The sequence below is a fragment of the Haliotis cracherodii genome, unplaced genomic scaffold, assembly GCF_022045235.1.
Source record: "Haliotis cracherodii isolate W230 unplaced genomic scaffold, xgHalCrac1.p SCAF_18, whole genome shotgun sequence".
NCBI lineage: Eukaryota > Metazoa > Mollusca > Gastropoda > Lepetellida > Haliotidae > Haliotis > Haliotis cracherodii.
Window position 1 is genome coordinate 24,165,288 of NW_027266273.1, and position 144,179 is coordinate 24,309,466.

Here is a 144,179-nt window from a genome sequence, read left to right on the forward strand (position 1 = left end):
TCCCTTGCTTATTGTTGGCCTGAATTCCATGCTCTCTGTCCAATTTTGAGATTTTTTTTCTGATTCCTTTCCATGTGTACTTATGTCATCAGCCTATATCATAGAGGATTATACTTTTGATTTTTGGAGTATATGAAAGCACAAACATTTGTGATAGCCCCTCCATAGATGATTTACCAAATGCTGACAGCCATTTGAGTGTTTAATTATATAAACAATGGATGGTGTAAGTTCGAGCAATCTCAAACAATATCAATCGCATCATGTCATGAGTGTCAAAACCATATTCCATGAATGTAGCAGACTCTGCTATGTTCTGATGATGTCAGCAAAGGAAGGCAAACAACAGACCACTACTCAATTTTAAATATGTATTGTAACTGGTTTTGAGGTTTAAAGATTTGTTCAATTTTTTTAGTCGAAAAAATATTTTAGGGTGATATGATCTATGCAGCCTCAATCATTTATAGAATTGACCCCTGACCACCATCTTTTATGAAATATAAATGAACTTCCATGGTCAGTGCATGAAGGTAAAATCTTCTTTATTAATACAGAAATGCCTTTTGTAAAACATTGATGAAGTGTACATCATTAAACTCTCACAACTCTTTCTGTGCATCAAAACTATGTATTCTGGTGCCATATAGACATGCTGGATAGGAACAAGTAGTGAAGCTTAATCCAATTTCCATTTTTTTTCTGAGAAGCTACATATATATACAACATATAAATCACAGATTTGACAAGTGCAAATATATTCTGATTTGTCTACAGGTTCTACTACACCAAATCAGTACCAGTTTGGAGAGTGCGGTTTTCGTAGGGAGCCTTCAGTGCAGATCGAGAGATATCTGCAGGCTGTGATTGGAGGATATTCTGTAAGATTTTTATGTCTTTCAAATGTACATCCATCCAGTTATTAAAACTGACCATGTTTTTCTATATTTAGTACTGTCTTTTTCAACATGATGACTTATGCTGAATGTGACCACAGCTATTTTCAAGTAGGTGACATTTGGTGCGAAACTGGGGGTGGTGTGTTTAGCTTCCGGTACTCGGAAAAGGAGCTGGCTAAGCTAGTCATTTTTATTTTTTTTATTGCTGCTCTAAGGCCAAACTGTGCACACACGTACAGGTAATAGCTGTTGAATGCTTAGTTATTTAAAAAAAAATCATAACGTTACTATAGAAGTCCATGGGAAAACATTTGGTTGTGTGTAACCTAGAATGCTAAACATATACTCCTTCAAAAAGTCGGGAATGTTGAGATATAAATTTCATGATCGGTCGTCAGAAGAAAGATCGGCTTTGAAAAACGACTACCAAAGGACGGTTTGGAACTAAATCATAAAATTACACATGGACCATGCACCTCCGTGCACCCGGTTAGGTTGTCATTCTTGATTTTGACACTTAAGAGAAAATCGTCCAATTGCTCTGAGCAATTGGTATTGTGAATTTTTATTATCCAAGGCAACACGTTAGTTCTTTTCTTGGAATTTGGAACAGGTTTCTGCAGTTACAAAATGTTAACAATCGGCTCTGTACAAGGCGCAAATAACTGAGTACCTCCAGCAGCGGAACATTAACAGCATCACCTTCTGCAAGAGGAGTTGACAGGACTCTCTTAATTTGTCATTGGAAGATTAGTTTGGACCATGCCATTCCGTATGAACAAATGCTTGACCAATCGTGGCGGTATGTAGTGTTTCAGCATGAGTAATTTTTATTCGGTTTCTGCTGGCTAAAAAAGGCTTTGTTGTATTTTCCTTATTTCATGTATTGTCCGAAATGGCCGGACGTATCCTGCAAGCACGCTGGATGTATACATTCATGAAAGGAACTATTTTAAAATCGTTTTCCTGTAGGACCAGATGGTGAGTGAGTTGGGTTTAACACCGCTTTTAACAGTATTCCACTTATATCACAGCGTGTCAGCTTTATGTGGGAGGAAAGCCCGAAGTGATGTATGTCTCAAAAGTTTAAATCTCACACAAGGATGTATCCTTCTCGAGGACATATTTCTCGGATGGGAATACAGGGTCACTCTTGTACCTCAGTAATATGAGTGCGATCTTAATTGCTACAATTCCCATTGTTATCCCGAGAATTAGAATAAACATGATAGTGTTTACCTTTGTAATACCGAAATTGTTGTCGGTGATGGCACTGTATATAATTATTCTTGTGATAGCTGACCCAAAGGTATAACGGGTGTACAGCTCATTACAAGCAACGTCAATCATACTGAGGACGACAACTGTCAGTATCATAATACTAAATGCAATTGTCGAGGCGGTGCTAGGACCAAGAGGTGAAACGGACCTGAAAGCAATAACTTTACTCAGCGAGTTAACTGCATGACTGAGACTCCATGTAAACATCGCAGACACTCCATTGCTTACAAACAATCGGAACAGGACATCATCATATCGCCTGCCTTGTTTCGCCAGATCAAACCTGGATCTGTAGAGTTGCAGGTGGGCCCTTCCAATGCAAATAGCAAAACAAACAGTGGACCCCAAAATAACAATAAAGGCCAACTCTAAAGCTTCTCTATCCAGGAGGAAGAGCCAGCTGATGTAGAGGAGAAGCCCCAGTATGTAGACTAGGAGGAAAAGAGTGGAGAAGAGGTAAGGGTGGTCGATGTGTGAACCGTTAGGACCCTTCCTGCAGTGGAGGGTTAGAGAATAGAGGATCCACAAAGCTTGCCAGGCAAAGACAGCGATGAAGATGTACGCTGACCACGTTCCCTGCGTCAACTCAGTCCGGAACATTTCAGGTTGGAAGGGTGCCAGGAATAAGCCTATAACCGAGAAAGGTTGTCAACAGTCTTATATTAAACATAATTTATCGTCCATAAAGACAAGGGGATTGGGCACAAGTACACCAAGTATTGCCGCTTTCTCCCTGACAGTGTGATATTGTGGAAGATAGTATTTTCTGGATTTATTGATTAGTTGTTTTACTTCAGTATGTTGTAAATACTGTTATTATGTATATTTTAGATAATGCAGAAACTTATTTATTGCATTTATTTCAGATTTATGAAGCAATCATCCATTGATGAACCTACACCAACTTTATTTCTCATTCAGGCTGCGTAAATGTTCGAGTGGTTGTTACCTAAGCATCATTAGTAAAGTCTTTTCTTAAGTTCTGCTCGTGGTAATCTTGAAGTTTGGTGATCAATCAAAGTTGCAATTGAAGCCCATGTGTTTTCTTGATTGGCTAGCTTTAAAACCTGTATCCAACGTCTTAAGTCCTCTGTAGACTTCACTGTACCTCCCACTCACACCATACGCGCTTCTTGGAAGAGACAAGATCAGTATTTTTAAGTTATTATTGTGTTCTATTTATGCAGAATGATATATTATTCACTGTTAGTAATTAATAAATGTATATATTTCATTTCATAGTATGTGTATCTGTGTTTTGTCCGAGTTGTGATTGGAACAGTTTGTGTATTCAGTAACTATTATGCAAACTACAGACAAAGAATAAGGGAAAAATTATTTGAACGTGACTTTCGTTCAGGGGTACATTTACAATATAAAAACGTGGCATTGCAACTCATCATTTAGTAACAATGAAATTACACATCATGCATGAACAGCACACGTAGGTGATGCCCGTCCGCACAGACGGCAAAGTTTGCACACCTATAAGGGAACTCACAACTATGCAATTGTTTTTTTGTTTATTGTTTGTTTGTTGTTTAACGACGGTTTGTAAATAATCGAGTCTGGACAAGACAATCCATTAACTGACATCATGAGTATCGATACATGCAATTGGGATACGATGACATGCATCAACCAAGTCACCGATCCTATCCACCTATTTGCCTTTTACGGCAAGCATGGGTTACTGAAGACCTATTCTGACCCGGATCTTCATGTGTTAAATGTTCACAGCGAATACTCTGACATAACGTAAAGAAAAGTTCATCGAGTGATCATGTCTGATTTTTAACCTTAGGTCTGTTACAGTTATGTTACAGGTTATTTTCACTTTGTTTATTCATTCCAGCAATATGTTACATATACAGAACAAGCATGGCATGTGATACTGTACATTGTAGACACCATCTTATACGATCTAGTGCAATAGATGTTAAATTACAGCATGATAGAATGTTGTTTTATACCAGATATATACTCAGACATTATAATCTGTTCATCAGTGCTTGCCACCTATTGTTGAAATTGGGAATGCTATTATTATCCATTGCTATGTATTTCTCAGCCCTGAATATGTCCTTCAGGATGTTTGTAAATGGTCCAAGACATACACAGGAGCTCGTTTAGTATTCTATATTTCCTAATTACTGAGAGAATAAACTGTTTAGAGACAGTGTCGAATACCTTTTCGAAATCTACAAGTAGAAATAACAATATTTTTCTTGTTTCAAACATCGAATCATATAAAAGTCGCCTATTTTCACTAATAATTGTCCTAGGAATAAAACCAGTTTGATTTTCATGAACAAGAATATCAGAAGTAATTTTAAGCCTGTTCGTTATGCAAGTACTGATAACTTTATATAAAGAATTCAAAATAGTTATTGGGAGCCAGTTTAAAGTCTTTTTTGTCTTTATTAGGTTTGGGGATGGGTATAATGACGCCTCTCTTCAGGGACAAAGTAAGCTGGTCTTTTTTGTAAGTTTCCTTAATATATCTAAAAACCCATAGTCCCAGACCACACCTCACCCCAACAGAGAACTTTAAGATTCAATAGTAAAAGCCGTCAATTCCAGGATTCTTATTATTTTTCATGTAATATACTGCTTTGGCAATTACTTTCAAATCTAAGTCCTATTCAAGACTGTTTACGTTTCCCAGGTATATCACAGCGTTAGGGAAAATGGAGGCTTGTTGTTAGTAATACTGCCTTTGCTAGATACAAACAGGATTCTGCATAATTCTGCGATCATAACTGTAAACTGGTCATGTGGAACTGGAAGTGTTGTGTTGTGGCTACTGTTGCTACCTGGTACACCTTGCTGAAACGCTGCACCGAACACCGCTGCAGAGACGAAGACCACGACAACGATGGCGTGGAGAGCCGATCGGGTGGCGTGATCATCCTTCATTGTGTGGCCAGACCTTGGGGAGTAAACGTGAGTGAGTGAATTTGATTTTACGCCGCTTTTAGCAATATTCCAGCAATATCACGGCGGGGGACACCAGAAATGGGCTTTACACATTGTACCCATGTCGGGAATCGAACCCGGGTCTTCGGCGTAACGAGCGAACGCTTTAACCACTAGGCTACCCGACCGCCCCGGGGAGTAAACGAGGAGTTGCAGGTAACCCTGGTGGTTGCACATTACCTAGCTCAGCTATGATGAATTACTTCCCTTGCCAGAGGTGGGCGTTGCAATTGTCTAGTAGCAAAACATCAAGTTGAGGATTTGCTGGAGTGATGATCACTAATTTCTATAAGTTGATTTGTACATTTTGGGTTGAGGACAATATACGGAGCATTGTACAACATAATTGATATAGCAAGACTCGATTTTTAAACATGATGTTTACAATCTGAATTGCTAATTATTCGAGTTCCAGGCTAATTTTCTGTTCAATACAACTCACCCTGAAAGAGGGGGCGCCACCTAGCGAGTGCCGGGTTCAGACGTGCAACACATGACCTCCGTTGAAACTGGTAAAATACAAAGTTTAAATCGCAAATATCAAAATATATGTTCTAACCCTTATCATACTTTAAGCCAGTAAACATGATGTGATGTGATAATGAACTTTATAGATCCAGAGTCGGCTGTTTCCAGTCAACCTTGTTCAAACACGTGCTGCACGTTCCGGCCGGCTCGGGGACCGGGCTATGGGGTGTGTTCTTCTTTTCGTTGCTTTTCATTCTGATAAGTAACGGTGTCGAGAAAAAAACCAGGACCTCCTAAAAGACAAGTGACTCCTGGTGGCGTGTTGAGTCCTAACGAACTTTTGAAAGAAATGCGTGAAATTTAAAGTGAAATGAATGAGAATTTCAGTATGCTGTCTACGAGAATAGGGAAAATGGAACGTGAATTATCTTCACTAGCAGACGACAGTGAACAGATACAGAAAAATGTTACATAACTGACAGAAAGGATTGATTTTCTCGAAGCAAGCAGTCGGAGGAACATCCTGCTGTTTTTCAATGTAAGTGAGACTTCTGAAGAAAAACCGTCGGATATTGAAAATACGATTACTAACATCATTGAAAGGACGATGAAAAAAGACGATGACGTCGGGATTGACAGTGTGAAGAGACTACCGAGTAAATCACTAGGCGCAAGACCCATTCTTGTGAAGTCCAAAGACTGTAAGTCTGCAGTGCTGAAATCATTAGGAAAACTTAAGGGAACTAAGATTGGGGTTGCAGAAGGAAGTGAGAGAATATAGGGCCAAATTGAAAGACCTCATGGATGAAGCTCATGAAAATAGAAGTTTCTCTGTGTTGAGATCTGATAGACTGATTATTGACAACGAAATGTATACATGGGACGATGTATCCAACACAACTAAGCTCGTAAAAACATTCTCAAAAAAGTTAAAGAATAAAGGTGTGGCCAAGGTCCTAACAACGTAAATATTATCCCCTTCGTCAAATGTATTTCATGGAACATTGAAGGTTTCAGTAAGCATTTACAGAAATCCGACTTTATTAATTTTATCAACAAATATGATCTAATTTCATTTGTGGAAACATAGTGTGATAATGACTGTGTGGACATTCAGGATTATACAGGTTTTAGTTCAATACGTGCTACAACACACGGTGCTATTAGAAACTTTGGTGGAAGCCAAGTTTACAAAAAGAAATCTATTGTAAACTTTTGTAATCTCCTTAAAGGTGACTCTTGTAATATATTTTGTTTAGAAATGGACATTTCAGATCATAGAAATGTTTACCATGCAACTGTTTACTATTCACCCGAAGGATCGAGTAAGCATGCAGACGAATCGTTTTTTGAAATACTAATAGCTGACGTTGCCAAGTTTAAAAAGGCAGATCAGGATTGTGACATCATTGTTCAGGGCGATTTAAATGCGCGGACAGGTGATGGCTCCTTTTGTGATTACATTGTTGATGACGATACCACATATTTGTCAATTGATGAAGATGTGGGATATATTGAGGATATCAAACTTCCACGAGTTTTTCAAAACAAGAGGATAAATTAGCGTGGACGTTCCCTAATTGATATGTGTAAACTAACAGGTCTAAGATTATGCAACGGCGTTAGTGGACTACGTTTTGTGCCTTGAAAAAACCTTTAACCTCATCACAAATTTTGAAGTACTTTACAGTCGAGTTGCAAGTTCGCACCTACTCTTTGAAATGGACACGGGGTCACGTTGACACTCCACAGGCAGAAATACCACCTCAACTTAGATACGTTTGGGATGAATCACAAGCTAACCGTTACCGTCAAAACTGGGATTGTTTACCAGAAAACCTTGTTAGGACTTTCAATTCGTGAATATCCAATGATGACAATCAAAATGCCTTTTCAACATTTCAAAATTTTATTGAATGTTGTGCAGACTTTTGTACAAAAAAACACCAAGAGAAATTCGAAAACGCACAAGGATGGGGCATAACTGGTTTGGTCAAGAATGTTGGGACGCACGTGCAACCGCTCGCCGTCTTCTCCGAGCATATCATGATTCTAGTAGTGACAACAACCGACAACGGTACATTGACTCGTGGAGGTCCGTACAGAAGCCTATGCAAACAGAAATCGACATCTGTGTTTCAGTGTTATATAACAGATATTAACAATGCTTTATCAACGCATAATAGTTGACAGTTCTGGTCTTCTTTTTTTTAAAAAAAGGTCATTTAAAAGTAATTAAATTTCACCTGATTTTTGGTTATTGTATTTCAATCATTTGTTCCAAGGCACTACTTTTGCTGAATGTGAGAAACAGTTTATACAGATGTTCAACATTTTGTAGAATCTATTAGTGAAGAGTTGATTAACTCTTCTGTAGATGACAATGGGTTAGATAGTTGAATAACTTTAGATGAAATATTTAAAGCTGTTAATGATATGCCAAATAGAAAAGCCCCAGGGTTTAGTGGTGTACCCATTGAATATTTTAAATATGCCCCTCCCATGTGTTTTGAAATGCTGTTATCCTTGTTTAATAAAATCTTATTGACTGGTACTTATCCAGAGGAGTGGACATTAGGTTCATTCTTCCTTTGCATAAAAAAGGGTAATGTAAATGACCCTAGTAATTTACAGATCTTTTACTCTTTTAGAAATATCTGGTAAAATCTTTTGTAAAATTATATGTACTAGACTCACCAATTGGGCAACTGATGGAAGTGTTATTATCCCTGAACAAGCAGGTTTTAGAAAGGGGTTTCAAACTGTGGATAATATATTTATACTTCAAAATATTATTGATAAATATTTAAGATTGTATAAAGGTAGACTATACTGTGCCTTTATTGATTTAAAAGCAGCTTTTGACTCTGTGTCACATAATGCTCTGATGTACAAACTTTGGACTGATAACATTAAAGGTTCTGTTTTAGATTACTTAGAAATATGAATGAAAATGTGAAAACATGCGTATCTCTGAATTCTGGATTTACTAAATTCTTTGACTGTTCATTTGGAGTTAGACAGGGTTGCCAGATGTCACCATTTTTATTTCATTCTTTATAAATGACACTGTAGGTTTTTTGCAACAAGATAAGCAATGGTGTATTAGTATAGGTACTCTACAGTTATTTATGCTGCTTTTTGCAGATGACATTGTAGTAATAGATAGTACAGTTATTGGTCTTCAAAGGAGATTAAATAATCTTTCCCAATATTGTTATAAATGACAGCTGCAAATAAATAATGTCAAGAGCAAGGTAATTGTCTTTCGCAAAGACGGTCGATTAAAGATATATGAATTTCTTTCTCTAAATACATGTCCGTTTGAAATTGTTTCAGTGTATAACTATTTAAGTGTACATCTTTCAAGCTCTGGTTCATGGTTTAATACACAGAACACTTTAACACTCCAGGCCAATAAAGTTTTGCAGTCACTAAAAACAAACAGTATTGATTTTCATAAGTTACCTTTACATGGTTTGACTCATTTATTTGATGTCAAGCTACTACCAATCTTGTTGTATGGCAGTTAAGTCTGGGGGGTTCATCCTTCACCTGATATTAATACAGTCCATGACAATTTCTGTAAACAGCTTTTATATTTAAGACGGAGTACACCTAATATTGTTGCAAGGAGGGAGATAGGTCGTTATTCACTTAAAGTAAACCAATATATGAAAATTATTTGTTATTAGATTGTTATTTCAAACTGATAATCCTATTTTGAAACATGTTTATGATTATCAAGTGTCCTTGGCGGATAAAGGTATTGAATGTTGGGCTTTTCATTTAAATAATTATTATCATCATATGATTTTGGTTCTGTCTGGTGTAATCAAGATGTTCCAAATGAAAATAAGTTTATTGTTTGTTTTAAGCAAATATGTATAGATATAAATCAGCAAACTTGGTTAAGTAAAATAAAAACATTTTTCAAACTTACAATGAGTTCACAAATTAAACCATGCATTGTATTAGAAAGATATTTAACATCAATACCTCTTAGAGTATATCAATTTGCTCTTAGTTCTTTCCGTTGTTCTAGCCATAACCTAATGCTAAAGAAGGTAGAAAAATTGGTCTTTCTAGAGATGAACGCTTATGTCCATTTTGTGTAGTCCGTGTAATTGAAACTGAGTATCATTTCTGCATTGAATGTCAATTTTACTCAGATCTGAGAAATAGTCTTATACCTAAGTATTACCATTCGAAACCTTCATATGATAAATTCTGCACTCTTATGTCTTGCTAAAATGACACTCACCCTGAAATTTCCAAATGAAATATACAGTATATACCGTTACACCGACTTCACAACCAGTCGACAGTGAGCAACATGTGGTGATTGCGTAGGTAGACTTACATTTCAACCACGTCACTTGCGTAAGGAGACTGTTTTCAGTACTTGAAGGACCGAATCGCATTCATTGACATCTCGGGGACCACATGGCCATTCTGGTAGTGACGCTCCTGAAATGTCTCTGTATTGACAGGAAATGAGGTTTTGAAATGCGACATACACGTGAACTGCACATTTAACACTCATTATCTGTATTTTCCACACGTATTCAACAGTGAACGTTTCTGTCATATATTGGTCAGTCGTATATTTATTGATGTAGTAGCTGGTCCTTTTGTACATACAGTGAAGGATAAAAACAAAAGAATACAAAAAATGGCTTTCTGGAAACTGGAAAAATATTTTCATGGGACAAAAGATCTTTCCTCAATTGCAAATTTAAATAAGAGAAACTTTACATATGCTTAATTGATGAACCAAATAATATTTCATATTTATGCATGCTGGGAATGATGTGGAATTTTAACGCCCTGTTTTGAATGTATTAACATAATAAATCCTAAATAACCCTGAAATTTAACCAGCTATGTGTATGGGCATAGGATATGGATGTGGTCATCTCGATGAAGATTGGCCTCAATGTAGAAAGACTTGTTACCCCGGCCCATTGGCCACCGAATTCTAATTCACCAATAACATTTCTGAGTGATGGTACCCTCCATATAGATGTTGTAAAGACAACATGCTATGATTCGTTTTGATAATGCATGATTTTGTGATATTTGAAGCAGATACATTTTTTCAGCGTGCTACTGCAACAATATGAATCGAAACCGCATATTGCTCTCATGAGGCAGTGTTTGATACAGTATTTGCTCACAAGCAAGTGTTCGATTGGATTAGAGTAATTAAACCCCAAGCTTTCCAAAAGAAGTAAATTATTAAATATTTCAATAACTTTAACTAATACCTAGCAGTATTATTGTTATATTCTTGACCTATGAGATGTTGTACTGACCTATGTACCTATGAGGTGTTGCGCCTTCGCAAAAGAAGGAGTGGTTGTGCGTTGTGTTTAACGCTGCTTTGGACAATATTTGCGTGTAAGGGTAATGGGGAAAAGAAATGACACAGACCTTAGACGTGTTTAGTAGATGTTTCTTGGGCTAGTGAGGAGTTTTGTCGCATGTATTGATGCTACGGCCAATGTAGAGTAAGAACTAGTCATTGCACCAACGTAACTCACTAGTTACACGTACTTACTGCCATCACAGGGGCGATATGATGCTGAGGCGGGGTCTAGTCAATAAGCAACACCAAATACTACTTTCCCTACATATTCACTTAGTTATGTATGGAAACGTATTAGTCCAAAACTACCATCTACGTAGATGGAGGTATTATCTACGTAGAGATTACAAAATGTAGACTGTTGCACAAATACGGTCCAAGGTACATTTGAGACCGATGAATTGCTCACTAACTCACAATCTAATAATTGCAACAAAACCAAAATGTGCACAGCGACATGAATTGGACAGACCAACTCTGATGGTTTGTCTCATAATTTTGGACACCCGAATAAGAAAATTGTTTAACAAACGATCATCATATTGTTGACATTTTTCGCCATCCCATACCAGGGAGGACCAGTCGCTCATAGCCAGGTGGGCGAGTTTCATGTGCGAAAGTGACGTAAGGCTTGCTGAGCAAACCATAGATGCGTGATTGCTATACCTGAAACAATGAGAACATCACTCGAAGCGAAGTCAATTATTTGCAACGTCTTCAGTTTTTTTAAAAAAAGAATGTGAAAGAGGTATACCACAATATGCTTTGAAAAAGTATCGTTTACGAACTACACGTGCAGATGGGATAACAGAAGGGAATTTAAAAACTATGTTAAAAAAGTGTACTGATTCAACCTGCAGTGACACACCTGAGGGGACCATCTCAAAACACAAGCGATGTTTTAAAGTCGATTCATTTCAACAAGAGATGGTTAAGAACGCCATTAAGACTCTGTATAAACAAAATATCTGTTTATCTCTCCGTACTCTAAAAACATATATGGAGACAAATCATTCTTTGACCATCACAAAATATCCGTTATGGAAATTGCTACACCAATTTGGTTTCCGTTACAAAAAAGTAGGCTCCGAAAATAGACATGCATTATGCAAGAGGTCTGATATTGTTCGACTAAGGAACCATTTCTTACGCACAATACGAGAAAAACGTTACGAAGGTTATGAGCCCGTATACTTGGACGAAACGTGGGTAAACGCTTCCCATACCACAGGAACACAATGGTTACCTAGCTCCTCTTCTGATTTCTGTGCAGGAAATTGCCACTTGGCAAGGGTGAGCGGCTTATTGTGCTCCATGCTGGCTACAAGAGTCGGGGATTCCTACCAGGCTGTTTGCTAGTCTTCAAGGCCAAATCCAAGGACAACCGAGACTATCATACCGAAATGAACGGAGCGGTATTCCCAGAATGTGTTAAAACTCAACTGGTACCGGTATTGCCCCCCAAGAGTCTGGTTGTCATGGACAGTGCTCCATATCATGGCGTTCAGGTACCTAACACAAAAGCCCCAACGTCTAAGGAAGGGCGATATGATAGAATGGTTGACACACAAAGCAATACCGTATCCACAAAAAGCAACGAAAGCTGTTCTGTATGATATTATAAAGTCTAATAAAACCACACCTGTCTATAAAGTTGACGAGTATCTTAAAGAACATGGCCATTCAGTTTTGCGATTGCCGCCCTATCATTGCGATTTAAACCCAATAGAACTAATTTGGGGTATCATTAAATCGGATGTTGCCAGGCAAAATACAACATTCAAACTGCGGGATGTACAGAAACTGGTTCAACAATCAATAGACACCATCACGCAGGAAACGTGGCAAAAGTGTGTTGAGAAAGTTGAGAATGAAATAGAGAGACAATATTGGGATCATAGTGGATTGGACCATGCCACAATCAAGCCAGTGACCATCAGGGTAGACTCGGACAGCGGCGAAAGCGATTCGGACAACAGCGACACCGATTCCGAATGCACTGTCACGGCTTCAGAAACCTGTCTCATAATTTCTGTCTGTCGCTGTCCAATTCATGTCGCTGTGCACATTTTGGTTTTGTTGCAATTATTAGATTTTGAGTTAGTGAGCAATTCATTGGTCTCAGATGGAATCAAACGGACTGTACAATTGTCTGAAGTACATTTGACTCAAAGGCTAATTTCCCTGTAGCCATGGCATGTATATGTCTCCATAACTTAATTGTCATTATTTATAAGACACTTATCCCCGTTGTTAATCCTCACCAACATTTCATTGCATTTTGACTGTCAGTCACTCTGACTACCATATCACTTGCCTTTAGCTACTGCTTTTTATAGTATGGCATTTATTGCCTTAATTGATCATCCCCTGAACTGTGTTGGTTAATCACGCCCATATGTCCAATGTCCAAAGCAACGTCATTGTCTCTTTGTCTGTCCATTGTTGTTCATTACTATATATGTGTTACTATTATATGGTGTTAGTCAAGCTTGGAATCCGAACATGGGTGTGAGGACGACCTCGAGCAGGATGTGCCGCTCGTAGGAAACGTCCTGAGGTTGAGCTGGAGCTCCGCTCACATCATGTATGCCTGAGCTGGAAGGTCTGCAAATCGCTGTGTTTGTGTTGTCAGAGCAGGTATTCTGCTCAGTGTGCAATTGTTGTTTATTGTTCGCATGTTGTGCATAAATCGTTCCGGGACGTGATGTCGATTTTTTGCCTTTTTTCCCCCAAGAGCTAATTCCCCGTCAACATGCACGTTGACAGCTGTTTCAAACCAATCCACGTACCGCTGACGTTGCTAAGGTTATAATACAGCTATGTGTGTGAGATGAATATCATGCTATGAGCAAAATATGAGGTTGCGATGACCAGACACCACTGAAAATACATTTAAACAACCGATCATTCGACTGTGGGAACGTGCGTTAAGTGAGCTTAGATGAAATGGGATTTGACGTCGCGTCCACGATTATTGCACTTATATAGCGACGTGCATGTACGTGTGTGTGGCTGCTTGTACTAGTCCGGAGTAATGTCGATTTTATAGTGTTAGCTCACTGAGATACCATGCCGCAGTTTAACATGAATACCCCACACAGACACAGTATGACTGACACAGCGCCGACCAGTCCTTGTTTTAGCCCCATAATGCTGAATGACAGGGCAACAACAAGTGCCATATTTTAACGTATTTTGGTATGACGCGGCCGAGGATCGAACTCCGGACTTTCCGCTCTCCGGGCGGACGCTCTACGACTAGACCACTGAAGCATTAACGAATGTTAAGAATAAATCCTTTTACATATAAATGAATATATCTTAGATAAACCTTTTTATGTAGTTGATAAGGGCTCGTCCTTCTCTCTCGACATCCCTTGATGATAGACATATGTTGTCTACGTGGTAGAACTATGAAGCAGGTTTTGGCAGTGTAATATACATTGTATTTAAAACTACAATCACAACTCACCACAACCACCCCTACTTCCCAACCCATGCCTCACAAGCAACATATCCAAGCCCAGGCCCACTACCTTCAACCCCTCCCCTGCCAACCACCCTGTACCCACACCACATCATCACACAGTGCAGCTTTTCTTGCAAACGAAATACTAACACTTAAAACTGCCCCATCAGCCGCAACCACACCCATAACTCACAAACAACAAACAATATCATCGAGCTCACAGAGCTGCCATACTCTGTAAAAACCCATTGCACAAAACACCAAGCATAGCTAAAAAGTTCAGGGTCCACTTGCACAGAACAATCTTAGCGCTACAATTATTGTAAGTTCTTAAGATCGCAATCTTAGGCTACAATCGCCATGTTGGTTAAGATCATTGTAAGCTACAATCGAAACTTGGTACGGACCCTAGATAGCTTAGATCGTTGAAAAAATGGCATTGCCCGGCAGGGTCTCTTTCACACAAATAATCTGCTTTAGGTTCACACATTGCCTCTTTATTTTGTTAACTTTAAGTGGTTAAAGCGTTCGCTCGTCACGCCGAAGCCCCGGGTTCGATTCCCGATATGGGTACATTATGTGAAGCCCATTTCTGGTGTCCCCCGCCGTGATATTGTTGGAATATTGCTAAAAGCGGCGTAAAATCTAACTCACTCACTTACACTAACTTTATGACTCGAATCGACACCTCAACAACATGAAGAATGCACCACAGATTTAACGTCAGACATATAGATAATATCGATTGTGAACCACATAACTATCGAGTCGATAACCAAAATTACTATTCCGACCCGACACAATTCTGAAAGAAGTGTGGAACAACATACCTTTTCGCTATATAGAGCCAAATTTATGAATGTATTTATTCGTATTTCAACACTTTTAATAAAAAATGAGTAGGTCTCTAGTTAAAATCAAATAATTCCTGAATCATAACAAAAGAACCGTGGAGATCCGGGGTAGAATAGGTCTTCGGCAACCCATGCTTGCCGTGAAAGACGACTATGCTTGTCGTAAATGGTGACTAACGGAATCGGGTGGTCAGGCTAGCTGAGTTGATTGATGCATGTCATCGATCCCAATTTCGTGGATCGATGCTCATTATGTCAATCACTGGTGTGTCTGTTCCAGTATTTACAGACCGCCGTAAAGCTGGAATATTGCTGAGTGCGGCGTTAAACAACGAACAAACAAAACAGTTATGATTCTTTTTTCAAGGATCCTCAATTGTATACATTTTATTTACCAATGAAGACTTAAAATACTACTACAATTAAACAATTAAACAATTAAACATAGTCCGCCCAGATCGCCGGCCGCGTCATACCAAAAGACGTTAATTGTACTTGTTGTTGCCCTGCCTGGTGCTCGACATTAATGGGCTAAAACAATGACTGGTCGGCTCGGAGTCAGTATTCTGTGTCTGAGTCGGGAATTCATGTTAAACAGCGGCATGGTATCTCAGTTAGCTTGCACACTATAAACATTCCAGACTAGCACAAGCAGCCACACACGCACGTGCATGCACGTCTCTATATAATTTGCCATTATCTTGGACGCGACGTTAAACCCCATTTCACCTCACCTAAACTACTTTGTATGCATGTAATATAGGCCTATGGCCTTCTCTGTATTTAGAAACAAAGATTGATTGATTGTAATAGGATTAATAAGTTGTCATCTATAAAGTTGTTCAAATTAGTCTGTTGCAATTTCCTTGACATTCGAGGTAGATGGGTTATTCTTCAGACATTGATGAATGACTGTCACGTTTGTATTTCAACACTGTCACTGATATATTCTATGTGTGATTGTTTTTATTGTGTTTCTATGTATTCAGGGTGAACATGTGTATCTGACCTCCGTATCTACGATTGTTTCAGTGAATAAAGATTCAGTATTCAGCTGTGTGTCCTTTACTTATTCAGACCAAAGTCCGACAAGAACACATCCGAACAGCCTGTAAACAGTTTTGTTTGTGTGTTTGTGTAACGCCGCACTCTGCTATATGACGGCGGTCTGTTAATAATCGAGTCTGGACCAGACAATTCAAAATGACTGACATCATGAGCATTGATCTACGTAAGTGGGATACGATGACATGCATCAACCAATTCAGGGAGCCGTTTTTTGTTTATGATATACACACACAGGCACGCACAAGTACGCACGCGCACACGCACCTGCCCCCGCATACGTATGCACATACAGACGAGCATGTTTTTTAAATATATTTTACATATGTCTTGTCAGTCCCCATACATCAAAGCTTATGCAGTGTTTATAATACATGTATCGGATTCAATACCAGATGCACTGACGGATATGCATTGCCCAATGAAGGAACGTTTAGCTATATCATGAACTGTTTTTTGACGAGGTAGTTAATTTTTCATAGGTTTCTTACCGGTGAGAAGACCCGTGAAGGTCCGGGGTAGAATAGATCTTCAGCAACCCATGCTTGTCGTTAAAGGTGACTATGCTTGTCGTAAGTGGTCAGATGTAACTGATGTTATATTGGGATAACACTTCCTTTGTAAAGTACAATCCTCAAAAGTATTAGATTTTGTACTTTACTAAGGAAGTGTTATCCCAATATAACATTTGTTACAGTTTTCTATGTTCGACAGAAACATTCAGAACAGAACTGTTTTACTCGGGTCGAGAATCTCGGTATATGTGGCAGACATTCTTGTCCGGGATTGATAAATGTCATCGTATCCAAATTTCGTGGATCGATGCTCATGATATCAATCACTGGCTTGTCTGGTCCAGACTCGATTATTTACAGACAGCCGGAATATCGCTGCAATACAGCTACAAATAAACAACGAACAAAGAAACAAAGAAATAAACAAAGTATTGAGAATGTAAACGTGAATGCCTCAGCTTTTCAGTCATGTGTGGTCATTCGGTCTTACATATGTTTCCAAAGTATATATTATTGTTAAATTCAATACGTGATGTTGGTATTCTCTTGTAGTATAGGGATGATATTGCTTTTAGTTGAGAAAGGGACATTGGGATACACGCTAATTTTGCTATTAGATGTAGCAGGTAAACGTTATACTTGCACTACTCTCATATATCTTCGGGCTTGGTTTGGGATGGAGCATTTGCTATTTGGAGGGAGTGGGATGGGCTGCCAAGGATTCAAAAAACTAATTTATCCCCAGGTTTTAGCCCTAAAAGTAACTTGTGGTTGGATGTCCTGAAATAATGTCTGGTAAAGTAAACTCAAATAGTGGGACTCTTGGGACACAAACTGCGTGTGTTGTAGCAGGGGCCGATACGCTGTCCTGTGTCAAACAAGAATCCCGGTCAAACATATTGGATAGTGGGTACGGTAGAAGTTACTGATAAGTCATAACAGTGTCACAAACTGGAGCATTAATCTGTTTGATTAATTATCATATAATTCATTTATATACCGTACTTATCCAAACATATATGTCCAAAGGCGTTTATGTTATATGTGTTCCTCGATCAGTGGATCCGTATTCATTCCGGTCGTCATTCTCAACTCCCTCGGGTGTATACAGTCCTTGCCACCTATAAACGATAGGTTTTCACACCCATCTCATATATAGGGGTACCCGTGAAGATCCTAGGTAGAATAGGTCTTCAGCAACCCATGCTTGCCGTAAAAGGTGACTAAGCTTCTCGTAAGAGGCGACTAACGGGATCGGGTGGTCAGGCTCGCTGACTTTATTGATGCATGTCATCGTATCCCAATTGCGTGGCTCGATGCTCATATTGCTCATGATTCTCATGATTGTCTGGTCCAGACTCGATTATGCACAAGTCGCTGTCAGAAAGCTGGAATATTGCTGGGTGCGGCGTTAAACGACAAATAAACAAACAAACATATATCGGGTACCCGTCCCTGTTAGGTAAACAGGGGTACATTTAACTAAGTAACCAGCCCATAGTAAAATGACACGTTTTGACACTTGTGTTACGGGTGTATGTACCTTTTCGTGTTTTTTTTGCTTGTTTTTGTTTTGTCTTTTGTTGAACGCCGCACTCAGCAATATTCCAGCTTTATGACGGCGGTCTGTAAATAATCGAGTCTGGACCAGACAATCCAGTGATTGATATCATGAGCATCGATTCACGCAATTGGGATCTATGACATGCATCTAGCAAGTCAGCGAGCCTGACCACCCGATCCTGTTAGTCGCCTTTAACGGCAAGCATAGTCACCATTTACGGCAAGCATGGGTTGCTGAAGACCTATTCTACCCCGGAATCTTCACGGGTCTATTTGTGTTTTAACCAACAGATGAGTGTTTGGAGTGCACATAGTGAATGTAATGTACACTCGGGGTATTGACGGCACCGTGAAGACCTGCTTGTCTCGCGCTTTAGACCGCTCGGCCCCTCCACCCCACTAATGTGAGGAGAGTTGAAATGTTCTTTAACGTCGTGTCAAAGATTATTGCACTTATATAGCGACGTGCATGCACGTGTGACAGGGACACGACGCCGGGTACAACAAGTACATTCTTTTAACGTCGTTTGGTTTGATGCGACCGGGGATCGAACCCCGGACCTTCCGCTCTCCGGGCGGACGCTCTACCAATAGACCACGGAAGCGGTCAGCCGCAGTGCGAGTCAATCACAGATATATATTCTGTACTTCGTTTGGAGTCAGGGTTGGAGGCTGAACTCTCTGTTCTTCATATTCTTAATAAATCAACAGTAGAATCAGAAACGGGTGGAAGATATATCTGTTTTTCGAGATTTGAATTGCAGAGAAAACGTATTATTTTGTTAAATTGAAGTAGCCCAGTAGTTAAAGTGTTCGCTCGTCACGCCGAAGACCCGGGTTCGATTCCCTACATAGGTACAATGTGTGATGTCCTTTTCTGGTGTCCCCCACCGTGATGTTGTTGAAGTAATACTCACTCACTCTAGTTAAACTGTGTCGGTTGATTCAGTATTATTACCAATCGGTTAGTTGGGATAGACACATCTATTTGTCACAAAATCTAAATTATTTACTGTTTTGACAGCAATTGATTCCGTTACACATAAACAACTGAACCATGTTATATTCCGTGTATGGGATACAGTGTTTACAGCGTTTCAAGTAAAGAATAATTTGTCAAAAAGTATTAAAAAAAACGTGTGTTCTGCTTGTTTATTCTCAATCTAATCTTATATGGCTGAATTTCAGCTGATGACAACTACCTGTCATTTGAATCTTTTGTGTGGGTGGAATAAAACGATAATGATAGATCTGGCAATACTGCCAGGATTCATTAGTTGTAAACAATGCATGAACGGTGTAGAATGTGAAAATATAACGAACTGTGGACTGTAAATCAGTGTTATGTTTTATATTCAAGCAAATCTGTAAAAAAGGAAAATGTACCAATGTTTTGGCCAAAGAAATCCAACACTTGGACATGCGTCATGGATTGAGTGAAACATCAGTCAGTCGTCCAATCTGTGCAGTTCCACAAATTACTCAAGAAGCTTTTTGAAACCCAAAGCTTGCATTATACTATTGATTACACACAAAATATCTCACCATCAAACCTACAGGTAATATGACTCTACATTAACATTTCAGTCTCGTTGTTTGGCGCAACAGAGCCTTTCATTTTGTCCATAGCTACAATGATAATCTTAACAAGAAAAAAGCTGATCTCCATCCCAAGGGGAATTAACGTTAAGATTGTGTTTAGGTTTGTCCGTCCAATGTTTGCATCCACTACTGAAACAATAATAATTAATTTTGCAATGTAAGTACTAAAGGTGTACTCACTAAACTTCCTGACCACAAAAATGTCAATAATGTCAAGCGTTGTCAATAGGACAATAAGAAACCCCAATGATACGCATCCGCCTGCAACTGGCCCCAGTGGCGTGCTGGACAGGGTGGTCATCACCATAGCTAGGGTGAACAGTGCATTACCAAGAATCCAGGTCGCAAAGGCACCAATGGCATTCTCAACAAATAGTATGAACAGCACGTTGTCAACATGCCGTCCCTGCTTCTGTAGCTCGAGCTTGTGTTCGAACCTTGTTCTGTAGCTGAGGACGAGGCACGCGTAGTAACCGAGCTCCGAACCTAGAAGGAAGACGAAGGCTAGTTCCAGAGCCTGTCTATCGATGAGAAACAGCCAGCCGATGTAGAGTAGATCACCCAGGATGTGCACCCAGAAGAAGGCGGGGGTGAAGAGGACGGGGTGGAGGTAGAGAGGCCCATCGGGGCCCTTCCTACAGATCAGGGTCAGCGAAAAGATGAGCCAGAGAATTTGAAGAGCATATAAGAAGGCAAAGACGTAGATAGACCATCGGGCTTTCCTGAACACGTTGTTATAAAGGTTGAACACATTGTTTGTTGTATCCAGGAAAATGTCTGAAATTTGATATCAAAGAATTCAATTTTTTACACAAAAATGTACAGCATGTATGGAATCCTTGAGTATACGTTATAATATTTCTTACATGTACCAAGAGATGGTACTATGGGTGGACTGAGTGTAATTACCTGATCCTCCAAGCTCGGCAAAGAAGGTGAGTATGACTGACACCACAAACACAAGCAGGGTCGAGACGTTGAGAAGAATCAGGGAGGTGCCCGACCACTTCATTGTAAATGAGGCTCACTAAGTAACAAAAGATAACACGTAGAGGAACAACCATTTGAGTGAGCGAATGATTAAAATGTAAGGTTGTATCAGCATTAATTCAGTCATATAGCGACGACAACACGTTTCAATATCCAACGCATGCCAAAAAGATACATCACTGATTTAATAACAATATTTCAGTACAACAATGCTCAACAGTGCGTTGGATTAAAACAATAGCTGACGATAGTTACCTCGATTATGATAGGTATTTCATGTCACACAGAGGCACAATCACGTTAACTTCCAAAAAGTAGAGACTTCAATTAGATGCCTTGGTAAAGTGAAGTGGTAACATGTTGGTAACATGTTGGCAAAGTGAGTGGACTGGGGAACGTACAAGGAACATGTTGGCAAAGTGAGTTGGCTGGGGAACGTACAAGGAACACGTTGGCAAAGTGGGTGGACTGGGGAACGTACAAGGAACATGTTGATAAAGTGAGTGGACTGGGGAACGTACAAGGAACACGTTGGCAAAGTGAGTGGACTGGGGAACGTACAATGAACATATTGGCAAAGTGAGTGGGCTGGGGAATGTACAAGGAACATGTTGGCAAAGTGAGTGGACCTGGGAATGTACAAGGAACATGTTGGCAAAGTAAGTGGACTGGGGAACGTACAAGGAACATGTTGGCAAAGTGAGTGGGCTGGGGAAAGTGAGTGGACTGAGTAGCTTACAAGAAATATGTTGGCAAAGTGAGTGGACTGAGTAGCTTACAAGAAATATGTTGGCAAAGTGAGTGGACTGAGTAGCTTACAAGGAACATGTTGGTAAAGTGGGCGGACTGGGGAACGTACAAGGAACATGTTGGCAAAGTGAGTGGACTGGGGAACGTACAAGGAACATGTTGATAAAGTGAGTGGACTGGGGAACGTACAAGGAACACGTTGGCAAAGTGAGTGGACTGAGTAGCTTACAAGGAACTTGTTGGCAAAGTGAGTGGACTGGGTAGCTTACAAGAAATATGTTGGCAAAGTGAGTGGACTGAGTAGCTTACAAGAAATATGTTGGTAAAGTGAGTGGACTGAGTAGCTTACAAGAAATATGTTGGTAAAGTGGGCGGACTGGGGAACTTACAAGAAACATGTTGGTTTGAAACCACGTAGGCGAGTCTACAGTGGCGACGCCGTCAGCACTGTGTGATGCTGAAAATAACAACTCTGTACGTAAATATAAGTGACAAAGCCCCTTGTCCATATTCATAGAAATCTCAGTCAAAAGCAAAGTCGATGGTACGATTCCGACTATATCATGAACATGTGTTTATGAATCACTATCAAACAGTGATGACAACATGTTTTCGAATATATTTGAGCGTATCCTTTTGAAAGCTACATTGGGGCATTGTACGCTATAACCCCGACCAAACAATATTTTGAGCAAGAATATGTCTGCCCTTGTCATTTTCGAAATAGGAAATCAATATAACCACGTAATGATATGTGACAGATTATTCTGAACGTCAATAGACATCGCAGGCAGAGAGTTAAAAATAGGATGTCCGAGTTGGATTGTATCTGACGTTGACGGTTTGAATTCTGTAACTCTAATTTAATTCAACAGGGTGATGATACATCACCCAAAATAAACAATGTTGGTTGTTGGTTGGTTTGTTTTTTAACGCCGCGCTCAGCAATAATTTAGCTGTATGACGGCGGTCTGTAAATAATCGAGTCTGGACCAGACAATCCAGTGATTAATATTATGAGTATCGATCCATGCCATTAGGATCAATGACATGCATCAATCAAGTCAGCAAGCCTGACTACCCGACCCCTTTAGTCGCCTCTTACGGCAAGTCGCCTCTTACGGTTGTTCTTGATCATGAAAGATTTCGCGAACAACTGGTATCATCACTTATTGGAGGTGATTCATAAACACATTCTTATCAAATAGTCGGAAAAGTTCCTAGTTATTGTGTGGATTGTATGGTTTGGTCGCTCTTATTTACTGTCATAGGACTGCCTATCATCATCTATGACGTTAATGTTTCTCGAAAGCTTGGACATTGCTGACAACGCCTTGAAAAAAGGGCAAGGTCACCGTGGAACAGATTATGAGAAACGGCAATAAACATACGTGAGAAATGATCAACTCGGCTAAAGATGACCGCACACAAACCACATTTAAAACATCATTTCAAACAATAAACATGTCCAATAAATCGGCATATGTTAACGCAATACATAGTGTTGTTCTAACTATGTAACACCTGCATATACAGGTAATTTATAGAGATGTTGTAACACATACAGGTAGTTTATAGAGATGTTGTTACATATACAGGTAATTTATAGAGATGTTGTTACACATACAGGTAGTTTACAGAGATGTTGTTACATATACAGGTAGTTTACAGAGATGTTGTTACATATACAGGTAATTTATTGAGATGTTGTTACACATACATGTAGTTTATAGAGATGTTGTTACATATACAGGTAATTTATTGAGATGTTGTTACACATACAGGTAGTTTCTAGAGATGTTGTAACATATACAGGGAGGTTATAGAGATGTTGTAACATATACAGGGAGGTTATAGAGATGTTGTAACATATACAGGGAGGTTATAGAGATGTTTAACACTTAAGGGTGGTTTATAATGATGTGGGGTCACGGATGGCCCAGTCGCTAAAGCGCCGCGATTCGCCTTCAGAGTTGCGTGCCTTGGGCACGCTAGAAACCTATGATTGCGGGTTCGAATCCTGGTTCGCCCCAATTATGGTTCTAGGTTTGTCAGCACCATACCCGTGCTCGTGGGTTTCACCGAAGAGGTAAACGTCTGAGACCTGCATCACTTCGGGCTTTCCTCCAGCATTAAGCTGCCTCGCCGTGATATAACTGGAATACTGTTAAAAGCGGCGTTAAACCCAACTTGCAGTGATGTTGAAACATATTCAGGTAATTTATAGAGATGTTGTAACATATACAGATAGTTTATAGAGATGTTGTACCATATACAGATGGTTTATAGAGATGTTGTAACATATACAGATGGTTTGTAGAGAAGTTACATCTACTAGTAGTTAATAGAGATGTTGTAACATATACAGGTAATTTATAGAGATGTTGTAACATATACAGGTAATTTATTGAGATGTTGTTACATATACAGGTAGTTTATAGAGATGTTGTTACACATACAGGTAATTTATAGAGATGTTGTTACACATACAGGTAGTTTATAGAGATGTTGTTACACATACAGGTAGTTTATAGAGATGTTGTAACATATACAGGTAATGTATTGAGATGTTGTTACATATACAGGTAATTTATAGATATGTTGTTACACATACAGGTAGTTTATAGAGATGTTGTTGCATATACAGGAAATTTATAGAGATGTTGTTACACATGCAGGTAGTTTATAGATATGTTGTAACATATACAGGTAATTTATTGAGATGTTGTTACATATACATGTAGTTTATAGAGATGTTGTTACATATACAGGTAATGTATTGAGATGTTGTTACATATACAGGTAATTTATAGAGATGTTGTTACATATACAGGTAGTTTATAGAGATGTTGTTACATATACAGGTAGTTTCTAGAGATGTTACATACACTTGTAGTTTATAGAGATGTTGTAACATATACAGGTAATTTATTGAGATGTTGTTACATATACATGTAGTTTATAGAGATGTTGTTACATATACAGGTAAGTTATTGAGATGTTGTTACATATACAGGTAGTTTATAGAGATGTTGTTACACATACAGGTAGTTTATAGAGATGTTGTAACATATACAGGTAATGTATTGAGATGTTGTTACATATACAGGTAATTTATAGATATGTTGTTACACATACAGGTAGTTTATAGAGATGTTGTTACATATACAGGTAATTTATAGAGATGTTGTTACACATACAGGTAGTTTATAGAGATGTTGTAACATATACAGGTAGTTTATTGAGATGTTGTTACACATACAGGTAGTTTATAGAGATGTTGTTACATATACAGGAAATTTATAGAGATGTTGTAACACATACAGGTAGTTTATAGATATGTTGTAACATATACAGGTAATTTATTGAGATGTTGTTACATATACAGGGAGGTTATAGAGATGTTGTAACATATACAGGGAGGTTATAGAGATGTTGTAACATATACAGGGAGGTTATAGAGATGTTGTAACATATACAGGGAGGTTATAGAGATGTTGTAACATATACAGGTAATTTATTGAGATGCTGTTACACATACAGGTAGTTTATAGAGATGTTGTTACATATACAGGTAGTTTATAGAGATGTTGTTACACATACAGGTAGTTTATAGAAATGTTGTAACATATACAGGTAATGTATTGAGATGTTGTTACATATACAGGTAATTTATAGATATGTTGTTACACATACAGGTAGTTTATAGAGATGTTGTTGCATATACAGGAAATTTATAGAGATGTTGTTACACATGCAGGTAGTTTATAGATATGTTGTAACATATACAGGTAATTTATTGAGATGTTGTTACATATACATGTAGTTTATAGAGATGTTGTTACATATACAGGTAATGTATTGAGATGTTGTTACATATACAGGTAATTTATAGAGATGTTGTTACATATACAGGTAGTTTATAGAGATGTTGTTACATATACAGGTAGTTTCTAGAGATGTTACATACACTTGTAGTTTATAGAGATGTTGTAACATATACAGGTAATTTATTGAGATGTTGTTACATATACATGTAGTTTATAGAGATGTTGTTACATATACAGGTAAGTTATTGAGATGTTGTTACATATACAGGTAGTTTATAGAGATGTTGTTACACATACAGGTAGTTTATAGAGATGTTGTAACATATACAGGTAATGTATTGAGATGTTGTTACATATACAGGTAATTTATAGATATGTTGTTACACATACAGGTAGTTTATAGAGATGCTGTTACATATACAGGTAATTTATAGAGATGTTGTTACACATACAGGTAGTTTATAGAGATGTTGTAACATATACAGGTAGTTTATTGAGATGTTGTTACACATACAGGTAGTTTATAGAGATGTTGTTACATATACAGGAAATTTATAGAGATGTTGTAACACATACAGGTAGTTTATAGATATGTTGTAACATATACAGGTAATTTATTGAGATGTTGTTACATATACAGGGAGGTTATAGAGATGTTGTAACATATACAGGGAGGTTATAGAGATGTTGTAACATATACAGGGAGGTTATAGAGATGTTGTAACATATACAGGGAGGTTATAGAGATGTTGTAACATATACAGGTAATTTATTGAGATGCTGTTACACATACAGGTAGTTTATAGAGATGTTGTTACATATACAGGTAGTTTATAGAGATGTTGTTACACATACAGGTAGTTTATAGAGATGTTGTAACATATACAGGTAATGTATTGAGATGTTGTTACATATACAGGTAATTTATAGATATGTTGTTACACATACAGGTAGTTTATAGAGATGTTGTTGCATATACAGGAAATTTATAGAGATGTTGTTACACATGCAGGTAGTTTATAGATATGTTGTAACATATACAGGTAATTTATTGAGATGTTGTTACATATACATGTAGTTTATAGAGATGTTGTTACATATACAGGTAATGTATTGAGATGTTGTTACATATACAGGTAATTTATAGAGATGTTGTTACATATACAGGTAGTTTATAGAGATGTTGTTACATATACAGGTAGTTTCTAGAGATGTTACATACACTTGTAGTTTATAGAGATGTTGTAACATATACAGGTAATTTATTGAGATGTTGTTACATATACATGTAGTTTATAGAGATGTTGTTACATATACAGGTAAGTTATTGAGATGTTGTTACATATACAGGTAATTTATAGAGATGTTGTTACATATACAGGTAGTTTATAGAGATGTTGTTACATATACAGGTAGTTTCTAGAGATGTTACATACACTTGTAGTTTATAGAGATGTTGTAACATATACAGATGGTTTATTGAGATGTTGTAACATATACAGGTAGTTAATAGAGATGTTGTTACATCTACAGGTAGCTTATAGAGATATATACATACAGTGTACACAGATGTTGCAAATTGTATTAATGAACTAAGCCTTACCTCACACACTGAATTGTCATGAAGATTGAAGGTAGATAGAACCTCTTGTCTGGCAAGTGCTATGGTATAAACAGTTGACACCGCCTATCCCGGGGAATAATTTCATCGACCAATCATCAACGTTAGATCTGTGACGGTAGTACTGCGTCTGTCAGGGGATGCCCAACGCTGGATAAACTGTCATGCCATGGATCTCGCCTGAATTGAACATAATGTCGACCTCTCGTTATTGTTGATGCAGCTGATTCTGAGCCAGGAACTCATTGGCCATTCCAAAAGTGTATTCTAACACATAAAACTAACGCAACTATAGGTCTGTATGCAGAAACATACAGAAATTATGAATCAACCATGGGGGGAATGACTCGAATATGAAAAAGGCTAGATGATTCAACTTCAGGATCAACAGATTCCCGTGTTTTTTTTGTCTATAACAGGAATCTTTCCGCTTCAGTAGTACTGCCCCTCCGATACAGTTTCTTGTTATGTTAGTAAGTTGGCTGGGCGTTGATTTTCTCAGATGTGGAAGTTGAGGTGAATCAGGGCAAGATATAGATATACACACCAACATCAATAACATACTTGATGCCGCGCACGTATGGCAGACATTCAAGTCATGCGAAAGTCCAGGGCCAGCGATGTGCCTTGCGTCCGACACATGCTTGACCTGTTTTTGAAATCGTATTGTGATATTTTCTGTACAAGAAAACATTGACAGTCCATACTATCTGTACAAGAACACACTGACGGTCCATAGTATCTGTCCTGGAAAACATGGCGGTCTGTATTATATGTACTAGAAACCATAGACTGTCCATATTATCTGTACGAGAGAACATTGACGGTCCAAAGTATCTCTGTAAGATAACACTGACGGTCTGTATTATCTCTAAAAGAAAAGACTGACGGTCTATATTATCTGTACTAGATAACATTAACGGTCTATATTATCTGTACTAGATATCATTGACGGCCTATATTATCTGTACTAGATATCATTGACGGCCTATATTATCTGTACAAGAAAACATTAATGGTCCATAGTATCTGTACTAGATATCATTGACGGTCTATAGTATCTGTACTAGATATCATTGACGGCCTATATTATCTGTACAAGAAAACATTAATGGTCCATAGTATATGTACTAGATATCATTGACGGTCTATACTATCTGTACAAGAACACATTAACGGTCTATATTATCTGTACTAGATAACATTAATGGTCCATATTATCTGTACTAGATATTGACAGTCAATAGTATCTGTACTGGAAACCGTTGACGTCAATATCATCTGTACTACAAAACACAGTTATTATTTCCATTTAACAAAATCACACAGATTTAGACAATGTAATTTTCACTATCACACACATGAGTTTTTATGGTTTATAAACAACTACTATGATAGAGATCTCGTCATAAAATACTGTACGTTGTGATTTACTGCGGATTACGAGTTGATTGTGACATGAATGTTTGTAATGTACCGAGGTGATGCTTTACGAGGGATACGAATTACACATATACAATAACCCTGTATAGCACGTTAAGAGGCAAGTCACGTTTACCAACTGACTGAGTCCGGCTTTCTCCTGTACCTTCAATGCTTGATTATAACACAAAAGGTAAGCACCTGTTTCCTTTTATTGCATATTACAGATGTGTAAATGGTACTGTAAATGAACAGAATTCGTTCTAGCACACACAAGCGCCTGGGGATCAGCGACAACTATTCGGAAGATACGAGTTGGGTGATCCTCGTCTCTGCCTCGTTTAGTCATTGGCGCCATCGGGACTTGAACGTCATCGAAACGCATTATCATCAAATCGAAGCTAACCGAACCACAGAATTAGACCTCGACTCATTAACAGCAGTTAACACTGATGTAAGCTCATACTTTAAGACACGGTACAGGTGTAGTAGGGCGTGGTGTCACACCAAACAGTTGACATCTTCACCGCCTGCTCGCGTGGTCTTCAATTTATTGGTATTTTTAACTTTTTCAGTCAGATAGATAGATAATTTATTCGTACAAAGCTGTGAGGCCACAGGCCCATAGTATACAGCGTTTAGAATGCAGTTTTATACACCATAAACTAATTTCTAACCGACATAGCATGATATAGTATATATATATTGACAAATTGTGTATGACATCAAGTTTAACTGAAGCTTTTAGAATGACAAATCTGTGTTACTTTGATTCACAAAAATCTCTCATTTTTAAGTACAGACTTCTTGTTGTACCTTCAATTAGTTTGTGGGAACTACATCGAAATTGTGTAATTATATATTTTCTAAGATTGACATTAATAAATAAGCTTGTGTGTATATGAGATTTTAAAAACTTATTGCAATTACATTTACTAGAAGAGTCTACAATAGAAAGCGTTTTTGTGAAGGTATATATCTGTTTGCCTGATGGACAACAATACTTTATCTGGGTTTTCTGGTACACATTGTTCATTCCATACATAACTGTATCCACATTCGTTTAACAAACGTTTTACATATTAAAAAAAACAAATTTTGAACTCCATAGCTTTAATATAACAACATCATATTTTCACATTTTCTTGGCAATATGTAAAACGGCATATTTATAATTTTAAACCAATATTTTATTTATTCTAATGTACTGAAACACAAAAAGGTACCCGCCCACTTTCGCCATAGATCATAACACTACACTGTACACAGTACACTGTTTGACACCAAGAAATCTTTTACATGCATACAAGTGTACTAGTCCAATCGCCCTGTACCCATAGAAGCCCAGTATCTCTGAGCCATATTATTAGTTATGGTGTCTTTAGTGGCCGTATACGGTGTTATATTAGGTTAGAAGAAAAATATTTGGCCATATGTTTCCGAAAAGCGTACACTATTTGGTATATTTATCGCACATGTCAAGTCCAACGTACAACCGGTACAAATAAAAGGACCAGTTCATATGTTTCCGATTTAATGTAAACATAAATGTTAACAATGGAAGATATTATGTGAATGTTTAAACAAGTTTTATAGCTAAAATGTATCGAATTTTCATAAAAATGCTAACAATGGAAGATATTATGTGAATGATTAAACAAGTTTTATAGCTAAAATGTATCGAATTTTCATAAAAATGCTCGCATGTTAACAGAACTCTGCGGGCAACTGTAACTTACAGCAGTTCGCTTACCTCTAACGACGGGCTGCTATCAATTCTATTGCTATTTGACGTCATTGACGTCACGTTTCTTGTTTGTGACGCCCTCCAATATTATGTTTATGCTATTTGTAACTCAGTGACCTACGTTGTAAGTTTTTTCTCTCTATACTGTTTATTGATATAGTCACGAACGTGGTTTCTTTAAACATTAATGTCCTTGTGCATCACAATTAATGAAAGTAAAACACAAAACAGTGTCGAATAACGAATTTCTGTACCAGAATTTTCATGTGAAATATATGAGGCAGGTTTTGTAAAGTCCAAAATGGCTGTTACTGACGATATACGGGCTCATATGGGGGTTAGTCGTTCTGCTCTCTGATTGGTCAATCTCACTTTGAGGCATAATAAAAAAGTATAGCAAATAGTTTTCCATAATTTATCTTTAATAATGTGTTATTAGAAAGATCACTCCGGTTTTTAAATTTTGTAATATTCCTAATAATATTTTCTAAGCTTACGTTGCTGCATGACAAGTACACTAGTATTCCTGGATAACTTGCTTGAAAATGAAAGCCCAAGGTATTTATATAATGTGACAGTTACAATTGTTTCCTTCGAAAGACCAGTTTTATTCATATTAACATTAAGTTTCCATTTCTCACAGTATGATTTTAACTGACTGATCAAATGTAAACCTTCATAGTACTTGAAAACATAACAATATTTGTTGTCGTTTGTACTAGTACGGACTTATGCCAGTGTTATGGTGCGAACTCACTGTGATACCACACCGCAGTTTAACATGGATCCTTGTTGTATGTCTTTAATGTCGTGCGCAAGGCAGGGTAAAACAAGTACATCTGTTAAAGCCCTGTCGCATTACGCCATCAGGGAACTGGGCAAATGGGGTGGGGGCATGCTGGGTAATGTAGGCGAACGGCCGTGTTTACTGAGATCCCGAGATGGGTAGAAAGTCTGTTTCTTTGACTCTGAGACTTGTTTTGATGTTGTTTACACTACTGACTGTATGTTGTGACGTGGAAGCTAATCCCGGTCCGGACACCCGACAATCAGCGCTCTCGCAGAAAGATACAGGTGCTGTCTGTATTTCAAAGACAAAATACACAAACGATGATATCATGCAAGCTCTGTTAGACTGATATTTAAACAGTGAACGAGCGTGTAACGACAATGGACATGAAAGTCGACAAAATGGCGGCTGAGGTATGCGAACAACGAGACGAAATCGCTCAGCTTTGTGATGATAATAAAGTACAACAGATCAACAGATCAGTGCGATGAATGTATGCACGACCAATGGAAACAGGATATCAACAAACATCATAGGCACGCAGTCTAACCAACAGCACATACACGCCCCTTGTTTACGTCGGAATCTGGACCCGGAAATGGAAGGGAGAGCACTCCGGACAGAGGTCCGCGATCGACAACATGGAGATGAGGAGAAGGCCAAGGCACAAGTTGTAGTATTCTCAGTTGGAATATTGATTGAGTGTACAAACACGCGAGCTCTTCATTTAGTGATTTTAAACAGTTCTGCAGTAGATACGACATTATTAGTTTCTGTGAGTCGTTTGTTAAGCAGGAAGATGACTTTGGCGATCTATTGTCCGATTTTCAATCATTTAACTTTTGTCGACCTAAACATAAACAACGTGGCCGTTACAGTGGTGGTGTAACCGTATTGGTGAAAGATAATTTCATCAAGAACAATCTTATTCGTCGAATATGTCATTCATTTATCGACTGTGCTGTGTTGCACTTTCAAACAAATTTTTTGGATTACAAAAAGATTCAGTTTTAATATTTGTTTATATCTCGCCTGAAAACTCCCCTGTTTATAATGAGGCCAACATTGATCCCATAAGTTTTCTTGAGGGATATATTGAGACAATCATAAATAGTTATAACAATCATTACCTACTACTTGCTGGAGATTTCAATGCAAGGATGCGTACATTTCTGGATTATATCCCAGCTGATGACCTCAACTTCATCCATGAGAACAGTGATGACTATCCAACTGATGGGTTCGATATTCCCCGTAAAACAAAGGATAACACTCGATACAACAGTTACGGTGTCCAACTAGCAGAATTATGTTGCACACATGATGTCCATGTACTAAACAGGCGGTTATTTGATGATATGGATTGAAACTTGACTTGTATCACTCACAATGGTGCCAGTGTGGTGGACTATTTTCTGGCAATTACAGATTTATTTCCACATTTTAGCTCCTTTGGTGTTCATGAGAGAGATGAATCTAACCACTTCCCTCTTTTCTGTACTATTGTCTTTCCACTTAATTACTCTGAGGAATCCAACAGCAACCCCAATGTTTTTAATAATAGTCATATTAGTAATGAAAAACATCAAGATTCAGCTCAGCAAGAAAGATGGACCAAGTATACACAGTAAATCATTTATGGTGAATTTCCAAGATATAGACAGACAGATTGAAGAAAATGTAGAAGACAGTGTAGATACTTTAACAGACCTTTACCATAGAGACAGATTGGTGGGATGATCCCTTGGTGGGATGATCAGCTGGAAGTATTAAAACAAAAGAAATATGCAGCTCTAAGGCTCCATAGGAAAGATGGCCAGGGTATTGCTATATATATAGAATGTAAAAGGAAATTTAAAGAAACATTTCATTTGAAAAAGGAAGATTATTGCCATAAACAGAGGGAAATTCTCAGTGCATCCAGACATGATTAAAAAATCCTTTTGGAAACTGTTAAAATCCTGCAGAGTAAATCATAAGAATCCTTCCAACATAACAGTAGATCAGTGGTTTGAACATTTTATTAACCTGTTGAACTGTAATTCTGTCTGCAGCTATGATTACAGTGACCCAATATGGGAATACACAGAGGCAGATGACAGTGACTATTTATGTGAATTAAATTACCCTTTTACACAAGAGGAAATTAATGCGAGTTTGAAACAAAACAAGCAAATTTCCTGGCCCAGATGGCATAGTTAACCAATTCTTTAAAGCAACTAAGAACTATATCTCACCATTATTAACAAAACTATTCAATAAACTTTATGACAGTGGTATATTTCCTAGTAGTTGGGGCAAGAGTATTATTTGTCCCTTACACAAATCAGGCAGCTTGTCAGACCCAAATAATTACAGAGGCATTTCCATGATAAATTCATTGTTTAAAGTTCTTACAACAGGAGTTAACAACAGACTTCAACATTGGTGTGATAACAACAATATTATTTCTGAATTTCAAGCTGACTTCAGAAAAAAATATTCCACTATTGACCAGATATTTACCCTACAAGCTATGGTCAAAAAGAGAGATGGAAGGTTTTATTGTCTTTTTATAGACTTTTCAAAAGCTTTTGACAGTGTGAACCACAAAACGTTATTTAACAGACTCCTTCAACTGGGAGTTAAAGGTAAATTTCTCACGTTTATAATTCAGATGTATTCAACACTATGTGCATGTGTGAGACCTGATTGTGGATACTTCAAGTGTACCACGGGTACTCGTCAGGGGTGTATCTTCAGATATTCATCATATTTATTAATCTGTTAGTTTCAATGTTGGAGGAAAAAGGTGGTAGAGATGTGTTTATATCTACTCACATCCCTGATGTATTTGCTCTGTTATTTGCTGATGATGTGTCAACCGTCTCTGATACTGCTCTACAGCTTCAACAGAAAATAAATACCCCGAGGAATTCTGTGATGACACTGGCATGAAAGTCAATCTGAATAAGACTAAAATAATAGTATTTCGGAATGGAGGTCCTCTTCGAAGTTGTGAAAAGTGGTTTTTGAATGGTCAACAGATAGATGTTGTCAACATGTACAGATATTTAGGAATTATTTTCTCACCAAAGTTATCTTGGACCAAGGCCCAAGCATGTCTAGCAGCCCAGGCAAGGAAAGCACTTCTATCAATAAACGAGTATAATTATCAAAAACAATTTGGATACATTAATCACCATGATCTTTTTAATATTGCTATGCTATGATTTCACCAATCCGATGTTATGGATCAGAGATCTTGGGAACCAGCTACTGTAACATTATTGAGAGTGTCCATAACGGATTCTGCAAATCCTTTTTGAAAGTAAATAAGTTCACCAATAACAACATGGTTCTAGGAGACTGTGGTAGGATCCCCCTACAGTATAACTACATGTCAAGAGCAGTCAAGTACTGGTGCAGACTAATTCAGATGGAACAACACAGGCTACCCATCCAAGCTTATCATATACTAAAGTCTCTTGATGATAATGGTAAAATTACATGGGCATCACACATTAGAATGATTTTATTCCAGTTTGGATTTGGTTTTGTTTGGCTAAGCCAAGACATTGGTAATATTCAACATTTCATGACATATTTTAAACGAAGATTTTACGACTGCCTCACTCAATATTGGCACTTTTCCCTGACATCATCAATGAAAAATGCAATTACTACTCACAGTTCAAGTCATTACTAAATGTGGAATCATACATAACTTGTGATATGTCTTCTACCAACGTAGACTTATAGCCATGTTCCGGTGTAATAATTTCAGACTTGCTGTCGAACTGGGGTGTCACAACAACATCCCATATAATAAACGTGTCTGCACTTTCTGTTTTTCAAAGAGACATAACCATGTTGAAGATGAATTCCATGTTCTTATGATTTGTGACCAGTATTCTAGAGCAAGAAGAAACTCTTTTCCCAAGCGTCTCGTTACCCCTCCCTCTATTGAGATTTTTATAAGACTCAGCTGAAAACAAACAAATTATAAAAAGGCTTCGGTACATTTCCCTCCCAAGTCATGAACATCGAAAGGAAACACAGTGTGGGACGGTAAATCATTATTAAATCTACTCAGCATGCAAATATATATATATATATATATATATACAGTATATTGCCATTGTATTATGGGCCGGTGGCCTGAAGTACCGAATTTTTTTTGTCTGTCTGCAATGCTCTATCAACTGGAGCACGGAGGTGTCCTGTGTTCGGCTTCAGGGGAGGGGGTGACTGGAAGAATATATTAATGAGTCCAAAAAGAGTATTATATCTGGTTAAGTCTACAACTACAGAGTACGTTGCATGCTGTTCAAGGTAAGTACAAACTGGTTTAGATTTTGATAGTTATTTCGCTGTTTAATATTTGGATGAAAATGAGAAACGTAGACACAGCCTCAACGTTTTTATGAAAACGAATTAGGACAACTGTGATTAGTCCATACATGGAAATTTTTGGGTAATGCATTTAATGGTATTGCAAATTAGTTGTGAGTATTTGATGTGTGTTTGATACTCTCTGTGTAGACTGAAGATGGTGAACAAGACCACTCTCCTCCAAGCCTTCGCCATTCTGGTGCTTCCGGTGTTTTTGGTGACAGTGATCTTCAACATCCTCGCCGGTCTCCCAGACACAGGTAAACATGGGGCACCACAACAGGGCATGTGAGCAGCGTCCCTGGCGGGATCCGATGTTCATTGGTTCCAATTCCAAATTCGACCTCGTTGTGATCTGTGGTCTGTTAGAACTGCAACAGGGTGACAAAAAGTACGAGGTCTACTAAACTGCTGGCAAAAGAAAGTATACACCAATATTTGATATAGCTGACACAAACAACAAATGGTTATTCGATGATGATGTATATGATAGGGTATTACAGTTTTGTTTTGGACATGTTGGCAGTGTTGCGGCGACTCGATGCCCAGCAGCGTTTGGATAACGTTTATAATTTTTTATCAAATCTAATTTTCAGGTGCTTACTTTATGTTCCGTTTACTTTTTGGCTTTTGTCAGTTTTGGATTTTCTTCCACATTAAGATGTCAGTGCCATGCAGTTGTGAAGCACGATCCAGTAGACCTACTTCTGCCTCTTGCTACCTTGTGTTCATATATTCAATATTAGTCTTTTACAAATGGGCCAAACTTTTACATAATGTATGTTATATGATTAACTAGTGATAAAGAAACACGTAAATACGTTCCTTATATCGCTGTGATTGTAACCAATATACCTCGATTTCAGGTGCTTTCGTGTTTCTGACCACAACTGCCGCAATCTCTGACCGGTTCATCTCACAAATAACCCCCGCCGGCTTCACATTCATCATCTGGGGCCTGATATACGTCTGGCAGCTCGTGTGGATTATCTACGAGCTGACCCTTCTCTGCCGGAAGTCGGCCTCGGGGGAACCCCTCTTTCTGAAACCGATCCTCCTGACGACAGCATTCTTCGGCATCTACATCCTCAGCCTCGTCCTCAATGTGTTCTGGTTGTTCTTGTTCGACCGAGAGTTAATAGGACTGGCATTCGTGACTCTGGCTGGCATCTCAGTCACTCTCTACATCTGCCTCGGCCTGTCCTACCTAGCTATGTACAAGAACAGGTTCATCCTGTCCAATCAAAGTCGGAGGGTAGATATTGTCCTCATCTCTATATTTGTCCACAATGGTCTGGCCCTGTACGCCGCATGGACAACTGTGGCCACCTTCATCAACATGGCCATCGTCATCACCTACCAGTCTCTGCCCCCAATTGACCCGGGTACTGCCTCAACCATTGCTCTCGGCTTCCTGGCAGCTGTCATCATCATCTACGTGGTCGTCGACCTCTCCGTATTTGACAAGTATACCCGCTACACCTTCACGCCCTATCCTGTCGTCATTTGGGCGTTTGTGGGCATCATTGCAAGAGGCTATAATTTGCTTGACGTTAATACTATCTTTGTCTTTGTCCTGCTGGCGCTGACTGTGGTGGCTTTCCTTGTGAAGATCGCATTAGCCATCTACAGAGCAATGACACAGCCGCTGTTTCCTCCTCCTGGGTCCGGGCCCGATGAGACCAAGGGAGAAGAGGTGACTCCGGAGGAAGACATGGAGAAGGCGACCACCACTGTAAAGCCCTCGGTCACAGCGAATGAGGTTGAACATGGGTAGAGTGAACATGGAACTGATGACTTGAAACCAGTTTTAAGGATTATCCATGACAATTTCTGCTTACTTGACTTCGGCAACATCCAAGTCTCACGATTCAGATGACTAAATTAGTCCCAAGGCAGTCGTGTCGGGTGGTGGTATATATTCGTTTCTCAGTGCAGGTGCCCTTTGATTTCACGATAAGATAAGACACTTATCTTTTTGACAGGGTTGCCATCATGAGTGGTTATAGCTCACTTGAATGAACCTCACATTTAGATCTACGCTTTTTCTTTAATATGGCTCTGCATATAGATATTTTAATGTTGATTATATAGTTATATTTGCCACCATCTTGAAAGACATTTTCACTCACTTGCATTTATTAAATATATTATCGTAATATATGATAAATATGAATGCCATTAGTAAACATATCGCTATGATAATGGATCGGTATTTTCGAGCAATTTTACACCTTTATTTTGCAGATGAATAATAATGGCCGACGGTGCTGTAGCTCACCTGGTAATTCAGCCTGATATTTTCATTGACAGTTCATTACCGTTCTGTTGCTTTAGTGTTGCACAGATTTGCAATGTAATCAAAGTGTCACCAGTGATTCATCAGGAGACTGAAGCTTTTTTTTAACTCGTTGCCTGTGGTCGCCGAAGCACAGGTGGACAGCAGGACATCTTTGTAGACAGTGAGTTGGACAGCAGGACATATTTGTAGACAGTGACTTGGACAGCAGGACATCTTTGTAGACAGCCAGGTGGTCAGTAGGACATCATTGTCGACAGTCAGGTGGTCAGTAGGATATCTTTCTGGACAGCCAGGTGGTCAGTAGGACATCTTTGTAGGCAGTCAGGTGAACAGACGGACATCTGTGTAGACAGTCAGGTGGTCAGTAGGACATCTTTGTAGACAGCCAGGTAGTCGGTAGGACATCTTTGTAGACAGTCAGGTGGTCAGTAGGATATCTTTGTAGACAGCCAGGTGGTCGGTAGGACATCTTTGTAGACAGTCAGGTGGTCAGTAGGATAACTTTGTAGACAGCCAGGTGGTCAGTAGGATATCTTTGTAGACAGCCAGGTGGTCAGTAGGACATCTTTGTAGACAGCCAGGTGGTCAATAGGACATCTCTGTAGACAGTCATGTGACGAGTACACAAAGTAACCACCCTGAAGTAACCCCAAACCAGTACATTTATAGTTCAGTGTCTGCCTTTTCCCGAACCGTTTTCTGTCTCTACCAAATATCTAGTTCCCCATAAATGCCGGACCCTCACCTCGTTCATAGTCTCCGAAATACTACGTAGTCTTGTTCTTGTTTTGAGCGGGAATACATGGCAATACCAGATACATATCGATGTTCTAGGATGTGTCTGAATACTGCTATCAACTTACTAATAACTTCAGCCAGGTGTTTTAATATTTAATTTAGGACCTCCATTTTCTTATTATATTTCCGCAATTATATGTATGTATATTATGCCTCCGACTGAAAGTGGCAAAAATTCATGTTGACAGCAATGTCAAGTACGGCCTGTGTGAGCAGGTAACGATCTTGAAATAATCTACTCTACAATGCATTAAATTGTTTGCATCCATATTGTACGAACCAGCGCTAAAATCTGCAGCCATAACTTACGATGAGGCAAGTCCGTTTGATTCCATCTGAGACCGATAAATTCCTCACTAACTCAAAATCTAATAATTGCAACAAAATGAGCACAGCGACATGAATTGGACAGACCAACTCTGATGGTTTGTCTCATAATTTTGGACACCCTAATAAAAAAATGTTTTAACAAACGATCATCATATTGTTGACATTTTTCGCCATCCCATACCAGGGAGGACCAGTCGCTCATAGAACAGCCAGGTGGGCGAGTTTCATGTGCGAAAGTGACGTAAGGCTTGCTGATGACCATAGATGCGTGATTGCTATACCTGAAACAATGAGAACATCACTCGACGTGAAGTCAATTATTTGCAACTTCTTCATTTTTTTAAAAAAAGAATGTGAAAGAGGTAGACCACAATATGCTTTGAAAAAAGCATCGTTTACGAACTGCATGTGCAGTTGGGATAACAGAAGGGAAGTTAAAAGCTATGTTAAAAAAGTGTACTGATTCAACCTGCAGTGACACACCTGAGGGGACCATCTCAAAACCCGTGCGATGTTTTAAAGTCGATTCATTTCAACAAGTGAGTGAGTGAATATTGCTTAACGCCGCATCAGCAATTAGGAACACAATGTTCCTAGCTCCTCTTCTGATTTCTGTGCAGGAAATTGACACTTGGCAAGGGTGAGCGGCTTATTGTGCTCCATGCTGGCTACAAGAGTCGGGGATTCCTACCAGGCTGTTCGCTAGTCTTCAAGGCAAAATCCAAGGACAACCGAGACTATCATACCGAAATGAACGGAGCGGTATTCCTAGAATGTGTTAAAACTCAACTGGTACCGGTATTGCCCCCCAAGAGTCTGGTTGCCATGGACAATGCTCCATATCATGGCGTTCAGGTACCTAACACAAAAGCCCCAACGTCTAACAGTAGGAAGGGCGATATGACAGACAGACAGCCAGACAAATTTATTCGATACTTTAGGCCACCGGCCCATAATACAATGGATATATACTGTATATATATTTGCATGCTGAGTAGATTTAATAATGATTTACCGTTTCCTTTTGATATTCATGACTTGGGAGAGAAATTTACCTAAGCCTTTTATAATTTGTTTATTTTCAGCTGACATAAGTCTTATAAAATTCTCAATAGAGGGAGGGGTAACGAGACGCTTGGGAAAAGAGTTTCTTCTTGCTCTAGAATACTGGTCACAAATCATAAGAACATGGAATTCATCTTCAACATGGTTATGTCCCTTTGAAACACAGAAAGTGCAGACACGTTCATTATATGGGATATTGTTGTGACACCCCAGTTCGACAGCAAGTCTGAAATTATTACACCGGAACATGGCTATAAGTCTACGTTGGTAAGAAGACATATCACAAGTTATATATGATTCCACATTTAGTAATGACTCGAACTGTGAGTAGTAATTGCATTTCGTTGATGATGTCAGGGAAAAGTGCCAATATTGAGTGAGGCAGTCGTAAAATCTTCGTTTAAAATATGTCATGAAATGTTGAATATTACCAATGTCTTGGCTTAGCCGAACAAAACCAAATCCAAACTGAAATAAAATCATTCTAATGTGTGATGCCCATGTAATTTTACCATTATCATCAAGAGATTTTTAGTATATAAGAAGCTTGGATGGGTAGCCTGTGTTGTTCCATCTGAATTAGTCTGCACCAGTACTTGACTGCTCTTGACATGTAGTTATACTGTAGGGGGATCCTACCGCAGTCTCCTAGAACCATGTTGTTGTTGGTGAACTTATTTACTTTCAAAAAGGATTTGCAGAATCCGTTATGGACACTCTGAAAAATGTTACAGTAGCTGGTTCCCAAGATCTCTGATCCATAACATAGGATTGGTGAAATCATAGTCTAGCGTAGCAATATTAAAAAGATCATGGTGATTAATGTATCCAAATTGTTTCTGATAACTATATATTGATAGAAGTGCTTTCCTTGCCTGGGCTGCTAGACATGCTTGGGCCTTGGTCCAAGATAACTTTGGTGAGAAAATAATTCCTAAATATCTGTACATGTTGCCAACTTCTATCTGTTGACCATTAAAAAAAACACTTTTCATAACTGCGAAGAGGACCTCCATTCCGAAATACTATAATCTTAGTCTTATTCAGATTGACTTTCATGCCAGTATCATCACAGAATTTCTCCAGGGTCTTTATTTTCTTTTGAAGCTGTAGAGCAGTATCAGAGACGGTTGCCACATCTCTCTCATGAACACCAAAGGAGCTAAAATGTGGAAATAAATCTGTACTTTGCCAGAAAATAGTCCACCACACTGGCACCATTGTGAGTGATACAAGTAAAGTTCCAATCCATATCATCAAATAACCGCCTGTTTAGTACATGGACATCATGTGTGCAACATAATTCTGCTAGTTGGACACCGTAACTGTTGTATCGAGTGTTATCCTTTGTTTTACGGGGAATATCGAACAAATCAGTTGGATAGTCATCACTGTTCTCATGGATGAAGTTGAGGTCATCAGCTGGGATATAATCCAGAAATGTACGCATCCTTGCATTGAAATCTCCAGCAAGTAGTAGGTAATGATTGTTATAACTATTTATGATTGTCTCAATATATCCCTCAAGACGACTTATGGGATCAATGTTATAACATTATAAACAGGGGAGTTTTCTGGCGAGATATAAATAAATATTAAAACTGAATCTTTTTGTAATCCAAAATAACTTGTTTGAAAGTGCAACACAACACAGTCGATAAATGAATGACATATTCGACGAATAAGATTGTTCTTGATGAAATTATCTTTCACCATTACGGTTACACCACCACTGTAACGGCCACGTTGTTTATGTTTAGGTCGACAAAAGTTAAATGATTGAAAATCGGACAATAGATCGCCAAAGTCATCTTCCTGCTTAACAAACGACTCACAGAAACTAATAATGTCGCATCTACTGCAGAACTGTTTAAAATCACTAAATGAAGAGCTCACGTGTTTGTACAATCCATCAATATTCCAACTGAGAATACAACAACTTGTGCCTTGGCCTTTTCATCTCCATCTCCATGATATGATAGAATGGTTGACACACAAAGCAATACCGTATCCACAAAAGGCAACGAAAGCTGTTCTGTATGATAATATAAAGTCTAATAAAACCTCACCTGTCTTTAAAGTTGACGAGTATCTTAAAGAACATGGCCATTCAGTTTTGCGATTGCCGCCCTATCATTGCGATTTAAACCCAATAGAACTAATTTGGGGTATCATTAAATCGGATGTTGCCAGGCAAAATACAACATTCAAACTGCGGGATGTACAGAAACTGGTTCAACAATCAATAGACACCACCACGCAGGAAACGTGGCAAAAGTGTGTTGAGAAAGTTGAGAATGAAATAGAGACAAGATTGGGATCATAGTGGATTGGACCATGCCACAATCAAGACAGTTATCATCAGGGTAGACTCGGACAGCGGCGAAAGCGATTCGGACAACAGCGACACCGATTCCGAATGCACTGTCACGGCTTCAGAAACCTGCAACAGTGACTCCGATTGAACACCCAAAACGGCTTTTGAGATGACCCCCATATACGGTGCACATGCTTGTTCATTACCTGGCTTTTCCATGAGCGTCTGGTCCTCCCTGGTATGGGATGGCTAAAAATGTCAACAATATGATGATCGTTTGTTAAACAATTTTTTTATTCGGTTGTCCAAAATTATGAGACATACCATCAGAGTTGGTCTGTCCAATTCATGTCGCTGTGCACATTTTGGTTTAGTTGCAATTATTGATTTTGAGTTAGTGGGCAATTAATCGGTCTCAGATGAAATCAAACGGACTGTACTTGTTTTTAACATTATTTGTGTCCCTTAATGTATTCATTCCGGTTGAGATTCATGGAAGAATTAGTCCCCTCCCTCCCATGCGTGTCACAGGAGGCCGCAACTACAAGAGCGGATCGGCTTGTCAGTTTCGGTGGCTGTTCAAAACGTGTCATCGTACGACCACAAGTCGTTGCTGATGTATTCAGTCACTCACTTATCATAACAGACCCCCGGAAATTAGCTATGGCATTGCTGATTGGGGCGAAAAACAATGTTCATACACTTATGTATATGTGAGCTTTTGTGTATTTAGATATGAATGTCCTTTTTGGTTTCTATACGACGCAAGCACTGTTACAACTGATAAACGGCAATGTCTCTGTGGCCTTGAACACAGAGCAGGGACTGCCGAGTGATCGAGGGTGACACATTCGTTGTGTCGAGTTGCCTCCTTGGCTCGCTGACCGTTCTTCCGAATCCAACATCAGCGATTTTGCAGCTGAATATCAAACGTCACCAGAGACGTAAACGTCTATGATCTGCGTTCCTTGAGTTTCGATCTCATAACGGTGAGATGTGGGGATATATTCTTTTCAAACTCACTAAATCTTAACCTGACACTTCCCCGGCCGCGTCATACCAAAATACATTAAAATATAGTACTTGTTGTTACCCTGCCTGGAGCATTAAAGGGCTAAAACAAGGACTGGTCGGCTAGGAATCAGTATACTGTGTCTGAGAGGGGTTTCATGTTAAACTGTAGCGTGGTATCTCAGTGGCCTAGCACTTTCAATTCAGCATACTTCCGGTATAGCGCGCGCACACATGCACGCGTCGCTATATAAGTGCAATGATATTGGACGCAACGTTAAACCCCATTTTTCCTCACGAAACGTTCAATGAAGAAAAGACTCAGAATATTATGAGTTAAGATTTTAATCAAATAAGTTATATTTATATATGCAGATTCGAGCATCATTGCTGTACAAAGTTAAATATAAATAATAACACGCTTCTATTACAAAATACAATACAATATGTAAAAATGTCGAGAAATAAATCAAACAAGAAAATCAATTCTTGATCATGAGTTGAACACCTGGGAGATAGTCACACTTCCAATCATTGACTGCATTGCATATTACGCACATCTAAATATGTACCATGTATATGTTATTGTGTTGTCAGGCTTGTTCTGATAACAGAACATGCTTCAAAGAAGGGCGATACCTCGTGTTGTTGAGATTTGTATTTGATACGTTACTCGTTAATAGGGACAAATGCGAAACGAATCCGATCTTGTGAACAATGTGTTCACAACACTGGGAATATGATATAAATGCGACTTTGGCAATTCACCGGCATAAAAATGTTTAAATACATCGTCTCCAGCTTATGCGTGTTTTCTTGTTTAACGCTGCACTCAACAATATTCCAGTTATGTGATGGCGGTCTGTTAATAATCGAGTCTGGAACAGACAATCCAGTGATTATATTCATGACCATCGATCTACTGGATACGTGGCATGCATCCTCCAAGTAAGCCAGCCTGACCACCCAATCCCGATAGTCGACCCTTGGGCCAAGCCTGGGTTGCTGAACACCAATACTGATACTGATCTTCACGGGTTTCACCAGTTTATGAAACGTGTTGATGACGTCAGGCCATGCCGACAGTGTCCTGCTTCTCCGGCATGGTAATGTTCGTGGATGAGGTAAACACAGGTTTGGACTTGCTTCTGATGATGACGAACACTATCTTGGCAATGAGGGCTAACACACCTATCACTATGAGTACAATGGTGAAGATAGAGTTCCCGCGAGCAGCGTCAAAGTTCTTGGCCAGGCTGCCTGAGAGAGCCCACACAATAACGCCATAAGGCGTGATGGTATACCGACTGTATCTGTCGAATACGAAGAGGTCGGTGATGACGAAGAGGAACAAGGCGGCGGTGATGAAGCCGAGGGAGATGGAGGACGCGGTGCTCTGGTCGATGGCGGGGTTAGCTCTGTAGGCAATCACAAAGCCCATGTTGAGGAAGGAAGCAATGGTGGTCCAAGCCGCATAGATTCCAAGCCCGTTGTGGACGAATGCACGCACTAAAGTGTCCTCAATCTTAAGATTGAGTTTAGCCAGGACCTCCATGTTGTTATCCAGGGAGGTGTAGGAGATCCACAGGCAGATGTACAGGGTGAAGGCAATGGCGAACAGGAAGCTGAAAGACAGCTCGATGAGTTGGCGGTCAAACAGCAGGAGCCAGCTGATGTTGAGGAACATGTTCAGGATGTACATCCCGAAGAAGGCGGGGGGCAGAAGAATGGGGTTGAGGTAGAGAGGTCCTTCTGGACTCTTCCTGCAGATGCGGACCAATGAGTAGACAATCCAGACGGCCTGCCAGGCATAGATGAGGCCCCATATGCTGAAGGTCCAGCCGGCGGGGGTGATCTCGATGTAGAATGCGTCCGAGATGTCCCCTGTGGAATTTAGGAAGACGCCTGCAAGAAACACAATGTGCTAAGTAAAAACATCCACAGCTTGATTAATGACTTAAGTCTTGTATTCAAAATTACAACCCATAACGGGTTCGCACAGGCGTGCACTGAGCACAATTCAAACAAATACTGATCTTGTTACTTTAACGCTTTACCTGAAAGATTAACTACTGCAAATAGCCACGTCAGATGAGATGATCATTGGACGCTTTTTACGTCTCAGTCGGATGACTAATAACTGATAGCAACGAAATTAACAGAAAGCCATGATGTGAGGCTTCAACACGCAGCCACAACACCCGTCTGTGGCATCAGCACAATATAAGACCCACTTAGGAGCGATAGAGTGAAATATTAAAGACAAAAATTAGAGACAAATCTTAAAGAGTCGCACATCACTATATTTTCATAATACGTGATATATGTTCGCCCGGTAAAGGTGAGTTGATTTTAACCGCCGCTTTGAACAGTTTTCCAGTCATATCATGACGTTTCAGCAATGTAGTGGTGGGGGTGATGGGGGTGGGGGAAGCCCGTAGTGATGCAGGTCTAACATTAAACATAACATTTACATAGTAAATTAAACATACTACCACATTTGTTGGTGTAAACACAGAAATACAAATTTTGCTCAACTGCTATTTGACATTTGAACATTTCAAGAAATTATAACTCTCCACATTATTTCTTCAATGGTCACTGAAGCGGACGTAGAATATCTTTATAATGTTCTTGCCAGAAGTATGGAGGCGGAAATAGCCTACTCATCAGCGTTATTATACACCATATTTCACGTTGAATCAAAAGATAAACACACTCAAACAAATTTACAAATGCATATATTTCTCATGGAAATTTCCCCTAATCCCAATAGTCCAAAATTATCACCACCAAAGACTCATGCTTGTCTACAGCACATAGGAAAAGCCATACCATGCGCCCACAGTCGTCACTGACCTACCTATGCTAGTATCTGCCGCCAGTCCGTTGAAGGCGGCGGTGAGAATGAAGGCGAGGAGAGCACCTACATTGAGGGCCTGCAACAACATTGGCGGGACCGACTTCATCATGGGCGATCACAACCACACCTGAAACACAACACCTTCTGGTTATGTATAGCTTTATCATACAATTTGCTGCAACATTAGCCAAATGATCGGTCCATCTAGCTGTCTACATCCATGTATATCCTTGGGTACAATGTGTGAAGCCCATTTCTGGTGTGCCCCACTGGGATATTGTGGGAATATTGCTTAAAGCGGCGTAAAACCACACTCCCTCACTCCGATGTATATCCTGGGATGTATCTTTAAAGCATATTTGGAGTAAGAGGTCAATTATACTAAATGAGGTAACTATAGTAACGAATAGATGAGTAAACAAACATTTAGTCCCAGACTTAAGGTGATCTTATTTAAAAATATACATGTACAAAATCCAAACTATAATCCAAATGGAGCCGAAGACAATGGTTAATTTCGGGGGTGAGGCAGTCAAGACTTGCCAAATTTGTTTTTAATTTATTCTCCGGGAAACACAAGGACTGACAGGTCAGTATATGAATTTGTCTAGTCTAGAATGGTTTAAACAGTTATATAACAGAAATATTGAAGACGAATTATAGCATGACTATGGTATCATGGTATCGGTACATTTCGTAATCCACATCACCTGTCGATTGTTTTCTCTTGGTAATTCTGAGCACGATACTTCTTCACTTGACTCGTTGCGGTATGTCTCGGCTCCTCGTAAGTATACACGTTAACATTTTTATGATAGTTTTATTAGTTTCTGGAATATTTTGAAGTGGAACAAAGAAAAAGAAACATTTTGAGTACGACATTCTATGAAGATTTAACACACGCATTTTAACTATATATACTGAATACTAATCGAGTTTCTAAAATTGATATTACAAGGGGCGAGTTTTTGTGTTTCATTTATTACTTACCGCTTAACCTTTTAAAACTTCATTTGATGGAACTGTTGGAGTCCCCGTCTTAACTAGGTCAAGCGGATGACAGTATGTATCCATAGTGTGAGACACACGGCATACTCCATTTGAGTTTATCAGAATAATACGTCTTCAATTAATACCGTACAACGGAAAAAGAGACAAACTGGATCGGGTGGACATGCTCGCTAACTTGGTTGATACATGTCATCGTATCCCATTTGCGTGGATCGATGCTTGTGTTGTCAGTCACTAGATTGTCTGGTCCAGACTCGTTTATTAACTGACAATCGTAAACTTGACCATTGTAAACATCAAACATACAAACCTTACAAAGGCCTACACGCCATTAGATTTCCGCACCGAAACGTCACAGACACGTCACTATACACTATGACGTAAATTGTTACAGTTTGTTGAAAGATACACAGGCGAAAAATGCCCTGTGATGTCAGCCTGCATGGAGTCCTCGAGTGTGCATAACGGTCTTATCATTCGTCACCACTCGCCCCTTTCCGTAACCGGCATGTCCCGGAATAACACGAGTTGGTCACGGATGCGGTCTTATCTGTCATCTCTACACGTATTACATCGATGTTGATATTTGTTAAATTAATTCCAGTGGTACATTTACACGCGCTTTGGGATTAAACAATGTGTAAAACCAGCTTATTGTTATTAAAGGTATTTCCCTGTATAATGGGACACTTCCGGTGAAAACTATGAATGTTCGGGTGATGTAAATTAATACCGACTAAGAGTTACGCCCCTTATTGTAAACAATCATGGCGACTGACAGACAGCTGTGGTCGATTCAAAAGGAAAAAGACCGGTAATCATAGCAAAATATTAATATCAAACGTGCTCATCGACCACAACTACCCAGCTTTGGTGATCCTTGCAACGACGACCACTGTCCTCTTTTTCGAAACATCAAACTCGACAAATACGCAAGCAGAGATGGAGTGAGTGAGTTGGGTTTAACGCCGCTTTTAACAGTATTCCAGTTATATCGCGGCGTGTCAGCTTAATGTGGGAGGAAAGCCCGAAGTGATGCAGGTCTCAGACGGTTACCACTTCGGTGAAACCCACGAGCACGGGTATGGTGCTGACAAACCTAGAAACATGATCGGAGCGAACCTGGATTCGAACCCACAATCATAGGTTTCTGGCGTGCCCAAGGGACGCAACTCTGCACAGCGAATCGCGGCGCCTTAGACGACTGGGCCACCCGTGCCCCCTAAGCAGAGATGGAAGGAAGGGCGAAGGATGGTCGAGCTCGGGGAACTTCTCTCCAATCTCGTCGCTTGCAAGTACTGCAAATTCGGCCCTATTCCATTAACGTATGGGAATATTGTCGGCAAGATGAGGAACGGACTTAGCGGCTATTTCTATGTGAAATGTCAGACAATGTGGGCAAATAAACATGGTTCCATACGGGAAAACGCACAGGGAGAAGGGGGTGTCAGGGATGCCATGTTTTGTTATCAACACAAAGCTTGGAACAGGTAAGTTTTATTTTTATTTTACATTTAATGACCAATAAAATAGTTTTGGCATCCGATGATGTAAAGCATAAATATTGTCCTGTTTTCGATTAGATATTTCAGCGTCATGCCTTTCTTATTGTTCATGTCACGATATCATGTTTTGTGAATGTCTTATGTTGGCATTGTTGTCTTGTTTTTTCAACAAAAGGTAAGTAAGTATAGTAAGCTTTTTTAGACATTGCACACTTGTGACAGTTGTCCTTGTGTCTAGGGGGTTGGGGTGAAATTTAAGTCAGTATTGCTCCCAGACCAAGCGCGGCAGCTATGCCCGATTTATAAAAAGTATTGATTTAACTTAGAATTTTTACTGCCAACTATATGAACAGGCACACATCCCTCCCTCATTCCTAAAAATAATATTAGATACATTCGTATAATTATCATGATTATATTGTGGCTAATATTTATTTACACCTATGATCGCTAGCGTTGGGGGACCAGACAGGATGAATAATCTCCTTTCAATTTTAAATATCAAACCAAAGTAGTTTAAAAAGCATGGAATGGAGGGCTGGACGCTATGGTGAAGCTGTTGCCAAAGAGTCGACTCAACAGGCTGCAAATGATTCATTTAGAATGGAGATGGAGTAAGTTCTATTCAATGTCATAACAATGTTTGTTTATGAAACTAGTCAATTGTTAATAACACAAGGATACAATAAACATGGTGGATACTCTGAATCAAATGAATTCATTGTTTAATGACGACCGTGTGTGTAGAGATACTGGAAATTGTCAAATATAAACAAAGAAAATCATCTTGTATTGGTGTCAGATATTAAAAAAAACAAATTAAGTTTGGAATTCCTCTTTCAGATTGATGCTCCTGGTCTGACTTTAACCCATCAGGTTTATTTGTTTGATACAAAGACATTGCAGAAGAGGAGAGTCGACAAGCTGCGAAGCTCATGGGGAAGGTGATCGAAGATTTAGAAGTTTGTCCTCTACCAGACGCACCTCCTGAAATTAGGTTTATTCTTTTCAATATATTTTTAGTATGTACATGTATAGATTGTGTTGGATAGTGGGATATATGTTCAGATGGAAAGAAGATTATTTTATAAATATTCAGTTGTACAATGTATATGCAACTATTGTACATCATGGGCGGATACAGAGGGGTGGAGGGGTGGGGGGGTGCGCACCCCCACTTTTTATTTCGAAAAAAAATCTTTATTTCAGTATAAATTTCCACCAAAGACAATAAATAGATCTTAATTGTGCACCATCCCTTTTCAAAAAAGCTATATCCGCCCATGGATATCACTTAGAAACAACAAGACACTTTTCTATAGGTACTGTAGAATAAGTGGTTCCATGAGTGAAATTGTTTCAGCACATAAAAGAACCAACATTAATTCGGGTTGGTTCATTGCATTGGTAAAATGTGTTTGCAGCTTAATGTTACAGTTAAATTCCTCCACCACAGATGTTAAACAATAACTGATCTCAAACAAACATTTTAACAATACATGAAAACAATTTGGATTTAATTTTTAATTTTTCAGATTATTGATGTCATCCCATTCCTTTACTGTACCAGTAGTTGATGCTAGTTCTGATGATGAAAGTGGACATTCTGACCAGACTCCTTAAGCATCTAACATTGAAAGTCCACCAGTCTCATCTTCAAACAGGTGAGAATTTTGAAAAAATTCAAACACAAACAATAGTTTTATTTGAACATGTAGCCAAGTGCATGATTGAGAGTTTAACCAACTTGGCACGCAATCAAAATGTTGCCGGTTCGAATCCTAGCAAACCCACTTGATGCTTGTTGTGTCCTTAGACAAGTCACTTTATCTGCATTGTCTCAGCCCAGCCCTCCCAGCTGTATATAGCCATCGACTTTGACTGCAGGTTAACCTGCAATGGTGCGCTGGTGTAACATTCGGGTGGGAGGACATTATCCTATTAGCACCAAGGAAACTGGGTGTTATCACAGACCTAGTGGGTCACCGAACATGCGGCACATGCAAGTGGTGGATGAGGAATAGACCTGGACTACCAATACGAAAGTACAGATCTGTCCCAAATCACTTCGGTAGTGCTCGGTTAATGGAATGTACTTCCAAAAGTACCAATCTCAACAGGTTACTGGTATAGTGGTACAATGACGGTCAATGGGAAACAAGTTCAGCCTGAAACTGTTCAGTTTGCAGTTGACAAGTTTTGTAAATGGCTCAGTGGGTTTCCCAATGTATTCCTTGTGGCACATAATGGAAGATTTGATTTTCCTGTATTTTCATCTGCATTGCTAAACATCCAGTGTGAAGCACAATTTTTCAACTGTGTATCAGGTCTTATTGATAGCCTACCTGTCTTCAAGGTCTTTCCTGGACAATCATCATACAAGCAAGAAAATCTAGCCAAGACCTATTTGCACTCATCATATGAAGCACACAATGCCATAGGAGATGTAAAGGTCCTTGGTAAGCTTGTATCTCATTCAAAGATGAAAATTCAGGAACTTGTAGGTACAGTTTCCCACCATCAGCAGTCCACAATCTACTTCTCTTCAACAACGAAAAGGCCAAACATATCAAAACACTCCATCCTCTCTTAGCCGAAGGGGTCATGAAAATGTCAATTTCTGAGAAAATTGCCAGATCAGGACTGAATCTGGGTAACCTGCGCAAAAATTTTCAGTGAATTCAAACACTGTTTAACATTTTTCATCTATACTTGGTAGATGTATTAATTGGCGGATAAAGTGGTGCCTTTTGTTATTTTAAAACTTTAATTAATTTTCTGTTTCAGTGGCAACAAGTTTTACTTTGACTCTGTTTATGGTGGTTTATTTGTGCAGACCATATCTCTGAAACTAATAGGTACTCTTGCTTAAATTTGCACGTATGATCACGTAATATAGATAATGTATTGTAAAGAGTATTTGTCTATCATCTTCACTTTCAAATCTGTAAGAAATACAGAAATGTATTTATTCATTCATATCTTTATTAGAAATGATTCATTGACATATAGCTGGGTTTGACATTTCCATTGAAGTAAATATATGTAATTCTCACATGTATTATTCATTTATTCTTAATGCTCATCCCCTGCTACAATAGTATCACATTTCCAGGGTGAAATGATGCATGAATTAGGATTGGGGTCATAAAACTAATACATAATGGTAAATTGTTTTTCTTTTGTCTTGTTTTTATTTTATAGTCACTTCTGATGTTTTTAGAGAAGTGGTTTCATATCTATGAGTCTTGTTTGTACTTCCAGAGCAATAAATACACTGTCTCAATTGAAAAAAAGACATGGAAAAAACAAGCATTTCAGAAGTCTAAATACAAGTTCACATGTTGAATGCCTCAATACACTACTTCTGCATTGAATTTACTGCTTATATTTATAAACTTACATGATTTCCCTGCTGTTTATGAAACAGATTAACTGATTGGTGAATATTGATAAAACTTTAGAATTAAATCCAGGGAAGGATGTAGATAATAAAAGAAAGTGTTTCATGATTTTCAACACTGCCCATTATACAGGGAATACCTGAACAGAGGTATTTCGACGGCAGACTAATAATGTAAGTTATTACATCCTACCTTTATTGACTGATTTAAACCAAATTGTATTTAAGTCAAGTATTACAAGCAAGAACGCTTTATAAAATTTATAAACGAAAACAACTATTTATTTCATGAACAGTATACTGACGTACCATGTATATTACAATGTATGTAGGATATTGTGGCTGAACGTTACTTTTAAATTACATGTCTGTTCTATTTTGGGCATATGCCTAGTTTATGTAACCTGAGACATAAATAAACTATTTATCTGTCAGTATTTAACTGCGTCACACTGTCTATCAGGGTGTGAACACCATTACTGACTGGGTGTGAACACCATTACTGACTGGGTGTGAACACCATTACTGACTGGGTGTGAACACCATTACTGACTGGGTGTGAACAACATTACTGACTGGGTGTGAACACCATTACTGACTGGGTGTGAACACCATTACTGACTGGGTGTGAACACCATTACTGACTGGGAGTGAACACCATAACTGACTGGGTGTGAACACCATTACTAACTGGGTGTGAACACCATTACTGACTGGGTGTGAACACCATTACTGACTGGGTGTGAACACCATTACTGACTGGGTGTGAACACCATTACTGACTGGGTGTGAACACCATAACTGACTGGGTGTGAACACCATTACTAACTGGGTGTGAACACCATTACTGACTGGGTGTGAACACCATTACTGACTGGGTGTGAACACCATTACTGACTGGGTGTGAACACCATTACTGACGCGGTGCATCCAGTGTATGCAGTGAAGTGTGTCGTTACCGCCCTGATCCCAGCATACTGACGCTTACCTTGTAAACAAAGTCGTTATCTGTGTAGTGATTTTATCATTGCTACCAACATACATCGGAGTGATTTTATGTATCTTATTTTGCAACCAAACCTAAGTGAAGTAATCAGCTTGACTGAGAAGAGATCGGAATCTTAACGACTTAAAAGAACTTCTTTGATAGGCATTTAGAAGTTGGAGTACTAAGTAAGGATAAGAATTTGTGTGTTGCTTGATAACGGTGTTAGAGTCTACACCGAAACGTCGCTCTTAAATGTAATAAAGAAGTTGTTCATCCATTAACTCTTATTCTGACTTAAAAGAAGAAATTACAACACATCTGCTTTCTCAGACATCATTCCGCATAATCTCTAACTCACTTGACGGAGCCACCCGTGTTAGTCAGCCTCAAACTCACATTACAAACGATGGTCGCTGCGTGTGCGTGTGTTGACGCGCGGGACAAGACGCCATTGATAAGCTAAACTAATGTAGTTAAAGAAATAGTGCGGTTCGAATAGAAGGCTATGAATGATGAACACAAATCTATTCAACACATATACTGGAAAACCATCTATTAACTAATATCGGTAGTGGTAATTAATCACATCAGGTGATTGTTGGGTAAACGAATAAACTCCATATTAAATTGGTAGCTTAAAATTATCCCTCTCAGTAGCGCCGAAATACTCTACTCACCTTTCACACTAATCAGCGTTGTACATGCAGCAGTGTTGATACAATTGTGGCGACTTGTGGCGTCCTGCTTTCTTAAAGTCAGCGCTTACACAACGCTCCTAAACTCTGAACCTACGTCGGTGCATGTACTGGAGCACGAGATGCAACGTGACTTGGTGTGTGATCCGCACTGTCGAGCAAGCCCTCCCCTAGTTCAGTCACCGCCAATTAGGGAAGAATTCAGCTTCTATGGGCTGCGTTTGGGTGAGCTGTTCGCGTGTCACTAACATACATAGTAAATACATAAAGGACACTTTGCCTACACCAGCCTGACGCAAGTAAGATCGGCAGATGGCCATACAAGGACCGCACCCATAAGTTACATCAGACGTCTTTGAATCTCACTACAGGTTTTGTCCGACATGACCAGACACTAGCACACCAAACAAGAATATGCACCATTAATTCATTGCTTATATGTCATTATTATTGAAAGAGGGTGTTTTGTTATCATTAGGCGGCGTCGCTTGCCCTGTTTTTTGCGTTGTTCTGTGTGCAGATCGCCCAAACACACCAGGTTACGCCCACTGCCGCGGGCCAGCAACAGTCTTGATGTTGTATTTACTTTGGAGAAACGGGGTCACGACATCAGGTCACGAGGTGATATAAGGACATGTGTCCTCACACGTGTAGAATAAACACAGTTTCAAGACCTATGAGACTGAAAGGAAAAATATTCATGCCAGTAATCAGGGTATCATAAATTCAAATACAAGTGTGTCTTGATGGCTAACGCAACACAACGTTCTCGTGTCTGTACATTTCTTAAAAGTATGTGTCACAAAATTGAAGTAATACTATTCATATTAACGTCAGAAAACATTTGTCTTGTGCCCGTCTCGAATCAAGGAACGATTGACACGTTTGACTCCCTAAACTTCTCCATTGTTACAAGATTAATACAGCCTATATAACATCGTCACACGTGCACGTCACATGACTTTTGCTAAAACTTTATTTGATCAAGATTATAAAACTTAAGGCCTCAATTAAGCTTTCAAAACGTTTAATGGAAGTGATCTAGAGGTCATTTCCAAATTTGACTCATTAGTGACGAAAATGATGTCCGATGCATTTCGTTATTTTGTCTTGATTTTCATGTGTTTGTGACGGGTGCCACCGCTTGGGCAGGATATGCTCACCTTGTCGCGAACACCTGGTTTACAGCAAAAACGAAAATCACCAAATTGAATACCTATATACATGTATTTGTATGTCGTCTTTTAACAAAGCTTATCTTTACATATTCACTTAGGACAAGAGTTTTACACATTATACTGCACGTGCTTTCAACATCAGTTATAAAACCGATCTTGCATAACCCAGTGCACTGACCTACATCTTGGTTGGACATGGGTTAAGTTGGGCAAGCAAGCAAACAGGGTAGAAACAGCGGTATACGAGATCACGTGACCACCGAGCCGTGTTACCTAACTGCGCTTGCTGAGCAGAGCGTTCGTCAGGGCGAAAAATACAATAGTCACCGAGACAGACTGTATGTTGAGGGAAATGTCCGAGTAGCTCTCCATTCCTTACAAATAATGGAGAGTTACGAGGATATTCCCCTATTTAAAACACATCTCAACTCTTACACTTTGACAAAACATTTTCTTGTGGAAAATATTTGAAAAATATATTTGTCGAGGTGAGTCGTCCTTGCGTGATGCACGAGGAAAGCGTTCTCTATCGCTGTTGCACGTGCATCAAACTCCGCCGCGAGCTGATATTTACAATACATGGCACATGGCTCTATGAAATATCAGCCCTGAACAAGGATACATAATTCTTTTATTATGTTAACCTGATTTCTCTCTCTCGCCAAAGGCTTATCTACTAATATAAATATATGACTCTGTTATATGTAACCCTCTGTAACACAGCATTATATATATTATAAGTTGTAGCAGGATCACTGTGGGTACATGGGGTGTTATGCGTCCCGCGTTAGGATTTATATCACGAGCCGGAGGCGAGTAGTATAAAACCTAACGAGGGACGCATTAAACACTATGTACAATCGCACATTTTAAAAATTTGTGTTAGTTTCTTTACAATGTCACATTAAATATTGTCGGTAATATAAATTCTTTGTAGGAAGATCACTCCGGGTACATGGAGTTTTATGCTTCCCTCGTTAGGTTTTATACCATATAAATTGGGAATTATCCTAGCGCGGATTTCGATTGACCTGAGGTGAACTTACGATGTTACGTGACACGCTTTTTGCTTTGAAGCGGGGTGTAAGGAATTTATTCGGTCTCTCAGAAATGCACGTGCAGTCTGCATTGCTCGTGGTGGGGTATAAAAGAATTATTTCACCCGTAAGAAATTTCTTACCCTTCAAGGCGGGTTACACAGTATTTTTTTTCAAGATCATGTGGACCAATCAGATCTAATCATTCTGATATGGAGGTATGATAATTATTTTGAAAGTTTTAAGGATTATGCGAATTTATACGGAAATATTTAATAGGTAATTTACACACCATTTATTCACTTGTGTTTTCACGTGTTTAACACCGACCCTTTTAACACAAAGAGACAGGTTGGCGACAGAGACAGTGCGACGCTATTGTTATGCTAGGTGAAGACGTGTTGTTATCTCGTTCAGCTGTTGACAACTGACACCCTCTATATAAAATGTTCAGCTGTTGATATCTGACACCCTCTACATATGGTGTTCAGCTATTGACATCGACTGACACCCTCTATATAACGTGTCCAGCTGTTGACATCGACCGACACCCTCTATATAACGTGTTCAGCTGTTGACATCGACTGACACCCTCTATATAACATTTTCAGCTGTTGACATCGACTAAATCCCTCTATATAACTTGTTCGGCTTTTGATATCGATTGACACCCTCTATATAACGTGTTCAGCTGTTGACATCGACTGACACCCTCTATATAACATATTCAGCTGTTGACATTGACTGACACCCTCCATATAACGTGTTCAGCTGTTGACATTGACTGACACCCTCCATATAACGTGTTCAGCTGTTGACAAAGATCGACACCCTCTATATAACGTGTTCAGCTGTTGACAAAGATCGACACCCTCCATATAACGTGTTCAGCTGTTGATAAAGATCGACACCCTCTATGTCACGTGCTCAGCCGTTGTCAACGACAGACACCCCTACATAACATGTTCAGCTGTTGACAAGGATCGACACCCTCAATATAACGTGTCCAGCCGTTGTCAACGACAAACACCCCCTATATAACATGTTCAGCTATTGACACGAAAAGACACGCTCTATATAACACGTTCAGCTGTTGAAAAGGATCGACACCCTCTGTGTAATATGTTATGGTACAGATTGTCATGTTGACAAGGAGGAGCTATTATTTTAGATAGGTTCAGCTCTTGACAGATTTGTATAGACTCTCTCTCAATATATAATATCATATATCTGGTCCAACGATTGAAGACAAGTAAACGAAGAGTTAACTTTTATCTACCACAAGAAAGGTTTACTCTGAACGAGCTCAGTCAAAAACGATTTAAGATCTTGATACCACAAGAAGACCTAGGGACAGTGGTGGAAAATCAATCATGTGCTTTATTACAAAAGCGTACAAAAACAGGTAAAATGAACACGTATTGACAGTTGTTATGAAAATGTACAACAGCGTGTTGACATTCAGAAGCGAAATGTAAAGTTATCATCAAGCGTTGTCACTGCTTCCTTTCTTCTGTCGGTCTCTCGAATATGTCGTAGAATTGTGAGTCCAATCTTCACCAGAAATGCGATCACCGATACGACAAGCAACACCACGGTGAATATAGAGTTAGCTGCCCCTGATTGCCAGTTCTGGACCACGCTACCAGTGAGCGCCACTATCAACACAAGGTAGGGAGAAACGGTGTAACGTGAATACTTATCAAGAAATGTCCAGTCAGAGATAGCAAATAACACCAGCTCACCAGCGAGGATGCCAAGCGAAATGGTTGAGCTCATTCTTGGTGAGATTCCGAAGTCTCTTTCATAGGCGAGTGCTGCTGCAAGGTTAAGCAACGTGGCAAACGTACACCAAGTTGCATACATGGCAAGGCCGTTCTGGACAAACACCCGCACCAGCCAGACATCCACCCTCCTGCCTTCTTTGACGAGGGTGTGTCTGTGGGCGGCCATGTCACGGTAGGACAGACCCAGGCAGATGTACGTGGACAGGCATGTGAGGAGCAGGAACACGAAGGACAACCATAGGTACTCCCGGTCAAACAGGAGGCTCCACCCAAGGACCACGCCCCAGTTGAGGGCGGAGGTCAGGAATAACGTAGGACTCAGTAATACCGGGCTGACGTACACTGGGCCGTGGGGGGCTTTCCTGAAAAAATAATTCGGTTTCATTTCCAGTGCATGAGTAGATGCGCCAAACATCTTACTGATGTATTTTTATATGTTCATTGAAAGTTATTAATATATTCGTATAAGCGTTTTCCGCCATGAGTGAGTGAGCAACGTATTTAGACGAAACAGATGATATGAATTTTAAATACATTAGACGATCATTGTTATGAGAAAAAAGAAAAATAGGTGTTGCCGGGGCCAGATGTGGCCAGGTTATCGTACATAGACTGTTGTTATGTCTTCGTAGCTATTAAAAGAGCTAACACCACGGCTATAATACGGTCCATCCACAATCGAGTCTTTGCGCAGCACTCTGCTGTGCCCGATTTGTTATCAGCTTTACTGCTGACCAAGAATGCATAGTGTGGTGTGGCGATTGTTGCTAGTTTGTTTAAGGTGGTTCTAGAAGACTGGCCGTACGGATAGGAGATACTTGACAGTGAACCCAGGCCTTTTTCGACCCGACTTGAGTCTTATGTACTTTTCAAGTGCAGATTTGATACTCGAATTCCTGCAAGCTTCCAACACTATTTGGGACTCAAGAGTCAGGTTCAAGACATTCCACAGAAAAAACACAGGAACATTCGTGATTATACTTAATGGACCCATTGTATTGCCCTTGTATTGTCACCCTAAACCTGTGTTTTAATATAACGTGCTGATTCTCATTGATCTTGTGTGATCCTTTACTGATTTCACAATTTAGTTCTGTACGAACCGAATCTGGCTTTTCCTGTTTCAATTTGGAAATCGCCTCGTAACAATAGTGCCACCATTAACACAGGGTGTATATTGCAGAGGGCAGCTTGTAGCACATTTACGCTGTATTGCTGAGCGAGTGAGTTTAAATCTGTCTAGCATAATTTAAGTAATATTAAGTAATATTACTCAATCTTAATGTAGGAAAACGGTCCAATATGGTGTAGGTCTCAGACATTTACCACCTTGGTGAAACCCCAGATTACGGGTATGGTACTGTCAAATTTTGAATTGGGACAGATTTGGATTTGAACCCCCTATCAGCGGATCCTGTCATGGGGAGGGTATTTCTGGGAGCGCGTGGGATGACGTACCTGCAGATGTTGATGAGGGCGAACACCATCCACAGTCCCTGCCACACAAAGATGACCCACCAGATAGCGAGCATCGGACTGGTCGGGGTAATCTCTACAGCATACTTGTCAGATATGTCTTTGATGTCGTAGATCAGTAGTTCTGTTATGGAAGATCACAGAAGATTAGATCGTCATATGTGAATAAACAGGAGGTGCATTTTGGCTCTACAAATGAAAACCTAACCTAGTAGTTAAAGCATTCTTTATCATACCGAATTGTGTTGTTTGTTTGTTGTTTAACTCCCGACTCTGTAATATTCCAGCTATATGACGGCGGTTTGTAAATAATCGAGTCTGGAATAGACAATCAAATGACTGACATCATGAGCATCGATCCAAGCATTTGGGAAACAATGACATGCATCAACCGAGTCAGCGAGCCTGACCACAGGATACACGTTAGCCGCCTCTTACGACAAGCATGGGTTGTTGAAGATCTATTCTATCCCGGATCTTCATACCGAAGTCCCGGGTTCGATTCGCCACATGGGTACTCTGTATGAAGCGATAGGACTGAACATTGCTGAAGGCTGAACATTGCTGAAGGCAATGTGGGATTCACAGTGGTTGTTCATCTAGAAAAGCATTTAACGCCCATACAGGTGGGATTCCCATGTGTGTTCACATCTTACAAGCATCACCCACCCATGCAGATGGGCTAACAGAAATGGTGGGAGTGTTTATAAACTACAGGCGCTGTTAACCAAGACAGGTTGGAGTGTTTATAAACTACAGGCGCTGTTAACCAAGACAGGTGGGAGTGTTTACTTGCTACAGGCGCTGTTAACCAAGACAGGTGGGAGTGTTTATTTACTACAGGCGTTGTCAACCCGACATGTGGGAGTGTTTACTTACTACAGGCTCTGTCAACCAAGACAGATGGGAATGTTTACTTGCTACAGGCTGTGTAAACCCAGACAGGTGGGAGTGTTTACTTGCTACAGGCGCTGTTAACCCAGACATGTGGGAGTGTTTATAAACTACAGGCGCTGTTAACCAAGACAGGTGGGAGTGTTTACTTACTACATGCGCTGTCAACCCAGACAGGTGGGAGTGTTTACTTACTATAGGAGCTGTCAACCCGACATGTGGGAGTGTTTACTTACTACAGGCTCTGTCAACCCGGACAGGTGGGAGTGTTTACTTGCTACAGGCTCTGTAAACCCAGACATGTGGGCGTGTTTACTTGCTACAGGCGCTGTCAACCCAGACATGTGGGAGTGTTTATAAACTACAGGCACTGTTAACCAAGACAGGTGGGAGTGTTTACTTACTACATGCGCTGTCAACCCAGACAGGTGGGAGTGTTTACTTACTACAGGTCTGCCAATCCAGACAGGTGGGAGTGTTTACTTGCTATAGGCTCTGTAAACCCAGACAGGTGGGAGTGTTTACTTGCTACAGGCGTTGTCAACCCGACATGTGGGAGTGTTTACTTACTACAGGCTCTGTCAACCAAGACAGATGGGAGTGTTTACTTGCTACAGGCGCTGTTAACCCAGACTGGTGGGAGTGTTTACTTGCTACAGGCGCTGTTAACCAAGACATGTGGGAGTGTTTACTTACTACAGGCGCTGTTAACCAAGACAGGTGGGAGTGTTGACTTACTACAGGCGTTGTCAACCCAGACATGTGGGAGTGTTTACTTACTACAGGTCTGCCAATCCCGACAGGTGGGAGTGTTTACTTGCTACAGGCGCTGTCAACCCAGACATGTGGGGGTGTTTATAAACTACAGGCGCTGTTAACCAAGACAGGTGGGAGTGTTTACTTACTACATGCGCTGTCAACCCAGACAGGTGGGAGTGTTTACTTGCTACAGGCGCTGTCAATCCAGACATGTGGGAGTGTTTATAAACTACAGGCGCTGTTAACCAAGACAGGTGGGAGTGTTTACTTACTACAGGCGCTGTCAACCCAGAAAGGTGGGAGTGTTTACATACTACAGGCGCTGTCAACCCAGACAGGTTGGAGTGTTTACTTACTACAGGCTCTGCCAACCCAGACAGGTGTGAGAGTTTACTTACTACAGGCTCTGTCAACCCAGACAGGTGGGAGTGTTTACTTACTACAGGCGCTGTCAACCCAGACAGGTGGGAGTGTTTATCTATTATAGGTGCTGTCAACCCAGACAGGTGGGAGTGTTTATCTATTATAGGTGCTGCCAACCCAGACATGTGGGAGTGTTTACTTATTGTTGGCGTTTTCAACCCAGGCGGGGGGAGTGTTTATCTATTATAGGTGCTGTCAACCCAGACAGGTGGGAGTGTTTACTTACTATAGGAGCCACCCACCAGCTGTGGCGTCCGTCCAAGGGAGAAAATCAACAAGTTGAGGATAAACATTGTCCAGTTGAGTAGCAAGCTCATGATAAGAACAGGAGAGTGTCCACGCGTCTCGGTAACCATGGTAATTGGATACCCTGGAAGATAACAGAAACATATCATATCATTGTCTTAGAATAATATATTATGCTACCAATACTGACACGTTTGAAAGGAAAGCTCTCGATTTGAAATCTGACGGAGGAAAGATTTATGTCATATTATTTTAAAGCATGATGTATACTGAACCAAATTAAAAACTTCACAATCCTAAACTTTTAACATTTTGACCAGTGATCATTGTGGGCCCTTATTGTGTATTTAAACAGTAATGGCCACGTATTGTCTTCAGATAACATCCGTTTTTGTGCAGGTGAATCGATCAAAATCATGTGCACAGCACTATAGTGGCAAAGGTGTTTTTTTCACGTGCAACTGGTCACGTGGCCATAATACCGCACGTGTTTTCAGCCAGACTTGTTAGCAGTCATTAACAAAAAAAAGAAAAACACAAGAAAACAAAAGTCTTTCCGCCCATTTGTCATGCCACGCCTTTCAAACGTGCAACGTGAACGTGCCATGATAATAATGATTGTCTGGATGCCCTGAACACAGTGTTTGGCTCTCTCTATTAATGAAAACAACATCCTAAAGCAGTAACCGAACAAATATCTTTGTAACAAAAATCCTTTTTCCATAATCATGAAATATAAAACGTCTACACCAGATATATTTGTTTGTTTGTTGTTAAACGCCACACTCCGCAGTATTGCAGCTATATGTCGGCGGTCTGTACATCGTCTAGTCTGAACCAGACAATCCAGTGAATGACATCATTAGCATCGATCCACGCAACTGCGATACAATTACATGCAACAACCAAGTCAGCGAGTCTGACCACTCGGCCCCGTTGGTCGTCTCTTACGACAAGAATATTACCTCTTATGCCAAGCCTGGGGTGCTGAACACCAATTCTACCCCGGATCTTCACGGGTCGTCAAACCAAACTGTGTAACTAGTCACCTGTGTCTGGTTGTATATGGTGTCCTGGACCAATGCTAGAGAGAGATGGTGTTTTCCCGACTTTATGCGTATTTCTCACACGGGCCCGCCAGGCCAGTTAGTGGTTTGTGTATGCGAGTCTTCAGAACAACACAGTGTCATTAGACAATGACGTTAAGACTCTTTTGTTCCATATATTCCTAAGTTACGTTTTTGTGTGTGCCTTGTTATTTGGGTTGGTGCCAGCTTTGTCGTATTTAATCGCTTTACTTCCTTTTCAGTAATTTCATTGTTTCCCAAACAATTGTGTATAATAACAACAGTAACTAAAGCTTGTCTTCGTGGAGTTGGACCCCTCACAGTAATCTTCTTAATTAGCACCTCTTGAACAAACACCCACATTGTTTATATTGTTGTCATTGTTTATCGGTGTAAACATCAAGTACAAACAATAGCCCGGGATTCCGATTCCTTGTGAACGCGAGATGTCGGGTAGTACAGATGTGACTTCAACGTTTAAAACGAAATACATTAGAGTAGGGGTATAACAATGTGAAAGGAAGAAAGAGTCCGCCACCTGGATCACTATCGTCAGGAATATACTATATACAGATTTACTATTCCAAACATGGACTCCTACGAGTCCGCCACCTGGATCACTATCATCAGGAATATACTATATACTGATATACTATTCCAAATATGGACTCCTACGAGTCCGCCACCTGGATCACTATCATCAGGAATATACTATATACTGATATACTATTCCAAATATGGACTCCTACGAGTCCGCCACCTGGATCACTATCATCAGGAATATACTATATACTGATATACTATTCCAAATATGGACTCCTACGAGTCCGCCACCTGGATCACTATCATCAGGAATATACTATATACTGATATACTATTCCAAATATGGACTCCTACGAATCCGCCACCTGGATCACTATCATCAGGAATATACTATATACTGATTTACTATTCCAAATATGGACTCCTACGAATCCGCCACCTGGATCACTATCATCAGGAATATACTATATACTGATAAACTATTCCAAATATGGACTCCTACGAGTCCGCCACCTGGATCACTATCATCAGGAATATACTATATACTGATATACTATTCCAAATATGGACTCCTACGAGTCCGCCACCATGATCACTATCATCAGGAATATACTATATACTGATAAACTATTCCCAATATGGACTCCTACGAAGGGGTGACCAGGACAGTGGTCACAAGGATCCACTGATTAATAGTTTAAATCTTTTATTCGCCCTGCTTACGACCCTCCTTCTCTTTCTCCTCCCATTTCTCCATAATTACTTTCCTCACCGAGCAAGACTATTTCTACTCAATGTTTTTTACAATTGTACACGGTGTATAAAGTGGTTGTTGGTTTGTTGTTTAACGCCGCACTCAGAAATATTCCAGCTATATGACGACGGTCTGTAAATAATCGAGTCTGGACCAGACAATCCAGTGATTGATATCATGAACATCGATCCACGCAATTGGGATCGATGACATGTATCAACAAAGTCAGCGAGCCTGACCATCCGATCCCGTTAGTCGCCTTTTACGGCAAGTATGGGTTTTTGAAGACCTATTCTACCCCGGAATCTTCACGGGTCGTGTATAAAGTGAGGAAAGTTATTATCCCGAACGAGTGAATATCTGCAGCTATTGCTTGCACATGAAAACAAATCAACCCATGCTGGCCAGGATCGCCAGAAGGTTTCTACATCCACCTCACACATCGGGTACCCATTCCCTGCTGGGGGAACAGAGGCACATTTGAACTAAGTCACTTGCCCAGGCTGAATAATAACCCGGCCACCAGCGGGATATGATCTCAGCACCTGGCGGTTGCTAGCCCGGCGCTTTCCCACTAAGCTAGTTTAGTTAGTTGTGTTAGTTAATTTAGAATTAGTTTGCATTTAAGTATTGTTATTGGGGTTTAAACGTAACTTAAGGGATGGAATAAATCTTTAAAAACTAAATTTGTGTTTGTGGTTATTTCAATACGTGACAGGGAACCAGGCCACTGGGAACTTACCTGTGTTTGCTGGCCGCAGACGATGAGAAGCAGGTGGCAGATGGACTGTCTAACATTCGCTTTGAAGTGGGGATTACAGCTTACGACTGAAGAACCAAACAAGCTGTTTTGCGACCGGTTTTAGCGGACATTTCGTATGATGATGGTATGGTTGTGTACTGTGAATATTCTTAATTCAGCAATGATTTCCAGAGTGTAGTAAATCGGATGCCAGTTGTCTTGGAGTATGCCCCGCTGTAACATACATACACACCCGTGGGTCTGCCAGGGAGAGGATGCTTGCCGAAGGGAAGACTGACCTTTTAGCTAAATCTCCCGCGTTAAACCTGGCTTAGCCTGAAGAACAGGTCTCTGTTGTCCAAACAAACATCGTGATATGATATCTTCCATACAACATTTAAAAAATATATTTTTGTTTGCGTGCGATTGACAAATACCTGTTTATATGTAACTATTGTGGGTATATGATTCACCCAATGTGTATTTGTCGTGTGCTCTGCAATTTCATACTCGTGTTTGATGAACGCTAGAAAATATTAAACTTTCAAAATCAATGCAACTTTTACTTGTTCGTGTTGGTTTCGGTTATGTGTGGGATATGAAACGTATTATAAGTATATATGCTTTTTGATCAGAATCTGTATTTAGGCTAAAGTGTTCACATAAACAAGAATGGCATGCTATGTTGTTTAGCATAAACAAAACACTATAACCATTTCAAAATTTCAATTGGTGTTTAAAATGTATAACTCTTTCCAAATATACATTTGCACAAGCAAGATTTCGTTGCAGTTCACGGGGAAGAAAGGTGGTGTATCAATAGTAAAATAATCATGTAGAAGATGAATATTATATTTTTATATTAGTATATTATGTTGCGCAACCCTCTGTTCATCGTTTTAATATTATTTTATCAACATCAAATGTGAACACCATCCAACACATAGCCATGTTTGTCGCCCATGTAAACTGTCTGAGAGCTCCTTGTTAGTGTTTGTGTCATTCACAATCTACTGTCTAGCGTTCACAATGTACTTGCTACAGTGCAACAATGTTATGTTCATGTAATAATGGACAGCCATTGTGAACATGGGCCGATGGCCTACATTCTACTTGAATATACTACTATACACAATTGAAAGACAATACACAATTCAATGACAGTAAAAGCACAATAGCAATATTAAATATGAAAGCAGTGGTGATAGAAAATGTCAGTGATGATAATATTAACCAAGCAGCAACAGTGGTCAAGCACGTTCTTGTTCTCTTATTTCCCAAAATCCAATCTGGAAATTTTCACAAAGTGCCTGACCAGTCTAGAGGCACTGGAACATTACAGAAGATTCTAGATCACTCTTGACCACACAACCATCTAAATATAGCAACTTCCACAACGCTGATTACATAGTGCTACATTCCTGACAACTGATTATTGTCCAAACACAATGCCATAAACTTCCACTAAATGTAACTTATATACTACAATTGTAACATTGTTCAACAATAAGTTACCCTGCAATATGACAATAATGTAACTAGGAAATTAAGCTCACAGTCGTAGCAGTTAAATACAAGATCTGTTCTGGGTGGAATTGGGTTGATCGCATTCACTGGAGCGATGCAGAACACGGCCCTTTGTAAGGCTAAACTGTATGTTGCCGTTTCCTTTCGAGATTTTAGTACAAATTAAATGCAACGGAGGATGTGTGTTGTTACATAAAGATCTATAATCGGATTATATCTGGTACGAATTGATATACAACCGTGATGTGTAATCGGCCGTAGCGGCTCGCCAGTGGAGGGAAGCAGTACGGGTTCACCACGAAGAACACCACAACGCAAATTGTGAAACATTTGGAAAAATAAGACCTTTATTTCTATCAAAGGTAGGTGATATACGACTATACGCTGACATTACATTAAAATGAAAAAAAATAATACCATGAAAAACACATAACACAGGCAAGTTACAGGCACACATTACAGGATGGATGAGTGTTGAGTCAAGTATTACAAAGTCAGTAATTGCAGTAATGTCTTTGGAAGTGTGAATGAGGCTGGTATGGCGGTGCAGGAACACACCAGTGTCCAACAGGGTGAGCATCATTGTCCAATGGGTCACCATAGCAACCTCACTATAACATAGAAGGTTAACCAGCCGGGGATGGTATCAATCCTAGAAGTGCATAAAAAACAAAGTCCATGGTGATGTACTCGCTCATAAGGGATAATGCCCGTTTTGAGGTAAAGGGAGATCTTCAGATATTGTCATCATGTGTGTGTTTTAACTTGGTGACTTCACGCTGTTCCGCCTTGCGTTGACTCTGTCGTTGGAATGAACACTTTCTGTCTGCCTGTGTCCCGGAAGTGACGCCACAACATCACGATCATCTTCACGACTAAACAAAACACCGCCATACCCAGCAATACAGCAGTGAAGATCGAGTTCCGCTTCTCAGGATTCCAGTTCTTAATGATACTCCCGGAAAGGGCGATAATCACGACGATGTACTCGCTGAATATATACCTCGTATACTTGTCCAGTACGGTCCAGTCTGAGATGGAGAAGACCACAAGCTCCACGGCCAGGATACTTAATGCGATTGTGCTGGACGTGCTCTGGTCAAATCTGGGGTGTTCGCCGTAGGTCAGGGCAGTGGCCACGTTCAGGAGAGTAGCAATGGTGCACCAGGCTCCGTAAAACGCCAGTCCGTTTTGAACAAATGCCCGGATGAGCCAGATCTCCTTTTTCCGCTCTTGTTTGATGAGTGTCTCGGAGTGCTCAGCCAGGGCTTTGCAAGAAAGACCAATGAGTGTGTATATGGAAATAGCGGTGAGAGCCAGAAACACAAACGACGCCCATACTAGCTCCCAGCACCACAGGAAGGTCCAAGAAATGACGATAAACCAGTTGAGGATGGAGAGGCTGAAGAAGGTCGATGTGAGCAGGGCGGGGCTGTTGTAGACGTAGCCGTCGGGGGCACGGCGGCAGATGTTGACGAGGGCGTAGATAATCCAGATAGCCTGCCACACGTAGATGGCGCCCCAGATGCTAAAGGTGGGACCAGAGGGCGTGATCTCGAGCATTAGTTTGTCCGAGATGTTTCCAATCGTATTTGGGTAGAGCTCTAAAACATACAGCAACAGCACAATGTCAGTTTTCTGCTTCAATATTCACAGCTTTTTGGCATCGGCCCGTCGAGAAAAAAAAGTAATTATGCTTTAGACTAGCTGTAAACATACCAGCCCCCTCCCCTCACCCCCAGAATATCTAATTTGAGTAGTATATATTACAAATCCAAGTGATTCCATCAGTGCCGGACACTGGCTGTCATGGCTATCTTCGGTAAAGGGTCCCCCTGCGCCGTGGCAATGTTCCTTGGGTTGACAGCAAAATACCAGTGTTAAGGGCTGTCAGACAAGGGGGAAACGTGGCGTGTAAGTAAACTCGGGCTTTTCTCCCACATTAAGCTGACACGTCGCGATGTAACTAAAATACTGTTCAAAGTGATGAGTTACAAGTCCTTAAAAAGTGATAAGGAAAAGCTGGAAGGACGCTAGGAGTAGTACAAGTGTATGCCATGAAACCTACAACGAAAGGTATGGTGGCGACAGACTTATCGTCCTAACCCATGACCAGCGGTTCCCACCATAAATAGCGGGCCTTTAGACTACCTGTAAGTTGATGATCTATAGTGAAGAAAGTTCAGTGTTGCAATTTGCTATACAGGAGCACGTTTGACACTTATGCCTAATGTATAGTTGTTTGAAAGCACACAACCAAAGTTATGGGGGCGAGAGATGAATGGTTTTATCTTGGAATTGAAAAGGGTCCAACTCTGCACAAACCTTTGCGGCGGTTTAGGCAACGATACCACAATTGCTTCCCCATTCCCCATAAATAAGAATAACACTTTACTAAGGAAACCAACACATTCGTCTAACATTTGGTAATTAACTATGACGCTGGATTTTGCAAGTTAGACATTATTGGGCTGATGAAAAACAGATAGGAGAAAGAGCTGCATGCCGTACTTGTGTTACAGCTGGTAGATATGAAAACGTTCGTCACGTGATGCGTATAGTTTCTTTGTTTGAAACCACATAGAACCTTGTCATGTGTTTAAATGATACATGTGAGGGTCACGTACTTAAGTCGATCCCCAGAAACTCCCTGGTGTTGCCCAGGAGACTGAGGAACTGGTTGGCAAGGAAGGCCACCAAGTTGCCGACCATCAAGGCAATGAGGAACGGCGAGTGTCCAGCCATTCTGGTCAGTGGTGGAGGGGTTGGCTGGAACAGAAGAATACATCTCAAGTAGGTCTTCATATGTGACAACTAGACTGTACACACGGACATTCAAACAATGGAAGATTCACTTGATATATGACAACTAGACTGTACACACGGACATTCAAACAATGGAAGATTCACTTGATATATGACAACTAGACTGTACACACGGACATTCAAACAATGGAAGATTCACTTGATATAATTATGACAACTAGACTGTACACACGGACATTCAAACAATGGAAGATCCACGTGATATATGACAACTAGACTGTACACACGGATGGCGCATGGCGAGTTGGGTACTTGACCACACGGACATTGGACCGTCTACATTGTGTCCGCACTCACCGCACCAGATGATCGATACAAGGTGAGGTGAAATGGGGTTTAACGTCGCGTCCAAGATTATTGCACTTATATAGCGACGTGCATGTACGTCTGTGTGTTTGTGTGGCTGCTTGTACAAGTCCGGACTGATGCCGATTTAGTATACTGACTCCGAGCCGACCAGTCCTTGTTTTAGCCCCTTAATGCCGAGCGCCAGACGTCTTTTGACGTCTTTTGGTATGACGCGGCCGGGTATCGAACCCCGGACCTTCCGCTCTCCGGGCGGACGCTCTACCACTAGACCACGGAGGCGATACAAATATATCCGTTGGCTACTTGATCTTTGTCACATTGAGGTGAATATGCAACGTGTATTCACCAAACTATCTAGAATATGGCGCGTTGTTATAAGAAATAGGACAAACATCGCTCTCTCCATCAGCATGTATGACGCCATTCCATGCGCGTGATGCAGAGGAAGGGACAGGCGGGGGAGACTCCGACCTGAGTACATCCCCTCGTCTCTCTCTCTATATATATCTACTGCTGCAATCACCAGGCAACGGACACGCCAGAGATGTGCTTCCGGTAGAAGGCAGATTGTTATCGACGTCCCCACTTATAGTTCAAAGACAATTCATCGATTTGGCTTTTTCTAAAACCACATACAGCTGTCATTTATTTAAACATTTACGGAATGAGAGTCCCGAGAGTCTGTACCTCGTGTAAACACCAACAGTCGCACGGTCGCGAGGTCTGTTTACACTCTACAATAGGTTTTTTCAGCTTAATATAAATAAGTAAATATAAAATATAACATAAATAAGCAACATTTTCTTGATACCGGTGTTAGCACCTACACCGAAACGTCGCTCTTAATTGTAATAAGTTGCTTGATAACGGTGTTAGAACCTACACCAAAACGTTGTTCATCCATAAATTCTTATCCTTACTTAGTACTCCAACTTCTAAATGCCTATAAAAAAATTGAATATAAATAGACTGCTATCAACTTTAATCTAAGTTCCTACACTAACAGTTCAATTTTGTTAAATTCTAAGATATACAGACATTTATTTCTACTCACATGTTTCAGATTCTGCGTTTCTGTGTTCGACTGGTAAACGTGTTCACTGACTCCCCAGAACTTACACAACAAACCCACGGATTAAGTGACGCACAGCAATAACGTGGCCAAACACGTGAATATGATTAGCCTAAAGTGAATCCACCTATTCTCGGTTACACGAAAGATGAAAGCATGTATTGAAGGGAGGTAACCACGGTAGTTGTAAATTCACTCAAGCGTAGCAATCTCTGTGGCATGTGTGGGAATATGGTCAGCGGTGACTTGTTTTCTCTCGCTATACCGCCACGTGACTGTCTGTTCAGGGCTACCATAAAAACATACATGGGGGTCGTGTCAAAGCTATTTAGGAGCAAAATTGTAAATAGGAAACATGACGAGACGTTTTTGGACTCATGTATTCATGGATAGATAAAGTTCGGCAAGATTTCCTCCCGTATCCCCATAGAAAATATATATAATTAAAAGGACTAAGCGGCACCTTCGACATACATAACTTTTGGAGGTGGGATACGGGCGGAGGAGGGGGGGGGGGGGGGGGGGGGGGGGGCGTGGTTACTCTAGAGTATAGTATCCTACCTTAGTGTGGGAAATCTGGGATAGGTTATGTCCAAAAATTAAGGGTAATTCATCCCAGTGAAGCATACCTAAGTGGAAATAGGAAAATGTATCCTGGGATAATTTACACTAACTTTAATTGGAAGAAAATGTGGCAAGATGTCGACAGATATGTGAAAACATGTGAAAAGTGTCAATTTAATGCAAACAGATGGGCCTTGATTGTTCAGATGTATAAAAAGACAAGTGTATCCGATCCTAGGATAAATAGAACTAGCAACAGGCTAACATATTCTGGTGTTATTTATGTTGATACTTGCATTTTCATCATGTTTGGTTGGGGTGTGGGGTGAGAATTGAGGGGGGGGGGGATATATGTTGACAGGATTAACACACTGGTATGGGTTCAAATTCATCAGGGAGAATCATCCTGACACTAGATAATTTCACCACCGGGATGAAAAATAGGGAAGGATGATATTCACTCTTACATGAACATGTAACCTCCATATGTACAGTCAATCATCACGCTTCATTGGTTTGCCTACCGTGTACAATGGTTGTAGGCATTCTGAGACGACCCCCGTTTTAAACCCGTTTCGCGCAACTGCCCTCTGCTGCGTCATTGTAAACATCAACAATTGTATTTGTCTTGGTCAAGTGACTAGACCTTCGACTTGCACAAGTCTCTAATTATTAGTTTAAATCTGATTCATACTTTCTAGATTATATACATACTATGAATAAGTTGTCCCTTTAAGAGACAGGATCTTCATTTGGCTTGACTTGCCTATTGGGGGGGGGGGGGGGGGGGGGTGACAACACATCAATGGACTTATCTTTCAGTACAGCCTTGGAGCAAGGGTAGCGGGACCTGTCACCTGCGGGTAAGGCCAATAGTACAATGAGATATAGCAGAGACTATTATATGGTCTCTGGATATAGCTTTAGCCCTTTGTGTGAAACTGGACCAGAAACCTCCGGAGCATTCATATCGGAGCATTGTACTCGGTCGAGGACGTTATCGCTGTTATGTGCTGCAAGGCTATCGGGTCAAAATGGACTATATCATTCTTGGGGCAGGACCTACACGTAGATCTTCATTAAATAAACATCCGACAAAAACTATCGTTACGGTCCCAAACAAAATCATAAGTTAAATCGCCATACTTGTATATTTTGTCTCAGCTCACGTTCAGATCCGAAAAGTAACTTTATGTCCAGGTTCGCTTTGAAGCTAAAATTCTTCTTCAAAACTACTGAAAATATCTATCCCATATCTCCAAAACATGTTGTGCATTTCTCTGACACAAACTTTAAATTTTTATTTTTTTTATTTTGAACAATTCAAACTTGAAGCCTTCACACAAGCTGGTGCTCATATTTTATTTCTCAGTATTAATATTAAAGAAAATACATGTGTCTGGTGTGGTTTCGACATGTTTTGTTAAAAGCAGGTTTCAAAAATACATTTGTCGGTAATTTGCAAGGCCATTTAGGATATAGGTTTATTTACTGATCGTAGGAATGTAATTGAAGTCCCGTCATATACTTGTTGTCTCGGTGTCAAATATACCGTGAAAGGGGATTTTATTTTAATGATGGAATATATACAAAATAGGGCCCTTTCTAAACAGTTTAAGAATGAAGCATGAACAGAATAAGGTCCTATCATTACAGTTTTATAACAGAATATTTACAATCTGGGGTATGACATACATGTTTTTTATGTCATAAGCTTATGTCATGGATAAATGCTTTAGTTAAAGGATATATAGAGGTTACCATGCTTGTGTGTTTAGTTATGGTTCATACCATTGTGTTAGCGAGCCTTGACGTAGGTGATGAAACGGTTCTACTGAAACTGACGCACTACAAAGACAACTGCACCTGGAACATGGACGTCATGGACGGATAGAGGCATACATCATCACCTACAACGCCAGTTATACTGTAAACGAGAGCCACAAACTACGTCGTAGAATCTTCTTACTCGTGGTTCTTATTTTGCACGTGACACATGTATGTACATAAGTACAACTGTAAGCCGAAAAGCACTGGTACATATTGACAATTGCTGGGGAACTGGTAACCTATGGTGTGTGCGGGTAGGTCGGGGGTTGTGATGGTCTCAGAACTGTATCATACGCCCACCCACCCACCCCCACCCCCACACACACACCCCCCCCCCCACACACACACACACACACACTGACCCACAAATAAAAAAAAATATATTTATTTTTTCATTCCATTCCGAAACCACCTCCCTCCCCACCCCCAGCCCCACCCCCAGCCCCACCCCCAGACCCACCCCCAGACCCAGCCCCAGCCCCACCCCCACTCCCTTCACCCCTTTGTAGTGAGATGAAGTAGTAGATAAGCATTAAACAAATATGTTTACCTAACCCAACAACGTGATATTGGTGGTTACACAACCGTCGGTTACACACTACTGAATCTGTTATGTATGTCTGTCACGTTTCACGACACGAGGAAAACCACAGCCTGAACGGTGGGGAGAATTATGCAAGGGAGACAACTGCAGAGTGTATGTATCGGAAACTGGGCACATTCATGGTATGAGTAAGGCGATGAGTTTGCTAACGGAATCTGACTGCACCTAGTGACAGCCGACATTCCCCCAGGGTCTGTGTGTACGCAGCCAACACAGACACTACTGTCGTAACTGCCTTTGGGCGTCCAGTGCGACCCTGCTACAGTTACTATATGTATTGCCGTTCCTGGTCCTTGTGGTCAATTAAGCCAGGACATTGCCCTCGCCTTGTCCACCACGGCTCGGCTCCGTCAAGGAGTGATTGGTCTAATGACCCTTACTCCAAGTTGTCTCTATCAGCATTCACACCCGCATAATAAAGAAACGCAACACCAGTTTAAACTCACATAGTTTTACTTACTCTCTGCCCATCTATCAATACAGGACAGGATCAGACTGGCCAGGCTCGTCACTAGCTGGGGGAAACTTAGAACGATCGGGATTCGACTCGATCGATTGCAAACCGCGCTCTCCTCTCCCAATGTTGAGGGTATCATTTTATAGTGTTCGAGCCTGGCCTGTCCTTGTCACATGTCTCAATACCTCCATTTGATTCGTTACAAGTTTAGATCTGACCATGAACTCATGTGTGTCGTAATCGGAAAAATACAAAAGCCTACGTGCCAGATTGCTCATCTCTCTATTGATTTTGTGACTCGCTCCTAAGCTCCAAATGAATTATGCCTTGAAACTCCCCATTTGTTTCATTAACTCCTGGACGATAGCCCGAGACCAATCCAATGATAAATGTGAAATGTCCAGAATACACTTGTGATAAATGTGAAATGTCTTTTCTCTATTGATTCCTTTCCAACTAAAAGTTCTGTCACAAACTATATCTAATGTAACTCCTCATTGCGGCCATAAGGGTTCTCTTTGTTATCATTAGTTTCTGAGATGCATTTTTAACCTTATAACACTACCTATCATAACGCGGACATTTCCGTGTGTCCGGGGGGATGGATAGAAGAGCAAATGGGGACGCTAGATAAACAATTGTTAACGGGAAACGGCACCAGTTGAATTCACACCCATGACAAGTTTGAGGTATAGGCGTGTTTTAAAATAAGTGTGTTGACCAACAGGAAACTAATGTTGAAGTGAAAATTGATCGTATGGCAAGTGATAATTGTTTGTTGTTTAACGCCGCACTTAGCAATATCCCAGCCATATGATGGGGGTATGTAAATAAGCCAGCCTGGACCAGACAATCCAGTGATTGACATCAAAAGTTTCGGTCTACGCAGTTGGGATGCGATGACATGCATCGACCAAGTGACCGAGCTTGACCACCCGATCCCGTTAGTCGTATTAACTCAATTAATTGTTTATTTTTTTAGATAGTTTAACAAAGGTGCTCTGCTGCTGTTTGCAGAAAAGAAAGACGAATTCCATTATGACTTTAGGCCAAGTGTTACTAAAGGCATTCCTATCTATTATTATGGCACGATAAGTATCTTAACGCAATTCCCTCTTGGCTCCGACTAGTCAACACTAGGCTACCCATCTATCGGTGAGATTGTGCCCCTTAAAAAGGCAACACGCCATATTATCATATACTGATAATTAAACGTTATTATGTGAATCTAAAGACTACAGATGCCTTCCGTTTTTACATTCGAAGCCAGTACACCTGAACAAACGGCTGAAAACCAGGAAACTGAACCGGTAAGTGAGAAACAACACTGTGATCAAAATCAAAATCTCTCACAGGACAGCTTTTCTATGAACGTGTCAGCTAATCAGAAGGATATATCGTATCCATCAACAATATTTAACTTTATAAATGATGCCTCCATTGACATTCTCACAACTAAACTTAGCAGAGCTCTCATGTTGCCCCAACTTCAAGACAAGTTTGCCAAGTTATTTGAAAGTGTAGCTAAAGATCTTATCGAAGGTCTAGCCAGAGATATTGTACAACCGCTAAAGCAAGAAATCATTCATCTTCGACATGAACTCGAGATGAAAACTGATGATCTTGAACAGTACAGTAGAAGAAACTCTCTACGTATTAGTGGCCTACCTGAGTCCAAGGAGGAAAACACGGAGGCACTAGTGATGGAGGTCCTCAGAGACTTACACCCTGACCTTACAGCATCGGACATCGACAGATGCCACCGAGTCGGTAAGAAAAACATGGATAGGAACAGACAGGTCATCGTAAAGTTCGTCAGCTATAGAAACAGGCACAAAGTAATCTCAAACAGAAGAATGCTGAGACAAAATAGAAGTTCAGTCTATATAAACGAGGACCTAACCAAGCATCGAAGTAAACTGTTCAAACTGACCCGAGATTTAAAAGCAAAACACCTAATCTCTTCCACGTGAACTTATGATGGCCGAGTGTATGTTGAGGAACAACCCGAGGGTGTTATGAGGGTGATTCTGTGCGAGTCTGACCTGGACAGATATCGCTAACTTTATTGAGAACTTACATTAGATAAGATTTGTACCCTGCACTGTACATCTTCAGTTACAAGTAATCCATACTGCGATGAAACAGTGATACAAAAGGATCCGCCAACGTATACTTATAGTAATGTCATCAAAACCAACTACTGTCACGTGTCCACACAACGGAAAACACTCCATGTATCTGTTGTTACTGTTACTTGAGTCATGTACTATAATTGTATATAAGTTTACCTCTGTCTCTACCTTCTGTCAGCCTTCCTATGTATTCCTACCGAAACCTTCCTGTATCCTTTTCCTATTGCTTTCTGGTGCACACAGTTTTATGATGACTAACTATCCTTGCCATAATTCTTTGTCAAGATCTGCATTGCCGGTTTTGTTAAATATGCATGATATTTTGTTCTCGCAGTTATCTTACTATTGTCAGTGTTCCCGATCACACTACCACACACCTTTGAGAAGTATGTATATATTTATCTTACCCAATGGGTAATGATGTAATTCAACACCGTGTGGTGATCGGGGTTTTCAATTGTATTTTGTGTCAAAAGAGTCTGCGTTGCACACTTAAACTCAGCCTAAGTTGTACTTCATTGACTGTATTTTTTCTGAACGAATTTTACAAATTGTGTGATATACTACATGTCGAATGCAGAGCGTGCAGCGTGTTTGTATTTCTTTGTTTCATACAAGCTCAGATCAGAAGCGCTAATGTAACAATTGTATTGCTATTGTTGCTCATGCTAGCCGGGGACGTACATCCAAATCCTGGACCACCGAACCGTGACAACGCTGACCAGTCACTGTCTATATTTCACCTAAATGCTAGAAGTATACGTAACAAACTCTCTTATTTAAGTGAATACCTTTCAGATTACAGCGTCGTTTGTTTTACCGAGACACACCTAGATGACAGTATTAAAAATGAAGACTTGAGCTGGGAAAACTTTTACGAACCGGTACGAAAAGACAGAAATATGTTCGGTGGTGGTGTTATGATATATGTAAATAAGCTGTTATCTTTTAAAAGAAGACACGAATTAGAAAACATGCAAGACGAATCGATATGGATTCAAATATGCTTACCTCAAAGCTCAATTTTATTGTGCTCTGTCTACAGACCTGAACATAATTCAGTGAACTTTTGGACTCGCTTAGATGATAGCATTGAAAATGCCCTGGATATTTCGTGCAAGATTACTATTGTTGGTGACATAAATGAAAACATGTTATTGTCTAGGAGCTTAAACGTAAATGAATTAATAAATAGGAAAAATCTACAAAATATCATAACCGAGCCTACCAGAATTACGAACCATACCAGTAGTTTATTGGATCCTATTATTATCAGTGAAGATATAAAAGTCATCGACAGTGGTGTAATTGATTTTGATAGTAAAATTAGCGACCATAGGGGAACTTACATTGAAATAGACACTGGTTTGCGAACAAAATTAGCATATAAAAGAGAAATTTCATGTTTCAAAAACGGTGACTATGATAAGCTCAATTCGCTCATTGAAAATACTTGCTGGAATGAATTATTTAGTCAAAATTCAAATGTTGATGAAGCATGTAATCTGTTCTATAAATACTTGAATAAATATGTTAAAATATGCATTCCAACCAAAGTAGTAACCATTCGTCCAAATGACAAACCTTGGTATGACTTCAGTTTAAGACGAGAATCCAGGAAAAGAGATAGATTAAAAAAGAAGGCTAGAAAAAGTAAAAAGGAAAAAGACATTCGGGCCTATAAAAATCAGAGGAACAAAGTAAATAACATGAAATGTCACGCTAAAGAACATTTTTACTCAAACCTCGATGAATTGCTATCAGAATTGCATGCAGAAAACAAACCCTCTTACTGGAAAGTTTTACGTTATGTTGTGAAGAACTCTGGCTCAGCTAACAACATAGCCGCTCTTAAAATGTATGATACGGACGAACACCCGACAATTTTTACTGATATTGAAAAGGCAGAGAAACTGAATAAATATTTTCAATCTATATCTGATGTCCACGATACAAGAACAACTATGCCCGACTTCACATTTCGTACAGAGACAGAGATAAACAACATAATCATATCTAAAAAGGAAATTGAAGACATAATACAATGTTTGCCTCTTAATAAAGCCTCCGGACCGGATAAAATTTGTCATAAATTATTAAAGAAAACTGTATATTCTATAAGCGAAGCATTGTGTTTACTGTTCAATATGTCACTACAATCAAGTATATTTCCATCAGTGTGGAAAAAAGCAAACGTTATACCATTATTTAAGAAAGGTGATCACACTATCGTTTCTAATTATAGACCGATATCACTCATTAGTTGTTTAGGAAAATTGTTTGAGAGAGTAGTGTTCAAACATTTATATAATTATTTTCATGAGAACAAATTGTTGTATAAGTACCAATCTGGGTTTCAGGCTGGTCACTCAACTGTCCATCAACTAATAGAACTTTACCACCAAATTTGTACAGCGTTAGATAACAAAGAAAACTATTGTATTGTATTCTGTGATGTATCAAAAGCCTTTGATCGTGTATGGCACAGTGGGCTTGTGTATAAATTAGAGAGGTATGGTATAAAAGGCCAATTGTTAAAATGGATCACCAGTTACATAAGTAATCGTAGCCAAAGCGTATTTGTGAATGGGGAAATATCCAAACCAAGATACATGAAGGCTGGTGTGCCACAGGGGTCCGTGCTTGGTCCTTTACTCTTTATTGTTTATGTTAATGACATTGCTGATAAATTAGACTGTATGACAAGACTGTTTGCCGACGATACATCGATTGGCATGTCATCCAATGATAACAGTGTACTGGAACGTTCCTTAAGCACAAATTTAGCAATCTTAAGTGAATGGGCGAAACTTTGGCTCATAACTTACAATCCCGATAAGACCAAATCGGTTCTATTCTCTCGCAAAGACAACAACGGAGGTCTAAAACTATATTTCAACGGAAAAGAAATCAGCTCTGCAAACAGTCATAAGCACTTGGGTGTTATACTTGAAGCCAGTGGCAAATGGTCTTGTCATATAGATACCATAATTAAAACAACTTCCAAGATGATTTACTCAATGAGAAAACTCAAACATCTACTTCACAGAAATACTATTAACAATATATATAAAATGTTCATAAGACCACACTTTGAATATGCATGTGAGGTTTGGGATGGTTGCACCGAAGGACAAAGTGAGAAATTAGAACAATTACAATTAGAAGCTGCACGCATTGTAACTGGTCTACCTAAATATGCCCCCCGGCATTCATTATATTACGAAACCGGTTGGGAACCCTTAGTTGAGCGTAGAAAGAAACGTAAACTTTGTCTTTTCTTCAAAATTAATCATAACATGGCCCCTTCCTATCTAACAGATATTCTACCCAAAACGGTTGCAGCAAAAAACTCATACAGTCTCAGAAACTCTGAAAACATCAGTGTTCCTGTCACAAGACTAAGACATTCGTGTGAATCCTTTTACCCATCGTCTATCCGATTGTGGAACTCTATTCCGTTATCAGATCGAAATTCTACGATTTCTTGTTTTAAAAATTCGCTACAAAAGCACCACCCCACGTCACCTGCGTACTTCGCTTATGGAAAAAGAAAATATAATATCTTACACACAAAACTGAGATACATGTGCAGTCAATTGAATTATGATTTATATAGAATTGGTATAAAAGATCACCCGAACTGTACATGTTCGAATACATGTGAAAATGCATATCATTATCTCATGGAATGTCCATTCTTTAGTCATCAGCGTGAAATTATGTTAAACAGCCTTAAACATATTGTTCATAACATACCTATTGATGTACACTTACTGTTACACGGCAATGCAGATCACGTTGTTACAGAAAATGAAGCTATATTTAAGGCAGTACAACATTATATATGTACAACTAAAAGATTTGTGTAAAGAACTGTTCATTCAACAATGTCTGTCTGTCTGTCTGTCTGTCTGTCTGTCTGTCTCTCTCTCTCTCTCATCTATAGTGTTTTATGTTTTATGCATATATATTGAATTTGAAATTGTGAATATTTTGTAAATACCAGGGAGAGGGCATTCTAAGTTGGAAGAACTTGTCCCCCAATCCCGTTCACTCCTTGTGAATAAATATGTTTAAATCAATCTAAAGACTAACTGGTTGCTGTCGCGTGTCTACGAGAAGATGCGGTGAGGTGCAACGTGCATGTTTGTTGGTGTGTGCGTGTATCGGTATCATGTACAAAAATGATTGTCTGGTCTGACGATATACCTTGCATTATTATTATTATTTTATAATAATTTATATATATATACCCAAAAGAGGCATACGAATTGTCTAATGACACTGTCTCTTCTGTAAACTAATAAAGCATGGAACCAGCATCCTTCTGTCACATCCTATTGGTCCTCTTCTCTCGTCAGCATCAATCATATGTGCGTTTATTACACACTGACATGATCGTATCATACGGAAACTCTGCACACGACACTAAAGCATTATTCATCTGTTTTATTTTATTTATATCTGTGGTTACAGTGTCGGGATTGTGTAACTATCACATGGCACTTTGAATATACTCAACATTACACACATAGAGTGACAAAAGTTTATATCAACACGTTTCTCTACTGTAAACTGTTCAAAAGGCTGGGACCAGCATCCTCCTGTTACAGTCTAGTACTCGTACTCTGCTTCTCTGTGATGGTCGGAAGTTCAACTTTGTCTCTGTTCGAGTCCCGACAATGTCGCCAAAACATGAGAACCATCTTGGTGATGAAGCATAAGATCGACACGCCCAGTAAAACCGCTGTGAAAATAGAGTTTGTCTTCTCTGGATTCCAGTTCTTGACCATACTTCCAGAAAGTGCAACCATGACAACAATATAGGGACTAAAAGTATAGCGTGAGTATTTGTCCATAATTGTCCAATCAGAGATAGCGAAGACTGTTAGCTCAACGGACAGGATGCTAAGAGCGATGGTGGAGGAGGTACTCTGGTCAAACTGGGGTTTGGCGGTGTAAGTTAGAGCCATAGCAAGGTTGAGGAGAGTGGCAATTGTGCACCAGGCGCCATAGAAGGCAAGGCCATTCTGCACCAACATGCGCATCAACCAGATGTCCACCTTACGTCCTTGCTTCACTAGAGCGTCGTGGTGCTGCGCCAGTGCCTTGTAAGAAAGTCCTATGCAGATGTAGATGGTGATGAAGACGATGGCCAGGAAAACAAAGGCGATCCAGACGTGACCCCATCCCCACACGAAGGTCCAGGTGATGACGCACATCCAGTTGAGGATGGAGACACCGAAGAAGGTCGCACTGAGGAGGGTGGGGCTGTTGTAGACGTAGCCGTCAGGGGTACGGCGGCAGATGTTAACGAGGGCGTAGATGGCCCAGACAGCCTGCCATATGTAGATGGCGCCCCAGATGCTGAATGTGGCTGAAGAGGGCGTGATCTCGAGGTACCGTTGATTAGAGGCATCTTCCATTGATTGGCCGAAAATATCTGAAAGTTACAGGTAATCAGTTATGACGCGCATCTATGTCCTTCCACAAAGAAGACGAGCTTTATTCGAATTATGCATTGTTCGACATAATTTACAAAAACGTTCTCCACGGCTTGGTTCTGTAGATTGCAACGGAAGTCTTAACAGAATGAAGCAAGAGGTTTATGGCTGGATATTTTCTTATATAGAGTATGAATGTCTCCAGAATAGATACTCCAGTAGACACAATCGGTTTGAGGGGCGGCATCGATTATATTTATACTACTCTGAAAATAAAGCTAAGGACCACCCAAGTCTTACATATTACTATAGTCATACTAGGACAAATTAGCTACAGTGATATGGAAACATCGGATGGGCCTTAACGTTTGTGAGAAGTAAATCTTATAGTCGTGTTGCCATTTGACCAAGGGCATGTTTACATGCTTAGCTACAACCCTAAATGTGTCATGTCAGTTATAGCTACACTAATGACATTTTACGAACATATTATCTTGCGTATTGGCCAATACAATTTGCATACTCATGTGGTACTTACTAATATCAATGCCCAGCCATTCTCTTACTCCGGCCATGTTCAGTGCACCAAATAGCTGATTGATGATGAAGAACACCAAGTTGCCGATGGCGAGGGAGATGAGCAGAGGAGAGTGGATCGCCATCTTGTGTCAGCTATTCTGTAGAAAGCCAGACAATGTTAACTGTTACAGAAATATAACAACGTAACGATACAACGGCTGTATTACTATTGTGCTGGTTTAAGTTAATGGTGTGATCATGGTTATAGCATACACCGCCTTTACATTTGCCGTTACAATATGGAGGCTGTGAACATTTGACGACTCATTGTACTAATGTTATAATCGAGTCATATAATGTAGCAGCCAGACGTTAGGACTGAACCAGTTGATGTATGTACCAGCAAGACGTTAGGACTGAACCAGCTGATGTATGTACCAGCCAAGCGTTAGGACTGAACCAGCTGATGTATGTACCAGCCAAGCGTTAGGACTGAACCAGTTGATGTATGTACCAGCCAAGCGTTAGGACTGAATCAGTTGATGTATGTACCAGCAAGACGTTAGGACTGAACCAGTTGATGTATGTACCAGCCAAACGTTAAGAGTGGACAAGTTGATGTATGTACCAGCAAGACGTTAGGACTGAACCAGTTGATGTTTGTACCAGCCAAACGTTAAGAGTGGACAAGTTGATGTATGTACCCGCTTAGCGTTAGGACTGAACTTGCTGATGTGTCAAGCGTATGGCTTTCGCTAATTAGATAGTTTTGAAACAATTCGTTGTAAGACACATGGCATCTGACAGACACTCGTGTATTCTTCTCTATGGTTCAATGGGCCAAAATAGCGTTCAGATCCATTGGATATGGCATTGGGAGCAAAGTATGGTTGAGCGTATGACATCTTGACTGAAGGATTAACCCTGGATTACTACTGCACAGGATACACTTGACTGCACAGATGAGATGCTGGACACACGTGACTGCACACACAATAAGCGCGATACGTGTGTCCCGTAATCAGGTATACGGACCAAATGCCCACGCTTTGTCCAGTTACATTCTGGCAATACAGTACTAGGTTTACAATAAACACTATTAAACGTAAAACATTTTTTTTCAGGAGAAACACTTTGACATCAACATATCGGGAGGGAAAGAACTAGATACACTATCACTTTAACTTTTCACTCATACACTTTGGCCTAACAGCATACTGATCTTACCTCACGGGTCCCAGTGTGGACTTCTCTCAACAAACTCGGGAGACAACTGAAGCGTGACGGCGGTTTCCGACTTCTATACCTGCTGGCGACACAAGCGACAACTCGTTTGTTTCTAACACTCGCCACATGGTGAAACACGTGACACAAAAGTAGAACTACATATGTCGTCAAAACACACTCCACCAGTCATGGACGGACGGAGGGCAACGCTGGTCCTTGTAGATGCATGCCAAGTGACCCTACATAATAGCCAGAGTGAACATTTATTAGACTTCCACCTTCCCAGAAGTCACTGAAGCAAGACAACGCGTACTTGTGTGTTTATATTTTATGTTAATAAATTCTATGACTGTATACATTGACATTGTGAATTTTGATACAAAAAATTGTATAAAAGTGCTGAAAAGGACATACATCGCAGGAGTACCTACAAATCTTTGTGTGTGTACATATAAATATGGGGATTGCCTAAAAGTCGGGCCAGCGGGTAATACTAAAAATGGATTGCAGAATAATAAAACGAAACGTACATATTTCGGCAGATCTCAAATGTACACAAACGTATATTTTTTTCTCATTTAATTGAGTTTGAATCCAAATGCATCTTCAACAATGTAATAAATTGATAATTATGACTACATTCTGTAAGTCCTCGTAGAAAAGTCAGTGTCTTGACTGTGTGTTTTCTTTGATGAGAAGGATTCTCATCGACCTTAGCGTGTAGGGGTGTGATGTCCTGGGCAGGAAATGACAGTGTTTTGACTACTCTTCTTTCATTAATTAACATGTTCGGCATCCCTAATTAACCTTTACTAATTCATGTTAAACCAACACAGGATGTTTTCTGGAAGTGGATATTCTTAGAATGTGATAGGGCTGACACGACACGTGTTAAAAACTGTCCTAGCACTTCAAAAGTTACTAAACATTCTTTACACCTAAAGTATCACTTTAGTGTCTCGTATAGCAGTAGTTAAAGAAAACACGGTGCTCAAACGGAAGCCCTTTTCCCCCTACATTCTCAACGTTCTATATTAGAAGTGATTGGTCTGTGTTCGGTCCGACTTGGCCCGGGCTGTCAAAATCAACTTTAAACTCACAGATGTATTATCAAATGTGTTTACATCTATGGACTAGTCATATATCTACCTACATATCACTTTATAATGTCACAGAACACCGCATTTAAAGGAAAAGGGCCCGTTAAAGTCAAGCACTTTTCTGTATTTTCTCATGAAAATCTGTCACATGTGTTTGCCCCGACTCGGCCCGGGCTGTCAAAATCAACTTAAACCTCATATATGTATCATGCCATAGATTCAGATCCATAGATTAGTATTATATCTAACAATACACCACTTCATAGTGTCTCATATATCTAAAGAAAACAAGGTGCTCAAAATGAAGCCCTTTTCCGTTCCATATTCCCATTATCCTCTATATAGTCTATTAGAAGTGTTTGGCTTGTGTTGGGTCCGACTTGGCCCGAGCTGTCAAAATCAACTTTAAACATATAGATGTATGATCAAATGTGTTTACATCTATAGATTCGTATTATATCTACCTATATACTACTTTATAATGTCACAGTATATCGCATTTAAAGAAAACTGGTCCGTAAAAGTCAAGCACTTTTACTGTATTTTCTTACGAAAATCTCTGTCAGAAGTGTTGGGTCCGACCGGGATGTCAACATCAATCTATATACCTACCTACATATACCTCTTTATAGTGTCTCAGATCGCGGTATGAAAGAAAACAAGGTGCTCAAAGTGAAGCCCTTTCCCTTCTACATTCTCAACATAGTCTCTTAAAGAAGTGTTCGGTCCGACTTGGCCTGGGCTGTCAAAATCAACTTAAACATCACAGATGTAACATCTACTGTGTTTACATCTATAGACTAGTATCACATCTACCTAAATACCACTTTGTAGTGTCTCAGATTGCGGTATTTAAAGAAAACAAGGAGTTCAAAGTGAAGCATCTGTGTGTAATCAGTTTAATTGTACGGTATACATTGTAGACAGACAGACAATAATTTATTAGTGTCTCACCTCTGTACATACATAAAACAGCTTTGTACAAATAAACATTGATAGAATGTATAGAACCATTTAATAGAATTATGAGAAATTATTAACAGAATTTCCCACTGCTAAGTATATGATAAATTGTTGAATTAACATTAGATAAGGTTGAGAATTAATTGTGTTTTGTCAATACATCTGAGACTGGTGAGACTAGAGTTCGATGATGACCAGCCTGCACATATTGTAACATTTTTTTACCCTGTTTCCCATTGATGGAAAGTGTGTCGTCTGCTACCCCAGCTGGAGCCATCTGGTAACAATTAATCACAATCGGTCAATATACAATACAGTATAATACATCAAGATGGCAGTTTCCATGTAACGAATAAGTATTTCTAAGCAACTTAAAGATATGTACAATATCTGGATATATGTATCTTTAAGTTTCTTAGAAATACTGAATCGTTATATGGAAACTGCCATCTTGATGTATTATTCTGTTTTGTATATTGATAGCTGGTGACGTGCAGAGCCGTGATTGCTGCAAAGGGCGGTCACACGAGATACTGAGTTCAGCGCACCCTTGTGGCCTTATGTGACATGAAAATGGACAGTTCAATGCCTTTGCACAACGACAACATGTGACTATCGGACTACAAAATTTCATATTTGTATCTATGATATTAAATTTAATATATCGACAAAAATTTACTACAAATCTACCTGTGCGTTTACTTTTTCGAAGAGTGTATATCTCCTTTCGCTAAAGTTGACTGGTCTTTATTTTGTAAGAACAAAGAAATTGCGCATTGAGCGTTTATCTCCTTTAGCTATATGCGTAGTATAGAGCTTTATCACGCGTTACCTTGCAATGCTGTACATCGTATCTTATTCAAGCTGTATCACTGAAAGTGGGTGATTATCTGCCTTGCCCGAATAGCTCTATTGCGCACTACCTTTGCAGTGTAACTTATGTTATTCAGGCAGCCAGCGAGAATGGATCCAGGGAGGAATTCAGGTCAAGCATGTAACGCGCACTCAATCTTTCTCCCTTCACACTGCTATTGCAACTTATTGTTCAACACGATTAAATACGGGGCTTCTATGAAGCATGACTTTGTTCAATAAACAACAGATGTAAAACAACGGGTTCGATATCATCGAAATTTGTAATTATGTGCAGATTTGAGCACAGTTTCAAGTAGTTCATTGTATGTAAAGTATGATTCATACCGTTTTATACGGCGGTTTATGGTTCTGCATGGCTTATTGTATTGACAGTTGTTTTAACTTCCTGCAGAGATTATACACCCGTAAAAGTTCTTTGCTTCTGGATACATTTGAAATCAACATGTTGGCCTGTAGTTTGCAATTATGTTCCTGAAAAATAATTTGTTTGCATGATATATTCACGATGTTTGGCTTAAACATAGTTACATTCTTCTAAACATACAAATATAACCGGAAGTAATCACAACACAAACCCACCTAACCAAACGGAACCGTACACAAGAGTAGTGAGTGAGTGAGATGGGTTTAACGCCGCTTTGAATAGTATAATTCCAGTTATATCACGCCGTGTCGGCTTGATGTGGGAGGAAAGCCCGAAGTGATGCAGGTCTCAGACGTTCACCACTTTGGTGAAACCCACGACCACGGGTATAGTGCTGACAACATAAACGGGGAGACCGGGATTCGAACACACTGTCAGGGGTATCTGGCGTGCCCAAGGGACACAACTCTGCATAGCGAATTGCAGCGCATTAGGCGACTGGGCCATCCGTGACCCCGTAAACAACTGTAACAAACTATCATAAAACAAAGATGTTTAACATGAGATATGTATTGCGTAACATTCCATGAAGAAACAGTGGCAATATTACACTATCACAAACTACAAAATATATGCACAATAAGTGCAAAACACACTAGTACATTCAACATAAAAAGAAGGCACATTATAACAAGTTTATTTTAAAACACGTGTATTATAATGATAATGGAAACAATATGAGAATTGAGACAAACACTTTTGATAGAGTCTATGTTCAGAATGTGGAGGGAAAAGTAATTTTGAGCACATTATTTTCTTTAAATACAGCGATCTGTGACATTAAAAAATAGTATAAAGGTAGATATAACACTGATCTATAGATGTAAACACATTTGATGATACATCTGTGTGTTTAAAGTTGATTTTGACAGCTCAGGCCAAGTCGGAACGAGCACTAGCCAAACATTTCTGATAGAGACTACGTTGAGAATGGAGAGGGAAAAGGGCTTCACTTTGAGCACCTTGGTTTCTTTAAATACCGCGACCTGAGACACTATAAAGGGTATTTAGGTAGATATAATACTAATCTATAGATGTGAATCCATTTCATGTTACATCTGTGAGGTTTAAGTTGATTTTGACAGCCCGGGCCAAGTCGGACCGAACGCTTGTGAGACTGTTGAGAGTATGGGGAGAAGAGGTCTACTTAAAACCAATGTGTCTGCTTTAAATACGATGAACAGTGACATTATAAAGTGGTATTTACTTAGATATAGTACGTTCAAATAAGTATAAACGCTATGCAGACAGATTGAAATTTGTATCACGATAGCTAGAAGTATATTTGATACGTTTCAAATCTTATTTCGTTTAACGATTGCTCTTTTCTATGTTACCTAGATCAGCGACGCTTACACACTGTTCCACTTTCTGGTTTTCAAGTGATTTACTCCGAAATACTTAATTATGGTTCACGTTTTTCGTTGGTGATTGTTCAATAATGTCATGTGTGTATGTTGCATCAATAATATGTAGGTATGATCGTCGATAATGAAGTAATTAGCCAATAACACTTTGGTCCGTCTTGGCCCGGCCCGGCCCGACTTTTAGGCAATGCCATAAATATGACATAGAACGAAGTTGTCTGTCCTTTGACGCTAGTCATGGAATGCAATAACTCCTTAAACACTGTTATCCATATAATAAAATGCACAATGTCATAGTCTTAGAAATTCGATTTTATGAAACAGAAAGCAACCAAAATCTTTCCCTTTGTTTCTATCCACATCTAGTTGTTGATCCTGCGCTATGATTGGGATGAGGCACTTCTGGGTACAACTGATTAAGGGAAGCCGCCGACGAAGGTCTTACAGTGTGTATGAAGCTGAATGGCGATTAAAGGGCAATGTCATCTAGCTATGCAATGTTACACGACTGCTCCGGGTGATGTGAGATAATGTCTCACATCCTCGCCAAGGGCTACAACCAGTACACTAAGGATTGCAAGTGTTTCTGCGTATTTAACGACGGAATATCCTGGCTGTATGATGGCGGTATGTAAATAACCGAGTCTTGATCAGTCAATCCAGTGATTGACAACAAAAGCATCGGTCAGCGCAGTTCGGATGCGATGACATGGATGCACAAAGTCAGCGAGTCTGACCACCCGATCCCGTTTGTCGCCTCTTACAAGTATGAGTTGTTAAAGTCCAATTCTAATCCAGATCTTCACGGGGGACATGTTGAAGCTTAAGTCAGGAGATAGTCATTAACTTAAAGTAAACTAAAGGGCAAAGAAAGTATACCGAGTTAGTTTATTATATATTTGAAACTTGAAAGAACTGTTGTTAAATTTGACAATGTCTGTTTTTTAATATCACTCATTCCTGCAACAAATTGTAAAAAGTAATCTTGCTGAGTAATTGTGTGTAAACACAAAATGGTTCCATGACGACTGGGGTAAGAAGTGAATTTGCAACCACATGACCCCCTACTGTGTTTGAAATGTACATTTGTGCCCCCCAAAAGCTATGTTTTATATTTTCAAAGATAAAATGTCTAACACACCCATCACCAGTTGTGTATCATGCGAAATATCTTTTCTAAATGTTAATATTTAAAAAATAAAACAATGTAGAAGTATTCTATGGGTGCTGACTATGTGTCGGTACAGTTCATTTGTAATATAGTATAGTTAGTTAACTTAACATATTTTCAATTGAAAAACAAACATATCATAATATCAACTGAAAGGTACAGTTTCGTTTGTTGCTCAGTGTATTTAGAATATCAATTTGGCATTGTTATTATGTGTGATGTGACAAACAGAGTAACACTGTATCCCGTGTTCATCTGAGGAAGCCTCATCGTGCTGTTGTCCTGGGGTGTTTATGTGATAACCAATGCTTACATGTACGGACAGTGAGTAATAATACGTCTACTGTTCAGATGTGGATGGGAAATTCCGACTTAAGATTTGCATATTTAAAACATGACACGTTTGGCCCATTATAACATGACATGTGACGCCAGGTCGTCTCACACGAACACACCATTTAATGCACGATTAACAATACGCCTGCTGTTTTGTGAGACAGACCCATTGCATTGTACATTAACTGTCAGCCACCCCGAACGAGCTATGCAACTATGTCACTTCTCATTATTAGTTTTGTTCATATTAATGACTAAATCCGTTTCAGATGACCTTGGATATATACGCCAATGTAATACGCCAGAGACGAAGAATAGGAAGGCCCCACCCTTAGACATGCCAGGGTTAGTCTAGGTGCTTCAGGGCACCGACACAACAACCTCTACCAGTCAGTGCAGACCTGGCACACAGGGCCTCTTGTAAATATGTATCGACATGTGTAACGCAAACGTGTATACACTGCAAGCTATTGATTCAATGTTGTCACTTTCGAAACCCGTACACCAGAGGAACATGCAAATAACCATTATCGACGTTATCAATGTCTCCAACGCACTTGCATCGGGCGTTGTCAAGAAAATCGTGTCGGTGTACCGGTGTTGGCCATGTTCGTCTTTCCACGTCGGTACAGTGCAAAACTTGAGCTGGCGTATAACAGGTCCTTTGACATAAATTTGACATGTTGTCCCTATATCACACACAGACGTGGTCGCCTAATACGGAAAACGAAACAAAAGCATTATTCATCTATTTTATTTATGTTTTTTTTTACAAAAAGTAAAATATAAATATATTGTAAAAAGTAAAGAGTTACCCTATAACCGAGTGAGAGACGTGAGTAGGTTCTCACATTGTTTGGGATCACTGTGACACTGTGCATTCTAAACGTTCAACACACAGGGTGATTAAAGTTTATATCAACACTTGTCTAATGTAAACTGTTCAAAAAAGGCTGGGACCAGCATCCTCCTCTTACAGTCTAATATTCTGCTTCTCTGTGATGGTCGGAAGTACAACTTTGTCTCTGTTCGAGTCCCGACAATGTCGCCAAAACATGAGAACCATCTTGGTGATGAAGCATAAGATCGACACGCCCAGTAAAACCGCTGTGAAAATAGAGTTTGTCTTCTCTGGATTCCAGTTCTTGACCATACTTCCAGAAAGTGCAACCATGACAACAATATAGGGACTAAAAGTATAGCGTGAATATTTGTCCATAATTGTCCAATCGGAGATAGCGAAGACTGTTAGCTCAACGGACAGGATGCTAAGAGCGATGGTGGAGGAGGTACTCTGGTCAAACTGGGGGTGGGAGGTGTAAGTCAGAGCCATAGCAAGGTTGAGGAGAGTGGCAATTGTGCACCATGCGCCATAGAAGGCAAGGCCATTCTGCACCAACATGCGCATCAACCAGATGTCCACCTTACGTCCTTGCTTCACTAGAGCGTCGTGGTGCTGCGCCAGTGCCTTGTAAGAAAGTCCTATGCAGATGTAGATGGTGATGAAGACGATGGCCAGGAAAACAAAGGCGACCCAGACGTGACCCCATCCCCACACGAAGGTCCAGGTGATGACGCACATCCAGTTGAGGATGGAGACACCGAAGAAGGTCGCACTGAGGAGGGTGGGGCTGTTGTAGACGTAGCCGTCAGGGGTACGGCGGCAGATGTTGACGAGGGCGTAGATGGCCCAGACAGCCTGCCATATGTAGATGGCGCCCCAGATGCTGAATGTGGCTGAAGAGGGCGTGATCTCGATGTACCGTCGATCGGAGGCATCGCCCACTGATTGGCCGAAAATATCTGAAAGTAGCAACGTAGTTAACATCACATTTAACACATATGGAGTTCAAAATGCACATAGAGGTAAAATTAATGTAAAGCAGATGACGAAGACTCGCACTAGAAGCTGAAAAACATGTTTGGTTTCATTCGTGACCAACTCGTGTTATTCCGGGACAAGCCGAATAGCGACTCGTGCCCTTCTCATGGCCATTTTTGCCACCGAATTCTTTCTTAGCGCAAACGGGCATACCTAAAATAATTGTAAACTCGTTACATTTTCCCCATATATTACATATATTTCAGATGCAATTTAAAGCACATCGGGACGTGCGGAATTATACAGTATGATTGAACACATTTAACTGTGTCTTTGGTTTATTTTTATATGCAAGACATATGTAGAACCAAAAATTATTTCTGATGGATTCTTTGACGAAGAACTTGAAATAATACGCGCATTCTGATTGGTTTGTCGTATTTTCGCACATAACATCCATCAATAGTGGGAAGAGTCTTCTTGCAGGTTACGGAAAGGGCCGAGTGGTGACGAATGGTTTGGTTTGTGCGTCCCTCGTACGCCGGTGTCACGAAATATATTCGCCCCCAGAACAAAATCTCTCCCCCCACCCCCGGAGAATTTATACCGGTACAGTTCCGCCCCTCTCGAAATAAACTCTCCTCCACCCTACGAAATAAAATCTCCCCCCAGAATATTTCCTCCCCCGATCGTTTTATAAACGGGGTAATACGGGGACGTCGTGGCTTGGTCAGTAGCTAAAAGGTCACAGAGTTCCTTCCCAAGAAAATTGCAAAATTCCCTTCCCACGTATTGTCAAGTTTTAACAAACACCACGCCCATTTGGTGGATATGATTTATCTCAAAATACGTGACACTATATTTCATTCTTCAAGATATATGTATAATGTAATATTATCCAAAACCATGATGCATGTGCAATGTAATATAATTGTACAATACACATGCATGTAATATGGGTCATATGTCCTTGAAAGCCAAAAACTGAACTGAACTGAAGTGAACTGATCGCAACTGAGTGTATTTAATATAACTCTTAGATACAATTCACGTCGCTGACCCATAGCAAAGCCATTTTCTTGGCGCATATTGATGCAATTATTGTAATCTTAGGGTACTTACTTATATCAATTCCCAGCAATTCTCTTACATCGGACATGTTCAGTGCACCCAGTAGCTGATTGATGATGAAGAACAGCAAGTTGCCGATGGCGAGGGCGATGAGCAGAGGAGAGTGGAACGCCATCGTGAGCCTAGGAACTATTAGCTCGACAATAGTATCTGCAACAGAAATGCCACATGCCACATAGGTTTACTATTAAGCGAATTAACATCATATGAAGAATGGCTGCGCAAATAGTTTACTTGAATGGTAGAGAGAGAGAGAGAGAGAGAGAGAGAGAGAGAGAGAGAGAGAGAGAGAGAATGAGAGAGAGAGAGAGAGAATGAGAGAGAGAGAGAGAGAGAGAGAGAGACGTCGGTTGTTTGATAATCTATAATTCTACACGAATGTCACATGGGATAAGTCTTACCGTATTAAAGGGAGGAACCTCTCGCGGCTGCGTCCAGAGACAACTGAATCGTTTCGGCAGTTTCCGACTCGTATACCTGCTGGTTATACAAGCAACACCGCCTTGTTATCAAACACTCGCCACATGGTGAAACACGTGACACAAAAATAGAACTACCCGTGTAAGCCGAACACATCCCATCGGGGCTGGTCGTTGTACAAAGGGAGATAACTGCTGTATGCTCAGCAGCACACACACACAAGCCCGAGGGAAAGCTTCACGTGTCAATGTTGTGACGGCGGAGGACTTCCACGCTTCATTGATCAGCTATTCAATGCGTAGTAGCCACTGGGGGGAATGCCACCGGTCAAACCGGGTCCACTGGTAGTGTTTGGCGTAATCTCATTCCAGTTCACACAAAAGACACGAGGACACATTCACAGGATTTATTAACAACATACACGACGCAAATACATTAAGACAGTCCAGCGTTTCCTTGTCAAAACACATGATTATTATCGGCATTATTTTTTAACACTTGGCAAGGGATATATACACAAACATAATATGTTAAACACATCGGTAAATGATCTAAATAATTCCCAAATATTGACAAACTATGTTCTAGTGGACTTACAAGAGACGCTATAAGCAACAATGGGTCTTTACTTACAGGAGCACTAGATACAAACGAGAACAATAGACACACATCAACAACATACACTACGTATATCCAGGGAGTTTATATAGTCTTTGTGTTGTCTGCTTTGTATATCCATTATGGATTCTATTTCCCAAATTTGTACAATGTGTGAAGCAAATTTCTGGTGTCCCCCCACCGTGATATTGCTGGAATATTGCAAGTAGCGTAAAACCATACTCACTCACTCACTCAATTAGCGAGTGTCTGCAGCATGTCCGTGGCTGTGTAACAGCAAAGGAACACGTAAACACGCTAGCACAGACCGTGTGCGAAATACGCATCAGTCGGAAAGCGCACGTTAAATCTCCAAAGTAAGTAACTAAGTAAGCTAGCACAGTTCCTGACGCGGCGCTGTTGGTGTAAAATACGCGTCCATTGTGTGACACAGCGGGGTGTTGCGGATAACACACGCAGTGTGCGTGGAAATGTAAGCAAACGTTTAAGGCCAGGACCGCGATCGGAAGAAATATATTTTGATGTAATAAGTACGTAAATTTACAAAGGAAAACTGCTGTTTTCCGGAACTGAATATAAACTAACTTTACATGGAAGTGTGATTGAAGTAATTATGCCTCAATTAAAGCACCGTCTTGAAACATTAACTTACAAGCATTTGTTAAACTGGCGTCATAAATGACTGGTGAGGAAAAAGTAGTCAGAGCTTCTGACAATTCTGCCACCCGATGACAGTTGTGTGTATCTGCTTCGCCGTGTACAGGGGGCACGGGTGGCCCAGTCGTCTAAGGTGCCGCGATTCGCTGTGCAGAGGTGCGTCCCTTGGGCACGCCAGAAACCTATGATTGTTGGTTCGAATCCCGGTTCGCCCCAATTATGTTTCTAGGTTTGTCAGCACCATACCCGTGCTGGTGGGTTTCACCGAAGTGGTAAACATCTGAGACCTGCATCACTTCGGGCTTTCCTCCCACATTAAGCTGACACGCCGTGATATAACTGGAATATTGTTCAAAGCGGCGTTAAACCCAACTCACTCACTCACCCTGTACAGCTACACAGTGCAACGAGCTTGAGGATTTCAAAGCAAATGTACTTTGGAAATTACTGCCGCTGTGCATCAGTTCCAGTGTTGTGTTGGACGTATTTGTGTTCATACGTAACAAATCACACTCTTGCAGCAATGCACCATAAACAACCCACAGAAAATCATGTTAGCTATGGAAAGGGTGTATATAAATATATTTCAGTCATTTTTCCGGAGGGTCATCAACGTCCTAGACAGCCGCCATGTAATAAATAATAGTATTTCTGTGGTTGTGGTGCTGCTTGGAAGCGCCATGTAGAAACTCACACAATGTGTATCCTGGATTAGGGTGAGGCTATACTCCGGTATTCTTGGTGTCCCTTGTGGACATCCATGTTCACGACACCACACACGAACTATCCGTGTTACAAAAACATCCTTTTCCTTTTGACCAATTCCTCAATTGCCGTTTGTTGTCGTCGAGTCTGTCATTTGTCTTCCACTCAATCATGGGGCATCCTTCAAACGGTTCTGGCACAAAGGAATCATCGCACTATATTAGTAGCAACCTGTTACTCAGCCGTTCTCTTCTTGACCCAGTAAGGAGGATGTGCTGCAACTCAAACCGATTGGTAAAGCCATTTTGTATGTATTCTTGCGTCACCATGACAAGAAAGAGCCTGCTTGTGTTAATAGCATTCACCATTGCGGGTATTATGGGTTGGCCAATCAGTATGTCCCGACAAGGCAAGAAGACCTGATTTCCTGCAGACTCCAAGACAGTCGTCAGCTGTTGCCCAGCCACCTCCTCATGTCTTGGATGAGACACGAACACGTCATACTTCGGGGCTTCACTGCCCTCCCCTTGGAAACATCCGAGGTCTTCTGCGGTTTTGACACATCTCCTACACGGATTAAAGGATCCTTCCAATATTCTGTTTCTGACTGGTATCACAAAGCGAGTTGATGTGAGCTTGGCTACAACCATGACAGAAATGAGCATTATAAGAAATGTTGAAAGCATGAAGGGAAATTCAAATTCAATTAAGATCCACATGATCCAGTCCAGCCCGGCTTCATCGTTTTCACAGTAATAATGCAGTAGCTGTTTCTTTGGTCGGATCCAACAAGGCTCCTTGGCAATTGGGTCGGGGGTGTTTGTGAAATTGACGAAGAAGAGGTCAGGGGTTCTAGGAGACAGGAGAATCCTGTGGGGGTAGTTCACTTCCCTTATCTCCTCGCGTCCTAATGAAGCGTTGTAGACTTTTCGAAAAAACGCAAACTCATGATAGTTGTATGTTTTCTTACAGACACACTGCCATCCTGTGCCCGTTACTGAATTTCGCATTCGAACGCTTCCTGCCCTCCAGGTGAATAGGTCGTTATGACCTCCGTTATGCCAAAACATCCAGTAAAGCAACACTATTTTTGAACAGCCTGTAAAACTCCCGCCACAAACAGTATCAAATGGATCGCCGCCAATGGTGTAATTAAATGATACATCATCTATCTCTCCAAGGTGGTCGAAGGTGGCAGTGAAGGACACCAGACCACCAGGTGGCGCGTGGACAACACGGGTAAGCTCTTTCATCTGGACAAGGCTGAACACCTTCACCTTTTGGAACTCATTATTTTGTTGCGGTTTCCTTCCGGTTAGTCGCAGAATAGGTTTTGGGGGCGGCGGTGGTTCACACAGACAAAAACACATACATGGAGGAGGTGGCTCTAGGGGACACATGGGTGGCTTGGGCTTCGGAAGGGTAATATGTATTATGACTCTTGCATTGTCTTTCACCTTGCATGAATAGTTTCCAAAATCAGTTTGGTCTATGAATATTATTGTCAGTTTAGAGGAAATTAAATAGTCCGTGTGTTGCTCACCATCCTCACCTGCGGTGACATTCTCGAAGGTCCACGTAATGTTAATATGGTCTGAAGTGTGCAGAGGTTTGCCATCTTTCTCCCAAACCACTTGATCTGGCCAAGGAATGACTTCCGCGGAATACCTCTGATGTCTGTAGCACTCAAACACAACATCTTCCCCGGGATATTTGGTGTGCTCCTCAACACTGAATGGGATACTATCAGTCATGTGTCGAAGCTTGATAGGGCCTCTCATCTCATCTATCTCAACAACGCTGTTACTGATCCTCCCCACGATCTTCTTCTGGAGGACTCGGGCCATGTTGATGGTTGTAAAGTCTAATCCAGACACGATGACACAACTCAAGGCAGATATGAAGCTCAAATATATCAACACTTTCTTCAAGCCATATCTTTTAACGAACGCAACGACGCCGGCAATGCACAATCTCAGTATGCTTAAACCACTGTGGTAGATGGCGTAGGTTGACACAGTGATGTCGAAGGTGGCAAGTTCAACACTGTCGCGGGGCAGCGCCCTCTCCTGACTCAGCTGCCACAAGCCAAGCCCCAGGTGAAAGAGCAAACCTGACAGGATGGTCCAGTTGCTGTATGGCACATGTCCTGGTGTTAGGAGGTCCATAGCAACTGCAACAGAAAATATCATGTATGTGTAACGCGCATTGATGTTATTTTTGTAATGTTATGAGATTACTTTATGATTACTCAATCTGTGAATTACTGAAATAACTTGTTGATTTGTTCGTCTGTGAATTACAGAAATTAATTATTGATTTCTCATTCTGTGAATTACTGAAATTACTCATTGATTTCTCAATCTGTGAATTACTGAAGTTTCTCATTGATGTCTCAGTCTGTGAATTACTGAACTTACTCATTGATTTCTCAGTCTGTGAATTACTGAAATAAATCATTGATTTCTCAGTCTGAGAATTGCTGAAATTACTCATTGATTTATCAGTCTGTTCATTACTGAAATTACTCATTCCGTGGAGGGCGACATTTGAAAGAGTTCGACAAGCAAAGGAACTATTTGACAGTATAATGTAGATATATATCATCACATCATTACAAGGTAATTTATAAAATATTCACATATTCAAATTGAAATGTGAGAGAACATGGTCAGAATGGCATTTGTGTTCCACGTTCAACGTTAGTTTTGCGTTTTCTCTACTGACTAAGTCTAAGTCGGCTGATACAGCACATTTCGAGCCACCGTCATTCACATCAGTCAGCCTGAAGCCCAGCGCAGCCATCCTCTGTGCACAGGTCTGTCAGTGATCCTAAATTCAGAGGTTCGCATACCCAGTTCTCCCTGATTATAAGTGAGTGAGTATTTAGCAATATTCCAGCAGTATCACGGCGGGGGACACCAGAAATGGGCTTCATACATTGTACCAATGTCAAGAATCGAACCCGGGTCTTCGGTGTGACGAGCGAACGCCATTCTTGTGCTTGTGTATTACACCAAAGCACTAAACGTTAAGGATCTGCGTCCTCCGAATCGTACAAGCACACACACACACACAAACAAACACACACACACACACACACACACACACACACACACACACACACACACACACACACACACACACACACACACACACACACACACACACACACGTGCACGCACACACATGCACACACGGCACGCGCGCGCACGCAATCACGCACGCACGCACGCACACACACACACATTTATGAACCTGACTTGTTTAACAGAAATACTCAATCACTCACAAAGGTGCACTGGCAGTTGGGGTGACATTATTTGTTCACATAAATACCGACACGAGTTGCCCAGCGTCGCAATTTCCTGTACAGAGTTGTGTCCCTTGGGGAACCTACGATTGCTGGTTCTAATCCAAGTTCGCCCCGATAATGTTTCCAGGTTTGTCTGAACCCTGTCCGTGCTCGTGGGTTTCGTCTGAGACCTGCATCACCTATGGCGTTCCTCCCAAAGTAAGCTCACACACCCACAGCGTTGTCAGTGTATGTTTTTTTTAACCATGAACCATATTTCTCTTTAGAAAAGGTCTTCAGCAAGCAATTCTTGCCGTAAAAGGCAACTCTGCTTGTCGAAAGAGGCGACTAACGGGATCGGGTGGTCAGGCTCGGTGACTTGTTGATGCATGTCATGGCATCACAATTGCGTAGATCGATGCTCATAATATCAATCACTGAACTCCTGGTCAGGACATGATTATTTACAGACCGCCGTCATATAGCTGGCATACTGCTGAGTGCGGCGTTAAACAACAAACGAACAAAGACCATGCTTCTCTGTGAGAGTTTCCAACCTACCTAATGGCCATATGTTTAATCCTGTAGCTCGACACGTCAGTTATTAACACTGTCCAAAAGTGCTAATATTTCGCTACACGGAAACTTGGTCAAGGTTTCCCGCATATGGTTGTGTTGTAGGCCTGTCCCCGTACCTCTCGACAGACAGCTCGCTACACGGAAAGAGCCGGCGAAATGTTGCATGCGGAAATAGGTCGGATAGAACTAGACTGGTACCCTGCCCTTCGTCCGAGCGGCTGCAGGCGAGGAGCACAAGCGCACTCGGGCAGGTAAACCAGTCTAGGACAGTGAGTGAGTGAGTTGGGTTTAACGCCGCTTTTAACAGTATTTCAGTTATATCACGGCGTGTAAGCTTAATGTGGGAGGAAAGCCCGAAGTGATGCAGGTGTCAGACGTTTACCACTTCGGTGAAACCCACGAGCACGGGTATGGTGCTGACAAACCTAGAAACATAATTGGGGCGAACCGGGATTCGAACCCACAATCATAGGTTTCTAGCGTGCCCAAGGGACGCAACTGTCTAGGACGGAGAGTGATTCCTTTATGATTGTGCTGAATAACACAAACATGTTTAGCCTAATAATTTAAAGTTAGGAATGTTTAAAAAAATATTAAAGTATTTCACACAAATATATGTGAGAATACGTCATGCAGTATGTTGTCATGTATTTGTACCATACACTCCAGTCAAAAAATAATAATTTACTATTTGCGGCGTAAACCAACATTCACTCTCTAAATCAAACGATAGATGACCTATAACCTCTTGTATATTGTGTACAGTTTCTCTTCCCTGAAGGCAAATATCATATAGTCATTTGAACAATTAAATGCAACTGTCACATAGATGCAAAAATAAATATTCACTTTCTACAACATGTCTAATAATTAAACAAATCACTGGATGAAACCATTCAAAGATAAGCCTGATAATGCCCTGTCTTTACATAGCGCGGTTAACCTCAATGCTCTCACAATGCACATGAGCGCTGCACACAGTCTAGCTAGATGCGCTTGATGTCGGCCTTTGCTGTCGCGCCTCGATATTTATCTCCGTGTTGTCACTGGTACTTACTAGCGACATGCCGATACGTCATAACACAATGGCAAAACATTGGCAAAACATTTGATCAAGAAATTCGTTTTAGTTCTTGATATGACGCAACCACTATGCTTATCATGTTACGGTTACCGTTTCGTCCCCTGTATATGAAACCACAAGCACTCTGTAAACAAACAATCCCCGGTGAAAACAAAATTGAAAACTGCAAGATGCAGGACCGTTAATTGGGTGATGTAATGCAGTGCACCATTTTTATAGCATCGGAAACGCTAACATAGCCACTTACCCGATCTAGTGTCGGATACTTGTGTTCCGAAACCTCGCCATGTCTGACATTTCAACGCCATCGATCACTGATGCACAGTCAAACGTTACTACAGATAGTAACAATCCTACGTCAGACTGGTTCCGGTCTGGTGTGCTGTCCCTGCTGTTCTGTGATATTTCCAAGACACAGTCCAGGCGTTACTGACACGTCAGCATTCCCACCAATTACATCATCTTGGAAAATCCGACTTGAATTAGCTGCGCCTAGGTCCAGTTAACATTTATATCATAGCAAGGTAGATAACTGCCGTTGAAAATACAAAAGGGGGTTTCCCCGATTCTTGGAAACTGAAGGTCGCGATGACCCGATGCACCCACTAAAAGCAGCAGTTATAACTAAGAATCCATGAAAATCCTTTCTCATGGTGGGTTTACAGAGTAGGACAAATTCAATAGAAAATGTGAACCGCGTGGACGTGTCTGTCGAGACCTCGGTACTTAAATAATTCTATAAATAGTCACGGACCGAAAACATTGCAGCTGAAGTGCGGACTTCGGATTCCGATATTAGCCGAACGGATTATGCTATGAGGTGAGGTGAAATTGGGTTTAACGTCGCGTCCAAGATTATTGCACTTATATAGCGACGTGCATGTACGTGTGTGTGTGTGGCTGCTTGTACTAGACCAGACTGATGTCGATTTATAGTGCTAGCCCACTGAGATACCATGCCGCAGTTGAACATTTATACCCCACTCAGACACAGTATACTGACTCCGAGCTGACCAGTCCTTGTTTTAGCCCCTTTATGCCGAGCGCTAGACAGGGTAACAACAAGTATCACCCTTTAACATCTTTTGGTATGACGCGGCCGGGGATCGAACCCGGACCTTCCGCTCTCCGGGCGGACGCTCTACCACCAGACCACGGTGTTTTGGGAGAGGTAGACTAACAGCTAGTCTCTGAAATGAACATATTTTACAGAAAAGAAACAGTTGTTAAATTATAGTTAAAAGATATAATTAATAAAAAGGAGCCCGGAGACTTTCTCTTGATACTGCAGTAATCTAGACTTGCCAAATATAATAAACTTGCCTGGGCTGTATATTGGATATATTTGTTTGAGAGTCTGTATGACAGACTATGGGAGAGGTTTCGTCCACAGTGACTAATGAAAGAGTCCGAGGCGGATACTCACGCTGAAAGCAGAGCCGGTAGAATGATACTACGGGCGCTTCGACAAATTAACAATATTAAATACGGCTCCGTTTTCTCCTTTGGTCAGAGTGAATTGTGGAATTTAATAGGATATTTAATCTACCGAAAACTGAATAGTGAGTGAGTGAGTGAGTGAGTTGGGTTTAACGTTGCACGTATTTACTGTGACACGTGAAGATCCGGGGTAGAATAGGTCTTGCTTGTAGTAAGGCGACTATGCTTGTCATAAGAGGCGACTAACGGGATCGGGTGGTAAGGCTCGCTTACTTGGATGATGCATGTCATCGTATCCTAATTGCGTGGATCGATGCTCAAGATGTCAATCACTGGATTGTCTGGTCCAGACTCGAATATTTACAGACCGCCCTCATACAGCTGGAATATTGCTGAGTGCGGCGTTAAACAACAAACAAACCAACCAACCATGATGGTCCATCTACTGTGTACGGTAATCGTAAACTGTTTGGCTCGGGCGGTGATGCATCGCGTCAACTTGGGTCAGTATGTCATCTAATCTATAACACTAATAACAGACAACGTGTTGCTCAGCTGGCCCTCGCTCATCCTATGTGGTCCGCAAAACAACATGGTTTGGAACTTGGAAGATGAATGGGATCGTTTGCCATCAGAATAGACAGTAGGAATTAACACCACAATGGCTAATTGAAATCTCGCGACTGAAGGTTTCCAATGTAGTTTTACAGATACGTCAGTGCGCCAGTTACACAGAATATCGGTTTTAAATGGCCCAGAGGGAAGCCGGTGAAAATGGTTCCGAAGTTTTCACCGGGTCTGACATTGTTTGGTATCACTTGGATGGAAGTAACCCCCCTTGTCTTTGTGGGCGGCAACACCAAAATATTGCCACATTCTTCAGGAAGGCCTCAAAGAACCTGTCATTGAACGAAGTGACATTCTATTTGTGCTACAGCAGGACAATGCTCAACCCCGTGCGTTCGCTTTCAAATTATAATCCAAATGTTTATTCTATGAATGGCCATTGACCCATGTACACATAAAGTGCATACTATTCAGAGCAGGATCATCTTACAAATTGATTCACATGTCAAAACGGTCTATGTTTTCAGCAGCTTTAATAATAAGGACCTTCTATATGCTGGTACTACAAACAGTTAGTAAGGGCGTGGCAGAGACTGTGGGAGAGGCTATGGGCAGTTTCAGGCGTGACCCAGTGACTAGAGCTCCTCCCAGTGTGTTGGCCTTCTGAGCGATGAGTCGACTGTTAGCTGCTGGCCGTTGGCTTGTGTTCTTATGCCGTTACATCTGGACTGCTCTGTCGGTCTGGTCCTGTTCAGCGTTCAGCGCCCTCCCCTGCCTCTCTCCCCGACTTCACTGATGGTGCTGTTTATATAGGAGTTTCTTAGCTGATTAGCTGTGACCCTCAAATCTTTAGGGCGGTCGGGTAGCCTAGTGGTTAAAGCGTTCGCTCGTCACGCCGAAGACCCGTGTTCGATTCCCGACATGAATACAATGTGTGAAGCCCATTTCTGGTGTCCCCCGCCGTGATATTGCTGGAATATTGCTAAAAGCAGGGTAAAATCAAACTCACTCACTCACTCAAATCTTTAGGGGGGGTCAAAACAAGTTCATGGTACAATAAACTGGAAACTCTTGGTCAGCAACTGTCCGATCAATGACCATCACCTGGTCATTACATACAAGAACGCATGGAGGGTGTCTCCTTTCCTATTACCATAGGTGAGTAACTTTTCTTCTGATAAGCTCAATAAGCCCACCTGTCTACACAGCCACTTCGCCTATTTGACTTAAACACTACTGATTTTCAAAAGAGGAATGGGATTGGTGAACAGGTTAAACCTATTTAAACACCTCTCCCTACAAAGGACATTTAACAATTAATAAGAGTAAACTGTACATATAATAATAAATTTAGATTAATAGTACCTTCTGTTGCAAATATCATGATGCGAATATACAAGCTTAAGAGAGATGGGGATGGGGCTTTTACGTGCGCTGAATAATGAATATGGTACAGAATATTTATAGTAGGTGGGGGATTAACAATAACAACAATTTCATACAAGAGAGAGATAATACAAGTAGGCTAAGTAGTGACAACAGAACACATGCTGAGGAAGCCAATTAACCAGGATTAAATATTCATGGATGGGGTGATTATTGCTTAATGAGTTCATAGAAGGCGGATGGGAGGAAATAGCCTTGATCTCTGTTGTTTGATGGCTTGTGGCGGCGAATGTGGACTGCTTCAGTTACTTTTCTTTCAGTGAGTGAGTGAGTTAGTTGGGTTTTACGCCGCTTTTAACAGTATTCCAGTTATATCACGGCGTGTCAGCTTAAAAATGTGGGAGGAAAGCCCGAAGTGATGCAGCTCTCAGACGTTTACCAGTTCGGTGAAACCCACGAGCACGGGTATGGTGCTGAAAAACCTAGAAACATAATTGGGGCGAACCGGGATTTGAACCCACAATCATAGGTTTCTGGCGTGCATAGCGAATCGCGGCGTCTTAGACGACTGGGCCACCCGTGCCCCCTTTCTTTCAGTGAAGTCCTGAGGGTTGTTGGAGAGGATGTGGACGTTTTCCCAGTTGATGTTCATGAATAATGTAAACGTACAGACACAAACACCTTTGGCTAACTTTAAGTGATGGCACAGTCATACTGAAAATCTAACTGCCAATGTTAGCCATTGATAAATTGCCTTCGTCGTCTGAAATATCGTTTGAACAAACACAGTCTACACACGCTCTTGTTCTTCATCCATATTACCCTTGTTTGATTACCGTGACCATTTATGGAATAATTGTACCAAAGGTCAAGTATTGTCAATAGTTTAACAAAAAACAGTTGTATATATCAAAACAGACAAAAATGAGGAGATTGAAAAACATTCCAGGTGTATGAATACAAACTGTGGCGTGACATGAATCAGGTGATCGTTTAATTTATGCCCATAACTTGACACGCCTACACGGTCAGTAGCCAATGAACGGAGAGTAGGATCAAAACAATGTTCATTATACCTGTCAATCAAGGCAGGAGACGAGAAGAATTGCAACAGTCAGACTGTAACGAACCGGAAGAAATATGTCCGGCAGAAGGCGGCTGTTTCAAATGACATGGTCTGCAAAATAACGGTACGGTAAAATATGAGCCATAATTCTTGGGAACAATCCACGCGAATAGCTAGACGATTGTTGATGCGGCGTTAAACAATAATCACTCAATCACTCAAAAGAAATAGATATGTTCCCTGAAAACGGGAAAACACAGTTGGAAAAATGCAAGTTTGAAATGATACCCAAAGACATGAAAGTTGTGGAACCGAAGCGAGTGGGGACAAAAACAGGCGAGTGAGCCTGCACGTTTGCTGTTTCATTCCTTCTCGGCCTTCGGTTTCAAAGGGTAGTTTGGACAATGAATATTCATGAATGTCGCTAAATGTCCTGTGCATGACGATACACGTAAGCAGAAAGGGAATATTGGAATTTCCAGACATTCCTCAGTAATAAAAGTAGTGCTCCTCGGTGGGCGTGGCTTAAGATGTTACATTCATTGGGAAAGGAATGCAATAACAAGTGACCAATTCAGCTAATCGGAATGCAGGAATTTCAATGAACACAGCGAAAATTTTAATAATTATCCTATAGACGGGGCGAGAGTAATAATACACTGAATACCGCAACAAACTATCGTTACCCAATGTGAATTATAACATGTGAGTGAACGCTCAATGGCTCAGTCATTTATCTGAAGGCCTGGTCTCCCACACGCCCACTCAATTGTCAAAAGAACTGGCAACCTGGTGAAAGGAAGCGATTAAATTGATGACCTAATGGGAACGTTTCAGCTTGCATAATAGTGTTTTATTTAACCAGAACCTTAACAGAAAGGTTAATGGGGGCATATGAATCTTGATGGCAAAGGTTTCAGCATAAGTGAAATTATAGTTAACCCAATATTTAAATTGTTGGAAACGTATCATCATCTTGTTTTAGTGCCGATAATATGAGCATAAACTATTCAAATACATACCCTTGACATTCCGGAATGATACATAACTTTCTAAGGCTTGAAAACATTTGAAAATTATATATTTACAAATGTAAAGATACGTTCATATTTCAAACCCTAGTACACTTAGAAAGGACTAGGAAAGCTCAGCACCTATTACAATTAAGTATTTTCTGGGGTATCAACTTTTTATTAAATGCCTCGGAAATGTCAGAAAATCCGGTCAGAGCATTCAGGAAAATGGTGCTTGTGCATACAACAATACACGGTGATCATATGTCACAAAGTTGAAGCTCCATATCAAATAAACGCCCAAAGTTAATTCATATCGGAAAACACCACATAAAGCCGGTCACAGCATACATTTCCTATTGTATTTGCGTTTATTTCAGTTGTGTAAAATCCGGCTTTTGGAAACTTGTAATGTATTTCACGATAAAGAGCAAACTTGTTACGATTCAAGATATGAATAATAAATACTAATCACAAATAATCAAGTCATTGTGATCCTCATGAGTTATGCAGATTCGCGTATCATTCAGTTATGTGTTAGACATATTACATCGACAATTATCTTGTCAACTCCATTTTATTGAATAACAGTAACTCCAAAGTATGTTTCTTGACATCCCCTGAGGCGGTCGGGTAGCCTGGTGGTTAAAGCGTTCGCTCGTCACGCCGAAGACCCGGGTTCGATTCCCGATATGGGTATAATGTATGGAGCCCATTTCTGGTGTCTCCCGTCGTGATATTCCAAAAAAATTTTAAAAGCAGCGTAAAACCATACTCACTCACTCACTCACTTGACATCACCTACTGTGTGAAATTCGATGCTAAGTGAAAAGCTGATTTACAGGGCATATCATTCTTTGTAATAATGCAGTTAACGTATAAATTCCAAAAAGATATTTAATCTCGTAAAGGATCCGTATCAAATGGATGATGCATGTTTTATTGCAGATACTGGGGTAATAAAACCACAACAGAGATACTTTCCCATGCCACTCTGCAGTACCGTCAAAAGAACCACCAAACTGAAGCGCTTGTAAATCACCCTCTCCATAGTCTGTTACTGGTTCCTATCAAAACAAAGAATGAAGATCCTAAATGTCTACAGAGATGGCTGGTGGGAAAATCATTCCGCATCTGAGGGAGAAAACATCCCGTCACTGATAAGGCCTACATATATATGTACACCAAGATTTTACATCCTTGTTCTACAGGATCCTTGTTTTGTTAGTGAGAATATATCAGAAAGAATGTTTCAAAGTCCATGTTGGTGTCCGATGGCTACAAGGAAGTTCTATTTCATCCCTGCGAGTGAGTGTTTTGACGACGCAGTCAACAACGTTCAAGCCAGATCAGGAATCGAATCGTAGAAGTGTGTCAGAAGTATTCCTGTTGTGGTAGTTATCTTGCACTCCTGCATTTTGTTCAACATGTTATAAGAAGATGGTCACTGAGAGGGGTCCTTGCCAATCCACACAATAGCGCGCGACAAAGCGATAATACGAAACACAATGACAAAACAATAGAATTAGACGATGCAGCGATAGCACGACACGAGTTGATAACGTGACACGACATAGGGAAAGAACGACATGTTATGGTGATAACATGACATGTTATCACGATGAATTCGAAGCAAAAATGCCATGAAGCGATATGGTCACGCGATACGATGATATGGCAAAAGAACAACATGATAATAGAGTAATATTTTGATATGACAAGATGATAGTATGACAACAGACCGATATTGTGTAATTGCGTTATGACAATGTGACGACATGTCAACATTTTTAACTGAATCTGAGGCTGACTGGCCAATTGCAAATGCAAGGAGCATAATATCATGGAAATGACCCAAAGTAGTGGCAGAGCGACATCATTACCCGAACCATAAAACTATACATGATATATTTCATACCTTGTTGTCTTCATATATATACTTAATAATTACATTGTCATTGTTTGAATCGTTCAAAGCGCAACAGCGACCACATGCATATTGCAAAAGTAAGTATGGTAACACCACATTACAATAGGATCAATGCACGTTCATGGTGGGGTGGTTTTGACTGGTAGCAACTGTTTTACCTGTGAAGTCGTGCCACGTCTCACTGAAGCTTAACAATCTCGTAGGCCGATTGGAAACAGGAGACTTGCAGTCAGTTGTAGCCAGGATATTGAAATGTGTGCCATCTAGTATCGATACGAAAAGCATGGCACGTCAATTGACTGACCCAGGTCGAGTCGTCCCCGTGTTACAATGGCTTCCACGGTCCGCTTCACGTTATTTGCAATTCTCAAATTGCGAAAGATATCTGACCAGATTTGCGTCTAAACGCCTTCGTAACGGGGGTCTCAGAGCTCGACGGCCTGTCGGACAAAAGTGTTGTTTTGACGTCCACTGAGCCGCAAGCAGTATATGCCCCAAACAGCGATGGAACATTGTTCAGCGACATTTGGGTAACCGATTAATGCCGCACTGAGAATATGGGTAAGCTAGGGTGCACCGACATCGGCAGATTGACAGATTTGGCTTTGGCCCCAAAATAATGTAGGCAAATTTCTCTCACACTGGTAGAATATACCTAGTGCCAGGCAACTGAACGACCCAACGCTATTGTGATGAAACCCTTCAGCCACATGTTGTTTCCATCAAGTTATCCTTCAACACGACAATGCTAGACTACATACAACATGTGTAACTGTTGATCTTACTTCTATGAAATCAAAAGGCAGAAGTATTCTCATCATTCAGGAAATAAAACATGAAAGAGAAAGAGTTTGAAAGAAAAACAGCCCGTTCACTTTTGAGAATTTTTTTTACGCTGTTCCTAATAGTACATAGACTAAGTGCTTTTTGAAGATATCTACTTGTACCTTAGGGAACCAAAAAATGTACTTACCGCAAGCTCCCACTTTGATCTTGCCACTTCCGACAACGAATCGTAAAAGAGAAATCCTGTATATAAACGGACATACATATTATTTTAACAGACGCGTTGTACATGAATAACGAGTGAGTGTGAATGGTTTCACGCCGCTTTTAGCAATATTCCATCAATATCACGGTGGGGGACACCAGAAATGGGCTTCACACAATGTACCCATGTCGGGAATCGAACCCGGGTTTTCGGCGTGACGAGCGAACGCTTTAACCACTAGGCTACCAGACCGCCCCACATGAATACAAAAGAAGGCGTCAAAATCGTTATATTTACATCCTCGATCAACTTCTATTCCCTCTTATATAAAAAAAATATTCCATACATATACCTTACATAAGACACAAAACGTGGATTGATCATTTATTGTTAACAATTAATTATAACCAAGCAATGATTATTTTCGACGTTTTTCCATAGGGCTTGGGGGCAGAATAGGTACCAGATTTGGGGACTGCATCATTGTTGCCCTACTAACTAGTTTATATCAACTAGCCGTAGCATTTAACATGTTATTTTAACTACAGCCCTATCAAGTTAATGAGCTCATATTGGTGGCCCAAAATTCACATACACGACTACAATTACATTGTAGAGTTGTAGTAATTAGTGAGCTAAAGTTTCATTTCATTCCTTTTATATTGATATGTATTCATAGCAAACAGACAGGCACTATATTCGTAGAAAGGTCATGATGCCCACAGTACAATTCATACTTTCGATTAATTAATAAACTATCTAAGAAGAAAAGGAAATGTTTTTCTTCTTTTGTATCATTTAGTGCCCACTAAAATGGTTGTGTTGTCTTTAATAACATTGTCTTATTTACCATTACCTTTCCGCTCACTGGGATACGTTACAGTCTCTGGTGCAACGAACCATGACCAGTGTTTTTAAAACTTTAGTTCTTTGCTCCTTCATGTATGTTATGAAAGAACACTATTTATCAACAATACTTGTTTTAGTGTCAGATGTGGATCTATGCCACCATTCTAATTATTCGAATACTTTGTGAGGGGATTTTTCGGTAAAAAACCCAGAGTTTATGTAATTGTATAACCAGGTAAAGATGAAATATCATTTGTTTAAAGAAGATGATGGATAAGCCAAACATGACGTCTGTTGTAGTCGCCCCATTGGTTTGACCTCATATCACCTTACCATAAGCAGAGACCATATAATAGATGGCCTATGCCATACGTGCATATCTATCCCGGGCTGTTACGTTTGGGATATCTGTTCTTCAAACACAGGAGTCCATCCGTGGGTCCACAACACTATATTTGTGATATAATAATTACAGCATCTGTATAATCACGAACGTGGTAATGGGACAGACATGGCCAGGCAGCATATCAGAGGCGTCAGAGAGCCAACCTGCCTAGCCGCTGTCCGAAGGTCAAGTCCCGAGTAACCGAAAGTATTCTAATTTTAACCAGTGAAATCACTGACCAGCTGCTCGAATACGATACCTCTCTGGTCAGCCTCCAGTATCCCGCACCTCATCCACAATGTCAAGCTTCAGTGACCAACCGGCCATTCTCTAGCGCTAATTAGGAGCCACTGACCTCCACATGAATCCGTGCTGTTGGCCATAGTAATAATAGCCAAGCTGTTGTTATAATTTGTATTGGCCAGCGCTGCGAATATTTATCTCTATATATATTTAACTGATTTAACTCAGGGAATATATAAGACATATATAAACTCCCTGTTAAAACCTATACTCTGCCAAACTGCCTACGATATACGCCCTTTCTGTAAAGAAGGACGTGTGCCACGTCCTTATAAAGCATTGTGAATGAGTTAGGGATTACATTACAATATACATGATACAAGTTAAATGCTAAAGCATGAAACATGTTATAAAATTAATACAATAGGGTAGAGACGGTATAGCCATACCATTCAGATTGTACTGATGTGACAAATTATAAAGGGATTAGCATCAACCATGGTTGATTCACAAATCTTAAACGATGAATTCATTTTAAAGTTAACAACGTGCACCGTAAGCTGCATATTAATTATCCATTACTTAGTATAATAATAACAATGGTTTCAAAATAGGAGAGCAGACTGAGATATATGTTGTCAAACCCGATTTTCTTTTTGCTACAACAGACGGCACATTACAATGTGTTAATAAACACCAGATCAGATAACGTCAAGTACATGGATTAAAACAATAAAATAAAGTACACCAGGTATAAATAACATGTTTACACAAATACCTTTCCACTGAGCAGTGAGGTAAAAAATATTTTTAAAAAAAAAGAGCTTTACAGGAATCATGGTAAGGTGGCATGTACCAATTCACCGCCACTAATAATATAATAATATACATAATATAATAATATACACGACGCTTAAGAGTCACAGTTGCTCACAGGTACATGTAACTTGTCATCATTTCTCACAAATTAAACCACCAGCAGCGGTACTGGAGCATAAGTCTCATGTCATACAATACAGAATAGTACATCAAGGATGCAGTTTCGATGTATAGATTATGTATTTCTGAAGCTATGTACAATATATCTTGATAACTGTTTTTAATCTTTGATCTTTTGTGAAAATATTAGTGGAAATGGTTGAGTACATGAACTGGTTGAGTGACGTATTTTACGTAATTTACATCATCAAAATATAAAAGAATTTACACAGTGGTACAAGTATAAATGGCGAGTTGTGATTTCTTCAAGAACGAAGTCAGTAATTGGGGATTTAACTTGCGCTTTCCGACACCATGCGTATTTCGCGCACGGTTAAGAACGAATTGTAATTCATCTATTCACAGCAAGTACGAATGCATCAATCCACCCGTGTTGTATCTACTTACATGTTCATTAATGACAAAGGATACCAACATCACACGACTCCAGGCCACACAGATCACCTAAATGAAAAAAACACCTGCTGAAATTAATATGAATAAAGAAGGAAAGAGCAATACGTTGACACATTGGTTAAGAAAGCTCTCAAACTAAAAGCCATAACCAAACAGAGGCCAATGATAAACCCTTTAAGTTTAAAGTTGGAGACCAAGTGAGACTGTCTCATCGTAGACATGCCTTTCAAGGAGATCATCAAGAAAAGTGGACCGAAGGAATATTCAACATAAGGAGACGATACCACAGGAGTGGTATGTCTATCTGCCAGGGTCCACTTACACAAACCGATCTTAGCGCTAAGACTATTGGAAACCTATGTTAAAGTATGCGAGTTACGATCACCTTACCGCTAAGATCGCTTTGTGCAAGTGGGCCCTGGTGAAGGATATGGCAGAGGATCCGGTTCAGGGCAAATTTTACGAAAATGAATGCAGAAGAAGACAAGCCTATTGTTAGTATGTGACGAGTGGACAAAGTTCTCAAGAGTAGAAAGAGAGCTGGTCAGAAAGAAATCTTTGTTATATGGATGGATTATCTAAACAGTTCAACAGCTGGATCCCAGATAACAATCTCCAAAAAGAATAAGTAGCGAAACTGTAGTGTCTTATCTTCTAACTTCCTTTTCCCTATGGGTACATGAACGGGTTTGAAAAATTCAATGACAGTGTCGCTGTCTGGGGAGAGAATCTCTGACGCAGACAATAATTTCGCACACGACTTATGGAATGAGTTCGAGTGTCGCACGATGAGCGACTTTAGGAGGTTGTATGTGACAGTTGACGTGCTTTTGTTGACCGACATTTTTGAAACATTCAGAACGGGTTGCTTAGCAGATTATTTTTTAGACCAATGTCATTATTACAGTATGCCAGGGTTTTGTTTAGATGAAGTATTGAAAATGACAAAAGTGAAACTTGATTTATTTAGCGAATTTGACGAATACAATTTTATAGAAAACTCTCTTCGCGGGGGAGTCTCAACAATCGGCAAACGATATGCGGCGATTAACAACCCGTACATGAATGATTACGATCGGGAGAAATATACCTCTTATCTCCTATACTTTGACGTTAATAGTCTGTACGCTACGTGTATACTAGAGTGCCTGCCCATTGGTGATTATAAATTCGCAGAACCTGAAGCGTACAATCATACTGACTGGGAGATCGTTGACACAGAGACATAAACTGGTTACATACTTGAAGTTGACCTGTCTTACCCTCCACATTTGCATAAAGCCCACGCCTCTTTCCCTTTAGCACCGACGCATGACAATATTTCAATTAACGAATTTTCGCATTACCACAAAACACTGCTTTACATTTTGGTCTCCCACTTAACAAACCATCGGGTAAAAAGCTCTTTTGTACGCTGAAGGGACGAGACAATCATGCAGTCCATTTCAAAACGTTACAACTGTACTTGAGGTTGGGATTAAAACTCGAACAGGTTCATAGAGTCCTACTGTTTAAACAAGGTCCGTGGCTAAAACAATTCATTGAGTTGAACTTGCGAAATCGAAAATTAGCTACGGACGCTTGCAGCAAAGAAAGGTACAAACTTATGTCGAACTGTGTCTTCCGACGTTTCTGTATGAATAAAAGAAAGCATAAAACTGTGCATTTGGTTACACAAAGGACGAAATTGCTAAAAAATGCGGCAAAAAACATGCAAAATTATTCACAGAAAATGTCACCGCGCTAGAAATGGACAACACTTCAGTGCATTTAGATCAACCTATTGCGGTGGGTTTTCCCATACTCGAACATGCAAAACGTCGCATACTATCCTTCTATTATGACGTCATGCAGCGACAGTACGGGCCCGAAAGACTGGACGTGTTGATGACCGACACAGACAGTCTATTTATGCATGTGCATGCTCCCCACAATGAGTCATTAATGGATCCTTACGAATGTATGAAACAAAATCTGCATTTGTTTGATACATCTACATATCCTTGCGAGCACTCATTGCATTCCATGATAAACCATAAGGTCACTGGACTCTTGAAAGACGAGGCGGGTGGGAAAATCATTCGCGAATTTGTGGGGTTAAAAGCCAAAAATTACAGTTTTCTCGTACAATCGAATGAAAACGATGTCACAGAGAAGAAAACTGCTAAGGGTATTAAGTGTAGTGTTATCAAGAATTTTCTACGACATGAAATGTTTAAAGAGTGTCTTTTTGAGAGTCGAAAATTCATGTGTTCTTTCAATCTCATTCGATTTTTCAACAACACCTTGTATTCTGTTAAAAACTCCAAAGTGGCTTTGATACCATTAGACAATAAACGTTATCTGTTAGAAAGTGTACCCTACGTTTTTTCACCTGATGATTGAATTATCAGTGTACTATCGATCGCATTGCACTTGATGATCAACCCTGTGACAAGCAATGGATAATTTATAGACACTTGCAGAGGTACATTTATTTGATTATTTTCTGATTCTCGCATGCTAATGTATGGTTTCTTAAATAATGCAGGCTCTTCACTTGGTTTATCGAGCAGTACAAAAGTGCGCGGGGTAAGCCGAAGGTCAACGTCCTGCTTAATGCTTAAGGCGCCTGTGTTACTCGCAGTGCGTACCAATCGATAAACTTGTAATAGATTTTTTCACATTGCGTTACTAGCATTCTGTCTTTTGTAAATAAATAAATAAATAAATAGATAAATAAATAAATAAATAAATAAATAAATACTTCTTCAACACAACTTTACATATATTTGTAGTTTTCTTATTTCAGGATGAGGACATCTCACATGGGGATATCCTGGTGAAAGCTAGACGAATTTTACGACTGGACTTTCACGACACATATACACTTTGTTATGAAAGTGAAGACTATCTCCAGTCACAATGTTTTACAGAGTGTAGAAAAGATAGGATTGAAGTACAACTGCGCACAAAAATGGAACAATAAAGCTATTTGTAGCACGGGTTGCGAGCGGTACCTTTGATCTTACCCGTGCTGTATCATGGTAGTAAGAGCACGGTTTGTTAAAGATTATTACCATTGGCTGGTGCTAAGATCAGCAAGCCCCGCCTACTGGCATGAGAAATTTCAAACTCACAATGTTTCTTTAGTGTTGTACACCGTGTTCAAGAGTAATAACGTAAATAAACAACAAAAAACAAAAGAAATGTTTATAACTTAATTAAAAGATTACAATGTAACTGTCAAACATAAAAACAACTGGACACAGAACGCATTTTGTTAAATTCGGAAAATTAATAGTTGACATTTCTAATGTGCCTTTGAAAATTCTGAAGTTTACACTTGATTTAACAATTAGATTAAACGTTAAACGTTAACGTTAAAAGTTAATGTCATATTATACGTCACTAAATTTTACACAAACTCGCGCAATTTTGGAATGACCGCCGCAACCCGTGCTACAAGTCACTTACAGCACACCCACCAACTCGTTGTTTGGGCAGTAAGAGCACGGCTTGGCTTGGCATTTGACTGACAGACAAAAGGACCACCTCGGGGCTCCGCCCCTCGGTCCTTTTATCTGTCAATCAAATGCCAAGCCAAACCGTGCTCTTACTGCCCAAACAACTCGTCTTGGTGTGTTGTAACTATAACGCAGTGATCTGCGATCAGTGATAACATTCTTTTCGGGTAAAACTGAATAGTAGTTGGAGAGAACATAACAGAATAATTGTATGTATAAATATATGTATTATGCAGAGTGTTATATAATTCGATACAAAACTCATATAAGACATTATACCATGTACATTTGTATCAGAATACTTCCAACTGTTTCATGTTGTTTCTGCCTGGTGGTCCATTTGTTGCTTCAGGCTTTACATATTTTTTTTTTATCTGTCTCTAATTTCAGTGTCTGTTTTCTTTTATTTCCACCGCCAGTTTGTTCGCTGGTGATAGGGTTATTGGGCACATTAAAACTGTGCATAAGATCGACAAACTGTTCACAGCATGTTGGTTCATCTAAGCCGTTCGCTCGCAAGACAGCATAACGAATTAACTTCACAATATTTGACACCTTCAGTCTATATGCCCTTGCTCTGTCACAAGACTGTAGCCGTCACTTAGTGATAGTTTTCTAGATAATAATCGATCCTTGACGAATAACCATAACGACATAAGTTTACCAATGGTTTTAGTTGATGAAATATTGTTCAAAAGTTCACTTTGACTTTGTACCGCCACGTCATTGTTGACATTTGATGAAATGGAAGGATCACGCTCGTCCGAAGTGAACTCGAGTGAACACGAATTATTCTTGTGCTTCATTGACTGTTGTTGATTATCTTATAGGTCTCTCGACTCAACAGAATCATCGGTTTGCTCATCCTGAGTAGTGTCAAGGCTTGTCGTTTCTATAGCAGGTTCTATGCATGAAGGCAAGATAAAGTGATAAGACTGTAGTAGTTCATGTTTAACGTTTCTTCTTACTGTTTTGCTGGTTAGACTTCGAATGCAGGTTCTGTAACGTCGCAAGCGACTTTTATCTTTCGTTGAAAGTTCAATGTTTCCTCTAAGTATGTTATATAACACAGTAATGACTGCCTTTAATTGCTCACTCGATGAATGCAAAAGTAAAGCTTTTCTCTGAGAGACGTTGGTTCGGCTTAGCCTCTTCAGATACGGCAGATTACGCTCGAGTAGCTCACTCATTTTCGTGATACTATTTCACTTTGATTAGCAAATAGCACGACACACTTCTACTATATGTTTACACTCAAAGTGATATATAACTGTTTTTGAAGGAGTCAATAGTCTGTAGCTATTTTACTTCATTTAACGCTTCTCTTCGCAAAGTAACGCTCTGTACTTTAACAGTTGGATACTTTGTAAGCAAATAAAAGAATAAGTTATTAATACCCTTTTTATATATATACTGGTATCTGGTATCATTTGGGAAAGTACACAGTGCACACTTCGCTCGGAAATATGCCAGTATGCAATCGTCCGTACTGCCTGTCGGTGTACGGTTAAGCATCAACAACTAAATAACCATACTCTCTACCTTCTATGGCATCTCTTAATGTTTCTATAAAATACTGGCTTTGTCCAGGAAACATTTGTGCTGCCAAAATTTTGTATTCGTGTGCCGAACGCGGATGTGACATCAAAATGAACAAGTGTGTGTTTAAAGAAATAGTTCTATTACATTCGCCTTTGGGATAAGCCGATTGTTGTGGGGTAATAACCGTGATGCCCAAGTGATGTGACAAGGTGGTGTGCACATTCAACATAAGGCGACTTTTACACAGTTCCATCATTAAATCGTCTAGAACTAGGATCATATTTTTCTTTGACTGTTCAGACCACTCTCGCAGGTCATTTTCATTAGGAAGCGAATCATGGAACTGAATGTTTTGAATTATTTTGATGGTATTGGTTGAATCAGATTTTTTCCATCCAAAAATGAAAGGTCCGTCTGTATTTTGTAAGACAAAAATAATATATATATATATTTCCTCGCAGTCGACTGTGATGATCAAATGGTGAATCAACTCGTACATTCCCTCTTAGTCTCGATGATGACATTGTACTTATTCATTGAGCAGCTATATCAAGAGATCGAGGACTGTTTCATTCTTTCATGATAGGGTGACATTCCGTTTGATGACGCTCATTCTAGTAGACATCTGAAGGTATCTAGCTGGCATTCCTAAAGAATTCAACTATGACATTTTGACAAAGCCGCATTCTTCACATTCTTAACATGCATGCATAATGACTCCGTTCTCATTGTGACGTCATACATGTCTATTAGCATAACACTAGGCTCATGAATATTCATAGGGCACTTGCGGAAGGGGCCGGACATCCACATTATATACTACTGGTGTTGAAGAAAAAGCGAAAAACTCAAACTCACCACCCAAAACTATAAAGACTTCAATACAGGTTACCAACTAATTATCTCAGATATATAAAATAATCCCATAAAACAACCAATCTCCAAACACTAAAAACCCAAATAATGGCAGGACTAAATATTTTTCAGTGGAATGCTGGCGGGCTTAACTCGCACAGCCACGAACTAAAAGCAAAATTTAAACTAAACAAAGGACCGCATGTAGCATGCATCCAAGAAACTAAATTCTCAAATAAATCAAAATTTAACTTAGCCAACTATAACATAGTCAGAACAGATCGTCCTAAAACCAAAACAACTAGAGCATCAGGAGGCTTAGCCATACTAATTAGAGAAGACTTAAACTATGAAGAGATCAAAATAAACACCCCAAACCTAGAAACCAACGGTATTCAAATCACCCTAAACAACAAAAAAATAAACATCATAAATATCTACCACTGGCATCAACAAAAAATCCAAGCAGAGGATCTAAACATACTTCAACAAATTGGCAAAAAGTCAACAATTTTCCTAGGAGACTTTAATGCCCACCACCCCTCCTGGGGCACGGGGGAAAAAATAGACAATCACGGTAAAATAATCTCTGAATGGATAGAGGCCAACGATTTCGTATTACTTAACAATAACCAACCAACCAGATATGATAAAAGCAATAGAGACATGTCGGCTATCGACCTAAGTATATGCACCTCAGACTTAGCCCAAAGCACTCAATGGGAAGTTCACGACGCCCCACTAGGAAGTGACCACTTCCCAATAAACATAACCATAGGAAATACCAACGTCCCCGACAAACCCGAAAACTCAGAACCCAAATTTAACTATAACCAGGCTAACTGGGATAAATTCCAAAATATCTGCAAACAAGCCAATCTAAACGAGATAGAACATAATGACCCAGAAACCTTCTGCAAAAACCTAACAGAATACATAATCACCTCAGCTAAAAATTCAATACCCTTTAGAAAAGCAAACAAATCAGGCAAACCCTCAGTACCCTGGTGGAACGAGGAAATAGAACAAACCAGACAAAAACGTAAAAAAGCCTTCAATAAAGCCAAACGCGACCATAACTACATACCTATAGCCCACAAACTAAACCATGAGGTCCAAAACCTAGTCAAAATAGCCAAAACCAGGGACTGGAAAAAATTTTGCGAGGGATTAAATAACCGCACAGATGCCAGGACGGTCTGGCGCAAAATTCATGCCATTAGAGGCCTAAAAAGACACAAAAAAACTCCTAATATAAATAACTCAACCAACCCCAGCGAAAAAGCAAATAACCTAGCTAAACACTTTTCGACCATCAGCAGTAACAAAAACTTCAGTGATAAATTCCAAACAAAACTCAAAACAGAATCCAAACCTACCAAAGAATTAAACGATAACCTAGAAATAAACCAACCCTTCACAATAGAAGAACTAAACTATGTACTCCAAAACAGGAAAAAGGGAACAGCCCCAGGACTAGACCTAACATCCTACCAAATAATCAAAAAACTCCCTCCCAAGCTACTACAGTCACTACTCAAACTCTATAATCTAATCTACCTAAACGGCCAGGTACCAACCTCTTGGAAACAGGCTCTAGTTATCCCTATCCCTAAACCCGACAAACCTACAAACCAAGCTAACTCTTACAGGCCAATATCTCTGACCTCAAACTTATGTAAAGTAATGGAATCTATGACCAAAAATAGATTACAACACTACCTAACTCTAAACAACACCATAAATACAGACCAAAGCGGGTTCACTCCTGGCCGCTCAACTCTAGACAATCTCGCCCGGTTAGAACAGGAGATCAAAACAGGACAACTCAACAAACAATATACTACAGGCATCTTCTTGGACTTCTCAAAAGCATTCGACATGGTTTGGCACAACGGGCTAATTCAAAAACTTAAAAAAATAGGACTAAAAGGACAAATCGTTAACTACATCCAGGACTTCCTAAATAACCGAAAAATCACAGTGGGTATAGACCAGGTTCTATCGGACCAGTGTCCCCTAGAAAACGGCACTCCCCAGGGCAGCATTCTTAGCCCAACACTCTTTAACATAATGATCAATGACCTCTTCGAGGGCCTATCCCCTAAAATTAAAACATCCAAATTCGCAGATGACGGAGCCCTCTGGATCCGCACAAAAAGTATGTCAACTTCCCAAAATCTACTCCAAAAATCCCTAAATAAAATACAGCAATGGGCAGACAAGTGGGGCTTCTCCCTAAACTCCGAAAAAACTACAGGAATAGTCTTCAAACACCGAAAAATGAAACACACCACCCCAAATCTTAAATTAAACAATAAACCAATTAAGTTCCAAAAACAAACCAAATTCCTAGGGCTAATCTTCGATCAACACCTAACATGGGAGGCCCACGTTAAAAACTTAACAACTAAATGCAGCAAAGATCTAAACGCACTAAGATGCCTCACCGGCTCCAACTGGGGGGCCTCCAAAGATACTCTACTCTCTCTCTACACATCACTAATTAGGTCTAAATTAGATTACGGATGTGCGATCTATGATACGCTTAGCAATAACCTAACCAAAAAACTAGACTCAATCCAATACCAAGCTCTTAAAATAGTCACACGTTCCCAACATGGCACCTCTCTCACTTCACTTCAGGCCTTAACAGGAGAAATGCCACTAAACCTACGTAGGCAACACTTAACCCTTAATTTCTGGGCCTCGTCCCAATCAAACCCTCTCATCCAAAACCTCATAAACGAAAATATCCGCCCTCGTAACCAGGCTCTAACTAGGAAGCACCCTTTACTTACTCCAATATCTCAACGAATTTTCAACTACCTAAACGAAAACCAAATAGATAACCTCCAACAAAACTGCAAACCATCAAATATATTTACCCCAAAACTAAAAATCCCCCAAATAGACACATCTCTGGCAAACTCAATAAACAAACAAACCGATCCAAACATAGCTAAATCCACCACACTAGCTTACATACACGAAAACTGGCCAAATTGGTGCTACATCTACACAGACGGATCTTCCGATCCGATCACAAATCGCACTGGTTTTGGAGTCCACATAGCACAACCAAATAGGAACACTCAATCTTATCGACTCCCAAACAACCAATCCATCTTCACTGCAGAGTTAATGGGCATAGCATCCGCCCTCCATAACCAACATGCTAAAAAACATAAAAAAATCCTAATACTCACAGACTCACTAAGTGGACTACAGGCCCTCCAAAATAAAAACACCAAAAACCACCCTAAACTCATAAACCAAATACTCAAAAGCGCAAATAACTTAACAGAGGCAGGCAAACAAATAGCATTTATCTGGATCCCAGCCCACGTAGGAATATATGGAAACGAAAACGCCGATCAAGCCGCCAAAAAATCCCTCAAAATTCCTGAAATAAGCCTTAATCTACCAATGTCTAAAGCAGAGATCAAAAGCATTAACAAACGTAAAATCACCCAAAGATGGCATAAGACATACCTAAAAACAAACACACAGATAATCAAAATCCTCAAAAAACCTCTAACCAAACCTAAAATCTTCCATCCATCCAAGAAAATTGATAGAATAATCACCAAACTCCAAACAGGTCACACTAAACTAAACGGTCAACTCCTAAAAATGAAAAAGCACGCAACCGGAAAATGCCCACACTGCCCACACCTGGAAACAATAGAACATGCACTCTTACACTGCACGCACTACCAAACCCACCGAGCAACACTCCAAACAAATCTAAAAGTAGATAAAGCCATAACCCTAGAATCAATCCTAAATCCACATAACAATATAGAAAAATTTAAAGCACTAGGCGTATACTTAACTAAAACCAATCTAATGATCCGCATCTAAAAACACTCAACCACGCCACATAAACAAACAAACACACACCAACACACTCCCTTGGTACACTACCACACCCCTAGGCATGCATTCCAAATTTCAAAATCTCCAAAACTTATATAAGCAACCACTAAAACCCCCCTCTGGTTGCAACACCTTTATTTTCCCTTCAAAACCACGCTAAATGGCCCGACCGGGCCCGTGTGCGAAATACGCTCCAGTCGGAAAGCGCACGTTAAATCTCCAAACGTAAGTAAGTAAGTAAGAAAAAGCGATAAAAAAGAAAAGAGCATTACTTGGGGCGTTGGACTGGATGGCCATCCAGTTTCGATTCGTGGGTAGAAGAAAGTCATGTGCAAAACATTCAATGAACATTGGTTGTCCTCATGGACAAGTATGTGGTCTTCAACAGTTCAGATTCCAAAGTCTGAACACACCCTATCGCTGGGACTGCCTAAAAGTCGGGCCAAGAAAAGTCGGGCCGGGCCGGGCCAGCGGGTAATACTAAAAATGGATTGCAAAATAATAAAACGAAATGTGCATATCTAGGCAGATCTCAAATGTCCAGAAACGGATAGTTTTGCTCATTTAATTGAGTTTGAATCAAAATGTATCTTCAGCAATGTAATGAACTGATAATTATAGCTACATACCGAGAGTTCATACCGAAAAGTCAGTGTCTTGACTGTATCTACTTTGATGAGAAGGTTTCTCACCGACCTTAGCGTGCAGGGGTGTGATGTCCTGGGCAGGAATTCGAAATGACAGTGTTTTGACTACTCTTCTTTCATTAATTAACGTGTTTGGCATACCTAATTAACCTTTACTAATTCATGTTAAACCAACACAGGATGTTTTCTGCAAGTGGATATTCGCGAATGTCATAGGACTGACACGACACGTGTTAATAACTGTCAAAGCGCTTCTAAAAATACAAGACATACCTTACATCTATAGACTAATTATAATATCATATCTACCATGGCAACAATATACACGAGGCGTAATAAGGGTTAACCCAAGGGAAACAACTGAGGACTTACAATTATACTCTCTAGAAGCTAACATAAACCAAGACCAAAACCCTCAACCCCTAATCACCAGCACGCGCAGAATAACCTCAACTAGAAACGGAAAAACGGTCCCAACCTCCATTGTCATAATCAACTTTAAAAAAACCGCTAAATTCCCTGAAGCCCCCAAACACATATCCTTCGGAGCCCACACAAACTTAGAAGTCAAACCCTATATAAAGCAGGTTAAGCAATGTTCAAAGTGCCTCAAATACAACCACACTGCTTCCCAATGCACCTACCCTAAAACTAAATGTAAAAAATGCGCACAAACAGACTGCCCAGGCACATGCACACCCTGGTGCATCCACTGCAAATCCACCCAACACACTTCACTTTCAAACCAATGCCCACACAGACACACACTCACCCAGCAGGCCAACAAACACATAAACATAGAAACGGCTAAAATCCAAACACGAAAATTTGCTACACCTGCATCTAAACCACTCCTCCCTACACCACACCCAAACACCATCCCACAAACAAACACCACACCCATAACCGACAGCTCTGTCTGGGACCCCTACCGAGAAACCGCACCCACCTCACACACACAAGCAGCCACTCAACCAACCACGAACCCTCCCAAAACATCAACCCCCGCATGCAAAACAAACCTCAAAATGACCACCACAACACGACCCTCATCCAAGCACCCTACAGCCCATATGGCAACAACGCTCTCCCACAAGCAAGCACAACAACAAAACACAAACACTAAGAAAACATCAGCTACACCCATCCCGCCAACACCTTCACAACCCTCCACATCACATGCCTCCCCCATGGAAACTCAACCAGCTAAACCTAATCCAACCCATGACGAAGATTTCTTCACTACTGAGGAAACAATAGACACTACTCCAACTAAAACAAACCAAACTTCCCAACCAGCCAACACCCCAAACCTAAATAACCTCACCTTACTCCTAGCATATATGCATAGTCAAAACTCACCAAAAGCTAGTATGGAATCCTTCCACAAAGTAGCTTTCAATCTAAAATTAACCGATCTTCCCTTCTTCCTCTTTAACCTCCATCTAAAAGAACTCACCGAATAAAATAAAAACTAAAAACTAAATCACCAATCACCCGAACCCAATATTCGAAGGACTAAATATTTTTCAGTGGAACGCCAACGGACTCACCTCCCACGGCCATGAACTAAAAACTAAATTTAAACTAAATAAAGGCCCTCACATTGCTTGTATACAGGAAACCAAATTCTCAAAAAAATCGAAATTCACACTACCTAACTACAACTCAGTTAGAACTGACAGAGCTAAACCGAAAACAAGAAGAGCCGCAGGAGGACTAATCATATTTATCAGGGAAGATATAAATTACGAAGAAATAAAAATAGACACGCCAAACCTAGAAGCCAACGGCATTAAAATCACATTAAATAACCGAAACATAAACATCATAAATATTTACCACTGGGCGGAACAAAAAGTCCAACCTGAGGATCTAAACAAACTACTCAAAATAAGCGATAAATCTACTATATTCCTAGGAGACTTTAACGCTCACCATCCTACATGGAGCATAGATGATAAAATAGATAATCATGGCAAATTAATCTCCGAATGGATAGAAACAAACGACCTAGTACTCCTTAATAGCAACCAACCCACGAGGTACGATAAGATAAACCAAAAAATGTCGGCTATCGACCTAACCATATGCACCGCAGATCTAGCCCAAAGCACTCAATGGGAAGTGCACGACGTCCCGCTAGGTAGCGACCACTTCCCCATAAACATAACCATAGGAAATACAAACGTACCAATCCAAACAGAAAACCAAGAACCAAAATTCCATTACAACAAAGCTAACTGGGACCAATTCCAAGATATCTGCAACGAAGCTAACTTAAACGAAATAGAAAATAATGATCCAGAAACCTATTGTAAAAACCTAACAGACTATATAATAAACGCAGCCAAAACCTCCATCCCCTTCAAAGTATCTAAGACAGGCAAACCGACGGTACCATGGTGGAATGAGGAAATAGAACAGACTAGACGAAAACGTAAATCAGCCTTCAATAAAGCAAAACGCGACTACAAATATTTAAACATAGCCCACGAACTAAACCACCAGGTTCAAAAACTAGTCCAAATAGCCAAAAGTAGAGACTGGAAAAAATTCTGCGAAGGTATAAATAACCGTACAGATGCCAGAACGGTCTGGCGCAAAATCCACGCCATTAGAGGCTTAAAACGACATAAAAAAACCCCTAACATTAACAACTCAACCAACCCCGCCCAAAAAGCAAATAATCTCGCCAACCACTTTTCGGCCGTTAGCAGTAACAGCAACTTCAGCCAAAAATTCCAAGATAAACTTAAAACAGAAAACAAACCCACAAAAGAACCAAACAATAACAATCTAGAAATAAATCAACCCTACACAATGGAGGAGCTCCTCTACGTAATCCAAAACAGGAAAAAGGGCACAGCCCCAGGATTAGACCTAACCTCTTACCAAATAATTAAAAAACTCCCCCTAAAACTGCTCCAGGCACTACTCAAACTATACAATCTCATCTACCTAAACGGACAGGTTCCTACACCCTGGAAACAGGCCCTAGTCATACCAATCCCTAAACCTAATAAACCAGCTAATCAAGCTAACTCATATAGACCAATATCCCTAACTTCAAACTTATGTAAAGTAATGGAATCAATGGCTAAAAATAGATTACAACATTACTTAACCCAAAATAACACCATAAACCCAGATCAAAGCGGTTTCACTCCTGGCCGCTCAACCCTAGATAACCTCGCCCGACTAGAACAAGATATTAAGACAGGACAACTAAATAAACAATATACCACAGGCATCTTCTTAGACTTCTCTAAAGCTTTCGACATGGTATGGCACGATGGGCTAATACAAAAACTTAAAAAAATAGGACTCAAAGGTCAGATAATAAACTACATCCAGGACTTCCTAAACAATCGTAAAATAACCGTGTGTATAGACCAAACTCTATCGGACCAATGTCCCCTAGAAAATGGCACTCCACAGGGCAGTATCCTCAGCCCCACCCTCTTCAATATAATGATAAACGATCTATTCGAGGGTCTATCCCCTAAAGTAAACACATCAAAATTCGCGGATGATGGAGCCATCTGGATCCGCACTAAAAGCATGAAAATGGCCACAAATCTACTCCAAAAATCTCTTAATAAAATACAACAATGGGCTGACAAATGGGGCTTCTCCCTTAACTCAGAAAAAACAACAGGAATAGTATTCAAACATAAAAACATGAAACCCGCCTCCCCAATCCTCCAGCTAAACAACCAAACAATCAAATTTCAAAAACAAACCAAATTCTTAGGACTTATTTTCGATGAACATCTCACCTGGGATGCTCACATCCAAAACCTAACAACTAAATGCAGTAAAGACCTAAACACCCTAAGATGCCTAACTGGCTCTAACTGGGGAGCCTCCAAAGATACTCTCCTCTCTCTCTACATATCCCTAATTAGATCAAAACTAGACTACGGCTGCGCCATATACAACACCCTAAACAACTCTCTATCCAAAAAACTTGACTCAATACAATATCAGGCTCTCAAACTCATTACACGCACCCAACATGGCACCTCCTACACCTCACTTCAGGCCTTAACAGGAGAAATGCCACTAAGTCTACGCAGGGAACAGCTAAGCTTAAATTTCTGGGCCGCGTCCCAATCAAACCCTCTCATCCAAAACTTAATAAACCAAAACATCAGCCCTAAAAACCAAGCTCTAGCTCGTAAACACCCCTTACTTACCCCAATATCCCAAAGAATAACAAACTACCTAAATGAACACCAAATTAAAAATCTTAAACAAAACTGCAAACAATCAAATATCTTCACCCCTAAACTTAAAATACCCAAAATAGACACAACACTAGCTAGCCAAATAAATAAACAAACCGACCCAAACATAGCTAAAACTACCACACTAGCATACATACACAAAAATTGGCCAAATTGGTGTCACATTTACACGGACGGATCCTCAGATCCGACCTCCAAACACACGGGTTTCGGAGTCCATACCACACAACCAACTAAAACCACACAATCCTTCCGACTCCCAAATAACCAATCAATATTCACGGCCGAACTAATGGGCATGGCCTCAGCCCTCCACAATCAAGAATCCAAAAACAACCAAAAAATCCTAATACTTACTGACTCCCTAAGTGGACTACAAGCCCTCCAAAACAAAAATACCAAAAACCGACCTAAATTAATAAATCAAATACTTAAAAGCTCCAACGACCTAACAAAAGCAGGCAAACAAATAACCTTCTTGTGGATACCCGCCCACGTAGGAATATACGGTAATGAAAACGCCGATAAAGCAGCTAAACTATCCCTTAAAATCCCAGAAATAAGCTTAAACTTACCCATCTCAAAAACAGAAATTAAAAGTGTAAACAAACAAAAAATCACAAAAAAATGGCATAACCTATATCTAAACTCAAATAGCAAAATCAAAAGAGTGCTCAGCAAACCACTAACCAAACCAAAAATTCTCCATCCATCAAAAAAAATCGACAGAGTAATCACTAAACTCCAAACAGGACACACCAACCTAAATAACCACCTAAAATTTTTTAAAAAACACACTACAGGTAACTGCCCACACTGCAAACAAACAGAAACCCCAGAACACGCACTCATCCACTGCACACACTACCTAACACATCGAACCGCATTACAAACCACCCTCAATCTAAACAAGGCTCTCACTCTAGAAGCAATACTAAACCCACAAAATAAACTAGAAAACTTCAAGGCCTTAGGCGTATTCTTAATAAAAACGGAACTAATAAAACGCATCTAAAACCATAATAACCTACCAAATCAAAATCACATAAACAAACAATCATCCACCATACCCAGCTCCCTTAGTTCTCCTCCCCAACCCCATCAGCATCTATTCCAAATCTCAAAATTCCCAAATTCTATATAAGCAACCCCTAAAGCCCCCTCTTGGGTTGCACAGACCACCCTCGCCCCTTTCGGAAACACATTAAATGGCCTGGCCGGGCCCGTGTGCGAAATACGCATCAGTCGGAAAGCGCACGTTAAATCTCCAAAGTAAGTAAGTAAGTAAGTCATATCTACCTATATAACACTTTAGTGTCTCATATTGCAGTAGCAAACACGCCGCTCAAAAGTGAAGCCCTTTTCCCTCTACATTCTCAACATAGTCTCTATCAGAAGTGTTTGTCTTGTGTTGGGTCCGACTTGGCCCGGGCGGTCAAAATCAACTTTAAACACACAGGCGTATCTTCAAATGTGTTTACATCTATAGATTTGTGTTATATCTACCTATATACCACTTTATAGTGTCTCAGATCGCTGTAATTAAAGAAAACAAGGGGCTCGAAGTGAAGTATTTCTACTGCATTTTCTTAAGAAAATCTCTGTCAGAAGTGTTCGGTCCGACTTGGCCCGGGCTGTCTAAATCAACTTAAACCTCACAGATGTATCATCAAATGGATTCACATCTATAGATTAGTATTATAACCACCTAAATACCACTTTATAGTGTCTCAGATCGCTGTAATTAAAGAAAACAAGGTGCTCAAAGTGAAGCCCTTTTCCTTTTACATTCTCAACATAGTCTCTATCAGAAGTGTTTGTCTTATGTTGGGTCCGACTTGGCCCGGGCGGTCAAAATCAACTTTAAACACACATATGTATCTTCAAATGTGTTTACATCTATAGATTAGTGCTATATCTTCCTGTATACTACTTTATAACGTCAAGGTACATCGTATTTAAAGAAAACAAGGGGCTCAAAGTGAAGAATTTTTACTGTATTTTCTTAGAGTTAGAGCCTTGCTAAGGTTGAGGGTGGTTTGTAATGTGGTTCGATGTGTTAGGTAGTGTGTGCAGTGTTCTGGGGTTTCTAGTTGTTTGCAGTGTGGGCAGTTACCTGTAGTGTTTTTTTTTTAAATTTAAATTTTAATGTTGCTGATTAAGCGCAAAGATATAAACTCTAACTGACTGCTCAGTAACATTCATGTAATATTAGTAATATTGAAATAAGTGTACTTGTTCTAGGTGTGTGTGACGTGGATACATATGTATATAAGCGTATAGAAGAAACGGCAACAAACTTGTAACTATGTATACAATAATAAATAAGCCATGTCCTTGATATATAACTGATCTTATACCACCAGCTGTGTCACAGAAGGTCAGTTATAATCTCAGAAACGCCATGATTTTGTAGTTCCATTTTCACGGACATCTACGTTTAAAAGGTCTTATATTATAGATACATTAGGCCAATGGAATAATCTATCATCAGGAATCAGGGATAGTCCGTCAATATCTTATTTTAAAGCTGTCGCATCTGAGCAGCCTACATCACCACCTATGCACTATAATTGCGGTGAGAGATCTACAAACATATTGCACACTAGATTGAGACACAATTGTAGCACACTAAATTCCAACCTGTTTCGTGTTAATTATCTGATACTATTTCCTGTAAATGCGGAGCTCCTTGTGAAAATTCATTCCATTTCTTCTTCCAATGTACCTTATATGATGATATTAGGGAGACATTACTGACAGCTATCGATAATCTTGGAGGACAAAAAACTCGTATACAAATTTGTATTCTTTTTGTGATCCAAGCTTAGATGTTTTCCTGAATACAAAAATATTCTTGTCTGTACACAAATTTATAGAAACGACGAACAGATTCAGTAGGTAGCATATTATTGTTTCCAAACTGTTAATCATTAATATTGTTAAATCTATATACAACACTAACATGTATAATATTAGCATATGTATGAGATGCACATTGTCTTCACTTTCCAGCACATTGTACATATCCTTCATATGAGCACTGTATATAAATTTATATTGCGAACTATGTTTCCACAATGTGATGCTTCAACTGTAAATTGTTAATTTTCATTAGGCAATATTATGTATAACTGTTTATAGGGAGAAGGTGGTAATAAGTGCTGCACTTGTGCCCAATCCCTTGGTCTTTTGGGGCAATACAATATGTTTAATAATAATAATAATAATAATAATAATAATAATAATTAAAGCTGCAAGCAGCAATGGCGGGCTCCAAGTAACACTGTGCCCAAACGTCCCTGTTCGAATCCTCAAACGGTTTCCTTGAACCAAATCCGTCAAATGTAGGCACCACTTGCAGGGTATTGTCGCAAGGAAAATGGCGTGTGCCAGGGTGTCCAGGTCTGTTCTAAAACCATTTCCGACCTCGAACATGTTCGAATCCATAAAAGGTTGGCTTGTTCCAACTCTCTCAAAAGATAGTCACCCGAAATCGCCGCTACGAAAGTGGCGTGTTCCAGGGGTGTCCCAAATATAAATCAAATATTACCACCAAGCGGTGTTACTTTTAACATACAACCAACAACAATAAATGAGATGCATATTGCACACTAACTTCATGTAAACTTGCAATAGTTTCTGTAGAGAACCTTACAAAATTTCGTTGAAAAAAATGATCAAAATCAAAATTCAATACGTCCGTAACTAAAAAAGAATTCCAAAATCGGCTATTAAAGTTTGATGTGTTATGTATGGAGACAATTATCAAAAAGTTTGAAAGCATTTCATGCAGTGGACTCGGAGTTGTTTGCGTTTAAAGACAGGTACCCAATAAACACTGCGGAAACCTTGAATCCATAATGGCTGCCAAACCACGTGACCAATGACCAAAGTCAAAGAACAAAAAATGAGGTACATATAGCACACTTACTTCATGTAAAACAATCAATAGTTTCTGTGGAGAACCTTACAAGATGTGATATTTATAGTAAAATTTCGATGAAAAAAAATGATCAAAATCAAAATTCAATACGTCCGTAACTAAAAAAGAATTCCAAAATCGGCTACTGAAGTTTGATGTGTTATGTATGGAGACAATTATCAAAAAGTTTGAAAGCATTTCATGCAGTGGACTCGGAGTTGTTTGCGTTTAAAGACAGGTACCCAAAAAACACTGTGGAAACCTTGAATCCATAATGGCTGCCAAACCACGTGACCAATGACCAAAGTCAAAGAACAAAAAATGTCAAGCAGCTCAAGCAGCAGATACATGCAAGGTTTCAAAGTAATCGGATAAGCGGTTGCTGAGCAATAGGGCGAAATACATCTTCAAAATATTCTGTTCTTTTAGTTATCTGCCCTTGGTTTTTGGGCCTACGGCCTTGGGTTTTTGGCGGGCACTAGTACCCAAAGGTCCATACACACACAAAATGTGAACAAAATCGAGCCGGTGGTTATTTTTCTAGCTCTGGTACAAAAATCAGCGGAATAATAATAATATTAAATCAAACGCTAACACTGGGACTCTTCAGCCTTTCGGCTTGGTGACTCTTTAACAGGCTGTAACTTCTTTGTCAGTTGGGCTCAAGTCAAATGGATTAGCGTTCTGCGTTCGTCCGGGCCCCGGGTTCCTGTCGCATTGCTGAGATAAAGTGCTAAATCTGTTTCCCACCTCGTTCATATATTCGAATCCTCAAAGGGTTTACCTGTACCAACGCCGTCAAATGTAATGAACCTCTTGTGAGACATCACCACTACTAAATTGACCTGGACCCACTTGCACAAAGCGATCTTAGCGCTAAGATGATCGTAACTCCCATACTTTAACATAGGCTTACAATAGTTGTAGTGCTAAGATCGCTTTGTGCAAGTGGGTCCTGGTGTCCCAGGATGTTTTAACCAATTTCCAACTTCGACCATGTTCGAATCCTAAAATGGTTTGTTAGTACAAACGCCATCAAATGTAATGAACCGCTTGTGAGACAACGCCACATGTGTCCCAGAGTGTTCTTAACCCATGTTTGACTTCGACCATGTTCGAATCCGCATATGGTTTGCTTGTGCCAACGCCATCAAATATAGTAAACCGCTTGTGAGACATCACCACACGTGTCCAGGGTGTTCTTTACCCATGTTTGACTTCGACCATGTTCGAATCCTGAAATGGTTTGTTTGTACCAACGCCATCAAATGTAAGGAACCACTTGCAAGACATCGCCACATGTGTCCCAGTGTCTTCTTAACCCATGTTTGACTTCGGCCATGTTCGAATCCGCATATGGTTTGCTTGTGCCAACGCCATCAAATATAGTAAACCGCTTGTGAGACATCACCACACGTGTCCAGGGTGTTCTTAACCCATGTTTGACTTCGACCATGTTCGAATCCGCATATGGTTTGCTTGTACCCACGCCATCCAATGTAATGAACCGCTTGTGAGACATCGCCACACGTGTCCCAGTGTGTTTTTAACTCATGTTTGACTTCGACCATGTTCGAATCCGTATATGGTTTGCTTGTACCAACGCCATCAAATGTAATGAACCGCTTGTGAGACATCACCACACGTGTCCCAGTGTGTTAACTCATGTTTGACTTCGACCATGTTCGAATCCGCATATAGTTTGCTTGTACCAACTCCGTCAAAAGATAGTCACCGTTTGCAGGACATTACCAAATTGGCGTGTGCCACAGTTTCCCAGAGTGTACTAAACCAATTTCCGACCTCGACCATATTCTAATCCGCAAATGGTTTGCTTTAAACAACGCCGTCAAAAATAAGGTACCCTAGCAATTGGCAATTGAGAAATGAAGAATCAAGCCAGCGAGTCTGACCACCCAATCGGATTTGCCGCCTCCTGTGACAAGCATAGTTGCCTGTTGAGACAAGCATCGGTTGAAAAAGGCCAATCCTGATCCTGGTCGTCAAGGGTAGTACACACAATATTGAACAAGGCTGTGGAGAACGCTTGGATATCTGCAAAGCCAGTGAATGGGGGTGTATGGTAGATTTATGAGGCGCTTCCTTCAGTATTTGTACTCAAGTCTGATTTTTTTACTTAAATCAAATAATACCACACCAAGCAGTGGTGCTTTCAGTATGCAACCCAGCACAAAATGAGCTACATATAGTCTCAAAACTTCATGCAATCTTTCAATAGTTTCTGTTAAGAACATTACAAGCTATGATCTTAAAGGTAAAATTTCGGTGAAAAAAATGATAAAAATAAAAATCCAATATGGCCGCAACTACAAAAGATATCGAAAAACGGCTATGCTGTTGTGTTTTGTATGGAGACAGTTCTCAGAAAGTTTGAAAGCTTTTCATGCAGTGGATTCAGAGGAGATAGTATTTGAAGACAGGTACCCAAAAAAACCCGTGAAAACCTTGAATCCAATATGGTTGCCTAACCACGTGTCCAATGACCAAAGTCAAAGAACAAAAAATGTCAAGCAGCTCAAGCATCAGATACATGCAAGGTTTCAAAGTAAACAGACAAACGGTTGTGGAGCAACAGGGCAAAATATATCGTCAAAAAATACTTGTTTTTCAGTTATCTGCCCTTGGCCTTTGGGCCTACGGGCTTGGCTTTTTGGCGGGCACTAGTACCCAACGGTCTACAAACACGCACAAAATTTGAACAAAATCGAGCTAGTGGTTATTTTGCAGGTACAAAAATCGGCGGAATAATAAATAATAATAATAATAATAATAATAATAATAATAATAATAATAATAATAATAATAATAAATCGAACGATTACAATAGGGCTCTACAGCCTTTCGGCTTGGAGCCCTAATAAGCAACCAATGTATTATGATCAGGGTCCATTGGTATCCCTTCAGCAAGTGCGAATCAGGTCCTAACACATCTGTTTTGTCATGTATCACGCGCTATACAGTCGAACCTCGCTTATCCGGACAATTTTCTAAGATGTTGTCTGAATAAACGAGTTTCTGGATATCTGAATACCTTGTTAACTGACCAGAAGTCCTCCCCCTACCTCAATTCTACCGAGGCATATGTGAAATGAATGGCAAAAATATGAAGGATCTACCAATTACTAATAAAATACATTGTGCTGTACAGACTAACACAGCATGCTGTGACAGCGCGCTGCATTATTGAAACGGCTGAAGAAATGCATATGTAGCCTAGTTTAGACTATAGACTTGTTTTGTGTACAGATACGACGGCGAGGTTGGGGCAACCTGACACACATGAGCATTAATAGACATGTTTACCTGTACTAGTTGAGAGCCAAGGTTGAAGTCATTCATGTGTGAAAAATGTTGTCGAGGCATTTGTAAACGGCTAAAGAAATGCAAATGTAGCCTAGTTTAGACTATGCACTTGCTTTGTGTACAGATGTGACGGCGAGGTTAGGACAACCTGACACACATGAGCATTAAAGATGAGACATCATATACATTCATATGTATTAGTTGAGCACGAAACCTTGAAGTGTAGCCAGGACATTTCCTCAAAACTATGGGCGGCCATGTAGCTTCAATATCTTAATAAATTATATCACTGAACATAGGTCAGGGTGTATTCAGTAAACAAAGATCTGAAGGGCTGTATTTCCTTCATCGAACACACTATGCGTTCATCACAGTTTGTAACGGATTACCGATACGAACGAACTAGCACTTGTTTGGCAGGTAGGTTTTGTTAAGATTTGTTATCTTTTTCTTCCTCTACCCTATACTTCCTTAATCACAATTTAAATCCTAAATAGACTTTCGGGACCAACACTGTGGCAATTTTAGACCCTCTGTTTCTGTATTTACTTGAGACTCATTTCCTCTAAGGTTTACACATCTCATAAGACTAAGTCATCAATGATGTCAAAGCTGTCTGACATGTTTCTTATGAACAGTTCATGAAGCTGAACAATGTCCAAGTGACTTAAGCACAAAAATACGCGAACACTTCTGACACAGAAGTTCTTAAGAAAATACAGTAAAAATGCTTCACTTGATGATACATTTGTGTGTTTAAAGTTTATTTTGACCGCCCAGTCCAAGTCGGACCCAACACAAGACAAACACTTCTGATAGAGACTATGTTGAGAATGTAGAGGGAAAAGGGCTTCACTTTGAGCACCTTGTTTTCTTTAAGTACAGCGATCTGAGACACTATAAAGTGGTAATTAGGTGGATATAATACTAATCTATATATGTGAATCCATTTGATGATACATCTGTGAGGTTTTAGTTGGTTTTGAGAGCCCGGGCCAAGTCGGACCGAACACTTCTGACAGAGATTTTCTTAAGAAAATACAGTAAAAATACTTCACTTTGAGCCCCTTGTTTTCTTTAAATACGATGTACCGTGACATTATAAAGTGGTATATAGGTAGATATAACACTAATCTATAGATGTAAACACATTTGAAGATACATATGTGTGTTTAAAGTTGATTTTGACCGCCCGGGCCAAGTCGGACCCAACACAAGCCAAACACTTCTGATAGAGACTATGTTGAGAATGTAAAAGGAAAAGGGCTTCACTTTGAGCACCTTGTTTTCTTTAAGAACAGCGACCTGAGACACTATAAAGTGGTATTTAGGTGGATATAATATTAATCTAAAGATGTGAATCCATTTGATGATACATCTGTGAAGTTTCAGTTGATTTTTGAGAGCCCGGGCCAAGTCGGACCGAACACTTCTGACAGAGATCTTCTTAAGAAAATACAGTAACTAACTTTGAGCACCTTGTTTTCTTTAAATACGACGTACCGTGACATAATAAAGTGGTATTTAGGTAGATGAAATACAAATATAAAGATGTGAATCCATTTGATGATACATCTGTGAGGTTTAAGTTGATTTTGACCGCCCGGGCCAAGTCGGACCGAACACTTCTGACAGAGATTTTCTTAAGAAAATACAGTAAAAATGCTTGACTTGGAGCCCCTTGTTTTCTTTAAATACGATGTACCGTGACATTATAAAGTGGTATATAGGTAGATATAACACTAATCTATAGATGTAAACACATTTGAAGATACATATGTGTGTTTTAAGTTGATTTTGACCGCCCGGGCCAAGTCGGACCCAACACAAGCCAAACACTTCTGATAGAGACTATGTTGAGAATGTAGAGGGAAAAGGGCTTCACTTTGAGCACCTTGTTTTCTTTAATTACAGCGATCTGAGACACTATAAAGTGGTATATAGGTAGATATAACACTAATCTATAGATGTAAACACATTTGAAGATACGCCTGTGTGTTTAAAGTTGATTTTGACCGCCCGGGCCAAGTCGGACCCAACACAAGCCAAACACTTCTGATAGAGACTATGTTGAGAATGTAAAAGGAAAAGGGCTTCACTTTGAGCACCTTGTTTTCTTTAAGTACAGCGACCTGAGACACTATAAAGTGGTATTTAGGTGGTTATAATATTAATCTAAAGATGTGAATCCATTTGATGATACATCTGTGAGGTTTAAGTTGATTTAGACAGCCCGGGCCAAGTCGGACCGAACACTTCTGACAGAGATTTTCTTAAGAAAATACAGTAAAAATGCTTCACTTCGAGCCCCTTGGTTTCTTTAAATACGATGTACCGTGACATTATAAAGTGGTATATAGGTAGATATAACACTAATCTATAGATGTAAACACATTTGAAGATACATATGTGTGTTTAAAGTTGATTTTGACCGCCCGGGCCAAGTCGGACCCAACACAAGCCAAACACTTCTGATAGAGACTATGTTGAGAATGTAAAAGGAAAAGGGCTTCACTTTGAGCACCTTGTTTTCTTTAAGTACAGCGACCTGAGACACTAGAAAGTGGTATTTAGGTGGATATAATATTAATCTAAAGATGTGAATCCATTTGATGATACATCTGTGAAGTTTCAGTTGATTTTGAGAGCCCGGGCCAAGTCGGACCGAACACTTCTGACAGAGATCTTCTTAAGAAAATACAGTAACTAACTTTGAGCACCTTGTTTTCTTTAAATACGACGTACCGTGACATAATAAAGTGGTATTTAGGTAGATGAAATACAAATATAAAGATGTGAATCCATTTGATGATACATCTGTGAGGTTTAAGTTGATTTTGACCGCCAGGGCCAAGTCGGACCGAACACTTCTGACAGAGATTTTCTTTAGAAAATACAGTGAAAATGCTTGACTTGGAGCCCCTTGTTTTCTTTAAATACGATGTACCGTGACATAAAGCAGTGGCATTTAGGTAGATAGAATACTTATCTAATCTGTGAATCCATTTGATGATACATCTGTGAGGTTTAAGTTGATTTTGACAGCCCTGGCCAAGTCGGACTGAACACTTCTGACATAGATTTTCTTAAGAAAATACAGTAAGTTGATTTTGACAGCCCGGGCCAAGTCGGACCCAACACAAGCCAAACACTTCTGATAGAGACTATGTTGAGAATGTAGAGGGAAAAGGGCTTCACTTTGAGCTCCTTGTTTTCTTTAAGTACAGCGACCTGAGACACTATAAAGTGGTATTTAGGTAGATATAACACTAGTCTATAGGTGTAAACACATTTAAAGATAGATCTGTAAAGTCGGACCGAACACTTCTGAAAGAGATTTTCTTAAGAAAATACAGTGAAAATGCTTGACTTTGAGCCCCATGTTTTCTTTAAATACGATGTACCGTACTAATCTATAGATGTAAACACATTTGAAGATACATCTGTGAGGTGTAAGTTGATTTTGACAGCCCGGGCCAAGTCGGACCGAACACTTCTGACAGAGATTTTCTAAAGAAAATACAGTAAAAATGCTTCACTTTGAGCACCTTGTTTTCTTTAAGTACAGCGATCTGAGACACTATAAAGTGGTATTTAGGTAGATAGTATACTAGTTTATAGATGTGAATCCATTTGATGATACATATGTGAGTTTAAAGTTGATTTTGACAGCCCGGGCCAAGTCGGACCGTACACCTGTGTGACTGTTGAGAGTTTAGGGAGAAGAGGTCTACTTTAACCAACGTGTCTGCTTGAAAAACGACCATCAGTGACATTATAAAGTGGTATTTACTTATATATAGAACGTTCCTATAAATATAAACACTATGCGCACAGATGGAATGTTGTATCACGATAGCTAGAAGTATTTGATACGTTTTAAATCTTATTTCGTTTAACGATTGCTCTTTTACATGTTACCAAGATCAGCGACGCTTACACACTGTTCCACTTTCTGGTTTTCAAGCGATTTACTCCGAAGTACTTATTTATGGTGCACTGTTTTGTTTGGTGATTGTTCATTAATGTCATGTGTGTATGTTGCATCAATTATATGTAGGTATGGTCGCCGATAATGAAGTAATTAGCCAGTAACACTTTGGCCCGTCTTGGCCCGGCCCGGCCCGACTTTTAGGCAATGCCCCTATCGCTTCCGCGTCAAATTCTCACATCGTGTTCGATTCGAAGGTGTGTGGATGGTAGCATTAGCTGAATTAAAATTTGGTAAATTGGATCTGACAAATATTAATAACCCTTATATAGACGTGTTGTGCAATATGTGTGACAGTACATGCGTTGGGGAAGAGTTTAGGCCCTTACTTAGTGTCGATTTCAGAGATGGACCCAATTACCAATTTGAACATTTGTGGTTTATGCCAATAATACTAAAAGATGCCTCTGAGATTGAAATATACATGAACAGTGCACATGATATGGCACATTCATTTCTAAAAGAAGACGTGAACGTGTAACTTCTCCTACGACATTGTCCCTTGGTGCATTGAGTAGGGAGCGTCGTCTGTATATTCCTGATACACAACTGTGGATACAGTTCTTTGAACGCCGATCTAAAGCTATCAAAGCTGTAGTGAAAGGTCGTCCTCGATCCACAATGATTCCCATCTTATCTACTCCAGCAGCTCGTTCGTTTTATGAAACAGCATTGAAACAGCTATGTATTTCATTTAAAGATAACACACAAATGCTACAGCAGTCTAACTAGAGTGTCTGCCGATGTTATTGCTTATATTATTTGCTGCAGAAATGTAGTACAGAGATATTACTCGAAGGTATTGCGTCTACCTTTACACTCGATAAACTTCCCAATGATATCTATGTATAATCAATATATATGTCAATATTTACAAATTGTATGACTTCAAATGTCCACTGTATTCATTAAACTGTTAACATAGAGTAATGGATTTTTAGTTTTGTATTGAAAGAAACATCTATGTAATCTGCTTGTTTGGGATCGTGTTTTCATTCTAAAGTGGGACGTCGTAAGCGAAAGACCATGGCGCGATATGTGTTAAGACATTACGATTTTCTGAGACACATATAAGCATTCAATGACAGACGTGATATTTTAGAAGATATTATAGGCATGACCAGGGAGCAGATATTAGCGGTGGTAGCCATTGTCAGGCGGTTACTTGAAAACCGGTTAGCCGTGACTAGAAATGAGAGGCGGAGGTTTCTTCAAAGAAACCCCAACAATCCCTATTTATCCGTATTCAGACAATTTGTACGTTCGAGTACAACCGACTCCAAACGCAAAAGATTGTTAATCCGAAACACTCTACTCATACATTTCATCTTAAAAACAAACTATATTAATGGTGTAAGAGATGAAGCAGTCAGACGCGCGAGACTTCTAGCTCGTGTTACGGCTAAAATAAGCAAGCATATAACCTTGGTATTTAGTTCTACTCGAATGTTACAGTATACAACATGTTCCGACAGATGAGTAGTGCTACGATGTATAAGCACACAGACTCGACGAGTGAGACCTCAGACCGAACAGAATGTTTGTTTCCTGTACAAACACCCACTACTATTTCGGTAATTGGTGGTACCTGCAGTGGAAAAACATATCTGACTAAAAGCATCTTGCAGAATGCTGATGTGATGTTTAATAAGCCACCTAACTTGATCGTGTACTGTTATGCAGTACGGCAAGACATGTATACCGAAATGCAAACGTCTCTAACGAACGTATTGTTTCACGAAAACCTACCGACAGAAACGGAACTGTACTCTTGGTATGAACAATCTGATAAAAACATGGTCTTAGTGCTGGGTGATTTAATGATGGAAGTATGCAAAAGCCGTCTCATGCTAAATGTACATACAACCTTGTCCCTTCATCTCGGCATCACCGCCATTAACATACAACAGTCGGGGTATCCTAAAGGTGAATGCAATAGAAGTATATCCCTGAACACCCACGTGTTTATTTTAATGTCTAACCCTCGTTCAGCGCACGAGTATAAAATTTCAGCCGCTCAGATGTTCCGCGGACAAGCTAAATATTTCTCTGAATCATAACGAGATGCTGTGGAAGGTAGGAAATACGGCTACCTCGTCATAGACGCTAGTCCCTACAACGACCCTCAGTACGGGCGACTGCGTACGGGCATATTTCCCATGACCGTATTATTTTCTGTTTTCGAGATCGATTTTTAGACATGACTGATCTTATAAGTGCAGACTTGAACTATCTCACCCTACTTCAAGAAGGTAATGTGAAACAGAGACGAGCCATGTTATCTCATGCTTCCCCTAATCAATTCAAATCTGTCATCGAAATGATCTATAACCTATTGCATGGAAATATACCCATACAGGAGAGTGTTAAAAGACAGCTACATCGCTATCGATGCAGCATTCGTGCTTTGGCAGACAAGGCAGTCACTAAGAAGCACAAGTTGCAGATGGTAAAATCTCACCAATATATTCTACCACCTTGTATTTCTGCACTACTCGACTACATACGAGCGGATAAAGAAAGTGGAGAGAGCGAACATACCAACAATGAGCAAGCCGATGATTCTGTTATCGAAGGAAACTTATCAGAGATTGATTCAGAAAGTGAATGGGAAGGGTGACAACGAATTGGAGAAGCCAACCCCACCTTTAACACAGTCTACCCTTACACAACATAAACAACCAATTCGCAAGACATCAACTTTTGATGATTTGTCAGCGTGTCCGACAGACATCGAATTAAACATCATAAGAGATATTGTACAGAATGTAACCGATGCTCATTTGGTTGGACGCATGCTAGCTTTGTGGAACGTACTTTTAAAACAAAATGACATTAAACGGAATGAGACGGATAACATCATTACGAGAGAGGGACGCGTGATACCAAGGACGAGTCCAGCGAATTTCATTCGCTATACAATATTGTCACCATCAACGATACGAGACTTTTCTGCAGTTAATGAAACAGTATCACATTCCAAAACACTTCTTTCACACGAAGGAAGGAAAATCACGAAAACGAACAGGAAATAATAAAGATATGTATTTAATACATAAGCTTACACACGGTGTGCCAGGACAGAAAAGAAGGAAATGAAATCGCTGGAAAAGTTTTCATCGTGAACGATTGTCCATCATTTTAATCGTAAATGTTAATAGAGATGGGGATCAACTTGTGAATAAAACTACATTTCACATTCACACGGTCTCTCGTTGTTTGTCTTGATGTTGTTATGTTACATTCGATGATGCACTCCTTCTTGCAATAGCTCACACGGGTTTGAGTATTTTTGCACACAGCAGCGTCTACATGAGAGTGTGTTAGAACAAGTAACTATAGTCACTACATGTTCTTCTTTTACACACGATAAGCTTTATTTGTATTTATTTATTTTGTTCATCACGTGTTACTATCCACGTTGCTTCACATTGCTATCCACACGGGTGCACATTACGAGAAGTAGTGGTTGTAGCTGTAGTCATTTTAGGGTGGTCATCGGTGTTATACAAATGTGGTTCATCGGTATTGCGCTCCCCTCTTCATTGCTGTCATGTCGTCTAGTGCAAAAACTACCAAAAAAATTGTTTTGTTTTTATGCATTTTGACTGACTGACTATTGACTTCACGAACGTTAATAAAACAATGATACAAGAATAGAAACTCATTTTTAAACATATAATACATTTTTAATCAAATGATAAATTATAAAAATCTAAAGTAAGTGAGCGAGTGAGTGAGTTTTAACGGTGCTTCGAGGAATATTCAAGTTATATCACGGCATGTCAACTTAATGTGGGAGAAAACCCCGAAGTGATGCAAGTCTTAGACGTTTACCACTTTGGTGAATCCCACGAGCATGGGTATGATACTTACACAGATATAATCCTCAAGTTTGTTCGTGGTTGACTTGCACAAGGTTGCAGGTGTAAACATCATCTTCATCATCATTGGAGTACGTGTCTGTTTTTGGTGTAAGCATCTTCATTGATGACTAGACTTGCGTGGTATCTTTGTTTGATTGTTTTTTGTTTTTAATATCACTGCTAAATAAATGTTAAATACAGAGCTGTTGGAACATAGCTTATCATTTTTTTCAATACATGGGACAGAGGGAGGGGAACAGCATACAACGGCATATAATCCCCCCCCCCCCCTCTCTCTCTCTCTCTCTCTCTCTCTCTCTCTCTCTCTCTCTCTCTCTCTCTCTCTCTCTCTCAAAATCACACACCTGGGTTGTAACCGTATGGTACCGAACTGATGCCGTCATTTAATAAATATCGCTTATCGTCTAGTGGGGTGAGAGCCGTTTTGGTAGTTTTGATGGTGAATAATTCATTGTTAAAACTTCATATTTGATGGGAGGTGGCCATCGATTGAGTATAGTTAATATACAGTTGTTTTCCATGGACCGCATTGGGGAGAAGTTTAAATAAATCTTTCGAAAAATCGTCGATTACTTACTTACTTATATTGGACATTTTACGTGCGCTTTCCGACTGCAGCGTATTTCACACACAGGCCCGGCCAGGCCATTTGATGTGTTTCCGAAAAGGGGAAAATGTTTTTAGGCAATCCAGTAGGGGTGTTTTAGTGGTTGCTTATATAGAATTTTGGAAATTTTGAGATTTGGAAAATTCAAAGGGGGTAGGCTTTGAATTGTTCTATTTTATTTTGTGGGTTATTTGTGAGTGGGCGGGGTCCAAATGAATACTATTTGTTTGCCTGCCTTAGTTAAATCATTTGAGCTTTTTAGTATTTGATTTATTAGTTCAGGGCGGTTTTTGGTATTTTTATTTTGGAGGGCTTGTAGTCCACTGAGCGAGTCGGTAAGTATAAGGATTTTTTGTTGTTTTGTAGATTGTTGATTATGAAGGGCTGAGGCCATGCCCATTAGTTCGACCGTGAATATTGATTGATTGTTTGGGAGTCGGTAGGATTGTGTGGCTTTAGTTGGTTGTGTGATGTGGAGTCCGAAACTTGTGTGTTTGGAGATCGGATCTGAGGATCCGTCCGTGTAAATGTGACACCAATTTGGCCAATTTTCATGTATGTATGCTAGTGTGGTGGTTTTTGCTATGTTTGGGTCGTTTTTTTTATTTATTGTGCTAGCTAGTGTTATGTCTAATTTTGGGTGTATTAAGTTTTGGTGTGAAAATATTTGATTTTTTACAGTTTTGTATAAGATTTTTAATTTGGTGTTCATTTAAGTAATTGGTTATTCTTTGGGATATTGGAGTAAGTAGCTAGAGGGTGTTTTCGAGCTAGGGCCTGTTTTTTAGGCCTGATAATTTTGTTTATCATATAATGGGTAGGTTTCTCGGCAGGATAAAGCCAAAGGATAAAAACGATATCCATTGGGGTCATATGCGGATAGAGATGCAAATTTCAAAGGTCAAGCAGGGACTACTTTCACTGTTAATATACAAACATGGCGTCGCCCTCGTCATTCGGCGATCGAGTCATAATTAACCATCGGGAATCTGGATAAGCTACAGGGATAATTGCTATCATTATTAAAAGAACAGTCTAATATACTGAAAATCGGTGTCTAACTTATGAGCCCCAGCCCAGTAATTTAGAGTAGTTTGATTACGTCTTAGCTTGATTGTTGTGGTGCTGGAGATTAGTTGGAGTGAATTAAGGGAGGCACCGGTTCTGGTCCCCAGGGCTATTTTTAGGGCTTTATACTGGATAGAAGTGAGTTTTTTGTCTAGTTTGTCCGTGATAGAGTGAAGGACCGGGGCGGCGTAGTCAATTTTGGGAAGTATGAGTGATTTATATATGTTGAGTAATGTTTGTTTGTCAGCGCCCCAATCAGAGTCACTAATGGCTCTCATTAGATTAAGATCTTTCTGACATGATGTGACCAAGTTATGAAAATACATCTGTGTGTTAAAAGTTGATTTTGACGGCCCGGGCCAAGTCGGACCCAACACAAGCAAAACACTTCTGATAGAGACTGTGTTGAGAATGTAAAAGGAAAAGGGCTTCACTTTGAGCCCCTTGTTTTCTTTAAGTACAGCGATCTGAGACACTATAAAGTGGTATTTAGGTAGATATAATACTAATCGAAAGATGTGGATCCATTTGATGATACATCTGTGAGGTTTAAGTTGATTTTGACAGCCCGGGCCAAGTCGGACCGAACACTTCTGACTTGGATTTTCTTAAGAAAATACAGTAAAAATGCTTCACTTTGAGCCCCTTGTTTTCTTTAAATACGATGTACCGTGACATTATAAGGTGGTATATAGGTAGATATAACACTAATCTATAGATGTAAATACATTTGAAGATACATCTGTGTGTTAATGGTTGATTTTGACGGCCCGGGCCAAGTCGGACCCAACACAAGCAAACCACTTCTGATAGAGACTATGTTGAGAATGTAGAGGGAAAAGGGCTTCACTTTGAGCCCCTTGTTTTCTTTAAATACGATGTACCGTGACATTATAAAGTGGTATATAGGTAGATATAACACTAATCTATAGATGTAAACACATTTGAAGATACATCTGTGTGTTAAAAGTTGATTTTGACGGCCCGGGCCAAGTCGGACCCAACACAAGCTAAACACTTCTGATAGAGACTATGTTGAGAATGTAGAGGGAAAAGGGCTTCACTTTGAGCCCCTTGTTTTCTTTAAGTACAGCGATCTGAGACACTATAAAGTGGTATTTAGGTAGATATAACACTAATCTATAGATGTAAACACATTTGAAGATACATCTGTGTGTTTAAAGTTGATTTTGACCGCCCGGGCCAAGTCGGACCCAACACAAGCTAAACACTTCTGATAGAGACTATGTTGAGAATGTAGAGGGAAAAGGGCTTCACTTTGAGCCCCTTGTTTTCTTTAAGTACAGCGATCTGAGACACTATAAAGTGGTATATAGGTAGATATAATACTAATCGAAAGATGTGGATCCATTTGATGATACATCTGTGAGGTTTAAGTTGATTTTGACAGCCCGGGCCAAGTCGGACCGAACACTTCTGACAGAGATTTTCTTAAGAAAATACAGTAAAAATGCTTCACTTTGAGCCCCTTGTTTTCTTTAAATACGATGTACCGTGACATTATAAAGTGGTATATAGGTAGATATAACACTAATCTATAGATGTAAACACATT

The 144,179-nt window shown here is 40.0% G+C and overlaps 8 protein-coding genes and 2 pseudogenes across 10 annotated transcripts; 2 read left to right on the top strand and 8 right to left on the bottom strand.

Annotated features, from left to right (window-relative positions):
* Positions 1–1,985: 1,985 nt before the first annotated feature.
* Positions 1,986–5,099, bottom strand: LOC139465505 (uncharacterized). The gene is made up of 2 exons (XM_071247226.1): positions 4,997–5,099; positions 1,986–2,809 (listed from the first exon to the last, which is right to left on the bottom strand). Exons 1-2 carry the CDS (start codon positions 5,097–5,099, stop codon positions 1,986–1,988), a joined length of 927 nt encoding a protein of 308 aa, XP_071103327.1.
* Positions 5,100–20,037: 14,938 nt separating this feature from the next.
* On the bottom strand, positions 20,038–21,081 carry LOC139465515 (uncharacterized). The gene is made up of 2 exons (XM_071247234.1): positions 20,979–21,081; positions 20,038–20,846 (listed from the first exon to the last, which is right to left on the bottom strand). Exons 1-2 carry the CDS (start codon positions 21,079–21,081, stop codon positions 20,038–20,040), a joined length of 912 nt encoding a protein of 303 aa, XP_071103335.1.
* A 14,669-nt stretch (positions 21,082–35,750) lies between these two features.
* Positions 35,751–37,370, top strand: LOC139465621 (uncharacterized). Its single transcript, XM_071247323.1, has 2 exons — positions 35,751–35,853; positions 36,460–37,370. The coding sequence occupies exons 1-2, from the start codon at positions 35,751–35,753 to the stop codon at positions 37,368–37,370; spliced, it is 1,014 nt and encodes a 337-aa protein (XP_071103424.1).
* A 6,387-nt stretch (positions 37,371–43,757) lies between these two features.
* LOC139465424 (uncharacterized) lies at positions 43,758–54,021 on the bottom strand. Its single transcript, XM_071247134.1, has 3 exons — positions 53,864–54,021; positions 46,280–46,406; positions 43,758–45,321 (listed from the first exon to the last, which is right to left on the bottom strand). Exons 2-3 carry the CDS (start codon positions 46,386–46,388, stop codon positions 44,486–44,488), a joined length of 945 nt encoding a protein of 314 aa, XP_071103235.1. The 5' UTR covers positions 46,389–46,406; positions 53,864–54,021; the 3' UTR covers positions 43,758–44,485.
* LOC139465570 (uncharacterized) lies at positions 46,772–51,474 on the top strand (annotated as a pseudogene).
* Positions 54,022–57,456: 3,435 nt separating the features above from the next.
* Positions 57,457–65,077, bottom strand: LOC139465425 (uncharacterized). 2 transcript variants are annotated; one of them, XM_071247135.1, is made up of 4 exons: positions 64,788–65,077; positions 61,678–61,805; positions 59,342–59,483; positions 57,457–58,245 (listed from the first exon to the last, which is right to left on the bottom strand). In XM_071247135.1, the coding sequence occupies exons 1-4, from the start codon at positions 64,841–64,843 to the stop codon at positions 57,558–57,560; spliced, it is 1,014 nt and encodes a 337-aa protein (XP_071103236.1). In that variant the 5' UTR covers positions 64,844–65,077; the 3' UTR covers positions 57,457–57,557. The 2 variants fall into 2 exon arrangements, with proteins under 2 accessions (XP_071103236.1, XP_071103237.1); XM_071247136.1 differs by having other exon boundaries at positions 61,662–61,805.
* A 1,633-nt stretch (positions 65,078–66,710) lies between these two features.
* On the bottom strand, positions 66,711–70,617 carry LOC139465427 (uncharacterized). Its single transcript, XM_071247137.1, has 3 exons — positions 70,504–70,617; positions 68,942–69,083; positions 66,711–67,918 (listed from the first exon to the last, which is right to left on the bottom strand). Exons 2-3 carry the CDS (start codon positions 69,057–69,059, stop codon positions 67,089–67,091), a joined length of 948 nt encoding a protein of 315 aa, XP_071103238.1. The 5' UTR covers positions 69,060–69,083; positions 70,504–70,617; the 3' UTR covers positions 66,711–67,088.
* A 9,949-nt stretch (positions 70,618–80,566) lies between these two features.
* On the bottom strand, positions 80,567–83,559 carry LOC139465428 (uncharacterized). 2 transcript variants are annotated; one of them, XM_071247139.1, is made up of 3 exons: positions 83,305–83,559; positions 82,097–82,230; positions 80,567–81,557 (listed from the first exon to the last, which is right to left on the bottom strand). In XM_071247139.1, the coding sequence occupies exons 2-3, from the start codon at positions 82,218–82,220 to the stop codon at positions 80,722–80,724; spliced, it is 960 nt and encodes a 319-aa protein (XP_071103240.1). In that variant the 5' UTR covers positions 82,221–82,230; positions 83,305–83,559; the 3' UTR covers positions 80,567–80,721. The 2 variants fall into 2 exon arrangements, with proteins under 2 accessions (XP_071103240.1, XP_071103239.1); XM_071247138.1 differs by having other exon boundaries at positions 82,097–82,235.
* A 6,718-nt stretch (positions 83,560–90,277) lies between these two features.
* LOC139465429 (uncharacterized) lies at positions 90,278–92,639 on the bottom strand. The gene is made up of 2 exons (XM_071247141.1): positions 92,486–92,639; positions 90,278–91,344 (listed from the first exon to the last, which is right to left on the bottom strand). The coding sequence occupies exons 1-2, from the start codon at positions 92,607–92,609 to the stop codon at positions 90,515–90,517; spliced, it is 954 nt and encodes a 317-aa protein (XP_071103242.1). The 5' UTR covers positions 92,610–92,639; the 3' UTR covers positions 90,278–90,514.
* Positions 92,640–93,324: 685 nt separating this feature from the next.
* Positions 93,325–100,211, bottom strand: LOC139465430 (uncharacterized; annotated as a pseudogene).
* Positions 100,212–144,179: the final 43,968 nt, after the last annotated feature.

Bases quoted from the DNA above. Each gene is read 5' to 3' on its own strand.
- LOC139465505 (XM_071247226.1), bottom strand. From the start codon at position 5,099: ATGAAGGATGATCACGCCACCCGATCGGCTCTCCACGCCATCGTTGTC. The intron at 2,810-4,996 runs GTAGCAACAGTA...TCTCGGTTATAG, and splicing joins GTTTCAGCAAGGTGTACCAG to GCTTATTCCTGGCACCCTTC.
- LOC139465515 (XM_071247234.1), bottom strand. From the start codon at position 21,081: ATGAAGTGGTCGGGCACCTCCCTGATTCTTCTCAACGTCTCGACCCTG. The intron at 20,847-20,978 runs GTAATTACACTC...ATCAAATTTCAG, and splicing joins TGCCGAGCTTGGAGGATCAG to ACATTTTCCTGGATACAACA.
- LOC139465621 (XM_071247323.1), top strand. From the start codon at position 35,751: ATGGTGAACAAGACCACTCTCCTCCAAGCCTTCGCCATTCTGGTGCTT. The intron at 35,854-36,459 runs GTAAACATGGGG...CCTCGATTTCAG, and splicing joins CGCCGGTCTCCCAGACACAG to GTGCTTTCGTGTTTCTGACC.
- LOC139465424 (XM_071247134.1), bottom strand. From the start codon at position 46,388: ATGATGAAGTCGGTCCCGCCAATGTTGTTGCAGGCCCTCAATGTAGGT. The intron at 45,322-46,279 runs GTAGGTCAGTGA...TGTTTCTTGCAG, and splicing joins GGCGGCAGATACTAGCATAG to GCGTCTTCCTAAATTCCACA.
- LOC139465425 (XM_071247135.1), bottom strand. From the start codon at position 64,843: ATGTTAGACAGTCCATCTGCCACCTGCTTCTCATCGTCTGCGGCCAGC. The intron at 61,806-64,787 runs GTAAGTTCCCAG...GTTATCTTCCAG, and splicing joins TCTGCGGCCAGCAAACACAG to GGTATCCAATTACCATGGTT. The intron at 59,484-61,677 runs GTGGGTGGCTCC...CTTCCATAACAG, and splicing joins TTGGACGGACGCCACAGCTG to AACTACTGATCTACGACATC.
- LOC139465427 (XM_071247137.1), bottom strand. From the start codon at position 69,059: ATGGCTGGACACTCGCCGTTCCTCATTGCCTTGATGGTCGGCAACTTG. The intron at 67,919-68,941 runs GTACGTGACCCT...TGTATGTTTTAG, and splicing joins GTTTCTGGGGATCGACTTAA to AGCTCTACCCAAATACGATT.
- LOC139465428 (XM_071247139.1), bottom strand. From the start codon at position 82,220: ATGGCGATCCACTCTCCTCTGCTCATCTCCCTCGCCATCGGCAACTTG. The intron at 81,558-82,096 runs GTAAGTACCACA...TGTAACTTTCAG, and splicing joins ATGGCTGGGCATTGATATTA to ATATTTTCGGCCAATCAATG.
- LOC139465429 (XM_071247141.1), bottom strand. From the start codon at position 92,609: ATGGCGTTCCACTCTCCTCTGCTCATCGCCCTCGCCATCGGCAACTTG. The intron at 91,345-92,485 runs GTAAGTACCCTA...TGCTACTTTCAG, and splicing joins ATTGCTGGGAATTGATATAA to ATATTTTCGGCCAATCAGTG.